Genomic DNA, 121896 nt, shown 5'->3' on the forward strand with positions numbered 1-121896 from the left:
AAAACTTGGCAGGTAAATGAAAACATTTGTTCTTACCTGACAGTTAGTTACGTCATTGCTTTCTACCTCTGCACTTAGAAACGAGCTGTTTCAAAGCAGATGCGTGTGCAGGCCTGTTTGTATCTGGTAGATGAGTAAACCCCTGGTGTGTCCAGGAGGTTGAGCAGCGGCTTATCTTGAAATCCCTTTGTGCCCTGGTGTCTCCTAGATCCAATTCTGGTACAGCAGTTGCGCCGGACATACAAATATTTCAAGGATTACAGACAGGTGAGCAGGAGCCCTGGGCCCGACCCTGTACCTCCACCCCCCGCCTCCTGCCTCCTGGTCTCAGTGCCCCGCTTTGTCCCTCTTTCTCAGATGATCATCGAGCCCACCAGCCCCTGCCTTCTCCCAGACCCCCTGCGGGAGCCGTACTACCAGCCGCCGTACACACTGGTCCTGGAGCTCACGGGCGTCCTCTTGCACCCTGAGTGGTCGGTGTGTCCTGGGGAAGGCGGCGGGTTGGGGAGACTAGATAGGCCAGGTGGCTTGTGCTGACGTGGTTAAGAGCATAGACTCTGGAGCCAGGCTAGGGTTCAGCCCCCGTTGGGCTCAGTGATCTTGGGGAGGAGCTGCTGCTTCTCGTGGCCTCGCTCTCAACTGTGCCGCTCCCCGTCCCGCAGGTCGTTGTAAGTGCACCTGGGTGCATGTAGTGCTCCCGTGGTAATGCTACCGGGAGCCAGCTGTTTCGGTGGGACCCAGACCCTCAGCCGCCGCCTGCCCTCCTGAACCCCGCCGAGAGCCACAGGGACGGGGGCGAGCACTCTGGTTCCAGGAATCCCGCAGGCCGGGTCTTCTTGGGGCTCCAGGGGCCTCCGGGTCTGGGTTTCACTGTCCTCCCTGCCTTTCCAGCTGGCCACTGGCTGGAGGTTTAAGAAGCGTCCAGGCATCGAGACCTTATTTCAGCAGCTCGCCCCTTTATACGAAATCGTCATCTTTACGTCGGAGACTGGCATGGTGAGGCGCCGGGCGGCGGAGGGCGGGTCGATGTGGCGGGCGGCGAGCCTGACCGCGCTCCCTGTCCCATCCCACCCCCAGACTGCGTTTCCCCTCATCGACAGCGTGGACCCCCACGGCTTCATCTCCTACCGCCTGTTCCGGGATGCCACGAGATACATGGATGGACACCACGTTAAGGTGCCACGTGGGGGCCATGGTGGGCCTCTGGGGTTCGGGAGAGGGCCAGCCCTTCCTGAGGGAAAGGGGACCCCAGCTCTGACCCCAGCCTCCACCTGTTTCTGGTGGAGAAGCAACCAGCCGTTTCTGATTCTGCCCCAGGTCTGATGGTAGTAGGACACCAGACTGCCCCCAGCCTGGGCTGGGCCTCTGTGCCCCTCTCTCTGTCCTGGGATCTGGGAGTGGGAGCAGGGGAAATGGGGGTCTCTCCAAAGAAAATCTTTAGGGGTGTGGGGTAGGGACATGAGGTTTGGAGGCTGATTGTTGTCTCAGTACCGGGAGTTGAGTGCCTCTGGGCCCGCGTAAATCATAGTAGTTTACCTGAGAGTCTGTCGGAGCTTGTTTGCTTTGGGGTCTGTTACTGTGGCCACTGCCATATCCAGGAGTCTGGGGGGTCTGTGAACGGGCCTCTTTGTGAGTCTTTGTCCAAGTCTCCGTGGGTCTTGGCATCTGTTGGGTTTCCGACTGGGTCTTGGTGGGTCTTGGGAATCTGTGGTTTCTCGAGGTTCAGAAGGACGTGGGCTGTGAATGAGGGTATGAAAGAGCGCCTTTCTTTGTATGACTCTGTGTGTTGCTATGGATTGGTCTGCACCTCTTTATCTGGGTGAGAGGTTCACAAACGGGCAGTGGTTAAACACACAAATGGCCACCTCCCTCCCCAGGGAACCTTCAAATCAGCCGCTCTCTACAGCAGGCCCGGGGCCGGGAGTCTGTGTGACTAGCTCCCCAGCTCCTGCTAGGGTTGATGTCATCATCCCATCTGGCCTTTGGGAGGCCCCGTCGTGGTGATCCCAGCGCGTGATGCCAAGTGCGTGTGTGTGCTTTCTGTCCACCTCTCTCCCCCTCTGTGGGTTTCTGGTGGGAAGGGAGGGGCTCAGACCTTGACCTGACCTGTCACCCATTTCCAGGACATTTCATGTCTGAATCGGGACCCAGCCCGGGTGGTAGTCGTGGACTGCAAGAAAGAAGCCTTCCGCCTACAGCCCTACAACGGCGTCGCCCTGCGGCCCTGGGATGGCAACTCCGACGACCGAGTCTTATTGGACCTGTCTGCCTTCCTCAAGAGTGAGGCTGGCCTCTGGAGCCCTTGACTCTCAAGAGGAATGATAGATGCTTGATTCTGGCCCCATTTGTTTTTGGTTTTTAGGGCCACACCTACAGTATATGGAGGTTCCCAGGCTAGGGGTCACATCGGAGCTACTTCTACCAGCCTACACCACAGCCACAGCAGCACCAGGTCCAAGCCACGTCTGTGACCTACACCATAGCTCACAGCAACGCCAGATCGTTAACCCACTGAGCGAGGTCAGGGATTGAATCCACATCCCCCTAGCTACTAGTCGGGTTTGTTACAGCTGAGCAACAATGGGAACTCCTGGCCTGTTGTTTATGTAAAACTGGGAGGAGGTCCATGAGCATCTTTCAGGCTTTAGAAGCTTCTTAGAACATTTGGGATGCTCTGGGATGTTTAGTGTACACCCAGGAATGTTCAGGGGAGCCCTTTTAGACAGAGAAGTGTTCCCACCATCCCACCTCCTGCTCCCCGGGTCTGACCTTTCCCCTTGTGGGCCCTGCCTCCCTCTGGCCTTCAGCCTGGCTGACCCTGAGCTGCTGTGCCCACAGCCATTGCTTTGAACGGTGTGGAGGATGTCCGAACCGTGCTGGAGCACTACGCCCTGGAGGAGGACCCTCTGGAGGCTTTCAAACAGCGGCAGAGCCGGCTAGAGCAGGTGGGTGCTTAGATCCCCAGCGTGCGGAGGGAAGTGGGGGGAGGGATGGGGAGGGCGTCACATCAGTTCCCCAGGCTCCTGGAGGAGGAGCCCTGGAACAGCCTGGCACCACCCTGGCTGTGTGATCTTGAACAACTGCCTTCACCCTCCATCCCAGAGGCCCTTGTGATGAGGGTGGAATTGATGCTGCAGGCTGCTCTGACAGCAGGAGGCAGGGGATGCCAAGCCTTTGTGATAGGTCAGGAGCCCTTAGTGGTCTCGAGCAGGTCTGGGCCTGGTATTTTGTAGAGTGGGGGCTTGGAACAGGCACTTGGCCCAAGGGTCTGGGCAAGGAGTTCTGATGCCCTTGATTTGTGCTGGTAACGTGTAAGGGGGGCTAAGGATGCAGATTGAGTCTGCGAAAGAGATCCCAGGAATCTAGGTGTTGGGTCCTGGCTGGAGCTCCTGAATGCCAAAGGAGGAATGCCTGGAGATTTGGGCCAGGGTTCCCTCAGCATCAGACAGGGGGCACTGCTCAGGATTGGGCATAGGGGCACAGGGAGCAAGGTGGTGTGGTCCAGTGTAGGGCCTGGGGAGGGTTTCTAGGCTTCGGGGGAGGGCCCCCTGGGATCTGGGGAAGGGATTATGAGGGCACCTGGGATTTGAGTTGGTTCCTATGGTTCAGAGCTGGCTTTTGCCAGTGTCAGAAGGGGGTCCTTGGGGTCTGGGCTCATCCTGTGTCTGGGCTGGTGTTCCAGGATTTGGGGGAAGGGGCAGAGGTTTAAGGACGGTGCCCCCTGGGCTGAGAGCTGGAGACCTGGGAGTCTGGGGGGAAGCTCCGCCCACCCTGGGCTGACGACCTCCTCTGTCCGTCCCCCAAACTCCAGGAGGAACAGCAGCGCCTGGCTGAGCTCTCCAAGTCTAGCAAGCAGAACCTCTTCTTTGGCTCCCTCACCAGCCGCTTGTGGCCTCGCTCCAAACAGCCCTGACCTTTGGGCCTCCTCAAACTCAGTGCCTGGGCTCTGGGCCCCAGGCCCAGGGCTCCCAGATCACAGCTTGGGCAACTACATGGCCAATAAAGTTCCTCCCAGACGCCACAGTCCTGTGTCCGGATGGTCTCCAGATGGGGGCGTCAGGGTGAAGTGTGGGACTCTTGGGTCATCATCCCACAGTGGCCGATCAGCTGCCGAGCACAGAGTGGGCGTGCTGGTGGAGCCGGGTTGGTTTGTAACCCAGGCCTGGGAATCCAAGAAGCTGGGTAGGGCCCTGCCCTGGCCGTGTCTTGCCGTGTGCCCTGTGATCTGCAGACGCTCGTCTCTCTCTGGCACCATGTTCCTTGTGGAAAAAAGAAGAGGACGGCACTGGGGGTTTGAAGACAGGCAGCTGCCTGGCCGCTGCTGTGTGAGATGTGGGCTCCAGTGGACCAGCGATCGCCCCATTTCAAGAGGGCAGCTGCCGCTCCGCTCTGCCAGCTGTGGCCCTGTGGGCAGGTGGGCCTGGAGTTGCTTGATTTTCTGGTCAAGGAGAGTTTTATATTAAACTTTAAAATGTTGGCTTATAACTAAAACAGACCATGGCAGCAGCAGCATTCTGCAATGGGACTTTTCCCCGTGTTTACTCCATGTCCTCTAAATGCTCTGTCCAGTGCAGCAGCCAGAGGCCCCAGGGGGCCATTGAGTACTTGAAATGTGGGGAAGGTAACTGAGGGATGGGATATTTAATTTGGTTTCATTTTAATTAATTTTTTTTGGGGGGGGGTCACACCTGCGGCATGTGGGGGTTCCCAGGCTAGGGGTCTTATCAGAGCTACAGCTGCTGGCCTACACCACAGCCACAGCCACTCCAGATCTGAGCCATCTCTGACCACCACAGCTCACGGCAACACCAGATCCTTAACCCACTGAGTGAGGCCAGGGTTCAAACCCTCAACCTCATGGTTCCCAGTCAGATTTGTTTCTGCTGCACCACCGTGGGAACTCCCATTTTAATTAATTTAAATGGCTGCATGTGACTCCTGGCTCCTGCAGTGTTCCATCCATTTGGGTATTATCTAAGAGTGTGCGTTTTAGACTGGCCGAGTTCAAATCTAAGCTCTTCCACTTCTTGGCTTGTGTGATCACAAGCCACGAGTGAGTTACTTCACCTCTCAGTTTCCTATGAAATTATGATACCTGCCTCGTGGCCTGGGCTCGAGGGCTGCCTGAGGCGCCCGTGGGCACTCACGGTGGCTGTGTGGACCTTGGGCACATCCTGCCTTCATTTCCTCCTCTCTAGCTGGGGGCGGTGCTAATACCTACCTTAGCAGAGAGGTTGGGAGGAGTAAGAGGACAGTATGTTTGAAACCGCATGGGCCAGAACCTCTGAACTCCAGATGTTTTTAAGAGGCACACAGATGTCTATAAAGAATTAAAGTGTGAGAGTTCCTGTTGTGGCTCAGCAGGTTAAGAACCTGACTGGTAATCCATGAGGATGTGGGTTTGATCCCTGGCCTTACTCAGTGGGTTCAGAATCCAGGGTTGCCACAAACTGCGATGTGGGTCACAGATGCGGCTTGGACCCTGTGTTGCTGTGGCTGTGGTGTCGGCTGGCAGCTGCAGCTCCAATTCTACCCCTGGCTTGGGAACCTCCATATGCCATGGGTGTGGCCCTAAAAAGAAAAAAAATAATGTTTGCATGCCAGTCCCACCCCTGCCTTCCAAACCTGGAGGTGGGGTGTATTGTTTGTAATCCTGGAGGTTCCTGATGTTCTCAGGAGGGAGGGAGGCCCTGCGTTTTCTCTGCATGGGACTTGGAGAGTTAGAAACTCCTAACTGAAAGTATTTGGAGAACGTGAACCTGGGGAGCATGGGTTGTGGGTGGGGGAGCCACACGCGAGTGCTCACCCACCACAAAGGGTGACCTGTGGAGCCTTCTGAGGAGCCTCTTGAAATGTGACTCAGATCTGCCCACCCCCAGGGCACAGATGGAGGAAAGACGTTTGTCCATTGGCCCGTGGCCCCTGGGGCTTAAGCTAGCACTCTGGTGGCACATGCTTTGGTGCCCAGTGGGCTCCCCCAGGCCTCTCCCCCACCTCGATGCTAGTTCAGGGATGATGCTTTCTGTCAGGTCACACCTGCTCAAAGCTGGACGGGAGGCCTCTGAGATACTCTGCTACGTGACATGGCCTAGGATGTTTATACTGAATGCTTTTTGCTTGTCTGCTTCAGGGCATCGTCCAGGGGATGGGGTTGGGCCAGAGTTAAGGCCTGTCCCAGCAGGCGCTGAGTTCTCAGGTCACCCTGTGACCCTGGGCAAGGTCTCAAGCATCTCAGTTTGCTCACTAATAAGAGTGTACTAATGAGACTTCTCATTCATTTACTTAACAAATATTTCCTAAGCACCGACTGCCAGGTTTAAGGTTCCATCAGTGAACAGATTAGAGAAGAAGCTCTGCCCTGAAGGAGCTGATGTTCTCATGGAGGAGAGTGAAAATGGTTGGGGGTTTCTTTCTCGGGGTAAAATAAATGCATAAAGAGAAGGATGGTAAGGAGATGGAGTGCTTGGGATTTGGAGTGCCATTTTAGATTGAACAGAAACGTCAAGGAAGGCCTTTGGGAGGGTGTGTTTGAGCAGAGGTCAGACTGAAGCGAGGCAGCCATGGGGATATCCAGCTGTGCCAGGCTTGGTCACCCCAGGGCCTTTGCACTTACTATTCCCTCTGCCAGGGTTGTTTTCTTCTCAAGTTCCATATAGCTCACTCCTTCCCCTTTAGGTTTTTGCTCAGATGTCAACTCGGGAAGTTCCTGCTGTGGCTCAAAGGGATCAGTGGTGTCTTAGGAGTACTGGGATGTGGGTTCATTCGCTCCCGAGCCTGGCACAGTTGCTTAAGGATCTGGTGTTGCTGCACCTGCGACTTAGGTTGCACCTGCAACTTGGGTCTGATCCCTGGCATGCTGGGCGGGGGAAATAGTTAGCTTAGCATGGCTTTCTGTGGGGTCTAAGGTTGGCACATAAAGAAAAGTTCTGGAGTTCCCTCGGTGGCGCAGTGGCTAACGAATCCGACTAGGAACCATGAGGTTGTGGGTTCGGTCCCTGGCCTTGCTCAGTGGGTTAACGATCCGGCGTTGCCATGAGCTGTGGTGTAGGTTGCAGACGCAGCTTGGATCCCGCGTTGCTGTGGCTCTGGCGTAGCGTAGGCCGGTGGCTACAGCTCCGATTAGACCCCTAGCCTGGGAACCTCCATATGCCGTGGGAGCGGCCCAAGAAATAGCAAAAAAAAAGACAAAAAACAAAAACAAAAAAAAAAAAGAGAAGTTCTAAAATAGTCCCAAGAGATGCTTGGAAATCTCTCTCTCTTGCTCTCTCTCTCTCTTTTTTTTTTTTTCAGGGTCACACCTGCGGCATGCGGAGGTTCCTAGGCTAGGGGTCTAATCTGAGCTGTAGCCGATGGCCTACACCACAGCCACAGCAACAGGGGATCCAAGCCGTGTCTGCAATTTACACCACAGCTTACGGCAACACAGATCTTTAACCCACTGAGTGAGGCCAGGGATTGAAACCTCATGGTTCCCAGTCAGATTCATTAACCACTGAGCCACAACGGGAATTTCAGGAATCTCTTAAAGTAAGGGATTCACATGCAAACGGGAACGAATTCACATGAACCACTATCACGCTTGGCACAAACCCTCAATAAAAACTTTTTTTTTTTTTTTCTTTCTTTCTGGTTTTGTTTTTGGTTTTTGGGTTTTTGTTTGTTTGTCTTTTTAGGGCCATACCCATGGTATATGGAAGTTCCCAGGCTGGGGGTTGAATCAGCCATTGCAGCTGGCCTGTGCCGCAGCCACTGCAACACCAGATCCAAGCTGCATCCATGAACTTCACTGCAGCTTGAGGCAACGCCAGATCTTTAACCCACTGAACAAGGCCAGGGGGAATCGAACCTGCATTCTCATGGATACTAGTTGGGTTCCTGGCCTGCTGAGCCACAATGGGGACTCCAAAGGCTGGTTGTCTTTAGGATCTTAAAAATTTTTGAAGTATCTCAGACCTGGAATCTGTTACTTCCCCAGTCGTTATCCAGGGCAGGAATTTGCCTTTTTCCACAGCTAGTGGCTGTCCAAATTCCATTTAATATTTCCTATGGTGGGAGGTCCACTACTCTACCTACCCCTGTTACAGGGCCTAATTTACTTCCCAGTAAGGTCCATGAAGTCTGGCTGTATGTTTGTTAGAACCTGTTAGGAGAATGTGGAGGGAAGACCTTAAATGTCAACCTTGGAATCTTAGAGGCCTGAGGTACTGGGAAGCCATGGAAGAATCTATGCTCAAGAGGAATATGGTCAGGTTTGTGCTTAGACCTCATATTAATTAAAAAGAAAGACCTCATTGGAGTTCCCGTCATGGCTCAGTGGTTAACGAGTCTGACTAGGAACCATGAGGTTGTGGGTTCGATCCCTGGCCTCACTCAGTGAGTTAAGGATCTGGTGTTGCTGTGAGCCGTGGTGTAGGTTGCAGATGAGATTTGGATCCCTCGTTGCTGTAGCTGTGGCGTAGGCCGGCAGCTACAGCTCCGATTCGACCCCTAGCCTGGGAATCTCCATACACCACAGGTGTGGCCCTAAAAACAAAAGAAAAGAAAAAAAAAGCAGACCAAAATGGGGCAAGGATAGAGGAGTCATGGGGGGGCTATGGGAATTCACCGAAGATGCCCAACCTCCTTGGCGAGTGTTAGGGAAGGCCTCCTACAGGAAGTGAAATCTGAAAGGTGAGAACAGAATTAAACAGAGGAGCAAGTGGAAAGAATACTTCAAGTAAAGGGAAAACCAGAGGTCCTTCCGTGGCTCGGCTATTAATGAACCTGACTACGATCCAAAAGGATACAGATTCCATCCCTGGCCTCTTTCAGTGGGTGAAGAATCTGGCATTGCTGCTGAAGAGTTTTAACTAGAAAAACGACACCCCCCCCCCACCCCGCCAGCTGAAAAGGCAGCTACATGCCTATCAGCAGCCTTGCTGGCTGCATATCACCCTTGTAAATTTGTAGCAACTACGTGCCTTGTGTCCTAGTTGCTTATCAGGTTCGCTTTTGTGACCTTGCTTGCTCAGTTTCTTAGGCAGAAACACTGCTCAGGGAAGGGGGAGGGCTTGGGGCTACTTGCGTGGGAAAACCGTGAGACCTGGAGGTCTATTGTACAAAAGTTATCTAATCAAGACCTGGTGCTCAGACTCTGGAGGGACTCATCTGAGCCCGCACCTGCACCAAATAAACCTTGCTATTCCGCATCTCCAAGTGCCCTTTGTCTCTTTCCGCTGCCACGGTTTCTGCAACATTTTCTGGTGCATTGGCTGGGAAGCCAACAACCGAGTTGGCCCCTTGTGCCACCGTTGTTGGGAACCGGGGAGGGCCGCGGTCACCGGCCTGCTGACAGGCGGATACCGTGTGCCCGGCCGTTTTGCCGGACCCTAACTCTCACTGGGCCGTACCCTCCCGGCTCATGCCGCTTCCCGAATGGGCTCAGAAGAGTGGAAACGGGTTCCAGGACAGGACGTCAGACTGGTGAGTGCCCTGGGGACATCTGCCCGAGTCAGGACCTGCCATATGGCGGAAGGAGAGACTGATCACCTCTCAGTGACCAGAAGGTCACTCAGGACAGGATTTATTCCCTTGGGATTGGGTGGCTTGTCAATTCTGGTGTCTGTGTGTGAGTGACTGGAGAGAATGAGAGCCTGTGCTCTCGGACTATGGAGCCTGCAGTTCCATAAGGCTTTAGGGCTGTACCAGGCTCTGAGGGTTCTCTTCCCTCCCTGTGAGACTGGTCTGGGTCCGGGGTTTATACGGACCAGCCACAGGCCAAGAGGCACCTTAACTCCCGCCCCCGCCCGCCAGTCAGGCGGATGAAAGTGAGTGTGCCCCCTGCTGTTTGTCTTGCGACATTGTCACAGGGTGGGAATTCACACAATGGGTAAATTGGCTTCAAAACCCACTGTCTTAGAATGTATGGTTAAAATTTTTTCTGGAGATTACAGTGTGAAACTGAGTTCTGGAAAACTGCACACTCTCTATACCCTGGAGTGGCCCTCGGAAGGGACCTTGGATATGCCCACTGTTCGAGCAGTATATAAGGTCTTAACAGGAGACCCTGGACACCCAGACCAATTTCCACACATCAATTAATGGTTAGAAGTTGCCCAGTTGAGGCTTCCTTGGGTTCGGTTCTGCATCACAGGCCAGGGAAAGTGTAAGGTCCTAGTAGCTCAGTCCAAAAAGAAAACTGCCTCGAGAAAAGGAGCCACCTATATTTCAAAGAGAGGCCAAGGACTCGTCCCCGTGCCACCTCTCGATGTGCTACCAGCCCCTCCTTTGGGGGCTGAAGGTCCCCAGCTGTCAGACAGCCCACCACTTTCTGTCGCCGCAGCCAGATTGACCAGAACCTGTGAGCAGCTGCCTCCAGTCAAACCAGGGAGCAGCCACCCCTGCACTACAAATGCCTTTGCAGGAAACACGGGGACCACAGCAGAGTGCCCCCGATGGGACCATACAGGAGCGGGGACCAGTCTGTTACTACCAGCCCTTTTCTACGACTGATCTCCTCAACTGGAAACATCATACCCGCTCATATTCTGAAAAGCTCCAGACACTAATCGACCTTATAAAGTCCATTTTCCGGACACATCGCCCCACCTGGGTGGGCTGCCCGCAGCTCCTTCTTACTCTGTTTAACACTGAGGAGCACTGACAAATTGCTACAGAAGCCCAGAAATGGCTCCAAACCTATGCCCCAGGGGATCAATTAGATGTAAAAAAACTGAGTAAGGAAAGTCTTCCCAGAGGAAGAGCCCCGCTAGGACCCCAATATCGAAGGGGGAAGAAATAATTTAGAGAGGTATGGACAGGCCCTCCTACAGGGGGTAAAAGCTGGGGCTAAAAAGCCTAACATAGCCAAGACTACTGAGATGCTGCAAAAGCCAATGAAAACCCGGCCAACTTCCATGAAAGACTATGGCAGGCTTTTCGAGTCTTCACCGCTTTTGATCCTAAGCCCCCTGAGAATCAACGGATCATAAATGCTGCCTTTGTAGGACAAGCCCAATCAGACATCCATAAAAAATTACAGAAATTAGAAGGATTTGCAGGAAAAAATGCCACAAAGTTACTAGCGATGGGCAACAAGGTTCTGCCACGATATGGAAAAGAGAATGAAACAAAAAGCTGCCCTTCTGGCATCAGCCTGTCAAAACCGGTACCCCCAGAGGGGCCCCCCATAAACCATGGGGCCCAAGGCCAGGAAAAAGGGGCCCCCATGGGCACAATCAGCGTGCCTACTGCAAAGAGAAGGGGCACTGGAAAATTGAATGCCTCAACCCAACTGTCCTGAGAGGAAGACCAAGGCGGCACCCCTGCCTAGCCGGTGCCAACCAGAGCCATCTAGCACGAATTGGATTGGCTTAGCCGATGCGGAGTCAGACTAGTGGGGATGGGGCTCTCTCCAACGGGGCCCCTAGAGACCATGGTCAGAATTCAAGTAGGGGACCGACCCGTAGACTTTATGGCAGACACAGGTGCTCGACATCCAGTGGTCACACAACCCATGGCTCCCTCTCGGGGAGAGAGACTCCCATCATCAGGGCCACAGGCAACCAAACCCGCAGACCCTTCTGTGGTACCCGAAGGTGTTAGGAGGCCATGAAGTAGTACATGAATTTCTTTACCTGCCCGACTGCCCAGTTCCTTGATGGGAAGAGACCTGCTGGCCGAGATGGGGATTCAAATCTCCTTTACCACAGATGGACCAGCTCGCCTCACATTGACAGACACCCCCGCCCCCTTAATCATGTCTCTTGTGAGGAGCAAGGAGGAATGGCGCTATTCCCTCGGACTAGAGGCTGGGTACCCACTGGTTTGGGCCGAGGGGAACCCTCCTGGGCTTGCAAGACGCCACTCCTATCGGAATGGATCTGAAGCCTGAAGCCCAACCAGTAAAACTGCAACAATACCTGATTCCCAGAGAAGCTCGACTGGGCATCCAGGCTCACCTGGACAGGGAACTTCAGCGTGGACTTTTAATAAGGTGCCAGTTGCCCTGGAACACCCCCTCACTACATGCAAGGAAGCCGGGAACACAAGACCATTGCCCGGTTCAGGACTTGAGGGCCATAAAGGAGACATCAATTGCATTGCCCTGGTCTGTGCCCAACCTGTATGCCTTGCTGGGGTGAATCCCTTCCCCTGCTGAGTGGTTCACCTGCCTGGACTCACTTGCCTTCTTCTGCCTCCAAGTGGCGCCTGCTAGTCAGCCTTTGCCTTTGAATGGGAGACTCCACACATAGGGACAAAGGAGCAGCTCACCTGTACGAGATTCCCACAAGGATTTGAGAACTCGCCCACTCTTTTCAGCGGCGCCCTGGCCGCTGACCTGGCTGCATTTCCTGGAAAACTAGACTGTGTCTTGCTGTGGTGCATTGATGACCTCTTGCTGGCCAGCACCACGCAGGCTCAGTGCCTAGAGGGAGCAAAAGCTCTCCTCTCCCTGCTAATGGAAGCAGCGTACCAGGTATCAAAGAAAAAGGCACAAATCTGCAAGAAACAAGTTAAGGATCTAGGCTTGAACATCACGTGGGGCCAATGAATGTTGGAAACTGAGAGAAAACACGCATTTTGTGCCATCCCGGCCCCTACCACCCACTGGAGGGTTTGTGAGTTCCTAGGGGCAGCGGGATTCTGCAGGATATGGACCCCTGAGTTTTCAGATTTAGCCAGACCTCTGTATGAGGCCCTAAAAGGGGAAGAAAAGGCTCCCCTTGAATGGGGACCAAGCCAGGAGGCAGCATTTCAGGCAATCAAATCCAAACTCACTGAGGCTCCAGCCTTAGGGCTTCCTGATGTAACCGAGAGAATTCAACCTCTTTGTTCATGAGAAGAATGGGATGGCCTTGGGAGTCCTTACCCAAGAGTTCAGGCCTTGACAGTGACTGGTGGTGTATCTGTTCAAATACATTGACTCAGTGACAGCCGGATGGCCTCCCTGCCTCCAAGCACTGGCAGCTACCACCTTGTTAGTAAGAGAGGCTGATAAGTTGATACTGGGACAAAACCTCAGCGTTAAAGTCCTGCATTCAGTTGTAACCCTGATAAGCAATGGGGGCCACTATTGGCTTCCACGTGCACGAATGACTCAGAATCAAGGGTTACTGTGTGAGACGCCGTGGGTAAGGCTGGAAGTTGTACAAACTCTGAACCCAGCCACCTTTCTACCAGATGAAGCAGGGCCCCCCGACCATAACTGCTTAGAGGTCCTGGATGAGGTGTTTTCCAGCTGGCCTGACTTAACTGATTAAACCACTCTGAAATCGGGACCCGGTTTTATATACAGATGGAAGTAGCTTCATGGAGGATGGAAAAGGGATGGCAGGATATGCTGTGGTGTCTGACTCAGAAGGGCTGGAAGCGGATGCACGTCTTCAAGGCTGGTCAGCGCAGAGAGGAGAATTATGGGCAGTAATCAGAGCGCTGGAGCTCAGCCGAGACCAGTGAGTTAATATCTGTACCGACTCACGGTATGCTTTTGTGACTTTACACGTCCACGGAGCCTTAGGTAAGGAGAGAGGACGCCTTACTGCTGAAGAAAAAGGAATGAAAAACCAGGCTGAAATCCTAAAGCTCCTAGGAGCAGTAATGGGAACATAGGGAAGTGGCAGTTATCCACTGCAAAGGCCACCAAAAGGGAAGCAGTCCAGTGGCGAAAGGGAAGATAGCGCTGATGCAGCCTGCAGACGAGCAGCCCGGGGGCAGCGTCAGATACACCGAATGTTCTGCTGGCCCGAGATGTGCCGATGTCGCCAAGTACTCTCCAGACGAAGAAAAATGGATGAAAGAGGAAGGAGGAACCAAAACTAAGATGGGACCCACCGTCAAGTCTATGTTCCGGAACAGCTGGCCTACAAGCTAGTCCCCCAGCAACACGAATGTGGGCAAAACTGCCGCTACTACCTTATCACATGTCTTCCTGCTCGCTGCTCCTCTCTCTCCCAATGGTGCATAACTTGTCTGCAAAATAATGCTCACCAGGGGCATAGCAGACCAGCTGGGACACAACACTGTGGACTGTCCCCATCTGAGGATATGGAAGTGGACTTCGCTGAAGTCACTCCGAGCAGGGGATACAAATACTTGCTAGTTTTTGTCTGCACCTTTTCAGGATGGGTAGAAGCCTTTCCCACCCAAACCGAAAAGGCAAGGGAAGTGACCAAGACACTCCTGAGAGACGTCATTCCCAGATACAGAATGCCTCTGATCCTTGGGTCAGACAATTAACAGACCAGCATCTGTGGCTGAGGCAGTGCAGCAGGTGGCGAAAGCCTTACGGGTCCGGTGGAGGCTACATTCTGCCTATCACCCTCAGAGCTCAGGGAAAGTAGGACACATGAACCGAACTCCTAAGCGGACTCTTGCAAAGTTAGATCAGGAAACCAGCCTGCCCTGGGCAGACATGCTGCTGGTGGCCCTTCTCAAAGTGAGATGCTCACCCCGAGTGGGAATAGAATTCTTGCCATTTGGATCTTATATGGGAGGCCACCTCCATTGAACAGTTTGAGAGGAAACATCAGAGAATTGGGAGGCTTAGATTTTCATAAACAACTACAAGGGTTGGGGCTCATTATCTCGAAAATACACAAATGAGTCACAGAATGCCTGTATCTTTAGGCATAACAGTGCATGCCCACAAGCCAGGGGACCAGGTGTGGATAAAGGACTGGAAAAAGGAGTCTTTAAAGCCAGTATGGAAAGGGCCTTATACTGCAATCTTAACCACCCCCACTGCTCTTTTTTTTTTTTTTCCTTTGTCTTTTTGCCATTTTTTTGGGCTGCTCCCATGGCATATGGAGGTTCCCAGGCTAGGGGTCGAATCGGAGCCGTGGCCACTGGCCTATGCTAGAGCCACAGCAACGAGGGATCCGAGCCGTGTCTGCGACCTACACCACAGCTCAGGGCAATGCCAGATCGTTAACCCACTGAGCAAGGCCAGGGATCGAACCCACAACCTCATGGTTCCTAGTCGGATTCGCAAACCACTGAGCCACAATGGGAACTCCCCCACTGCTCTTAAAGTGACAGGAATAGATGCCTGGGTCCATCACTCCAGAGCTAAACCGGCTGGCCGAAGTGACGACTGTGGGGAATGGGAAGCTGCCCTTGATCCGGAGAAACCTCTACGCCTGACAATACAGAGGGAGAGACAACCATCTCGAAGCCCTGCTCCGACCACCCCAGAAGCTGGTCAGTTGATGCACAGGCGAAGCTCGAGGAGTCGGCTGCCTGGGGAAACAGACTGTCTTGTTTTCTATAGAGACTTTCTTACTGTCATATACTGTTATCCTCTGCCCGACATTTATATTTGCTGTTTACAGTTATTCATCTGGACCCCTTGGCCCTGCTCAGATCCATTTCCTCATGTGACCCATGCATCCGAATAGCCGGATCGGATCAGGGGGTCACATGGACTTTGCTTTATTCTACTCATTTCTTTTGTCCGGGGGAAATTCAAGAAAGTCGTGCTCATCAAAGGTCACCAACGGGTAATGACTGATGATGATCCCTGATGGCTGCAGATGCACCCTGAACATTCGGAGGGAGGAATGAATAAGAGTTTTAACTAGAAAAATGACCCCCCCCAGCTGAAAAGGCAGCTACATGCCTGTCAGCAGCCTTGCTGGCTGCATATCACCCTTCTTATAAACTTGTAGCAACTACATGCCTTGTGTCCTTGGTGCTTATCAGTTTCAATTTTTTTTTTTTTTCTTTTAGGGCTGCCCCTGCGGCATATGAAGGTTCCCAGGCTAGGCGTCGAATCAGAGCTGTAGCCACTGGCCTACACCACAGCTCACGGCAATGCCGGATCCTTAATCCACTGAGTGAGGCCAGGGATCAAACCTGAGTCCTCATGGATGCTGGTGGGATTTGTTTCCGCTGTGCCACGATGGGAACTCCCAGTTTTGCTTTTGTGACCTTGCATGCTCAGTTTCTTAGGCAGGAACACTGTCTGCTTGGAGAAGGGGGAGGGCTGGGGTGGCTTACAAGGGAAAACCTTGAGAAAACCTTGAGACCCGGAGGTCTGTGTTATATAAAAGTTATCCAGAACAAAGACCTGGTGCTCAGACTCTGGGGCAACTCCTCGGAGCCCACACGGATGCTGAATAAACCTTGGTATTCCGCATCTCCGAGTGCTGTTTGTCTCTTTCCACTGCCACTGTTTCTGCAGCACTGTGGCTACAGCTCTGATTTGACCCCTGGCCTGGGATTCTCCATATGCCGTGGGTTTGGCCCTAGAGAGCAAAAATAAATAAATAAATAAATAAATAAATAAATAAAGGGAAAACCTGTGTGAAGGAACCTGGAATGTTCTGCACTATTGACCATGGCTCGCCCCTGCTCAAAACCCTTCCGTGACTCCCGTCCTCGGGATTAAGAGAAAACTGGGGTTTTTTTTGGCATTTTTTTTCCCTCTTTGGACACATCAGCCGCATGTGGAAGTTCCCGGGCCAGTGTTTGAACCAAGCTGCAGTAGTGACAATCCCAGATCCCTAACCTGCTGCGCCACAGAGGGAACTCCAAGAAAACTGTTTAGATGGAGTTCTCTCATTCTTTAAAAATTACTAAGCATGTACTCTACGCCTGGCTCTGCTGGGCTCTGCTTTATGGAGCACCTTCTCCAAAAGAAAAATATGTACGTATATAATTGAACCTGTATTTTCCCCTATAAGTATTAGCCTCTAAGTATTACATTTTATTCTGAGGGGAAAAAAGTTTGCTCCATCTAAAGGGCTTTGCTCAGCACCTGGCACGCGGAAATGATTATGACCAGAAGGCTGGAACATCTGCTCCTCACTGGCTTTCCTTGCGGTGGTCCTGGAATACTAAGGGGCTTCTGCACCGCGCAGGGGTCCTGCCTCCCCCATTCATCCCCGAGTGAGGACTCGGGGCCCCTGATATGTGAGGACGGAATTTCCTGCCCATTTGCCGTTCACACCTTCCGGAGGCCAAACGGGCAGCCCAGCTGCGGCCCGAGGGGGCGGGGCGCGGCGCCCGGCAGATGGCGGCATTTACATACAGCTGGGAGCCCCCTCTGCGGCGGCGGCTCCTCGGCCAGGCGTCTGGGGCAGCCGGGAGGCGACGGACGACGTTTGGGAGGGTGGCTTTGTTTTGGGGAAGGGAACACACACTCACACACACACACAGCCATCTAGAGGAACCTGCACAGACCACAAAGTCACAGGTTCCTGGGACCGCACTCCGTGGTCCAGGATCTCACATATATTCACACACCTGCACAGAGAAACATCTACAGAGACCCACACTCTCCGAAAGTCACGCAGCCATGAGAACATGCACATCTCCCTTTTCCCATGCTGGTGTGCGATGCGTGTACACACACACACACACACACACACACACACACACACACACAGAATCTTAGAATTATTTACAACCTCACGCAGAGGCTTCATCATGTTCCATTTCAGGCACACGTGCTGGAGCCTCACAACCTCATCTAGACGATCGGTCGTGTACACGCCCCAGCAGCGGACGCACCCTCACAGAATCTTAAAATCATTATCCAGCCTTGCACTCAAGCTTAACCCCCAAGCCCACCCTATCCTCAGCCCCTAGGCTCCCCTGGAGCCGGCGGCTGCCCGAAGGGGCGGGGCTGTCCTCTCAGATATAAGGCCCCTGAGCCAGCAGCTGCGGCTCCCAAGACCTCCGGAAGGCCATGGTCGCCTCGCAGATGCCCCAGCTCCTGTCCCCGACGGTGATCCTGGCTCTCTTTTTCCTTCCCCAGGTCAGAGCGGAGTGAAAAGGGTGGATGGGAGCGGTGCGACCCAGGGGTCTTGGGGAGGGGGCGCGGGGCCGATGAGCCGCCTGGGTCCCCGCCGTCCCCTGACACTGCCCCTTTCCACCCCAGGCACAGCTGGCCGGTGTCTTCGAGCTGCAGATCCACTCTTTCGGGCCGGGACCGGGCCCCGGGGCCCCTCGGTCCCCCTGCAAGGCCGGGGGCCCCTGCCGCCTCTTCTTCAGGGTCTGCCTGAAGCCGGGGATCTCCGAGGAGGCCGCCGAGTCTCCGTGCACTCTGGGCGCGGCGCTGAGTGCGCGCGGACAGATCTACACTGCGCAGCCTGGAGCTACAGCGCCTGACCTGCCGCTGCCGGATGGTCTCATGCGTGTACCCTTCCGGGACGCCTGGCCGGTGAGACCTGGCCTGGGGCACTTGCTTGCTGGCGGTCTTACCCCAAACCTCCACTGCCTTCTGCCCTCCAACTTGCAAGATCCCACCCCTGCCCCCCTGGGAACCCCAAATTCCCGGGCCAGTGACTCCATCATCTGGAATCTCACATTCTCAGACCCATAAACCTTACCCACTGGGGACTGACTGCAGATTTTCTGACTCCAGCTTGCCCTCTAGAGATCCCAAATCCCAGCCCTGCAGCTGGGGCCCCCGAATTCCCAGAACCCCAAACTCATCTAGATAAATCCTCAATTCACAGAACCTTACCTCTGTTCCTTGGGGATCCCTAAACATGTACCTTTATCTTTATCCCCAAATTTCCTTCCACCTAGGGACCCTTCCACACCCAATATCCTCTCACCTTATGTCTTCTCAGACCTTTCAGGTGGGGCCTGTATCCATGAGTTTTCCGCCTCCAGAATCCTATTTCCTGCCCCACAACCCCAAAAGCACGAAGGTGAAAAGGCCTGTTTTTGAATTCCAGACCCTTGTCCTTTTGGGCAAGTGACTTTCCCTTTTCCAGCCTCAGTTTCCTCAGCTGTAAAATGGGATCACCATGGGGAGTTCCCTTGTGGCTCCATGGGTTAAAGGTCCAGCATTATCATTGCTGTGGCTTGGGTCACGGCTGTGGCATGGGTTTGATTCCCGGCCTGAAAATTTTCACACATTGTGGGCATAGCCAAAAAAAAAAAAAAAAAAAAAAAAAAAAGAAAGAAAAGAAAGCCAAGACAGCCATTCCTTCCCTGGGCCACTCCCTCTGGAAATTGTGCCTTGCTTATTTGGTTCCCAGAGTGGTCACTGCTTTTAACCCCTAAAGTCTGGCCTCTGAGTACCTGCCCTTACCACTGTCTTCATTCCTTCCTTCCCTCCCCTTCTGCCACCCCATCAGGGCACCTTCTCGCTTATCATTGAAACCTGGAGAGAGGAGTTAGGAGAACAGATTGGAGGTAAATGTCTTTAGTCCTGGGACAGCAGTGCAGGATGTGGGGGGTCCAGGGAGTTGGGGCCTGATGTGAGGTCCAGGAGAGTGACATGGGGCTGTCTGTGGGGTGGGGTGTTCATGGACCTATGATGTCATCACAGCTGCTGGAGTGTGGTGCTGCGTGTTGACAGCCCCAGGACTCCGGCATGTCAATGCTGAAATGTCCTGGTACTGGATGTAGGCATCCACCGCCCAGATCCCAGGCAGGGCTGGGGGAGGAGGAGCTCTTTTACTACCTTAGAATTGGTGCTGGCAGAGCAGGACATAGCATCTCACAGTCCTGTCATCTTGCTGTATGATTTTGAGAACTCAGGGTACAATATGAATTCTTTCTGGCTCTTGTACACACAGCTCTGTCCCCCTGTCCCTAGAGAGGTCCTAGACAGCTCTTTGGGATGTTGCAGTCTCACCACAGAGGTTTCAGGGAGAGAGATGGGGTCTTAACCTTCGAGGGGGATTTGGTGGCTATAGAAGGCCCAAAGTGGGGGTTCTGTCACCATTTTCATATAGGAAGATCTTGAGGCACGCTTTGGGGGTGCTTTGACCTCACTTCAAAGACCGCTCATTGCCTCTTGGCCATATAGAGATTTCAAATGTCCCAGGGGGTTAGAGGCCTCCTCACTACTTCAGTGTACGAGGATTCTGGGGCAAAATATAGAGAGGCATTTCGGCTTCTATGGGAGAACTGTTATCATCATTATGGTCATCGGGATCGCGACTTCAAAGATCTCAGGACACACTGGGGGAGTTTGCAGGCTTGCTAACTTTTCAGGACTCAAAACCGATGTTTTGACTTCGCTAAGAGGGGCAGGGAAAGTGCGAGCCTGCGCGCTTCATCTCTATTTCGAGACTGGTCGGGCCGCACCCCAGCACCTCTCTCTTCTCCCCGCAGGGCCCACCTGGAGCCTGCTGGCGCGGGTGGCCGGTCGGCGTCGCCTGGCGGCCGGGGGCCCGTGGGCGCGGGACGTGCAACGCGCAGGAGCCTGGGAGCTGCGTTTCTCCTACCGCGCGCGCTGCGAGCCGCCGGCCATCGGGGCCGCGTGCGCGCGCTTCTGCGGCTCGCGCAGCGCCACCTCGCGCTGCGGCCCGGGACTGCGCCCCTGCGCGCCGGTTGAGGACGAGTGCGAGGCACCGCGTGAGTCCTGCGTTCAGTCCCAACCCACCACGTCACGGCCCCCATGCCCCTCTCACAACCTAGTTGCCCTCTTCAGGGAACTGGGGACCCGAGAACCCCTCCAAAGCTACCCCAGACACACCTCTCCAGGGATCCAGGGCATGCTGCTGACCTGGCACCATTACCAGCTCCCTTCAGCAGCTCCGCTGCCGCTTCAAGGAGCTGGGGGTTCGAGTTCCCGTTGCAGCGCAGTGGAAACAAATTCGCCTAGTACCCATGAGGGTGCGGGTTGGATCCCTGGCTTTCCTCAGTGGGGTCGGGGATCCAGTGTGGCTGTGGGCAGCAGCTGTAGCTCTGATTCGACCCCTAGCCTTGGACCTTCCGTATGCCCTGGCCCTAAAAAGCGACCCTCACCCCCCAGCTCCACTCATGGTCTTCAGCGCGCTCCCATGATCCAGCTGCCACTTTCAGGGAAACTGAGGACTAGGTTTCTCTCCATCCTTTCTTGGTCGCTCTAGACCCCTTCTCTCTTTCCAGCACTCTTGTCTCCCCAAATAGGAACCCCACACCCATTTTCCATCCTGGTGCCCCCCCCAGTTCCTTCTCTAATCTATACCCACACCCCTTTCCAGATGCTGGGACCCTAAAACTCTTTTAATTCTGGGGCCCTCCCTACCCCATCCAGGAGCTTTGGAAGCTCCTCCCATCCTCCCCCCAGGGGGTCCACCATCTCCCCTGTCTTCGATGGCACTCCGGACTCCCTCGCTTTCTAGAGCTCAGGATCCCTCAGACCCCTCCCCCAATGTCTGAGCCCCACCAAAGCCCCTAGGACTCCTAGGCTTAGCTAGATCCTCCCAGACCGGCCCTAATCCAAGGCTCTCCCGTTTCCCCTGAAAGGCCAGGAATCCCTACTCAATCCCTGATCCTCTTCCTTCATTCTCTCTCCGATTTCAGACTTGGGAGCTCCCAGGCCTTCCAAGGGCACAGACTTTGGAACTCATTGGCCTGGGTTCAAATCATCAATCTGCCTCTCAGGGCCCCAGTTTTTCTGTCTGTAAACTGGGGGTCGCAATGCCATCTAGCCCAGCGGGTTGTCAGTCACAAAGATGAAACAAGACAGATGGAAAGTGCTTAGTAATCTCTCTGATTCCTATCCTCCTGACTCTGCCTTTCATCAATATTTCTCTTCCCTCTGCCTTGCCTCCCACAGTGACGACATGTCGAGCAGGCTGCAGCCCAGAGCACGGCTTCTGTGAGCAGCCCGATGAATGTCGATGCCTGGACGGCTGGACTGGGCCTCTCTGCACAGTCCCCGTCTCCACCAGCAGCTGCCTCAGCCCCAGGGGCCCATCCTCGGCCACCACTGGATGCCTCGTACCCGGGCCTGGGCCCTGTGATGGGAACCCGTGTGCCAACGGGGGCAGCTGTAGTGTCAGTATCATCCTCACCTCGTCCTCGGCGGTACTTTACCCAGGGAGTTCCCTGTCTGGGGCTCCATGAGACAACAGTGTGGGGGGTGGGGTGGGGTAGCTATCAGGGAGGGCTTCCCGGAGGTGTCCAGACTGCATCTAGGGCCTTGAAGTAGGATGAAGTGATGGGAATGGCAATGCAGAGAGCAGAGCCAGTGGGTGGCACCTAAAGATGTGGACGTGGGAATGATGAGGGGTCCCATGGGGCTACACTGCCCCACCGTGGAGTAGAGAGCTTGGGGCTCAAGGTAGGGGGGATGGGGCCAGGTGGGTTGATAATTGGAATTGGGAGCGGGGGTCATCAGAGGAGGTTTCCTGGAGTTGGGCTGGGGCTGGGGCTGCTGAAGTCCGATTTGGCTGAGAGGAGGTGACTGGAGAAGTGAGACCAGAGGAGTGGCCCGGGGTAAGGGAACGTTTGGTGGTGGGAGGGAGCCCAGTGTGGGTTCCCTGGGCAGCACCACTGTGGCTCAGCGAGTGACCCTGTTCAAGTTAGGGGGAGGGTCTGAAAAGAGGAGATCCGAGAAGGCTGCATGGAGGAGACAGGTTTAGTGCTAGGAACCGGACGTAGGCCTGGGCTATGTGGCCAGCATCGAGGAGGGCAGACAGGACAGGCGGGACCAAGGGGTAGAGGTGGGAGTGGGATCTCTCTGGGCCTCCGGAGCCTCTGCTCCAAGGCGCTTTTGCCCCTGCCCAGGAGACACTGGGGTCCTTCGAATGCACCTGTCCCCGTGGGTTCTACGGGCTGCGGTGTGAGGTGAGCGGGGTGACGTGTGCGGATGGACCTTGCTTCAATGGCGGCTTGTGTGTGGGAGGCGCAGACCCAGACTCTGCCTACATTTGCCACTGCCCACCTGGTTTCCAAGGCTCCAACTGTGAGAAGAGGGTGGACCGCTGCAGTCTGCAGCCATGCCGGAATGGTGAGGAGGAGGGTGGGGTGGGAGGTCCTTGCACGGTCAGTGGGCAAGAGCAAGGCTTGGCTCACAGTCCCAGGTGGGAATCCTGGCTCTGCCTCCTTGAACCCTGTGGCCTGGGAGGTGATCGTCCCCCTCTGCCCAGCCTCAGTTTGCTCTTCTGTAAAACAGGCGAGGTGATAGAGGTGATATTCCTATCTCAAATATTTATTGAGCATCTACTGTGTTCCAGGCTCTGTTCTAGGCTCTGGGGATACAGTAGCGAATGAGATGAAAATTCTGATGGATGGGAGTTCCTGTCATGGCGCAATGGAAACGAATCCGACTAGGAATCATGAGGTTGAGGGTTCGATCCCTGGCCTTGCTCAGTGGGTTAAGGATCCGGCGTTGCCGTGAGCTGTGGTGTAGGTCGCAGACGCGGCTCGGATCCCACGTTGCTGTGGCTGTGGTGTAGGCCGGCAGTTACAGTTCGAATCAGACCCCTAGCCTGGGAATCTCCATATGCCACAGGTGCCGGCAAAAAAAAAAAAAAAAAAGAAGCGGGCCGGCTTTCCAGGTGCACTCCCAAAGCCTGAGTTAGAAGAGAGAGGGTGGACCCAGAGAAAGGGTCGGGGTGGGATTACTGAGCCGAGACAAAGAAGCGGGGGCGGGCTTGCGGGACCCTCCACCCCTGGCCGCGCCCCTGACGCCCCTTTCCCCACAGGCGGGCTCTGCCTGGACCTGGGCCACGCTCTGCGCTGCCGCTGCCGCGCCGGCTTCGCGGGGCCGCGCTGCGAGCACGACCTGGATGACTGCGCCGGCCGCGCCTGCGCCAACGGCGGCACCTGCCTGGAGGGCGGCGGCGCGCGCCGCTGCTCCTGCGCGCTGGGCTTCGGCGGCCGCGACTGCCGCGAGCGCGCCGACCCTTGCGCCGCGCGCCCCTGCGCCCACGGCGGCCGCTGCTACGCGCACTTCTCCGGCCTCGTATGCGCCTGCGCGCCCGGCTACATGGGAGCGCGGTGCGAGTTCCCGGTTCACCCCGACGGCGCGGACGGCAGCGCGGGCGCGTTGCCCGCGGCCTCGCCGGGTCTGAGGCACGGGGACCCACAGCGCTTTCTTCTGCCCCCGGCTTTGGGACTGCTGGTGGCCGCGGGCTTGGCCGGCGCTGCGCTCTTGCTGGTTCACGTGAGACGGCGTGGCCCTGGGCGAGATACTGGGTCTCGCTTGCTGGCGGGGACCCCGGAACCATCGGTCCATGCGCTCCCTGATGCACTCAACAACATGAGGACCCAGGAGGGTTCCGAGGATGGGCCAAGGTGAGGGGCTTGGCCGAAGACCTAAGCTTTGTCCCTCTTGGCCGCTTGTTATCCATCTCATAATGTAGTTGTCCAGATTCCTTTGGGGGGGGGGCAGCGGGGGGTGTTTGAACGCGCCCTCGGCAGGTGTAAGTTTCCCGGGCCAGGGATAGAACTCACGCTACAGCAGCTATCCGAGCAGCTGTGGTGACAAGGCCGGAATCTTAACCTACACCAGAAGGGAACTCCTGATCTGATTTCTTGATGGGACTTCCGATTGGTCCTTTTCTCTTACGCCCAGCTCCAACCCTTTTTTTGGTTGGGTGTTTCACAATTCGCCTAGTTGGCTTTGGGTGCCTCTCCGTGGTGGTTGGGACAACAAGATGCGAGAATTTAAAGGGTCTGGATCTTGAAGTTCCTGTTGTGGCTCAGCGGGTTATGAACCCGACTAGTATTTAAAGGATCTGTTCCTGTGAGCTGCGGTGTATGTTGCAGACCCGGCTCGGATCTGCCTCTGATTAGACTCCTAGCTCCGGAACTTCCATATGCTGCAGGTGCAGCCCTAAAAAAATATTTTTTAAAATTAAAAAAAAAAAAGGGGGTCTGGATCTTACACTCTTTTCCTCCCATAGCCCGTCCTCAGATTGGAATCACGCCGAAGACGGAGACTCTTGTTCAGTTTATGTCATATCTGCTCCTTCCATCTACGCTCGGGAGGTAGTTACCCACCTGGCTTCCCTATGCGCATACCGGGCACCCAGGGCAGAGGCATCCCGTCCTTTTCCTGTAGCTCTCCTTTATCTGTAAGATGAGGAGGGTGGAGTCTCTGGAAGGTCCTTAAGCCCACTTTTCAGTTTTGACTTAAGTTAGTTCTATCTTGCATCCCTTTTGCTGTTGTTCTGAGCTACTTGGCACCTCCTCTTTGGATGACCTATGGGCCGCAAGAGGTCGCAGTGGGGAGCCTCTGCCAGAGCTTTTCCACTGATTTCCACTCACTGGGGAGAGAAGGGGGAGGCACAGGGGCAGCCAGCCCTTACTCATGCCTACTACTCATCCTGTTTCTAGGCTTAACCTGCCCCTTCTCCATCAGCACTTGGAGATGGAACCTGGATATTTTTGTATTCTCCGCTTCAGACATTTTGGCGTTCAAGGTGGAAGGGGTGACTGGGAGAATTTTACCTCCGGAAGTTGTACGTAGTAATGGTTATTTATATCCTTTTTTCCTCTCCCTGTCTTTCCTGAGACATCTATAAAGGCTCTTATTTTGATCAGCTTTGACTCATTAAGTTGAGTGCTTTGTATGTGGTGTTGGGGCTGAGGGGAGAGATTTTTGTCTCCTGAGAATAATAGACAGGGATCTGTTGCCGGGGTCAGAAACCAACAAAGTGGTTTAAGTAAACAAGAGGATTTCCCCTTGTGGCTCAGCGGTAACGAACTTGATGAATATTCTGGAAGCTGAAGGTTCAATCCCTGGCCTCGCTCAGTGGATCGGGGATCTGGCGTTGCCCTGAGCTGTGGTGCAGGCCACAGATGCAGCTTGGATCTGCTGTTGCTGTGGCTGTGGTGTAGGCTGGCAGCTGTAGCTCTGCTTCCACCCCTAGCCTGGAACCTCCATATGCTGCACCTGCAGCCCTGAGAAGACAAAAAATAATAACAACAATAAAATAAAGAAATAAATAAACAAGAAAACCTATTAGTTTATGAAAAACAAAAATCCTGTGGTAGGTGGAGCTTCAGTAGGGCTGGATTCAGAGGCTCAGTGTTTGCCTCCCATTGTCTCTGGGATGACTTCATATGTAGCTGGTTTCACTGGCCATGGCTCGTCACATGGCCTTGCTTGAACTAGACACTGGGTGGTATGGCTATGGCTTTTTTTTTTTTTTTTTGACATGCTGATAGAAATTCCAGGGCCAGGGATTGAACCTGCCTTTCTGTAGCAACAATGCCAATCCTTAACCCACTGCACCACAAGGGAACTCCGGTATGGCTTATTTTGCTGGCCAGGGTTGGCCGTTTGTCTGGGGTGTGGCAGGGGTTAGGTCAGCCTGTCCAAATCATCACATGGAATATGTGGGCCAAGGGGTGTCTCTTTCTCTACCAAAAATCAGGGTTTGCTACTAGACACAAATACTGTCCCTGGCAGGCACACCGACAGACTCAGAGCAGAAAGAATCTGTTTTACAGAGGAATTGGAGGCTCAGCGTGGAGTAATTGCTGCAACTCTTTTTTTTTTTTTTTTTTTTTTTTTGGTCTTTTTAGGGCTGCACCTGTGGCATATGGAGGTTCCCAGGCTAGGGGTCGAATCAGAGCTGTTGCTGCCGGCCTACACCAGAGCCACAGCAACACGGGATCCAAGCTGCGTCTGCGACCTACACCACAGCCCGCTCAACGCCAGATTCTTAACCCACTGAGGGAGGCCAGGGATCGAAGCCGCCACCTCATGGTTCCTAGTTGGATTCCTTTCTGCTGAGCCACGATGGGAACTCCCTGCACCTCTTTCCTGATGAGATGGAACAAGTCTGAGGAAGATCTGGCAGAGAGGGGGAACCTTCCTAAATTTGGGAACCATCCTAAGACTGTTAACCACACATTTCATACTACTTCTGCCACTGAAAATATGAAAAGCTCACACCAGCCCATCTCTGCCGCTCCTCCTCTGTATTTTCTAGTGGAGAGGAGGCTGGGAACGTGCCCAAGCACTTTTGGAAATGAGCCAAATCATGAGACTGTAGCAACAAATGAACTAATGTAGCAGTCTTTTTTTTCCTCTCTCTTTTCTTTCTTTCTTTCTTCTTTTATTTATTTATTTTTTTCTGTGCCTATGGCATGTGGAAGTTCCTGGGCCAGGGATGGATCCCGAAGCACAGCAGTGACCCACACCACTGCAGTGACAACACCAGATCTTTAACTTGCTGTGCCACTAGGGAACTCTTAGCAGTCCTTTTATTAGATTGTCAGCCAGGGGATCCCACATGTTCTTTTCAGTGAAAGGGTACTTACTATATATTGAATAAATACATGTACATACAAAGTCTCCTTTCACGTTTCACTGTATTGCATTTCTGAGTCATGAGGATTAACTGCCATTAAGGAATATGGACATTGAAACAAAAGCCTACTATCAAATAACATTTATTTATTTTTATTTTTTTGGTCCTTTTTGCCATTTCTTGGGCCGCTCCCGCGGCACATGGAGGTTCCCAGGCTAGGGGTCGAATCATAGCTGTAGCCACCGGCCTACACCACAGCCACAGCAACGTGGGATCTGAGCCGCATCTTCGACCTACACCACAGCTCACGGCAACGCCAGATCCTTAACCCACTGAGCAAGGGCAGGGATCGAACCCTCAACCTCATGGTTCCTGGTCGGATTTGTTAACCACTGAGCCACGACGGGAACTCCCTCAAATAATTTTTAAATTGAGATTAAAAGCAGCTATCAACACTAGCCCATTATTCTTTCAAAGACAACTGGGTGTTCAGAGACTGAGTCTTTGCTGCCTTGAACAAATTATGCAGCCTGATGAGGGAATAGAATGCATTTTTTTTTTTTTTTTTTGCTTTTTGGGGCCAAACCCAAGGCATATGGATATTTCCAGGCTAGGGGTCGAATCAGAGCTACATCTGTTGGTCTACACCACAGCCACAGCGACGCAGGATCCGAGTCGTGTCTGCGAACTACATACACCACAGCTCATGGCTATGCCGGATCCCCGACCCACTGATTGAGGCCCGGGATCGAACCCTCATCCTTATGGATACTAGTCAGATTCGTTTCTGCTGCGCCACAACAGAAATTCCCAGAACACAATTTAAAAGCAAAGAGGGGAAGATGCATTACGCTCATCTCGGTTTTTTTTTTTTTTTTTTTTGTCTTTTTGCTATTTCTTTGGGCCGCTCCCGCGGCATAGGGAGGTTCCCAGGCTAGGGGTCGAATTGGAGCTATAGCCACTGCCCTATGCCAGAGCCACAGCAACGCTGGATCCGAGCCGCGTCTGCAACCTACACCACAGCTCACGGCAACGCCGGATCGTTAACCCACTGAGCAAGGGCAGGGACCGAACCCGCAACCTCATGGTTCCTAGTCGGATTCGTTAACCACTGCGCCACGAAGGGAACTCCCTCATCTCGGTTTTTGATCAATGACTATTGCGTAAAAACTGAAAGCAGGCAGTGGATCCCACAGATTCCCCCTTTGATGTTCTTCCTGGCATCAAGGATGCTTTACCAACCCCAGAGTCTTGAAACCATCACTGTTCACATCCGTGAGTCATTACAGGAACAGTACTGGCTGGATTATCAAAGAGTGATGACCAGGAGTTCCCGTCGTGGCGCAGTGGTTAACGAATCCGACTAGGAACCATGAGGTTGCGGGTTCGATCCCTGCCCTTGCTCAGTGGGTTAACGATCTGGCGTTGCCGTGAGCTGTGGTGTAGGTTGCAGACGCGGCTCGGATCCCGCGTTGCTGTGGCTTTGGCGTAGGCCGGTGGCTACAGCTCCGATTCGACACCTAGCCTGGGAACCTCCATATGCCGCGGGAGCGGCCCAAGAAATAGCAACAACAACAACAACAACAACAAAAAAGACAAAAGACAAAAAAAAAAAAAAAAAAGAGTGATGACCAGGAGTTTCCTGGTTGCTCAGCAGGTTAAGGATCCAGTGTTGTCACTGCTGTGGTGAGGGTTCAGTCCCTGGCCGCAGAACTTTTTTTATTTGAGCCACACCTACAGCACATGGAAGTTTCCAGTCTAGGGGTCGAATCGGAGCTGCAGTTGCTGGCCTATGCCACAGCCACAGCAACTTGGGATCCGAGCCGTGTCTGTGATCTACACCACAGCTCATGGCAACTCTGGATCCTTAACCCACTGAGCAAGGCCAGGGACTGAACCTACATCTTCATGGATACTAGTCTGGTTCATAACCCACTGAGCCACAACAGGAACTCCCCAGAACTTTTGTATGCCGTAAAAAAGAGTGATGACCAGAGTTCCCTGACTCACCATCATAAGAGAAGAGTCCCACACCCAAGTCAGCAGGCCCTTTAAAGCAAAGGCTCTGTTGCACGGCTCTACCTCCTTGCTGCAAGCTTAGCCTGAGGGAGCAGCGGCTCAGGCAGGGAAGGCCATCTCCGATTGATGGATGATCGGAGCTCACAGAGAAGGGAAAGTTTTTCTGGTCCGAGTTCTGTTCTTTTTCTTTTCTTCCCTTCCCTCCCCTCCCCTCCCTTCCTCTTTCCTTCCTTCCTTCCTTCCTTTCTTTCTTTTTTGGATTTTTTAGGGCTGCACCCAAGGCATATGGAAGTTCCCAGGCTAAGGGCTGAATCGCAGCTGCAGCTGCCGGCCTCTTCTCTAGCCACAGCAACTCAGGATCCAAGCCATATCCTCGACCTACACCGCAGCTCATGGCAATGCCAGATCCTTAATCCACTGAGTGAGGCCAGCGATCAAACCGGCATCCTTATGGTCCTAGTCGGGTTCATTTCCTTTGCTCTGCAACAAGACCTCCACAAAGAGGTTTTTTATTTATTTATTTTTAAAATTTAATTTTTATTTTTTAATTAAAATTTTTTTTTGCAAAGAGTTTTTTTTTTTTTTTTTTTTTTTTTAACAAAAAACAGGAGTTCCCATCGTGGCTCAGTGGTTAATGAATCCGACTAGGAACTATAAGGTTGCGGGTTCGATTCCTGGCCTTGCTCAGTGGGTTAAGGATCTGGCGTTGCCGTGAGCTGTGGTGTAGATTGCAGACGCGGCTCGGATCCTGCGTTGCTGTGGCTGTGGTGTAGGCCAGCGGCTATGGCTCCGATTAAACCCCTAGCCTGGGAACCTCCATATGCCGCGGAAGCGGCCCTAGAAAAGGCAAAAAGACAAAAAAAACAAAAAACAAAAACTAATTCTCTTTTGAGCATGCAGGGCTCTTGAAGCAAGCTTACAACTCTTAAAAAGCATTTATTTTTTGGCCACGCTTATGGCATGGAGAAGTTCCTGGGGCCAGGGATTGAACCTCCACCACGGCAGCGATGATGCCAGATCCTTAACCTGCCGAGCCATCAGGGAACTCCAGTACAAAGTTTTTTATAACAGAGGCTAGGGCTGGCATATAACAGATGCTCAGTAAATCTTAGTTCTCGATATTATGCTGTAAGAGGAAAGCCCATTTCAAGTTCATTTCGCAGAGGAGCAAACTGAAGCCCAGAGAGGAGCAGAGGCTTGCCTAGAGTCACACAGAATTCAGTGCCTTTCTTTTTTTTCTCTTTTCTTTTTCCTTTTTTGACTGCACCTGTGGCATATGGAAGTTCCCAGGCCTGGGACTGAATCTGAGCTACATCTATAGCAAAATGTGGATGGACCTGGCAGTGCCATGGAAATTAGCTGGGTCAGTAATCCACTGTGCCACAGGGGGAACTCCTCAGTGTCTTTCTTCTTTCCTTCCCTCCCTCCTTTTCTCTTCTTTCCCCTCCTTTCCTCCTTTCTCCCTTTCTTTTTTTTTTTTTTTTTTCCTTTGTCTTTTGTCTTGTTCGGGCCCTATCTGCGGCATATGGAGGTTCCCAGTCTAATTGGAGCTACAGCTGTCGGCCTACGCCACAGCCACAGCAACGCCAGATTCGAGCTGAATCTGCAACCTACACCACAGCTCATGGCAGTGCCAGATCCTTAATCCACTGAGCGAGGCCAGGGATCGAACCCGCAACCTCATGGTTCCTAGTCGGATTTGTTTCCCCTGAGCCAGGATGGGAACTCTCTTTCTCTCTTTCTTTTCTCTTTTTTGGCTGCCTTGAAGCATGTAGAGTTTCCAGGCCAGATCTGATCCCAGGATCAGATCCCAGCCGCAGCTGTGATTTACATAGAAGCTGTAGCAACGCTGGATCCTGTAACCCACTGTGCTGGGCCAGGGATGGAACCTGTGTCCTGGTGCTGCAGAGACACTGTTGCGCCACAGCAGAAACTCCCAGGGTCTTTCTTGGTCCTGGTTTTTTGGACCCAGGCCCAAGGGTTAACATAGGAGGGGCTCTTGGGTGTTGAGAAGCACAGTGGGCGGTATTTCTCTGCTCGAACCCCTTCCACGAATCTGCATCAGGTCTGTACTGACCTAATAGTATTGGACCATTTGGTTTTGACAATGTACTGTGGTTACATAAGATGTTTTGTTATGTAAGCAGGCAACCGTTGGTGAGTGACCCTTGGCGTTCCTGCTCTGCCATTGGTTGGCATTGCAGTGGGCCCTTCCCCAAACAAGCCACTGTGAGTGACCACTGGCCCCTCCCCTTCCTCTGTATAAACGGAGCATGAATTCAGATTGAGAAGATAGGTTTTTTGGAGACACTAGTCTGCCATCTTCTCGGTCTGTTAGCTTTCCCATTGAAGTCGTTATTCCTTGCCCCAACAATTTATCTCTGGGTTTTTTGGCCTGTAGAGTTTCCAGCAGAACGAACTTGGGTTTGGTGTCAGTTACTGGGGAAAGCAGAGTGAAAGTTACACAGGAATTCTCTGTATTGCTTTCCCAACTTCTCATTTTAAAACTGTTTCAAAATAAAAATATATTTATATTTATCGAGTGCCTACTGTGTGCCAGGACTGGTTCTAGGAGCTGGGGATTCAGCAGTGAACCAGACAAGTTCTCACCCTGGAGGAACCCACAGTGTGTTAGAGCCCTTGGCGGAGTGGTTCTGTGCCAGGAACCCGGAGCCTGAGAGCCGGGATCTAAATCCTGGTTCTGCCACTTGCTGGCTGTGGGCACATGTGTAGCACTTAGCACTCTATGAGTGTAAAATGTGTGAGTATTATTTTCTTTGGGTCTCTCGGTTGTCCCTTCCTCTAGGAAGCCCTCTCTGATTGCCCCAGACTGGTTCTGATGCCTCTTCTGGGATCCCACAAGTCCCTGTGCTTCCTCACCCGTCTCTAATCCCTTTGCTTGGGCCTCCTCCACCCTGGCCTTGACCTTACTGGGCCGTCATTGTTTGGTAATGGCTAGATCTCCCCTACCTGGCAGGGAGCCTGATCACTGGACCTGAGCTTTCCTGCCTGCTGTGTCCCCGGAATCACCCAGCATAGGACTGTGCACACAGCAGCCACTCAAACATATAGTGAACGCATGAAGGTTAGGGACATTGGCAGTCTGTGTGTTCTCCACCCTGGAGGTGGGGATTCCAGAGATGGGAATTACTGGCGAGATCCCCGTGATCTCAGCCCCATCCCCCCCCTCCATCCCCTGCTCAGGTTGATAGAACCTGCCTGCCGCATGGAACCCGGTGTAACAGCGCCCCATTGTGGTCGCCTCCCATTTCAGAATCCTGTGCAGATGAGGCCCCCGCGGCCCAAGGCAGGGGGGTCAGGCGGGATCCCAACCCGGGTTACCTGGGGTCCGACCCTGGCCCCCATGAATAACCCGGCACGGGCCCCAGCCCCCTCCCCTGTCCGGCCCTCGGCCTCGCTGCGACCCTTGGCCTCAGTCCGGGCCTCGACTCCGGCCAGGGGTTCGACCCTGGCCAGGACCTCCCTCCTGGTCCGGACTCCCAATCTGGTCCCGGCCTCGGGTCCGGGTCCGATCCGGACCCCGACTCCAGTACGGACGCCAACTCCTGTCCGGACCCCGACCCCTGTTCGGACCCTGACCCCCGTCCGGACGCCAACTCCGGTCCGGACCCCAACACCGGTTCGGACCCCGACTCCGGTCCGGACCCCAACGCCGGTTCGGACCCCGACTCCGGTCCAGGTGCCGACCCCGGTCCGGGTGCCGACCACGGTCGGGATCCCAACGCCGACCCTATCTCAGGTCCTGGTCCCTGCTTTGGAATCCCTCCCGAACCCAGCCCTGCCTTCTTTGGATCCGCCCCTGGAACCTGATCCCGAACTCACTTTGTCGCCTGATGAGGATCCTGCGCCAACCCCGAGGGCGAAGCACCTCCCACTGGTCGCCAATGGATTCGTTCCCGTCCAGGAGCCCCTTCCTGCGCTTTCTCCGTTGGCCACTAATTTACTGGAGTCCACGCCGGGGGCTGGGACCGACTCATCCACCACCAAGCTGACAGATTCCACTTCTGGACATGTCCCAGGGACGCCCATCCTGGCGACCATCCCATTGGCCGTCGCCTTACCGGTTTCTACGAACGCATTGGCCTCCACCAGCGAGAACATCCAAGTGGACAACAAGATCCTGATTCGAGTCGTCTACTGGTGAGGGGCTGTCCCCGCCCACGCCCGCTTCCTCCCTTGGGGACAGGGCTGCGGGGGCGGGGGCGGGGGTGGGGTAGCTCCACCTGCCACTCACTCTCCTTGGACCAGAGAGCTCTGGATTCAGTCATCCACTCTCTTGCTGGGACTGGAGTGTGAGCAGAGCCTCCCTACGAGGACAAGGGGTCAACTCCAGAGACTGAGTGTCCGGGACAGCCTTCCCCACCCCCAGGTGGCGCTTCTGCCGCTAAGTCTCAGTGAGGAGGCTACTTAGTGGTGTGGGGAGGGTGGGGAGGAGTAGGGGAGTCAAAATTGGGGGTGGTGGGGGGGAACAGTGCTGTGCAGAGGCTGAAGGAGGGTGACTTTAGCCCTCGGTATGTGGGGTCCTAGAGTTGAACCTTTGTGTCAACAACAGCAACCCCAGGGGCCAGCCTTGACCTCCCAGAGAGCAGGGCTGAAAGTGGCTGGGAGGGGGCCCTGCCTTCCCCTCCAGTCCCAGTTCTCTCCTGTTCTCTGCCTCTCTCTAACTCACTCTTTTCCTTCCCCCACCGTGTGTGTGTCTCTTTCTTCTTCTCCCTGATTCCTCATCTCCCTCCTCTTTCTCTTCTTTTCTTTTTCTTTTTTCTTTTTGCTTTGTGTCTTTTTAGGGCCGCACCCACAGCATATGGAGGTTCCCAGGCTAGGGGTCTAATCAGAGCTGTAGCTGCTGGCCTACACCACAGCCTCAGCAACATCAGATCTGAGCCACATCTGTGACCCATACCACAGCTCACGGCAACGCCGGATCCTTAACCCACTGAGCAAGGCCAGGGATCGAACCCGAAACCTCATGGTTTCTAGTCGAATTCGTTTCTGCTGTGCCAGGACGGGAACTCCCACTTTTCTCTTTTCTAAAAATTAAAGTATAGTTGATTTATAGTGTTGTGTCAATTTCTGCTGTACAGCAACGTGACCCAGTCATATACATATATATGTGCGCACACATACACCCACGCACACACGAACACACACATCCTTTTTCTCATGTTATCTTCCATCATATTCTAGCACAGAGGTGAGATATGACTCCCTGTGTTGTTCAATAAACAGAAAGGCATCTTCACTGGGGTAATCAGGAAGGCCTCCCTGGGGAGGTGTTATATGAATAAAGACCTGAAAGAGGGGAGAGAGGAGCTGTTTAGATACCAGGGGAAGATGGGATTCTGCAGAGGGGACAGCGTGCAAAAGCCCTCAGGCCAGAGCAAGACATGCCTGGAGTTGGAAGAAGAGCTGGGAGGTCCCTGTGGCTGGAGCGGAGTGGGCTAAGGGGGCAGTGGGGGAGATGGAGCCGACGGATGATGGCGCAGGTCCTGTGGGGGCCTGAGGACCACGGGGAGGACTGTGGGTTTTGCCCTGAGGTGGATGTGCTGTGGGAGGGCTCTGAGCAGGGTGGGGGAGGGGATCGGCCGTCCCTCTGGGCTCAGGGAGAGACTGATGCCATGTGTTCCTTCCATCTCTCTCTGCCTCCTCCCTCTTGCCTTGGCCTCCAGTGGCCTCTGAAGCTACGGCCTCCGGGTGAGTAGTTTTGACTGTGGCGGTGGGGGGCGTGTGGGCCCCGAAATCTGGACAGAGTTCCTGTTTCCCCCTCCTCTCAAGACCTGTGACCCTGTGATCCCATCTCCTCCCCACAGTACATCCTACTGAAAAAGAGTCTGGAGCAGCAATTTCCAAACTGTCTAGTCTTTGTGAGTGCGCTGGGGGAGTGGGGGGCTGTTGGGGCTCCATGACCCCCCCTGGAGGGCTTGGAAGGGAGCTCTTAGCCTCCCCAACCCCCAACCTTCCTTCCTCAGGAGGAGGACATATCTGCCCAGGCGACCGGGGCGTTTGAAGTGTTTGTGGATGGAAAACTGGTCCATTCGAAGAAGGTGATTCTGAGCATGCGTCCTGATAAGGGAGGGAGGGTGGAGCTGGGGTCCCTGGGGGGGTGGGACACATGCATGTCTGTGCTCTTTCTCTTCTGTGCCCAGAAAGGCGATGGCTTTGTGGATGAGACCAAGCTGCAGAAAATTGTGAGCCATATCAACGAGGAGATCAAGAAAAGGTAGCAGGGAGCTGGTGAGCTGGAGGTGAGGTGGGAGGGCTGGAGGCTGGGCTGCATGGGAGTGGGTGGGCAGGAGGCAGGGCCCTGGCTTGGAGTCGGAGACACCCTAGCCGCGATCCTAGCTCAGCCGGTCCGCAATGTTTTTATTTTTTGCATTTTAGGGCCACACCCACAGCATATGGAGGTTCCCAGGCTAGGGGTTGAATCAGAGCTACAATTGCTGGCCTACGCCACAGCCACAGCAACGCCAGATCCAAGCCGCATCTGTGACCCACACCACAGCTCATGGCAACGCCGGATCCTTAACCCACTGAACGAGGCCGGAGATGGAACCCACAATCCCACGGTCCCTAGTTGGACTTGTTTCCGCTGCACCACAGTGGGAACTCCGGTACTCACTGCTATAATCAAGTCATCTACATCCTTTTCAGTTGCCTCATCTGTAAAATGGGGTTGTTGAGGTGAATCCATGAGACGCCTCATGTAAGGTATGAAATAGTGCACGGCTCAGAGTAGGGGCTCGAGGTATGACAACTACACCTTTTCTTTCCAAAGAACTTTAGTTGTTGATTTTTTTTTTTAGTTGTTGATTTTTTAACTTTTAGTTATTTATGGAGCTGTGCTGTACTAGCCACATTTCAAGTGCTCGCAGCCACAGGCGGCTGCTGTTTGAGACAGTGCAGATATGGAACATGGGAATCTACCATGGCAGAAAGTTCCACTGCTGATGTTGTTTAGGGTATTAAAGCATAGACGCAATAATCTATTTGCCATCGTACCGGATTTTTTTTTTTTTTTTTTTTTTTTTTAGGGCCACACCTGAAGCATATGGAGTTTCCCAGGCTAGGGGTCTAATCGGAGCTACAGCTGCAGGTTTACACCACAGCCACAGCCATAACCACGCTGGATCTGAGCTGTGTCTGCGACCTACACCACAGCTCACGGCAATGCTGGATCCTTAACTCACTGAGCAAGGCCAGGGATAGAACCCACAACCTCATGGTTCCTAGTCGGATTCATTAACCACTGCACCGCGACGGGAACTCCCCGATACTGGATTTTTAAAACCACTACTGCATAGACATTTGCAAGCTGCTACTCATTTAATCCTTTGTCTACTGTGATTCTATTTTTTACAATTGTTTTCTACTTTATTGAGGTATAAATGATAAGAAACAGTATACGTGGCATTCTTCTGTGTCTCAGCGGGTTAAGGATGGGGCATTGTCACTGCAGTGGCTGGGGTCACTGCTGTGGCATGGGTTGGATCCCTGGCCCGGGGACATCCACATGCCTTGGGTGTGGCCGAAAAAGAAAAAAGAAAAGCAATGGTACATGTTTATTTTTTAAAAAAATTTTGGCCTGTCTTGAGCCATGTGTCTTTAGTTTATTGGATTTCATTTTATTAACAAGTATTTGGTGAGTACCTGCTACGTGCTGGATACTGTTCTAGGCCCTGGGGGTGATAACGGCAGTGAACTGAGCAGATACAAACCTCTGCCCTCATGGAGCTGACAATCTAGTGGCGAAGGCAGGAAATGAAGAAGATTCATAGGCGAGTAGAAGGCATTCTAGAAGGAGATCAGAGTGAGAAGAAAAATAAAGGTGGAAAGGGATATGGGGGCTGCAGGGAAGGTTTTGCAACTCTAAGTTGAGTATTTGCAACTCTTGAGTGGTGAGAAAAGATCTCATTAGGAAGGTGATGAAAGGGATTGGACCGTGTGGATATCTAGGGGAAGTATTCCAGGCAGAAGGAGCAGCAAGTGCCAAGGCCCTGTGGTAGAAGAGTGTCTGGTATGTTTGAAAAAGGGCAAGCCCAGCAAGCCTTGTACTCCATGGAAAGCATTCAAATGGTGCCTGACACATATTAAGCCCTATAAATGCTATTTTTTGGAGTTGCTCTTGTTATTGATATTAAACAATTTTTTTTTTTTTCTCTCCTCTCTCCCCATCAGGAGCCTCAGCAGGATGGCGAGAAGGGCTGAAATGTTGCCAAGTCAGGTCCTTTTCTGATGGTGGCTGGGGCTGGGGAGGGGTTGGGAGGGTGAAGAGGGAAATACATACAGAGTCTGCCTCTGTGTGTTCTGGTCTGACTGTGTCTCCTGTCCACACTCATTCCTGACATCTGCATAAGTCACCTACTACCTGCTACTGGCTCCTGGCAACTCCTGGCCCAGAGTGGGGGGAGGGGAGGCCAGCTTTGAATAGAAGGCTAGTCCCATTGCTCCCTGGGTTTGCACCTGATGGTCTAACTTCAACTCTTCACGTCTTCAAGGTCAGTTTCTTTCCTTCTTTCTCTCTCTCTCTCTCTCTCTCTCTCTCTCTCTCTCTTTCTTTCTTCATTTCTCAAACCCTGGTTTGGAAGACGTTTTGAAAAAGTCCATCTAAGGGAGTTCCCTGGTAGCTCAGCAGATTAAGGATCTGGCATTGTCACCGCTGTGACTTGGGTGGGTTCCATTCTTGGCCTTGGGAACTTCCACGTGCTGCAGGTGAGGCCGAAAAGAAAACAAAAACAAAAACAGATCCTGAGGCCAAAAAGTTTAAGAAAGTCCCAAGCATGCTGCGTAGAGTGTTGTGACGGCACATCAGCACATCGTAAGCAGCCCAAAAGGCCAGCCCTTATCATTATCATCATGGTCACGATCCACGTGATCCAATGTCAGTCACAAACCCTCAGTCAAAACCGTTCCAGTGGTCTGTTGCTGCATAACACATTTTCGCAAATTTGGGAGCTTAAAAAAACATAGGCGTTCCTGCTATAGATTAAGAATTCTTACCTCTAGGGAGTTCCCGTTGTGGCACAGTGGAAAAGAATCTGACTTGTACCCATGAGTCTGCAGGTTCGATCCCTGGCCTCGCTCAGTGGGTTGGGGATCTGGCATGGCCATGAAGATCGCAGATGCAGCTCAGATCCCACACTGCTGTGGCTGTGGCGTAGGCCAGCAGCTGTAGCTCTGATTCAACCCCTAGCATGGGAACTTCCATGTGCTGCATGTGCAGCCCTAAAAAATAAAGATTTCTTTCTTCTAGTATATGCACCCTGGTGGGCGAGGCTGGCCTAGGGGCAGGGTTCTTGGTGGGAGGGACCAGTGCCTGTCTGCTGGTGTGTGGAGTGGGCTGAGCTGGGTCTACCAGAGGCTGTGGGCTCTCCAGTCCCCAGGCAGCCCCTCCCAGCTAGTTGCCTGGCCTAAGACCTCCCAGCACCATTGCTTACAGGTGGCTGGGTGGGGGCAGGGCCGGGTCCCAGCACCAACGAGCTGACATGGCAGCCTAGCCCCACGCTCCTTTGGCTGAAGGCAGCTCAGTCTGCTAGGAGTGAGCGGTCCCCAGGGTGGGTCACAGTTGCCGCCCGACTTCTCCAAGAGATTCTCCAAGACCAGCAGGTAGGTCTGGCCTAGGCTCCCCACTCACTGCTGTTGCTCTGGGTCCTGGCACGGGTGAGACCTTGTGGATGCCATTTAAGAGCGATGTCTCCACCAACCCCAGCCCCGTGGGGCTCCCACAGTCAAGCCTTCAAAGCCAAATGTTCTGGGGATCGTTGTCCTGTCTCCCTGGAGCCAGACCCCCAGACTGGGGAGCCTGATGTGGGGCCCAGAACTCTGACTCCTTTGGGTGAACCTCCACCATACATCTGTTTTCCAGGTTGTGGGTCGTCCAACCCAGGGTATGGGATTTGATTATATCCGGAGTCTGCCCCTGCCACCTGTCTCCCCATGGTTCCCTCCCGGTGTCTGTAGTGGTGGAAGAGCTGGTCTGGAAGGCTCCAGCTCCTTTTCGTGATGGCTGTTGTGCAGACGGCGGTGACTGCGGTGCGATCCCGAGAGATGAGCCCAGGTGCCCCAGCCTCCATCCCGCTGTCTTGGCTGCTCTCCTATTATTTCTTCAGACAGATTCTCTGTCCCCCTCTCTTTTCTTCTGGGATACCCGCTCCCCTACTGTTGCCCTTCCTGAAAGAGTCAGATAGCTCTGGTAGAATGTCCTCATTTAAAAAAATCTTACGTCTCTTCCTTCTTCTATTTGTGTTGATCTCAGAGAGACACCAGTGAGTGAGGGCTTGGAGTGAGATCTTCCTTTTCTGCTCAGGAATCGAACCTGGGCAGCCTGGTTGAAAACCAGGAATCCTAGCCACTAGATTAAGAGGCTAAAAGCAGAATTGTGCTGATTCCTGCCCCCTGCTGAAAGCAAGAATGTTTCAAGGAGGCAAAGACTGTGAAAACAGGTATAGAGTTTATTGTTAGAGTCAAGGCCCAACACATGGGCGAGCACACAGAGAAGGAGTTTATTTAATTCAGAAGCAAAGAAGAGCAGAGTGTGGGTAGGGGTGTCCCCCAGAGTGAGGAGAGCACCAGGGAGGTGATTTAAATCACTTATGTAAGACCCGTCTTCCGGGTCTTTGTTTTCCTTTGGCCAATTATTTTGTTTTATTCCTCACACCTGACTGGACACAGGACCCTCCCCAATGTGTGTGTGTGCACATTTTGGCAAAGATGGATTCCAAAGCAAAGGGTGATGGGACGGTATCAGGACTTATTACGGCCTGGCACCCCCTCCCTTCCTGACCCCCACTTGTGCTACTGCTCATGTGTAATTGGATAGCTCTCCTTGACCCCATGGGTGATTGAAGTGACCCTCTTATCTTTCTACTCCAGCAGAGCTCAGCTCCTGCCATGAACTTTCTCCCTGATGAGTCAAAGAGAACTGAGGCCCCATTTACTCTGGGTAACAAGTCCCAGCTGGTCTCAGCCCAGGGGCCCATTTACCTCCTGCCTCAGTATCACTGGTAGATTGCTACCTTCAAGCGTGCTAGTTCTCTCTTCCATATACGGTCTGCTCTTATTTCCAATGCTATTGTACTCTTCATCTTGTTTATTTTCCAGCTCCAGAATTTCTGTTTGGTTCTTTAGAGTTTCAATCTCTTTGGTAAAGTGTTTCTTCTGTTCATTAATTTTGTTCCTTTTGTTGTTGTCACCACGACAAAAATGGCATCTCAGTTCCCAGACTAGAGGTTGAACCCGGGTTACAGCAGCGAAAGCGCTGAGTCCTAACCACGGGACTCCATTAATTTTATTCCTGAACTCTGAGCTACCTTTCTCAGTTTTCTTGCAGCGCCTTGATTTTTTTCACAGAGCTATTTTGAATTCTCTATCAGTAAGATCTCAATATTCTGCAACTTTAAGTTTGTTACCATGGTTCTTCATGGTGCTTGATGAGTTGTTTCCGGAAGTAGAGGACAGATGCCTTTGTGCCTGATGCAAACGATCCGAACGGGTCAGAAATTGAGGTGTTTCTTCTGTTTTCCAGTAGGTGGTGCTATAGCACAAGGTTGAGGCTTCTCTTACCGGCGCCGCCTCTGGTTGGTTGTATTAGAGAGCCTGCGTTTGCCACACTCCACCGGCTTTCTCAGAGAAGTTGCTCCAAGCCTTCGTAAATGTTTCTTGTGCCTCTGGGGTCATCGGTGCCTTGCTTTTGCCATTGTTTCCGGTGTTGCTGCCTGCGGCACGGAGAGGATGGGCGCTTCCTTTACAGTCCAGATACTTCCAGGGTTGCGGTTGCTACCACCGAGGGGAAGGCGAGGGTGGCCAGGGTGGCGAGTGCGGGGAGGACGCTGATGTTGCACTGGCGCCTCTGCCATGTCCAGTGATGTAAAGTTTGCTCCCTCCACCGTTGCGGGTGGGTGGCCAGGGGCCAGAGTTGTGGATGTCTCAGCAGCTGGAGGGATGGGATCCTAGGCACTGCTGTCCAGTGACCCGCGGCTGTGGGTACCGCCGATGCTGCGAGGCCAGAGTCTGCGACCTCCCCCTGCTATGACTGGTTCTCTGGGGCTTCCGGCTCACCTGCCGTGGCAGGAGGGCTGGGATTCCAAGAACCACCTCCTAGTTCCCTCAGTTCTGCCTCCTCTTTGTGTCCAGGAACCCCCGCCTCCAGAGGTACAGGTGTGTGGAATTTTCTGGACAGCTGCTGTGTTGGACATAGGTGCCTTTGTTGTGTTGTGAATGTTTTACCCATTGTAGACTGAAGAGAGACAAGCAGAGTTTTTCATCTGCCACGTTACCGATGTCACTCCTCTGTGGGTTATTTTTCATAAAATTATGTTAACATGCTATGGTTTTTTTAAATCTTAAAAAATGAAGTAGATAATATTATAAAACCTCTCAATCTCATTTCTCCAAAGAAGACATACAGATGGCCAGTAGGCACACGAAAAAATGCTCCACATCACTAATTATTAGAGATATGCAAATCAAAACTACAACAGGATACTTCCTCGCATTGCTCAGAATGGCCATCATTAGTAAGTCTACAAATAACAAATGCTGGAGAGGGTGTGGAGAAAAGGGAGCCCTCCTACACTGTTGGTGGGCATGTAAATTGGTACAATCACTATGGAAAACAGTATGGAGATTCCTCAGAAAACTAAATATAGAATTACCCTGTGATTCAGCAATTCCACTCCTGGGCATATCCCTGGATAAAACTATAATTCAAAAAGATACATGCACCGCTATGTTCATTGCAGCTCTATTCACAATAGCCAAGACTTGGAAACAACCTAAATGTCCACTGAGAGATGAATGGATTACGAAGATGTGGTACATATATACAGTGGAATACTACTCAGCCATAAAAAAGAAATAATGCCATTCACAGTAACATGGATGCAACTAGAGATTCTCATACTAAGTTAAGTCAGAAAGAGAAAAATACTATATATATGTTATCACTTATATGTGGATTCTAAAATATGGCTCAAAGGAACCTATCCACAGAACAGAAACAGACTCAGAGACATGGAGAACAGACTTGTGGTTGCCAAGGGGGATGAGGGAGTGAGTGAGAGGGACTGGGAGTTTGGGGTTAATAGATGCAACTTATTATGTTTAGAATGGAGAAGCAAGGAGAACTGTATAGCACAGAGAACTATATCCAATCTCCTGGAGTAGACCATGATGGAGACTTTTATACACATTCTTTTATTTGGCTATTTTTTTTGGGCCGCACTTGAGGCATAGGGAGGTTTCCAGGCGAGGGGGTCAAATCGGAGTCGCAGCTACTGGCTGACACCACAGCAACACCATTTTCGAGCCACATCTGTGAACTATAGCACCACTCATGGCAACACCAGATCCTTAACCCACTGAGCAGGGCCAGGGATCGAACCTGCATCCTCATGGATGCTAGTCAGATTTGTTTCCACTGAGCCACGACAAGAACTCCTATATATATTCATATATATATGTGTATGACCGAGTCCCTTTGCTGTGTAGCAGAAATTGGCATATATATATGTGTATGACCGAGTCCCTTTGCTGTGTAGCAGAAATTTTTAAATCAACTATAATAAAAAACTCTCAGGAGTTCTCATTGTGGTATAGCAGTAATGAATCTGACTAGTATCCATGAGGATGTGGGCTTGATCCCTGGCTTCGCTCACTGGGTTGGGGATCAGGCGTTGCCATGAGCTGTGGTGTAGGTGGCAGACGTGGCTCAGATCTTGTGTTGCTGTGACTGTGGTGTAGGCCAGCAGCTGCAGCTTGGCTTAGACTCCTAGCCTGGGAACTTCCATATACAAGTGCGGACCTAAAAAGTAAACCAAAAAAAAAAAAAAAAAAAAAAGCTCTTTGGCATCATCAATAATTTTTGTGTCTAAAGGTTTTTTTTCTTTTCTCTTTTTCTTTCTTTCTTTTTTTGGCTGCACCTGCAGCACATGGAAGTTCTGGGGCCAGGGATTGAACCGACGCCACAGCAGCAAGCCAAGCTACTGCCGTGACAGTGCCAGATCCTAACCTGCTGTGCCACAAGGGGTGTGGAGACCAAAAAAATTTCAGAACCCCTGTCCTTGGAGCTCCCACTGTGGTGCAACAGGATCGGCGGCGACTTGGGCGCACTGGAACACAGGTTCTATACCTGGCCCGGCACAGTGGGTTAAGGATCCAGAGTTGCTGCAGTTGCACCTTAGGTCAGAACTGTCACTTGGATCTGGCCCCATTACTCCACATGCTGCAGGGCAGCCAAAAATGAAAAAAAAAAAAAAAAAAAAGAACCACTGTCCTTGAGAATTTAATAATGCTTAGCTGAGCCTATTAAACAAGTCTCAGTCTGACCTCGAAAGGACCAACAGTCATCACTGGTTTTACCTGCAGGCTTTGGATACTGTTTTGTAATGTAACTCTGTGAGGAGACACTGTTACCATCACTCCCATTTGATAGATGGGCGATTGATCCGGAGAAGTTGACTAACTCCCCTTCGATCTTTCTGTTGCTAGGGATTTGGACCATGACCGTCCAGCTCCAGCCCTGGAGAATCTCAGTGGCTCAGTCTTGTTGAGGTGCCACTGTTGATCCATCAACCAGAGGTGGAGGGAAGTGAAGTCACAAAGGTCAACTGCCATCGAGAGAGTGGGGTGAGATTCTTGAGAGGAGAGGATAAAGTGTGTCACTATCTCAAGAAGTATCTTCTAGAGTCGGAGTGGAGTCCTGGGAAAAAAGTTTTCTTATTACTGCTCCAGTTCATTTCTAAAGGTGGTCTTTCGGCAATCACTGATGCATTGGTTGTTAGTATGAGTTTTGGAGTCAAGAAAAGCTGGGTTTGGGAGCTCCTGTTGTGGCTCAGTCAGGTCACGAACTGACTAGTATCCATGAGGACTCGGCTTCAATCCCTGGTCTTGCTTAGTGTGTTAAGTATCCTGCGTTGCTGTGAGCTGTGGTGTAGGTCGCAGAGGCAGCTTGGATCCCGTGTTGCTGTGGCTGGGGTGTAGCCCAGCAGCTGCAGCTGAGTCAACCCCTAGCCTGGGAATTTCCATATGCTACTGGTGTGGTCCTTAAAAAGACCAAAAAAGAAAGAAAAGCTGGGTTTGAGCCCTAATTCTACTGCTTCTTAGCAATGTGAACTTGGGCAAGTGTGATGGTAAATTTTGCGTCCACTTGGCTAGACTATGGTGACCAGTTGTTTGGTCAAACACTAGCATAGATTTTGCTATAAAGCTATTTTTTTGGGGAATTCCCACTGTGGCTCAGTGGTAATGAATCTGACTAGTATCCATGAGGACGTAGGTTTGATCCCTGGCCTCAGTCAGTGGGTTAAGGATCTGTCGTTGCTGTGAGCTGTGGCATAGGTCCCAGACATGGCTTGGATCCCATGTTGCTCTGGTTGTGGCTGTAGCTGGCAGCTACAGCTCTGATTTGACCCCTAGCCTTTCATAGGCCGCAGGTGTGGCTGTAAAATAAATATAATTAAAAAAATTTAAAAAATTAAAATAATTTTTAAAAAAGAACCTAGGAGTTCCCTTGGTGGCGCAGTGGTTAACGAATCCGACTAGGAACCATGAGGTTGCGGGTTCGGTCCTTGGCCTTGCTCAGTGGGTTAAGGATCCGGTGTTGCTGTGAGCTGTGGTGTAGGTCACAGACGTGGCTTGGATCCCGAGTTGCTGTGGCTCTGGTGCAGGCCAGTGGCTACGGCTCCGATTCGACCCCTAGCCTGGGAACCTCCATATGCTGTGGGTGTGGGCTTAGAAAAGAAAAAAAGGAAAAAAAAAAAAAAGAACCTGACGTAGTGTCTGTGAGGATGCAGATTTGATCCTTGGCCTCACTCAGGGGGTTAAGGATCCCGAGGTGCCGTGGCTGTGACTGAGGCTGGCAGCTGCAGCTCCGTTTCGACACTTAGCCCAGGAACTTCCATATGGCACAGGTGCGGCCGTAAAAAGAAAAAAAAAGATTTTTTGGGGGGTGTGATGAACATTTATAAACAACAGGAGTTCCCGTCATGGTGCAGTGGAAACGAATCCGGCTAGGAACCATGAAGTTGCAGGTTCGATCCCTGGCTGTGCTCAGCAGGTTAAGGATCCTGCATTGCTGTGGCTGTGGTGTAGACTGGTAGCTGCAGATTTGATTCAGCCCCTAGCCTGGGAATCTCCATATGCCTCGGGTGTGGCCCTAGAAAGACAAAAAGACAAAAACAAGCAAACAAAAAACCATTTATAAACAGTAGGCTCTAAATAAGGCAGATTAGCTTTCATAATGTGTGCGGGCCTCATCCAATCAAAGGCCTTAAGAGCAAAAATGAAATTTTCTTGAAACAGATGAAATTCTCCTCCTGGCTGCACCGAGATATTCTGCCTGAGTTTCCAGCCTTCACATTCACTACTGCAGCATCTTTACCTAAATATCCAGGCTGCTGGCTTGCCCTGTGCGGTTGGACTTGCCAGTGTCCACAATCTGTGAGCCAGTTTCTTAAGATCTTTTTCTCTGTATATACAATAAACATTGCACACAAACACGTGTGCGCACACATGCAGAAAGACACACGTCTTTCCTATTGGTTCTTTTTCTCAGGAGACCCCTCATAGATACAGCCAGTAAGCCTCAGTTTTCTCATCTGTAAGATGGACCAGCTAACATTCTTTAGCTCACAGCACTGTGAGAATCCAGGGAGAGGCATTCCCTAAGGCACCCAGATGTGTGCCTGGATCACCATAAACTCTCAGCCAATGGCGGTGGTGGTTATATTGTCTGTAGGGACTGGTTTCTAAAGACGGCGCCCCGAGTTCCCTTGTGGTGCAGTGGGTTCAGGATCTGGTATTCTCGCTGCAGTGGCTCAGGTCGCTCCTCTGGCCCAGGAACTTCCATATGCCATGGGTGTTGGGGGGAGGTGGCGGGGAAGATAGATGGTTCGCAATGAACCAGAGCACTCAGGATTCACTTCCTATGTCACCCCTAGAGGGAGGCAGAAGTGTGCTAGTTCTGGGCCTGAGCCTTTGAAGGCCTGGCAGCTTCCCCCACGTTTGCACTTTGGGAAGCCCTGAGGCGGTCACATGAGAAACCCGGCTGTACAGGGGGGAGAGCACGTGGAGAGGGAGAGGCTTTGTTTATTTACTTATTTATTTAAATGAATGAATTTTATTACATTTATAGTTGTATGATAATCATCACAACCTGATTTTATAGCATTTCCATCCCCAAACCCCAGCCCGTCCCCCCACCCCCCGACCTGTCTCCTTTGGAAACCGTAAGTTTTTCAAAGTCCGTGAGTCAGTATCTGTTCTGCAAAGAAGTTCACTGTGTCTTTTTTTTTTAGATTCCACATGTCAGTGACAGGATTTGATGTTGGTGTCTCACTGTCTGGCTGACTTTACTTAGCATGATAATTTTGAGGTCCATCCATGTTGCTGCAAATGCCATAATTTCTTTCCTTTTAATGGCTGAGTAATAGGGGATGGTTTATTTTTTAATTTTTTTTATTTTTAATTTTTTTTGTCTTTTTGCCATTTCTTTGGGCTGCTCCTGCGGCATATGGAGGTTCCCAGGCTAGGGGTCTAATTGGAGCTGTAGCTGCCAGCCTACACCAGAGCCACAGCAACGCGGGATCCAAGCCGCATCTGCAACCTATACCACAGCTCACGGCAACGCCAGATCCTTAACCCACTGAGCAAGGGCAGGGATCGAACCCGCAACCTCATGGTTCCTAGTCGGATTCATTAACCACTGCGCCATGACGGGAACTCGTAGGGGACGGTTTAGAGCCACATGAGGGAGGGGCCAGGCTTCCTGCCTTTCCCCCCAAGGTGACAGACACGTGTGAGAGCCATCCTGGACATTCCCGCCCAGCTGAGCTCCCGGCCAGCATCGCGGGGAGCAGAAGTGCTGAGCTGAGCCAGGTCAGCCTGCAGAAGAGTGAGCAATGATAACGTGCTTGTGACTTAAAGCCGTTATGTTTTAGGGTAGGTTTTTTTTTCCTTTTCTATTTTTTTTTTAATTTTTTTTTATTTTTTAGGGTTGCACCCTCGGCATATGGATGTTCCCAGGGTCGAATCTGAGCTGGTGGTGTTGCCACAGCAACGTGCCATCAGAGCCGCGTCTGCGACCTATACCACAGCTCACGGCAACGCTGGATCTGTAACCCACTGAGCGAGGCCAGGGATTGAACCCGCAACCTCATGGTTCCTAGTCGGATTCGTTAACCACTGCGCCACGACGGGAACTCCAAAAGAAACAATTTGATTGATGCACATGGAGGTCTCAGAGAAATAGGCTCTAAGAAGGGGTCAAAGCAGGCGGCTTTTACATTTGTTAGACAAAGAAACAACACCTTTGTGAGGAACTGACTGGAAAAAGCAACTTAGGTTCGGGTGCCCAGGTAGTGAAGAATTTAAACAGCGTTCGGGCCTGGGCAGTAAAGAGGTAACAGGCCTGGATTCTACAGGCTTCTAGGCCCTGAATTCCCCGCTCTGGAGATGAAGTCGTCTTTCCTCCTCCAGAAGCAGGGAGCGCACTGTTCACATGCAGATTGATTTCCTGCTTTCAGGGGGACAGAAAGCAGGGCAGAGTGTCCCTCAGGCCTTGGCCATTTCTTCTTCTTTTTCAAAAAATGTATTTATTTCTCTCTCTTTTTTTTTTTTTTTTTTATTTTTGTGTTGCAACCATGGCATATGGAGGTTCCCAGGCAAGGGGGTGAATCAGAGCTACAGCTGCTGGCCTATGCCATAGCCATAGCCACATCAGATTTGAGCCACATTTGCAACCTACACCACAGCTCACAGCAACGCTGCATCCTTAACCCACTGAGCGAGGCCAGGGATTGAACCCGCATCCTCATGGATGCTAGTCAGGTTTGGCACCACTGAGCCACAACAGGAGCTCCCTGTTTTTTCTTTTTTGGCTGCCCTGAGACACATGGAGCTCCTGGGCCAGGGATCAGATCTGAGCCACAGTTGTGATCTAAGCCACAGCCGCCGCAATGCCACATTCTTAACCCATTGGGCCAGGCCGGGATCAAACATGCATCCCAGCACTCCCAAGATGCCACCGATCCTTGTTGCGCCACAGAAGGAACTCCTGGCCATTTCTTAAGTGACTTTAATTCAAAACGATCGATATGCCATTGAGGCATGTTTTGGGGTAGACGTCCCTGGGCCCCCACAGAACCTTGTTTTGAACCCAAGATGCTGGTTATTATTATTGTTACTGTCCTGTGCAGCTTGCCAGTCACAAAACTCTCAGTAACACCAAGAAGCACAGCCTCATGTCACCCTGTCACTTGGTTACACACACTCCAGCAATGCACGAGCCCACGCGGTCACTCTCCCCAGTGGCTCACGCAGTCACACACCACTGTTGGCTCTTTTCCTTGGTCCTTTTGCTTCTGGGCACCGGGGCAGTGGAGACTCCCAGCCTGGACCCGGTTTGGACCAGCCAGTGTCTTTTCCTGGGGCTTCCCTACCTTGGCTGAGTGGTGATGGGGTCTGCATGAAGGACTCCCAGGAGATGCCACCTATTTCAAAGGCTCTTTCTACTTTACAGATGAAATGATTCTCACCTGGTCTTTGTTCCTCTTGGGGCCCTTGGCCCATCCACTTCTAGAGAAATGGAGGTATTTTTTTCTTTTCTTTGCAGAAAGCAATAGAGATGGGTAGATCTTGGTGACAAGAGGAAGCAGGAACCACTTAATAGTCTTTATTAACTGACAGAGAACCAGCTCCCACTTTCCTGTTTTGTGCCTTCAGTCTCTGAAGAAAGTAAGAACCTTTCACATGATCTTGATCCTAGTCACAACCCACTTGGAGCTGGCCGTCCAGTGTCCTTTTTTTTTTTTTTTTTTTTTTAGGGTTGCACTTGTGGCATATGGAGGTTCCCAGGCTAGGGGTCGAATTGTTGCTACAGCTGCTGGCCTCCACCACAGCCACAGTCACGCCAGATCCGAGCCACATCTGCGACCTACACCACAGCTCATGGCAATGCCAGATCCTTAACCCACTGAGCGAGGCCGGGGGTTGAATCCCTAACCTCATGGATACTAGTCAGGTTCGTTGTCACAGCAGTGACAACCCCGCATCCTTAACTTGCTGCACCACAAGGGAACTCCTAACCATTCTTGATAAAACACAGACACACACAAATAATAATAGGTGGATACGTTATAGGAAGAATTTCTACAAAATCAGGACAAGATAAGGATGCTTCATTATCATTCATTTCATTTTATCTTATTTTGCTTTTTAGGGCCGTAACCATGGCATATGGAGGTTCCCAGGCTAGGGATCAAATCGGAGCTGTAGCCACCAGCCTGTGCCAGAGCCACAGCAATGCAGGATCCAAGCCACATCTGTGACCTACACCACGGCTCACGGCAACTTTGGATCCTTAACCCACTGAACAAGGCCAGGGATTGAACCCACAACCTCATGGTTCCTAGTTGGATTCGTTTCCGCTGTGCCACAACAGGAACTCCCATATTATTTTAATGAGGCAGAAAGTACTAGCCAAGGAATAATGAGAAAGAAGAGATACAAAAGTTGTCAAAGAGGCAGTACTGTCACTATTTGCATGACTTGTTCACTAAACTAGGAGATTCAAATAAAAAAATCACAGTAAAACAGTAAGAGAATTCAGTATGTTAACAGGGTATCAAATAAATATGCAGAAATGAATTATGTTCAAGAACACAGGCAAATTTTTAGAAGATATAAAAGAAATAATCCTCATTTACTATGGAAAAAACATGAGTTCCTGTTGTGGCTCAGTGGGTTATGAACCCAACTAGTATCCATGAGGATGTGGGTTCGATCCTTAGCCTCGCAGGATGTGGGTTCGATCCTTGGCCTCCCTCAGTGGGTTCAGGATCCGGCATTGCTGCAAGCTGTGGCGTAGTTCGTGGATACAGCTTGGATCTGGTATTGCCATGGCTGTGGTGCACGTGGCAGCTGCAGCTCTGTTTCCAACCACAACATGCAAACCTCCATACGCTGCAGGTGTGGCCATAAAAAGAAAAATAGAATAAAAAATAAAATTTGGACCCTCATTTTCATACTGTATGTCAGGATAAATTCCAAATGGTTCAGAGATTCAAACATGGACAATGAAACCACATACAGACACAGACACACATGCGCACATACAGATACCAAGAAAACTTTTGAGATTCAAAATCGTGCAGGCGTAAAAAAGGAGTTCCTGTCATGGCCCAGTGGAAATGAACCTGACTAGTATCCATGAGGATGTGGGTTTGATTCTTGGCCTCGATCAGTGGGTTAAGGATCCAAAGTTGCCATGAGCTGTGGTGTAGGTCACAGATGTGGCTTGGATCCTGCCTTGTGGTGTAGGTCCGATTCAACCTCTAGCCTGGGAACTTCCATATGCCATGGGTGAGGCTCTAAAAATAAAAAGAAAGAAAGAAGGAAACAAAAGCAAAAACTTTCATGCTAAAAGGCTTTCAAGAAAACCAAAGACAAGTGACAACTAGGAAAAAAATATCCATAACTCACATTATAAGCTATTACCATATCTCATTTCATTTTATTTATAGTTGCTAGAGTCAACAGGAAGGGACAAAATTATTCAGGAGAGATGGAGAAAAGACATGAACAGATAGTTTATGGAAAAGGGAATGTATACGACTCCAACAAAGATGTTTAACTACTCATAATGAGAGAAAAGCAAATGAAAACTGATATATACCATTTTTCAATGATAGAGATTGGCAAGATCCAGACGCCTGATGACTTACTGTGTTGGTGAGGCCACGAGTGCGTGTCCGCGTTCACCAGCGGCTGGTGGGAGTGAAAGTGGTATAATATGTATGTACGGAAGGCAACTTAGCAATAACTATAAACTTTCAAATAGGTGCATTTGGCAAGGAATTCTCACTTCTGGAAATTCATACTGCAGATACGATAAAGAATCTAAGAAGCTGCTGATGCACTGTTATTTTTATGAAAATACCTATATTACACCACCCAAGGTAAGATAGAATGCAAATTCAGAGATGTCAGGATATGAAAAGTGAATTGAAAATCAGAGCAATACTCTCTTTGTGCACATGCCATGCAATATACATAAAAGATTAATTTCAGAATTTTTTTTTGCCAATAGAAAATATTGAGAAAAAACATAAATGTCCATCAATATGTTCCCAGTTAAGTAACTTACAACACAACCATAGACTGGAATAAAATACAGCTCTAAAAAAGAATGAGGAGGGAGTTCCTGCTGCAGTGCAGTGGGTTAAGAATCCAACTGCAGCAGCTTGGGTTTCGATCCCTGGCTGGGTGCTGTGGGTTAAGGATCTGGCAGTGCCACAACTGTGGCATAGGTTGCAGCTCTGGCTTGGATTTGATCCCTAGCCTGGGAATTTCCATATGCTGTAGGAGCAGCCAAAAAAAAAGAAAAAAGAAAAAAAGAATGAGGAAATGTAGTGGATTGTAAGCTCTTACTGAAAATGCAATGCATAAAACAATAAACATAATTTGCTAACTTTTGTGAAGAAATGAAAAAAAACCCCCAGATTTGTATTTGCTTGTGTAGACATACAGGGAGACTGTAAACACAGGAAAGGTACTGTGGGAGTTCCCTTCGTGGCTCAGAGGTTAATGAAACTGACCAGTAACCATGGGGTTGCGGGTTCGAGCCCTGGCTTCGCTCAGTGGGTTAAGGATCCAGTGTTGCCGTGAGCTGTGGTGTAGGTCATAGACCCAGCCTGGATTTGGAATTGCTGTAGCTGTGGCGTAGGTCCGAGGCTACAGCTCCGATTAGACCCCTAGCCTGGGAACCTTCATATGCTGCAGGTGTAGCCCTAAAAAAAACAAAAAAAAAAACCAAAAAAAGAAAGAAAAGGTACTGTGGTTACAGCTGGGGATTGTGCTGGTACCACCTGGTGGAGGGGGAGAGGGATGGAAGACTTTTCACTGTACATTTTATATTCTGGGGGCATACAGAGTATGTACCAAACTGAATGAGAAGAGAAATCCAGAAATTTCAGATATTCCTGAATATAATTTATCATGTAATATATACAGTATTGACTTTGCTTGCCATTTGAAATGCCTCAGAAAACACCATCAATCTTACACTCACAGCTATTGAATCTGATATGAAGGAAGCACATATTCTGACCATTTCAAGTTCCCTCGTGACCTTCCTGTCCTAATGACTCAGCCGGAACTCATATTCCTACCATGGCTATTTGATAACTTCTTTCACCATCATGGGCTCTATTCGTGGCAGCTCTTCCTCATCAAGTCTCAGTTTTATGAAGCAGTTTTGAAAGGCATTTTCCACGATGCAGGGAAAAGAATCTGGAACAATCACAAATCCAAAGGACATTTTCAAGGAAATGTTTTCTTGTCTGATGCTTTTCATGAGAAGTTTCCTTTTAAGCGGTGCCATGCCTTATTCTCCCATACTCTGACTTTTTAAAAATCAAGTTACAGGATTGGTCTAACACAGTTTTGAATGCACTGGTTCTTCTTGAAGCAGTTTCAGCTATTCTCTACTGATATACTTATCACAACCAAGTTCTTCTATGAGTGGATTGATAATTTCAGATGCAGTCAGACCTACAGTAAACGTTAAAACATCAAAATCCATCCTCTGAGGATTCCGCTGATATTCGGCATCAAACGCCGCTTCCCTTGCTCTGCAGGCTTCCACAAACCTCCTGCGGCGTCCTTCCAGCTCCTGTATTCTGCCCGGAGCTATGGGGTAGTGTTCCAGATAGTGGCGGAGGAACTGCTGGTAATTAATTCCTAGAATGCCAAGTGGGTGACGGAGGCGGAGATAGGGCAACGCATTCAAGCCTGGCCCGTTCCCGGGCCTAGACCGGGGTCTGCCCTCAGGACCCTCTTCCTCCGCAGGCTCCGCCAACAATCGAGCGACCTCTGCCATTCGGGCTCCCCTGGGCGCCGCCCCCGGACTCTCCCGGGCCTGCTCCATCAGGCCTTGCCTGGCGGCCGCCATCGAGCCTTCGCTGGCCGCCTCCGGCTGAGCCAGGGCCGGCTCCCGTCTCCCGCCGCCTACCTCTGATTGCGGGACGTCGCCGTAGTCATTCGTCGCGCCTGTCAGCGTGATACTGCTGTCTGCGGGCGGCTCGGGCAGCTCGGACATCTCCAACCGCGCTCTCAGCTCGGCAGCTCTCAACTGGATTAATCGCGCTGCGCTATCAGGGACGTGCGCGTGCGGGAGCGCTGGGCACACAGGTAAACGCGGTGTGCGCGCAAAACCGGTGCACGCGTAGTCTGCGGCTGAACCCGAGAGCACTGCGCATGCGTCCTCCCCGCGCGCCCGCGAGCCTCCAGGTGCCACCTAGCGGCCAGAAGTGCCAACACGTCTGAAACTGTCCCCTTCACCCTGGAAGGGCTAAGTTGAGCCTTGTTTTATATTTAGACCTTTTTTTTTTCATTTATAATGTTTTTTATTTTGTCCATTATAGCTGGTTTACAGTGTTCTGTCAATTTTCTACTATACAGCAAGGTGACCCAGTCACACATACATGTGTACATTCTTTCTTCTTACATTATCATGCTCCATCATAAGTGACTAGACATAGTTCCCAGTGCTATAGGGCAGGATCTCATTGCTTATCCATTCCAAAGGCAATAGTTTGTATCTATTAACCCCAGACACCCAGTCAATCCCCCTCCCCCACGGCAACTACAAATCTGTTCTCCAAGTCCATGCATTTCTTTTCTGTGGAAAGGTTCATTTGTGTCGTATATTAGATTCCAGATATAAGTGATATCATATGGTATTTGTCTTTCTCTTTCTGACTTATTTCACTTAGTATGACTCTCTAGATCCATCCGTGTTGCTGCAAATGGCATTATTTTGTTCTTTTTAATGGCTGAGTAGCATTCCATTGTATATATATATCTCACATTTTCTTTTTTTTCTTTTTTTTTTTTTTTTTGTTGTTGTTGTTGCTATTTCTTGGGCCGCTCCCGCGGCATATGGAGGTTCCCAGGCTAGGGGTCGAATCAGAGCTGTGGCCGCCAGCCTACGCCAGAGCCACAGCAACGCGGGATCCGAGCCGCGTCTGCAACCTACACCACAGCTCACGGCAACGCTGGATCGTTAACCCACTGAGCAAGGGCAGGGACCGAACCCGCAACCTCATGGTTCCTAGTCGGATTCGTTAACCACTGCGCCACGACGGGAACTCCACATCTTCTTAATCCAATCATCTGTCAATGACATTTAGGATGTTTCCATGTCTTGGCTATTGCGAATAGTGCTGCCATGAACATGCGGGCACATGTATCCTTTTCAAGGGAAGTTTAGTCCGGATATATGCCCAAGAATGGGATTGCTGGGTCATATGGTAGTTCTATGTATAGTTTTCTAAGGTACCTCTATACAGTTTTCCATTGTGGTTGTACAAATTTACATTCCCACCAACAGTGCAGGAGGGTTCCCTTTTTTCTACACCCTCTCCAGCATTTGTTATTTGTGGACTTATTAATGATGGCCATTCTGACTGGTGAGAGGTGGTACCTCATGGTAGTTTTGATTTGCATTTCTCTAATAATCAGTGGTGTTGAGCATTTTTTCATGTGCTTATTGGCCATCTGTATATCTTCTTTGGAGAAATGTCTATCCAAGTCTTTTGCCCATTTTTCAGTTGGGTTGTTGGCTTTTTTGCTGTTGAGTTGTATAAGTTGTTTGCATATTTTAGAGATTAAGCCCTTTGTCTGTTGCATTGTTTGAAACTATTTTCTCCCATTCTGTAAGTTGTCTTTTTTTTAATGGTTTCCTTGGCTGTGCAAAACCTTGTCGGTTTGATTAGGTCCCATTGGTTTATTTTTGCTTTTATTTCTGCTTCTTTGGGAGACTGACCTGAGAAAAACATTTGTAAGGTTGATATGAGAGAATGTTTTGCCTGTGTTCTCTTCTAGGAGTTTAATGGTGTCTTGTCCTACATTTAAGTTTTTAAGCCATTTTGAGCTTATTTTTGTGTATGGTGTGAGGGTGTGTTCCAGTTTCATTGATTTACATGCAGCTGTCCAGTTTTACTATTTACACTTTTTTATTTTTTTATTTTTATTTATTTATTTATTTATTTTTTTGTCTTTTTGTCCTTTGTTGTTGTTGTTGCTATTTCTTGGGCCGCTCCCGCGGCATATGGAGGTTCCCAGGCTAGGAGTTGAATCGGAGCTGTAGCCACCGGCCTACGCCAGAGCCACAGCAACGCTGGATCCGAGCCGCGTCTGCAACCTACACCACAGCTCACGGCAACGCTGGATCCTTAACCCACTGAGCAAGGGCAGGGACCGAACCCACAACCTCATGGTTCCTAGTCGGATTCGTTAACCACTGCGGCACGACGGGAACTCCTATTTACACTTTTTTAATATACAGAAGGAAAGTCTCACACGATTGCTTCCTGTTGGCTTTCCCAAGATTACATCCTAGGAGTCCTCTCCCTAACCTTCTTGTTCTCCAGTGATTATAATGCCACCTCTATTATATACCAAGATAGCCTAGATTCACCAGTTATTTTGGGGATGGGTGGGGTTCTTTTTTTTTTCCCATTTATTCATTTGTCTATCTTCACCATAGCAATCCTCTTAACTAATTAAGCTTTTAATAATTTCCCCTGTTATTTAAAAAATTGCTTTAGTTATTCTTGGACTTTTTTTGGGGGGGGCACCAGCCATTGAGCAGCTTGATGGGGGATCTTCTGCAGCCTGGCTGCAGAAGTGAAAGCCCCAAATTTCAGCCACTGGACCACCAGGGAACTCCTTGGACATTAATTTTTTTTCTAAATCTTTTTTTTTTGCTATTTCTTGGGCCGCTCCCGCGGCATATGGAGGTTCCCAGCCTAGGGGTCGAATTGGAGCTGTAGCCACTAGCCTACGCCAGAGCCACAGCAACGCGGGATCCAAGCCGCGTCTGCGACCCACACCACAGCTCACGGCAACGCTGGATCCTTAACCCACTGAGCAAGGGCAGGGACCGAACCTTCAACCTCATGGTTCCTAGTCAGATTCATTAACCACTGCCCCACGAAGGGAACTCCTCTAAATCTTTTTGTACAATATCACGTGTAGAAAAATATACGAAATATAAATAGATGGCAGAATGATTTATCACAAAGTGAACATCCATGTAACCATTACTTGGGTCAAGAAACTGAATATTTCTAGTATTTCAGAATCCTTTCCCCCCTCTTATCACTGTCCTCTTTTCTACCCAGAGATGACTACTATCTGGATACGTATGGTAATCATTTCCTTGCTTTTCTTTTAGTTTTACTATCTAGGGGTGCATTCCTGATACTGAGTTTAGTTTTGCTTGGTTATTGAATTTTATATACTCTTTTTTTTTTTTTTTTTTAGCTTTTTAAAGCCACACTTGTGGCATATGGAAGTTCCCAGGCTAGGGAATGAATCGGAGCTGCAGCTGCCGGCCTACACCACAGCCACAACAATGCGAGATCCGAGCTGCGTCTGCAACCTACACCACAACTCACAGCAATGCCGGATCTTTAACCCACTGAGAGAGGCCAGGGATCAAACCCGAATCCTCACGAATCCTAGTCAGGTTCGTTAACTGCTGAGCCACAACGGGAACTCCCTGAATTTTACGTATTCTTGTATCTAGTTTATTTCACACAGTTTTTTGATGAGATTCACTCTTTGTGTGTGTGTGTGTGTGTGTGTGTGCATGCGTGCACGTGAGCCTTTTTTTTCTGTTTTGTTTTTTTGCTGCACCTGTGGCTTGTGGAAGTTTCCAGGCTGAGGACTGAATCTGTGCCAGAGCAACAACCTGAGCCACTGCAGTGACACTGAGCTGCGCAGTGACAACACTGGATCCTTAGCCCACTGAGCCACAGGGGAACTCCTTCCAGAAGAATTTAGAGGAAACATAGAGGGACTACGACTTGCTAGATTTGGGGAGAAAAGCTCTTCTTACACCCCTCCAGCCACAAAATGTTGTCGAAATGAAAAAGAGCCTAAGAGTAGATCAAATTAAAGGTGTGGCTTTTTGACCCTTTGCTAGGAGTTCAAAAATATGAAGCAGTGCCTAGGAGCATCTCTCAGTTATGGGGATGGTCTCGCAGAAGCCTGAGCTTAAAATAGCAAGAAATCCAGGGGAAAAGTTGTGTTTCCCCCCCAGCTGTATTGAGATGAAATCACACTGTGTAAGTTTAAATTGTACAGTGTGACGGTTGAAACACATATATATTTTAAAGTCATTACGATAAGGTTAGTTAACCCTTTCATCACTGCACATAACTTCCTTTTTTTTTTTTTCCTTGGTAATGAAAACATTTAAGTTCTCCTCTTTTAGCAAGTTTCAAGTGTATAATGTTGTTAATACTAAGCATCGTGATGATCCTTAGATCCCCAGGGCTTATTCATCTGCTAAATGGATGCGTGTGTCCTTTGTCCAATATCTCCCCCTGTGCCTGCCTCCCAACACCCAGCAACCATCAGTCTCCTCTCTGCTTCTACGGGTTTGGCTTTTTTAGTTTCTTCATACAAGTGATATCATACAGTATCTGTCTGTCTGTTCTTTCTTTCTTTCTTTTTTGCTTTTTAGGGCCACACCCATGGCATATGGAAGTTCCCAGGCTAAGGGTCAAATCAAAGCTACAGCTGCTGGCCTATGCCACATCACAGCCATGCCAGATTTGAGCTGGGTCTGTGACCTACACCACAGCATGTGGCAACGCCGGATCCTTAACCCCCTGAGTGGGATCCAGGGATTGAACCCACATCTTCACGGATACAACTTCAGTTCCCACAACGGGAACTCCAGTATCTGTCTTTCTCTGACATCTCACTTAGAATAATGCCCTCAAGGTCCATTCATGTTGTCGAAAATGGCAAGATTTTCTGCTTTTCATTATAGAAAAATATTCCAAAAATAGTCCATTATATATCTATTTCAATCTCTCTCTCTCTCTATATATATATCTATCTATCTATTTCTATTGGTCATTAATCACATCTCTTTATCCATTCATCTGCAGACAGAAATCGATGGTTGGTTGTTTCCATATCTTGACTTTTGTGAATAATGCTGCAGTCTACACTGGAGAGCAGCTATGTCTTTGAGATCTGGGTTTCATTTCCTTTGGATATATATCCAGAAGTGTGGAATTGCTGGATCATCTGGTAGCTCTATTTTTAAAAAGGAATTTCCATACTGTTTCCATTGTGGCTCTGCCAGTTTGCATGCTCATCAAGAGTGCATGAGGTTTCCCTTTTCTCCACCTTCTTGCCAAGACCTGTCCTATCTTGTCTTCTTCATGATCGCCATTCTAACAGGTGTGAGGTTATAACTCATTGTGATTTTGATTTACATTTTCCTGAGGATTAGCGATGCTGAGCATCTTTTCATGTTCTTGTTGGCTATTTGTATATCATCTTTGGAGAAATGTTCATTCAAGTCTTCTGCCCATTTTAAGATCAGATTGTTTGCTTTTTGCAATTGAGTCGTCTGAGTAATTCATATATTTTGGATATTAACCCCTTATCAGATAGATGATTTGCAAATTTTTTCCCCCATTTTCTAGGTTGCCTTTTCACTTTGTCGATTGTTTCCTTTGCTGCGCAGGAGTTTTTGGTTTGATGTAGTTCCACATATTCACGTATTTTTGCTTTTGATGTCATATCCTGAGTTTTTATTTTATTTTTGTTTTGTTTTTTAGGGCCGTACCTGAGATATATGGAGTTTCCCAGGCTAGGGGTGGATTTGGAGCTGTAGCTGCAACCTACACCACAGCTCATGGCAACGTTGGATCCTTAACCCACTGAGCAAAGCTAGGGGTTGAACCTGCATCCTCATGGATACTATTCAGATTCGTTTCAGCTGAGCCATGATGGGAACTCCGTGAGCAGCCATTTTAAATCAAGTCAAACATGCTTGAAACCCATGGAGCCTCTTAAATGGCTCCAATATTCCTTTGTGCAAGATGCAGAAGAGGGTATTCAAAAGTTAGCTGTAGGAGTTCCTGTTGTGGTGCAGGGGTTAACGAATCCGACTAGGAACCATGAGGTTGCGGGTTCGGTCCCTGCCCCTGCTCAGTGGGTTGAGGATCCGGCATTGCCGTGAGCTGTGGTGTAGGTTGCAGACACGGCTCGGATCCCGCGTTGCTGTGGCTCTGGTGTAGGCCGGTGGCTATAGCTCCGATTCGACCCCTAGCCTGGGAACCTCCATATGCCGCGGGAGCGGCCCAAAGAAATAGCAAAAAGACAAAAAAAAAAAAAAACCAAAAAAAAACCAGTTAGCTGTAATGCAGTAAGAAGTGTCACCTATTATTATTCTTTTTGTTTATTCCAGCTCCCCAAACAGTGTCTTTTATTCTTTTACATAGTGGATGCTCAATAAATATTTGTTGAATCAGAATGAAGTCCACTTAGTGCTCTAAGCTAGCTCCCTCTCCCCCACCACTGGTTTTCACATACCAAGGTCTCCAATTGCTTCCCTGTCTAGCTTGTAAGCCCACAAAGCTCACAAAGGAAAATACCAGTTGTGCTCAACAGGACCCCACTGTCTAGGACAGCATAGTCCCGAAGGAGAATGATGGATTTCCACATCTGCGACAGGCTCTGTTCTCACTTGTCCAGACCTATTAGAGTTTCACAAACGCTTTGTTTGCAAACATCAGTGAATACCACCAGTGATGGAAGACAATATTCACTGCCGAAACTGTTATTTTATTTCTTGGCCGTGCCCAAGGCATGTGGAAATTCCCAGGTCAGGGATCGAACCCGTGCCACAACCGTGACCTGAACCACAGCAGTGACAACGCTGGATCCTTAACCCACTAGACCACCAGGGAACTCCCATAATACGTTATAATTAACTCAGGCTGAGTCCCTGGAGACTCTAGCCCTGTGGATAAGAAACTGAAGGATTTTCTTTCTTAAACAAGTCCTACATCTAGCTACAGTGCAAGAGCATATAGCAAATCTTTGAACGTTCCCTCCACAGAAAGTACAGATTTTTCCTGGGAGTCCTGGTGTAAAGCCAGGGAGACAGCTCCATAGCAGAGGCTGGGACTTCCTTCTGAATGCTTTCACTGCCAACCCACCTCCTGGTGGATGGCTACTCTTGCCACATGTAATAACAAAGGGGATGTGTGTGTATGTGTGTGCGTTTGTGCCCCAAGGACGTACTATGTATTTAAAGGAACCAAGGCATGAACTAGTATACACATCTTTTGTGTAAAAATTGGGGAAATAACCTATATTCATATTTTTCTTTTGGTCTATTTGTATTTTGGAAGAAGACGTAAAGAACTAATAACTGGGGAGTTCTCATTGTGGCTCAGCGGGTCATGAACCTGACTAGTATCCATGAGGATACGGGTTTGATCCCTGGCCTCGCTGAGTGGGTTAAAAATCTGGTACTGCTGTGAGCTGTGGTGAAGTTTGCAGATGTGGCTTGGATCCCACGTGGCTGTGGCTGTGGCATAGGCTGGCAGCTGTAGCCTGGGAACCTCCACATGCCACAAGTGCAGCCCTAAAAAAAAAAAAAAAAAAAAAAGAACTAATAACTGATTACTTGTGGGGTTGTAGTGGAAACTGGGTGGATGGGAAACAGGAAAGGAAGACTTTTCGCTTTATTTCCACACCTTTTGAGCCTTGTGAAGGGTATTACCTAGTCAAAAAATAAATGAAAAATGTAAACACAAATATGTCCTAGTTCAGATATTCTTGAAAACACTTTAACACATAATATATATACAATATATGTTTAGTCCTATTTTGATTACCTGTCATTGAAAATATCTTGGAAAAGGCAAAATTAACCTTCCACTAAGTAATCAGTCTTTGTTGCTATGACACAAAGGAATTACAAAATCTGAAATTTCAAAGTTCCTTGGTAGTCCTCCACTCCTAATTTTCCAGATGTAACTTCAGAAACTTGGGTCTTGTAGTTATTTTCTTCCTCATCTTGGTTAATATCCCTGGGCTTTATTATTGGCAAGTTGTTGAGTCAAGCTTTATTCTTGTAAAACTAACCTTTGCAGGGAGGGCAGCATAAAAGATACTTTCCACGATGCAGGGAAAAGACTGTGCATCAATCAGGATTTTTCTAAACACAGGCTTCGAAAGATCCAAGTTTCAGGAGTTCCTGTTGTGGTGCAGGGGTTAACGAATCCGACTAGGAACCACGAGGTTTCGGGTTCGGCCCCTGCCCTTGCTCAGTGGGTTAAGGATCCCGCGTTGCCGTGAACTGTGGTGTAGGTTGCAGACGTGGCTCGGATCCCGCTTTGCTGTGGCTCTGACATAGGCCGGTGGTTACAGCTCCAATTCGACCCCTAGCCTGGGAACCTCCATATGCCGCAGGAGCGGCCCCAGAAAAGCCAAAAAAGACCAAAAAAAAAAAAAAAAAGATCCAAGTCTCATTCTACATGTTCTGTTGTTTCCTTATGATACGTTTTTTTCACCTAAGGATTGCGCCTTTAAAAAAAAAAAAAAAACCATTTAGTTTTTCCCCCCCAAACAAAAAAGTTTTAGTTGTATAATTGGCACACCAAGGTCTTAAAAGAACCCAAAACAGAATGGCAGGGTTCTCTGAGGGTAGCTTTTTCTTCTTTTGATGTACAGGACATCGCCTTTAACTATTCTTTCAACCTATCACAGGCGACTGAGAGCCACAGATGCAAAGAGATCTTCGATAAACGTAAAATAATCCAAACAACCCCCTGAGATCACGGGCTACTTCCCTTGGTTCACACACATCCATATACACTTAGTCGGGTTCGTCACACCTCTTAACCGGCTGCCAGGGGCGTTGGGCACCTCTTCCACAAACAGGCTGCCCTTGTCCCAGGTTGGGACCCGAGCCCTCGGGCTCACGCTGAGGGGCGTGGGAAGGCGGCCGGGCTGGGGCCGTTCCCTTGTGGGCAGCCACTGGGCCTCCGCCAGCCTGGTCTGTTCCCAGCCTGATCTGTTCCCTGGGCTCTGCCGGCTCCCGCCTCCCTCTGCCTGCCATTCGCCCACCCGTTGGCAGGGCACCGCTGTCTGCGGCCAGCTCAGACCTCTTCTCCCCATTCCGCGCCCCCCAAAGCGGGGTCAACTTGTCGGCTCCCAGAAAAATTGGATAACTACACAGCGCGACTGGGCGTGCGAATACGGAGGCGCGTGCGAACCCTGTGCGCGCGCACGTGAGCGTATATGCGCGCGCGCTCGTTTAACTCGCGCCCGTGTGGAAACCAGACCTGTGAGAAGGTTCCTCTTGCTAAGTTTCGGCCCGGCTGCAGTTGCTACCAGTCCCCGACAAGTGACAAGCGCTGCTTCATAGTTTAAAATTCAGTCCAGTGATTCTTGGTAAGACACACCCACACCAGCAATGTGTCCCTATCTTGCTTTAGAAAGCTGGGCAGCTTCTGGTGCTGGAAACCTGAAGCCGTCCTCCCACGGCTGCCCTCACGTCTTGAATTCTTGCTCCTCCTCGCGTATTCCTCCCGCTTTTCTCTTTCCGCTCCGTCTTCCATTCGCCCTTCTTTCTCGTCTTCTCTTTATCTTGCCTCCTCCCGACCCCCGTCCCCCGCCGCGTCTTCCACCTTCCCCACTCCTCTGTCTTTCTCTCTCTCATTTTCCTTCTCCTCCCAGCCTCCCTCCCTTGCATTTCTCCCCGCCCCTCCTCCCGTTACCCCCTCCTCGCACCCCCCACCCCACCCCCGTTGCCCTCGGTCTTAAGTCTAAGTCTCTCTAGCAGACTTCTCTGCCTACCCTACTGTTCTAACTCCCCAAACTTTCAGCCCAGACTGCTTCTAACTTTAGGGGATCTGTCTTCCAGATTCACTTGAGTCTCTTTCTGGACGCTCTCTTCTCTCGTATAAATTAATTTGCTTATCTGTACCAATACAATTTGTCTTTTTTTTTGGTCTTTTTGCCATTTCTAGGGCCGCTCCCGCGGCATATGGAGGTTCTTAGGCTAGGGGTCGAATGGGAGCTGTAGCCGCCGGCCTACGCCACAGCCACGCCAGATCCTTAACCCACTGAGCAAGGCCAGGGATCGACCCCGCAACCTCGTGGTTCCTAGTCGGATTCCTTAACCACTGAGCCACGACAGGAACTCCCCAATACAATTTGTCTTACTATAATTATAAAAAACCCTTCATTTTTCTTTTTTCCGGTGCACCTGCAGCCTATGAAAGTTCTCGGGCTAGGGGTCCTAGTCAGAGCTGCCGCTGGGTCTTACTCCACAGCCTCATCGACACCTGGATCTCAGCCGCATCTGTGACCTCCCGCAATGCTGCATCTTTAACCACTAAGTGAGGTCAGCCCCGCACTCTCACAGACAGTAAATCGGGTTCTTAACCCGCTGAGCCACAGCAGGAACTCCTTTTTTAAAAAAATTAATTATTCTGAGACAATGATAAGATAAAAAAATTTATATGAAAAAAATTGTTCTAGTTTGTTTTGTAAGTTTTATATGCATGTTACATTTCACAATGCAAACAAACTTTGCACACTTTTTATTGGATTGATTTTTAGGATCATTAGGCATTTAGTTGCTGTTGTAAATAGGCTTTTTTTTTTTTTTAATAGGAAAGAGCCCAGGATACTTTTATTTATTTATTTTTTTAATAATTTTTTTTATTTTCCCACTGTACAGCAAGGGGGTCAGGTTATCCTTACATGTATACATTACAATTACATTTTTTCCCCCACCCTTTGTTCTGTTGCAATATGAGTATCTAGACAAAGTTCTCAATGCTATTCAGCAGGATCTCCTTGTAAATCTATTCTAAGTTGTGTCTGATAAGCCCAAGCTCCCGATCCCTCCCACTCCCTCCCCCTCCCATCAGGCAGCCACAAGTCTCTTCTCCAAGTCCATGATTTTCTTTTCTGAGGAGATGTTCATTTGTGCTGGATATTAGATTCCAGTTATAAGTGATATCATATGGTATTTGTCTTTGTCTTTCTGGCTCATTTCACTCAGTATGAGATTCTCTAGTTCCATCCATGTTGCTGCAAATGGCATGATGTCATTCTTTTTTATGGCTGAGTAATATTCCATTGTGTATATATACCACATCTTCTGAATCCAATCATCTGTCGATGGACATTTGGGTTTCCGTGTCCTGGCTATTGTGAATAGTGCTGCAATGAACATGCGGGTGCAAGTGTCTCTTTTAAGTAGAGTTTTGTCCGGATAGATGCCCAAGAGTGGGATTGCGGGGTCATATGGAAGTTCTATGTATGGATTTCTAAGGTATCTCCAAACTGTTCTCCATAGTGGCTGTGCCAGTTTACATTCCCACCAACAGTGCAGGAGGGTTCCCTTTTCTCCACAGCCCCTCCAGCAGTTGTTATTTGTGGATTTGTAAATAGGCTTTTTATTGCCAGTGGACTCTTATGCTGGTGTGTAAGAATGCCAGTGGTTTGCATGCTGTCTTGTCCAGTGGCTTTGCTGAATGTTTTAAAGTTCTAATAGATTTAACAAAATAGTTTAATTACCAGATGCAAATAATTTGGGCTTTCTGTCTTTTTTCTTGGTCAGTCTAGCTAACGGTTCATCAATTTTGTAATCTTTTCAAGGAGCTAACTTTTGGTTTTTGATTGTCATTTTCTTCCTCTCTATTTCATTTACTTTTACTCTAAAATTTATTATTTCCTTCTGCTTGTTTTGGATTTAGTTTGTTCTTATAAGTACCTTGTGCTAACCGATTGTGCCCCTGGAGCTACATTACCTGTAGTTTCTTAAACTGGAAGGTTAGGTTATTTATTTGAAAATTTTCTTTTTTGTTAACATAGGCATTTACAACTATAAATTTCCCTGCAAACACTGCTTTTACTGCATCTCATAAACTTAGGTATTTTTAAAATTTTTATTTATTTATTTATTTACTCAATGAATTTATTACATTTGTAGTTGTACAATGATCATCACCATCCAATTTTATAGGATTTCCATCCCACAACTCCAGCACATCCCCTCACCCCCCAAACTGTCTCCTCCAGAGACCATACGTTTTTCAAAGTCTGTGAGTCAGTATCTGTTCTGCAAAGAAGTTCATTCCGTCCTTTTTTCAGATTCCACATATCAGTGAAAGCATTTGATGTTGGTGTCTCATTGTCTGACTGACTTCACTTAGCATGATGATTTCTAGGTCCATCCATATTGCTAAAAATGCCGGTATTTCATTCCTTTTAATGGCTGAGTAATATTCCATTGCATATATGTACCATATCTTCTTGACCCACTCCTCTGTCGATGGACATTTAGATTGTTTCCATGTCTTGGCTATTGAAAATACTGCTGCAATGAACATCGGAGTACATGTGTCTTTGTGAGTCATGGTTTTCTCTGAATGGATGCCCAGGAGTGGGATTGCTGGATCAAATGGTAGTTCTATTTTTAGTTTTCTGAGAAATCTCCATACTATTTTCCACAGTGGTTGCACCAATTTACAATCCCACCAACAGTGTAATAGGGTTCCTTTTTCTCCACACCCTCTCCAGCACTTATTGTTTGTAGAGTTTTTGATGATGCCCATTCTGGCTGGTGTAAGGTGGTACCTCATAGAGGTTTTGATTTGCATCTCTCTAATAGTGAGTGATGTTGAACATCTTTTCATGTGTTTTTTGGCCATCTGTATGTCTTCTTTGGAGAATTGTCTGTTTAGATCTTCTGCCCATTTTCCGATGGGGTTGTTTGTTTTTTTGGTATTGAGCTGCAGAAGGAGTTTATAAATTTTGGAGATGAATCCCTTGTCAGTTGATTCATTTGCAAAGATTATCTCCCATTCTGTGGGTTGTATTTTTGCTTTGTTTAGGGTTTCTGTTGCTGTGCAGAAACTTTTAAGTTTAATTAAGTCCGATCTGTTAATTTTTGTTTTTACCGTCATGACTCTAAGAGGTGGATCTGAGAAGATGTTACTGTTGTTTATGTTAGAGAGTGTTTGGCCTATGTTTTCCTCTAAGAGTTTTATAGTGTCTGGTCTTGTGTCTAGGTCTTTAATCCATTTTGAGTTTATTTTTGTGTATGGTGTTAGGGAGTGTTCTAATTTCATTCTTTTCCATGTGGCTGTCCAGTTTTCCCAGCACCACTTGTTGAACAGGCTGTCTTTTCTCCATTGTATATTCTTGCCTCCTTTGTCATAGATTAGTTGGCTGTAGGTGCGTGGGTTTAATTCTGGCCTTTCTATCCTGTTCCACTGACCTATATTTCTGTCTTTGTGGCACTACCATATGGTTTTGATGATTGTTGATTTGTAGTATAGTCTGAAGTCCAGGAGCCTGATTCCTCCAGGTCCATTTTTCTTTTTCAGAATGTCTTTGGGTATTCTGGGTCTTTTGTGCTCCCAAACACACTTTAAAATATTTTGTTTGAGTTCTGTGAAAGATGTCCTTGGTAATTTGATAGAGATTGCATTGAATCTGTATATTGCCTTAGGTAGTATAGTCATTTTGATAATATTAACTCTTCCAATCCAAGAGCATGGTATGTCTTTCCATCTATTTGTGTCATTTTTTTATTTCTTTCATCAGTGTCTTATACTTTTCAGAGTGCAGGTCTTTTGACTCTTTAGGTAGGTTTACTCCTAGGTATTTTATTCTTTTGGATGCAATGGTAAATGGATTGCTTCCCTAATTTCTATTTCTGATCTTTCATTGTTAGTATATAGAAATGCTGTCGATTTCTGTGTATTAATTTTGTATCCTATGACTTTGCCAAATTCATGGATGAGCTCTAAAAGTTTTCTGGTAGAGTCTTTAGGATTCTCTAGGTATAGTATCATGTCATCTGCAAATAGTGATAGTTTTACTTCTTCCTTTCCAATTTGGGTTCCTTTTACCTCTTTTACTTCTCTGATTGCTGTGGCTAGGACTTCCAAAATTATGTTGAAGAGTAGTGGTGAGAGTGGACATCCTTGTCTTGTTCCTGATCTCAGTGGGAAAAACTTAGGTATGTTGTGTTTTTGTTTTTATTTATATCAGAGTGTTTTCTTTTTTTTTTTTTGTCTTTTTGCTATTCCTTGGGCCGCTCCCGCAGCATATGGAGGTTCCCAGGCTAGGGGTCGAATTGGAGCTATAGCCACTGCCCTATGCCAGAGCCACAGCAACGTGGGATCTGAGCCAAGTCTGCAACCTACGCCACAGCTCATGGCAATGCCGGATCATTAACCCACTGAGCAAGGGCAGGGACCGAACCCGCAACCTCATGGTTCCTAGTCGGATTCATTAACCACTGCGCCACGATGGGAACTCCTATATCAGAGTGTTTTCTAATTTCTCTTGGGATTTCTTCTAATTCGTTATTTAGGATTGTGTTAATTTCCACACGTTTGTGAATTTCCCACCTTTACTTCTGTTATTGATTTCTAATTTAGTTCCATTGTGCCAGACATACTTTGTGTAATTGCAGTGTGTTAGGGGATCTGGAATTGAGGTAGCTGGGGCATAGATCTCAGCTGTGGCTTGCATTTGATCCCTGGTCCGGGAACTTCCATATGCCTCAGGTGTGGCCATAAAATTAAAAAAAAAAGTAGACTTTTTTTTTTTTTAAATGGCTATATGCCACACTTGTGGCAGTGCTGGATCTCCTAAACCAATGCGCCAGGCTGGTGAGTGAATCCATGCCTGAGTCGCTGCAGCTGGATTTTTAACACACTGCACCACGGCAAGGACTCCTGTTTTTTTTCTTGTAATATTAGTATAGCCACTCTAACTTTCTTTTATTTACTGTTTGCATGTTATATCTCCTTCCATCTTTTTGCTTTTAGTCTATTTGTGTTTTTGAATCTAATTTGGGTGTCTTATAGATAGCATATATTTGAATCATAAAGAAAAATCAGTTTTTACCAGTCTCAGCCTTTTAACAGGAGTGCTTCATGCTGTCATTCAGGGAACCAAGTTGATTTTTTTCGCTCCCATCATTAACACCTGGGTTCCCAGGCAACCCTGGAGGTTTGCATCCCAGTCACTTGGGAGAAGAAAGGAGAATGGTGCTTGCATAGGAGGTTTTTGTGGGACAGGCTTGGACATGGTGCCCACCACTTATATTCCATCCAGCCACTTAACTGCAAGGGATGTTGGGAAGTGTACTTAGCTCTATGTTGGGGGAAAAAGAAGAAAGGGATTTTGTGAGACTGGCAGAGTCCACCACAGTGATATAAGAGAAGGACAGTGTATTTGAAAATAACATTCCCTTGGAGTTCCTGTCGTGATGCAGTGGTTAACGAATCCAACTGGGAACCATGAGGTGGTGGGTTCGATCCCTGGCCTCGCTCAGTGGGTTAAGGATCTGGCATTGCTGTGAGCTGTGGTGTAGGCCAGCGGCTACAGCTCTGATTAAACCCCGAGCCTGGGAACCTCCGTATGCTGAGGGAGTGGTCCTAGAAAAGGCAAAAAGACAAAAAAAAAAAAAAAAAAAAAAAAGAAAGAAAGAAAGAAAGAAAGAAAGAAAATAAGAAAATAACATTCCCATCAATAGGGTTTCATATTCTGATAGCTAAAGATCTTGCTGATAATGTCTTTAAATCAGATACCTACTGAGGTGGTGGCTGTTGGAACTGTAGTCCAATAGAAGTCATGGCTCTGGATTTCACTTAGACAGCAGGAGGAATTAACACTGCAGTTGACAAATTATGACAGACCTAGTAGAAGGGATGTGTATTCTCCCTGGCAAGGAATATCGGGCATATAGGACTCAAAAAGGAGAACCTGTCTGTGAATCCACAAAGAAGCATTGAGGCTGCACAAGATTGGAAGCTGGTGTCTGTTTACATAACTTGCAGCCTTTGGGGAATTTTAGGATAAATGTTTTACATTTATTTTAGTAATACTAGGAATAAAAATTGGCACAGGTGCAGTAAAAAGTAAGTTTTAGGAGCACATCAAGAGCTTTCTCACTTGAAACCAAACAAGTAACGCATCATTTGTATTTAGAAGACTAGAAAATGAAACCTGAAGGGAAAGCTACGAAGAGCCGCATGCATAAGCAAATTCAAGTGAAACTGTCCTTAAGTTGCAACCAAAAAAGGGAAGCTGTTGAAAAACGTTGCATCATTTCTCTTAGTTTGGGTTTTTCCAGAAATAGACTCTTAGACCTGGGAACAAGTGCAAATGATTTATTTGCGAAGTGAAGGTGACATGGACGGGAATGGGGATGTTACCGGGATGGGAAACATTATGGTAGAGGGCAAAGCTGAAATCTAAGCCACAGGAAAACTCTGGGAAGCAGTCTGAAACACACGCCTCACAACCATGTCTTGGGAGGCTGGGGGTGTTGGACTATTTGTACGCCACCTCCTGAGCATCATTGATTAGGGTTGTTTTCCGGTGCTTGTTAATTCTTTGGCATTTCTAGACTGCCATGCATATGTGGGCCATGTGCCTTCCTGTAGTTCCAGAAAAGCATAATAAGGCCCAGATACCAGCAGTGGAAAACCACTGGTGCACACTGAAAGGCCCAAGGGATCTGGGCAAGGTGCTGGCTGATAACGTCTGTCGGAGTCACCTCTGCAGCACACAGCTCCACTGGTGCCTCACTGACGTTCATTCCATCCTGTCACTGCTCCGTCAGGTTGAGCATATGAAATGTTCATGACAATTCAGTTCTTCTAGTCTTCACCTCTGTTGCCTAAGAATTCCTGTAAAAAAATCTGAACCAATTCAGAAATTTTTGTTCTGAAAATCTAAAGTGACTTTCTGGTTCATTCATCATAGAGATTTCGAGCTGTGATCCATCAGGGGGAAAAGCCCTCTTATTTTGCCTTGCTTGTCTCTCACTTGGAAAAGAGGTGCTTCCACATTAGAGCCAACCTCGGTCAGCACCACGGACAGCACCCGCAGAGGCCAAACAGCTTCTGAGGACTTGGGATCAAGGACAGAGTTATCACAGATCAGAAACTATTTGGGGGGCTCTAGCACAGGCTCAGAAGAAGGGAAGGCTTGAGGGCCCAGGGATGATTTTCTCTTTCTTGAGAAATGCTATATTTGTTAGGAGAAGATCAAGATTTGGGTTGAGGAGGATTGAGAAACATGGAGTCTGGTGAAGTCCCCAGAGGTGCTTCAAAGATTTTTTGTTGACCGTTGATCTCTGAACTCTCTGTGTTATCTGTTTGTATCTAAGACATCTCTACTGGCCACTATGAGCACAAATCAGGAACTAAAGTAAAAAATGAAGATAACAATTGATGTGAAGTGGACTGGTTGATGAATATCATTCAGGGAAGGACAGTTATTATAGGTTTGTTTAGCAGGGCCACTCTAGAGGGTTGTGTAGGTTATTCAAATGAAAGAGCCACCAGCCAAGGGACAAATAGATATGAAATCAAACGCATGCTCTGCTGAGTAAACTGTGGGCCCCAGGATAGTTTTCACCCACTTAGAGCAAGAATTGCCTAATTCCCCAAAACATGAATTATAGGTTAGTGGAGGGGTCCTGTGATCCATTATTAAAATGCAGAAGTGACCAAGAATGAGATAGGGTGGGGGTAAAAAAGAGATTGTGACAAACCAGAACCCAAGAGTTTACAGATAGAGAGGAGGACACTTCTTTCCACTATGGAACGACACCAGGAAGAAAGGGCTGGGGAGTACTGTGAGCTGTGTGTTGTTACCTCAAGGTACCTGGCTGTTAGGTTGAAGGAGGCTTAAGGAAGGAGGCAGACGGGTTAGTGAGGCTGGAGTTGAAGAACAAGCTGTGGCTGTGGCCACATGGTGAGAGACGACGTGCATGATCAGCCCTGATGCCTGAGAGAGCTCCCGTTGGGGCTCAGCCGTGATGAACCTGACTAGGAACCATGAGGTTTCGGGTTTGATCCCTGGCCTTGCTCAATGGGTGAAGGATCTGGCATTGCCGTGAGCTGGGTTGTAGGTGGCAGACTTGGCTCAGATCCCGCGTTGCTGTGGCTGTGGTGTAGGCCGGTGGCTGCAGATCTGATTCAACTCCTAGCCTGGGAACCTCCATATGCCATGGGTGTGGCCCTATGATGCCTGGGATAGTCCTTATGGACACAGAGGACTTTCTTAAATCCACCTTCATCTATTTCTAGGCAATATCTTGTGTCTCCTAAGTGGTTCTCCACACTTACTAAGAAGCAGATGATCAGAGCCCCAGAAGGTAGGAGTTATCATGCTGCCATCTTGGAAGAATTCATAGAAGCTGAGAATGGAGGGTGGAGCCAATTGCTGCAGAGAAGGGTTCTCACAGAGAATGATAGATATGAGCCTGGCTGGTATTTACCTTTTAAATTAACTATTATTATTTTTTTTATGGCTGCACCTGTGGCATATGGAAGTTTCCAGGGCTGGCATTTGGATTGGAGCTGCAGCTAGGGCCTATGCCACAGCCATAGCAACATAGGATCTGAGCTGCATCTGCGATGTATTCCACAGCTTGCAGCAATGCGGGATCCTTAACCCACTGAACGAGGCCAGGGATCAAACCCACACCCTGATGGTTCCTAGTTGAATTCTTTTCCACTGCACCATGATGGGAACTACTATGTTTGGGAATTCTTTTTATTTTGTCCCCCCACTTTTTTTTCTTTAGGGCTGCACCTGCGGCACATAGAGTTTCCCAGGGCAGGGGCCCCATTGGAGCTACAGCCTCTGGCCACAGCCAAAGCCACAACAACTCCAGATCTGAGCCGTACCTGCTATCTACACCACAGCTCATGGCAACGCTGGATTCTCAACCCACTGAGCATAGCCAGGGATTAAACCCGAGTCCTCATGGATGCCAGTCAGACTTGTTCCCACTGAGCCACGATGGGGGAACTCCTCTTTGGGAATTCTTTACGGAGAGTTTAGTGTCTTTGGTATGTGGGGAGTGTGAAAGCCACTGGGGCCTGAGGCTGGAACAGGGGCTGGGGTGTAAGGATGACTTCCCAGGAGCCACGAGTCAGAATATCCATGCCTTTCTCTAGCCTCCTCCCCATGGTTTTGACTGTTTCTCTGACTTGCTCTTGAACGATAGGCTGTGATGGGAGTGGCACTGCATGACTCCCTGAAATAGATCCTATTATATCTTGTACCCTCTGCTTGAGACTTTTTGAGGATTTCCTGCAAGTGGGAGCCAGTAACCATTAAGTCCAAAACCCATGAGCCCTCTGTGATTTGAGGAGACCTAAGATAGCCCTGCAGGTTGTGTAAAGAAATAACCAGCCAGCCCCCAGCTGTTTTAGCCACTGCAAGTACAGTGTCCGACAAGGAGTGTCCATCTGGTAGCTCTGACCTGGAGATGCTTCAGAAAACCCCCCACCATAATCAGATTAAAGCCCCATGATGCCCTGCTCAGGGGTGCAATGAACCTGCCAAACCAAGAGAGGTAATACATTGTCTTAAACCAGTGTATTTGGGGGAGATGTATTATTCTGCAATGACTAACTGGAAGAGCAATCAGACCAGAGTCTGGTCACTGCATCCATGTATATACCTTGTGCCTGTTCCAACAATAAAGTCTGACCTCCTTGGAGTGAAACCCTGGCAGTTTGTTTCCAAGATGTAAGCCCCAGGCTTCTGCCCACCTGAACTGGAAAGATCTGGCCATTTTTTTTTTTTTTTGTCTTTCTGCCTTTTCTGGGGCCGCTCCCGTGGCATATGGAGGTTCCCAGGCTAGGGGTCGAATTGGAGCTGTAGCTGCCAGCCTACACCTCAGCAACGCTGAATCTGAGCCGCATCTGCGACCTACACCCCAGCTCACAGCAACGCCGGTTCCTTCACCCACTGAGCAAGGCCAGGGATTGAACCTGCACCCTCATGGTTCCTAGTCGGATTCGTTAACCACCGCGCCATAATGGGAACTCCATGGCCATTTTTGGATATAAAAGGAGATTCTTTGAGGGCAATTTCCTGCGGCTCTCCAGCTCTTCCTTGGAATAAAGTTTTCGAATGCGGACCTGGTTCTTGTCTTTCTCCGGTCTCTCCAGTGCCTCTTGCACAAAGCCAGGCAGAGTGTCAGTTAACAGTGAACATCCTTAGAGGGAGGGAAGAATTCAGAAAGTTCACCTGATTTTCCACCGGTTACGGAGTTTCTTCCCCCGTCCCCCAGTCTAGCTTCCTGACTGTAGACAGATGCTCTCTATCTTGGTTGCCTTGTCTGAAAGGGGGGAAGGATTTCGGTTCAGAGTGTCTGATATACAGGAAGTCCCATATAAGGATATTGTCACGAATGTCTTTGCATTTCAGTGACCCTGTCCCTCATTCCGTGTGCTGGCAAAATGTCTGTTCTCTTGGATTCCTTGATCTTTTCCATGGTACTGTCACACCCCTCTCAGTGATGGCCCCTTTACTCTATTTTCCCTGAAGCAAGAACTGAACCGTGTTGAGGTTTTCAGAAATTTTAATGACCCGGGTTTGGGGAAGGGTGGAGGAGGAACCATCCCGTTTGTGAACTCAGGGAGTCCCATGGTCCCTTGGATGAGGGGATCTCCTTGACTCGGGGGGAGTCTGGTCACATCCCTTTCTAGCAGACACACACAGAGGAAAGAGAGACATCTCTCCACACCTGCATCAACTTCACAGATTGTGGCGAGAGCCGGTGGGGGAAGCTGTAGTAGTGCTGGCCATTCACCATCACCTGGAAGGGAAGAGTGTCCAAACGGCCGTCTGCGGCCAAACGACTTGCCGCCTTCCTTTCTCCTTCTTCCCCGGCACCCACTCCCTCCACCCAGAAAATGCCTCTGGGAGTTCCCGTCGTGGTGCAGTGGTTAACGAATCTGACTAGGAACCATGAGGTTGCGGGTTCGATCCCTGCCCTTGCTCAGTGGGTTAACGATCCGGCGTTGCCGTGAGCTGTGGTGTAGGTTGCAGACTCGGCTCGGATCCCACGTTGCTGTGGCTCTGGCGTAGGCCGGTGGCTACAGCTCCGATTCGACCCCTAGCCTGGGAACCTCCATATGCCGCAGGAGCGGCCCAAGGAATAGCAAAAAGACAAAAAAAAAAAAAAAAAAAAAAAAAAAAAAAAAAGAAAGAAAATGCCTGTGCACATGTTGAAACCCAGTGGACGTGCTTCTTTTAATAGACTCACTTTCAAGATGATTTCAGAGACTCATTCCCTCTATTTTTCTGCATGTCTCTTATTTCTCCAGGGAGGAGTTCCCACTCCGTTGCAGGGTCTCTCTTTGCTTGGCCTTTCCCCCCAGCTTCTAAGATTGCCATGCCTAAGAACTGTGTCTCATGAATCTTGAATCTCTGTCTTGCACAGAGCATCATAGGCTATGTGGTGAAGAGAATATTTGAACAATGTTTATATTGGTGAGGAGGTGCTGGAAAAATGTTTTTTTTTTTTTTTTTTGCTTTTTAGGGCCTCACCCACTGCATATGGAAGTTCCCAGGGTAGGGGTCAAATAGGAGCTATAGCCACTGGCCTACACCACAGCCACAGCAATTCCAGATCTGAGCCACATCTGCAATCTACACCACAGCTCATGGCAATGCCGGATCCTTAACCCACTGAACAAGGCCAGGGATCAAACCTGCATCCTCATGGATACTAGTCAGATTCATTCCCATTGAGCCATGACGGGAACTCCTAATCTGTCGTATTTAAAACATGTATAGGAGTTCCCGTAGTGGCGCAGTGGTTAACGAATCCGACTAGGAACCATGAGGTTGCAGGTTCGGTTCCTGCCCTTGCTCAGTGGGTTAAGGATCTGGCGTTGCCGTGAGCTGTGGTGTAGTTTGCAGACGCGGCTCGGATCCCATGTTGCTGTGGCTCTGGCGTAGGCTGGTGGCTATGGCTCCGATTAGACCCCTAGCCTGGGAACCTCCATATGCCATGGAAGTGGCTCAAGAAATGGCAAAACAAAACAAAACAAAACAAAACAAAAAACACGTATACCTTCTCACCCAGTTACTCCTGCAGTGTAAGTAGTGGGAAGCTGGTAATGAGAAGTGTGGTATAGAAACCTTAATGTAGGAGTTCCCGTCGTGGTGCAGTGGTTAACAAATCCGACTAGGAACCATGAGGTTGCGGGTTCGATCCCTGCCCTTGCTCAGTGGGTTAACGACCCGGCGTTGCCGTGAGCTGTGGTGTAGGTTGCAGAGGCGGCTCAGATCCCATGTTGCTGTGGCTCTGGTGTAGGCTGGCAGCTACAGCTCCAATTCGACCCCTAGCCTGGGAACCTCCATATGCCATGGAAGCGGCCCAAGAAATGGAAAAAGACAAAAAAAAAAAAAAAAAAAGAAAAGAAAAGAAAGAAACCTTAATGCAATGTCATTCTCGAGAGCAAAATATTGCAAACAACATGGATGTGCATGAATCAGGGTCTAGTTAAATCATTTTTGGTGATCCTTCCCCTGGAATCTTATACAAACAGGAAATAATGAGGACACCTCATGGATAGAATGACCTCTGCAGATACCTTCTTAGCCCACACACAAACCCTAGTCCTCATGGCGTGATATATACAGAAACCTACAACACCATCTCTCTCTCTCTCTCTCTCTTTTTTTTTTTTTTTTTTCTGGCTTCACACACATCTTGTGGAAGTTCCTGGGCCAGAGATCAAACCTGACCCACCAGGGAACTTGGTAACACCATTTGTTTAAAAACAAATGGAAATTCTCTTGTGGTGGTGCAGTGGGTTAAGGATCTGGCATTGTCACTGCAGCAGCTTAGGTCGCTGATGTGGCACGGATCTATCCCTGGCCTGGAAACTTCCATAAGCCTCAGGCATGGCTGAAAAAGAAGAAAAACGAAGAAAGAATCTCTCTATTTATTCATCCTCTATCAGGTGGGTGTCCTTGTATAAGCATGTGTTATGTCCGGAAGGAGTTGTATGAAAGCTAGTGTCAGTTGTCCTGGTTTGAGAGCAAAAGACTTCATTTTGGATGGATTATCATTACTCACGGGCATATTTTAACCACTTAGCTCAAATAATGACAGCGTAGGTAGAAAGGATACCTCTGGGGGATCAGGGCCGTTCTCCCTCTTTGAGGGAAAAGGCACATGAGCTGATTGTGACTCCGGTTAGATTTGGGGAAAGACCCGAGGGGGGCAGTATGAGCAGAGGGTGGTTTGAGATTCAAGGGGCCGGAGCCCTTCTGGGAGATGGACCCCAAAGGACAGTTGGGGCCAGGCCAGGGCGACTTGTGTCCTCCTGGGAAAGCCTAAGAGGGCACGGAATAGCTGGGTCCCAGGCACACGTACCTGGTACTCGTTTTGCAGCACCAAGATGTGCAGCTCAAAGGGTTGGCCGTCTGCAAAGGGCATGTCGGAGGATTTCACCTCACAGTTCCAGCTCCCGTTCTGCCGGCTGTTCATCCTCACGTATAGGCCGAAGCTCACTCGGAAGTGGAAGGCGATGTCTGAGTCCCCATCCGCTTCCGTGTGGAAATCCACCTGCATTTCTGGGTTCTTGCTAATGGGCAAAGCACACAGGCTCTTGAGCAGGCCCCTTCCTTGTGGGGGAACCCATGGTTGACACATGCCTGCATGTCCTCCCCAACTCCTCCCTGGTAGAAGGAGGGCCTTTCTGGGGGCTGCTGTGATCCTTGCTCCTGGGGTGCTGCTTCGGCTCCTCCTGTCCAGGGTGGTGAGATGCCCTCTTGCTTGGCCCAAGGCTCGAACTGAGCAGCCATCGCCCCTGGCCTGCGCCTTCTGGTTGTTCATCCCCCGGAAACCCTATGCTTCTTGATAAAGAGCCTCAGCCCTGGCCCCTTTCCCCGGAGCCCGAGACCGGCCAACGTCCTGCAACTGCAGGCTCAATGCCTGGTGCCGTACGGCTCTCCAGGACCTGCGCCTGCAACGTGCTGCCATTATGCTTATCACACATGAAGTGACACCCTAAGCCACCCCGCCTTCTCCTGCACCTCCCCTCCTGTGGGCTATAGAGCACTCACCTGAAACAGACAGCAGGTTTCCCTCTGATTGTCACTGAGGAACCCACAGGCAGGGACACATGCTTCGTGTAGGGGACCTGCCATGGGGAGACGAGGGTGGGTGAGGGGCAAGGCCAGGGGTGGGCTCCCCTCCTACAGGAATATCCAGGGGGGCACAGGTTAGACAGCAGAGGACAGACTCTGAGGACCCCCTCTCCAGGCAGGTCCCTGTGTCCTTGAAGAGATGAGAGCGTCAGAGTTAAGAGCCAGGATTCAAATCCCTGCCCTGCCCTTCTTAGCAGTGAGATCTTAGCTCCATCACCTGCCTTATTCTGCCTCTGCTTCCTCAGGACAAGGAGGATATTCAGAAATTCATAGACTGTTTTCAGGAATCGATGTGGTGCTTATGCCAAACCTTTAGCCCAACCCCTGGCACGTACAGGGTCCATACGGGGGCACCTATTAGAAGGAGAAGGGCCCTTTCTGGAACACTCTCTTTTCATTATTTTCTACCATCTGAAACTCTGAAAGTTTCAGGACCGGAGGATAGAAACACCTGAATATAACAATTCACTCCAGTGGAAAACATTTGTGTTAGGAGAGAGGGAGACGCCCGTGTGCGGGATTGGTGTATGCACAAAATGACCAAGGAGATGGCCTTCCCGCTGTGGCCAGGGGGTGAAGGATCTGGCTTCCATCCCCGGGCCCTGTGCAGTGGGTTAAGGATCCAGCGTTGCCACAGCTGTGGGGTAGCTCGCAACTCTGGTTCGGGTTTGATCCCTGGCCTGGGAACGTCCAGAGGCCATGGGCGTAGCCCAAACAAAAAATTATCAAGGCGAGTGCATGTCTTTTCAAGAATGTGTCCCTGTTGCTGAGAGCATAGTCCCCGCACAGAGTGTGTGGGCCGGGAACCTAACTGGGGAGAATCTACAGGTTGTTGATTGAAATCTGTAAACTGTCTGCACTGAGGCTGAGCTTGGAGCTTCTAGCTTCAGGTGATTTGATTTTCTGAGAGCAAATGCCCCAAAGGCTGTCCCCTGGGGGCCAGGCTGTGCTCCCCCTCCTCCCACGAGGCCGCGAGAAGGGCTGACTGGGGGTGGGGACCTGAGACAGGTCCCAGTGTGTGGACACGGACTGGAAATGCAGTGCCCTGCAGTCTGAGGTCACCTCCCCCCACTCCTCTTGAGAAGGGGCATCTAGGACCCTCGTTGTGCTCATGTTAAGCTCAGAGATGCGTTCGGGGGGGACCCACAGTCCCCAAGACCACATTTCTGCCAACAGGGATCCACACTGATCCCCATGGAAACACCCACTGAAACAGTCACTGCTGGGGGAGTTCCCGTAGTGGTGCAGTGGAAAGGAATCTGACTAGAATCCATGAGGATGAGGGTTCGATCCCGGATCTGGCATGGCCGTGAGCGGCGGCATAGACCACAGATGCGGCTCAGATCTGGTGGTGCTGCGGCTGTGGTGTAGGCAGGCAGCTGGAGCTCCCTTTCAACCCCTAGCCTGGGAACTTCCATATGCTCTAGGTGTGGCCCTACTAAGGAAAAAAAAAAAAAAAAAGAGGACAAAAAAAGAAAAAAAAAGGGTCACTGTTGTGTAGGAGAGTTCCCTTCCCTGCAGACAAAGCCACATACGGAGTCACAGAGTCTCTCTCTCACGCATGCACACAGTCCCAGAAACATGCCACTCAGTGCATCACTCAGACCCCCCCACATTCCCACTCTGTGTGCACGCACAGATGTGCTGTACTCACACACACAGACCACAAAGACAAATGCACAGCCTCCCCCCTCACACTCAGGCACACGCTCCCTCATCCCAGGCAGTGGTCCCCATCCCACAAGAAGTCACGGTCCCTCGGTCGAGTTCACTGTCAGGCAGATACTGCCAGGGGCTGACACAGACCCAGGCTTGGCACCTGATCCCCGTGTACCATATCCCCAGGGTCTTGCTCACACACTCACAGCTCTTAGGAAAACAGGCCACAGAAAAGCCCACATTTCCATCTTCTACAATGTCTTGCCCTTGTTGCTCCTCCCTTTATGTGACTTGGGATCACAGAGGGCGTGTCTTTTCAACTCACCTGTGGCTCTGCCATGGTGGTGTCGTCCTCTGGGCAGCTCGTCTCCACTCTGCCTGGATTTGTGTGTGACCCTCTCAGAGTCACAGAATATAAAGGATCAGCCCCACCCTCTGGCTTGATTCCTGTTTCTCAGCCTCAGAGTTTCCCAACCGGGGTGATGGTGGGGGAAGGGGGTGGCAGAAATGGACCCAATGCCAACTATGCCCGGGGACCCGTCCTTGAGCAGGGCGTGTCTGTGATAAAGCAGCAGCTTCAGGGAGGGAAATGCCCTGGGAGGAAGGACCAGCAGGGCAATGGCTGCAGGAGGGTGGGCTGAGGGGGAGTGGGTCTAAAGCCAGCCTCCGAGCCTCGTCCCACGTCTCGACCCCACAGCCCGGGGCCGCTCAAAAGATGTGCGCGTTTCTAATGTGCACAGTGGAAGAGAGCTGGAGATCCTGGGGTAACCCAAAGAACTTGGGTCCCCTTGGCCCCTGTGGAGCCGCACCAACGTCCTGACCCTGGGTTGTGCTGAAGGCGAGTGTGGAGATTATGGCAGATGCCAGGCAAGGGCAAGGGGCAGTTCATGGGCCCCGGGGGCTTTCAGGCAAGGTGGTTAAAGGCAGCATTCGGGGCGAAGGCTGCAAGGTGCACCATTTCCTTCTGCTTGGTGGGTGGTGGGTTAAGAGGGTGATGTTTCGGGACCGTCATCCTTCGGGTTCCAGCCAGTCTGGGGTCTCCTGTTTGTGGTCAGCCTGCGGTCACTGTCCTCCACCTGGGTGGGGCCTTTGCTTCTGCAGAATGTCTCAAAGATACACATCAGGTTCTCGTGTTTTTCAGTTGAGGAGGAACGGGGGCTTTATCGCTGACCGTTGTTTGAGCCAACCCTCCTTATCTTGCTCAACTGCTCCTGTGTCGTTTCTGCCTTCCCTCCCTTCCCCAGGTAGCACCTGCTTGAGTCTGCTCTTTGCATCTCAGGCAAGGCCTAGGAGACCAAAGCCTTTTTCTACCAACAAGAAACTGGAGGACCCTGGAGGTCCCTGGTGGCTCAGCCAGTTAAGGATCTGGCATTGTTACTGCTGAGGCATGGGTCCCTGGCCCAGGCACTTCTGCATGCTGTGGGTTCCCCCCGAGCCCCCCAGAATAAAACTTGAGGATGCAGGTGCGTCTGTATTCAGGAGGGCCCCCCAGGATCCTGCTTGATCGTACCCCCTCCTCTTCTCTGATACCCTTCACTCCTGTGGGGAACAGAAGTGGGACAAGGAAGGGAATAGAGATTTGAACAGAGAGGTTCATCATCGACTTGGCCGAGGAACTTGGTCTTAGTGGGACTTGACTTCCGTGGGGGTAAGGTCTCTCTTCTGGGGGTTCTATGAGAGCCTAGACCTTGATCCTCAGCTGGCTCAAGGGAGGCGTGGAGAGAGGATTTTTTTTTTGTCATCTCCAGTCCACACTCAGTCTCCTGGCACCACCTCTGCCAGGTGAGGGCCCCTCAAACTCTGTTCTCTCGCACAGCTGGACTATCCGTAGTCACGCCTTGTCCTTTCTCTCTCAGTCTGTGGGCATCAAACCCCCAGAGACCCTGATTCTGCTTTAGGTTCTAGGACAAATGTGAGATCCTTAGGTTCTATTCCTTGATTTGTGCACTCCTGGGTTCCAGGCCCGAGGACAGGCCCAAGTGTAGGCAATTGAACTTCGGCCATCAGGCAGGACCTCATCCTCAAGTTCTCCTTTTGGAGCGAGAGGAGACGTCTTCAGCACCTAAATTAGGAATTTATAGAAGAGGTGTATTAGAATTTGGTCATCATGGAGGAGTTCCCTGGCGGCAGAGCAGATTAAAGATCTGGGGTTGTCACTCTTGGGGCTCCGTCCCTGGCCTGGGAAATTCCACATGCTACGGGCAGGGCCAAAAACAATCGTCATTGATGTGAAGTAATGTTTTCATCACCCACTCGTTGCATGAGGCCGTGGCTCTGCGGAGACTGAGAGCCGGGGTCTCGGAGCCCTTTAGGGAGGACAGATGGGGATCTTTCCTGCCACTCAGAGTCCCTGCCTCGTAGCAGTGCCTGGGCATCCTCGTGAAGTTATTCTCCATGACTCTCATCTCCCTGGAAATTCTTAAATGTCAGTGATTGCTCGGTAAACATAAGGTATTTGCTTTTGTGTGTTGCATTTGTTCGTGTTTATTGATGTGTTCACCTATTTGTTTAGTTGGGGGAATATGTTTACGGAAGCGTAGAAGACTGTGCTTTCAGGAAGGTATTGAAAGGGGGCTTTTCTTCACTGCAAAATGTGGCTTCATCTGGTGTTTGTGCAGATTTTGGGAACTAAGAGAGACAATTGCTTTTGATGTGGTCTTCAGGGCTTTTTTTCTTTCTTTCTCTTTTTTTTTTTTTAGGGCCACACCCGCAGCATATGAAGGTCCCCAGGCTAGGGGTTGATTTGGAGCCGCAGCCACTGGCCTATGCCTCAGCCACAGCAACTCCAGATCCACAACAACTCCAGATCCAAGCCATATCTGCGACCTACAACACAGCTTGTGGCAATGCCAGACCCTTAACCCACTGAGCGAGGCCAGAGGTCAAACCTGCATCCTCATGGTTCCTAGTCAGATTCCATTCCACTGAGCCAAAATGGGAACTCCTTCAGGTCTTTATAAGGAAGTTTTTTTCTTGGATTGGATTAGGCAATTAATCCTTTTTTTGGCAGCATCCATGGCATGTGGAATTTTCCGGGCCAGGGATTGAACTCATGCCATGGCAGTGACCCAAGCCATTGCATTGACAGCTCAGGGTCCTTAACCCACTGCCCCACAAAAGAACTCCTGAGCAATGAATCTATTGTTTGTACAGTGTGAAATCTGGTATTCTCCTTGCAGCCTCCCATGAAGAAATCATGAGTGGTGGGGTGGAGGTTTCTCTCTGCTTTTTGACTGCGTTCACAACAGCCACAACTTTATAGGTGGGATCACTTTACACTTTCCCACGGCAACTCGTAATTGGACTAACAAAGCCATGTATATATTTTTTCTTTTGACTCCCACTTCTTGCCAGAGCAAAGTGAAGAAAAATTGAGAGTGGGGGTGGGGTGTGGCAAGATATATATATATATATATTTGGTCTTTTTACTGCCACACTTGCAGTATATGGAAATTCCCAGGCTAGGGGTCAAATTGGAGCTGCAGCTGTCAGCTTACACCACAGCCACAGCCACATCAGATCTGAGCCGCATCTGCAATCTATGCTGCAGCTTGTGGCAACGCCAGGTCCTTAATCCACTGACCAAGGCCAGGGATTGAACCTGTGTCCTCTACCTGCTAAGCCACAATGGGAGCTCTGCAGCGGTGTTTTGAGCAGCAATATATGTCTGGACTATATGTTTTTTTCAAAATATATTCATAGTTCTTTATGACAAGAAGAGAAATTAAGCAAACCTAGATTTTCAGTTGGGTTTCAACATTCAGTTAGTACGATAAGGAACTGAACTTCCGGAGAGCAAGCGCTGGGTGCAGGCAGGCTGTCATTAGGAAGTAACAGAGTTCAGGGGCTCCCGTCGTGGCGCGGTGGTTAACGCATCCAACTAGGAACCATGAGGTTGTGGGTTCCATCCCTGGCCTCGGTCAGTGGGTTAAGGATCCGGCATTGCCGTGAGCTGTGGGTGTAAGTCTCAGAGGCAGCTCAGATTTGGCATTGCTATGGCTGTGGTGAAGGCCGGTGGCTACAGCTCCGATTAGACCCCTAGCCTGGGAACCTCCATATGCTGTAGGTGCGGCACTAGAAAAGACAAAAAGACAAAAAAAAAAAAAAAAAAAAAAAGACAAAAAGGGGAAATAACAGAGTTCAGTTACCTTTTTTCTAATGATAAATTAGAAAATTTTAACCCATAATTGAAACATCATTTCTAATATCTGAGACATATAAACAGTACTACAAAAATAAAGGGACCATTTAGGAGAAGACTGTGAATGACGTAGGAATTCATCAAATCACAGAAGAAATCATAATGTCCGCTGGGAGATCCCAGTGTGGCTGAGCGGGTTAAAGACCTGATGTCGTCTCTGCGAGGATGTGGGTTCGATCCCTGGCCTCGCTCAGTGGGTTAAGGATCTGGCATTGCCATGGCACAGGTGGCAGATGTGGCTTGAATCTGGCGTTGCTGTGATGGTGGCGCAGGCTGGTGGCTGCAGCTCCAATTCTACCCCTAACCTGGGAGCCTCCATAGGCTTCAGGGGCAGCCCTAAAAAGAAAAAAAATGAAAGAAAGAAAACTGGTGACTGGAATCAGGCACTAACTCCCTAGAAAGGAGGCACGTGCAAACAACATAAAGGTTGCTGATTATTTCCCTTATCATGTAGACCAAAAAATAAAAAGGCGCATCATTTGCCATATGGGTGATGACTTGCAATTTGGGTACCGTCTTGCGTTGTTCATTGGACAGCATGTTTTGCAAGGCATTTTGAAGCGTCACTCAACACCCGTAAGGCTCACAAAGTTCCCATAGAGGCAGGTCATGTGTGTGTGTGTGTGTGTGTGTGTGTGTGTGTGTTGGGGGGTTGAGGGTAAAAGGAAAAGAGGAGGAAAACCAACTCCATAAAACCCAGAGATGAGGCACATTAATTCCTTAGGGTTGGTCCTGCCCTGAATATGTGCTGCATCCGTGGAGCGTAGGAGGAAGGACGGCAGTTCAAGAGTCTGTGCCCCCTTGTTTATTGTCAGAACCCCCTGCTTCTGTTCGCATTGTTGAGAATGTGGTCTCTCACCCCACATGATGCGTAAGACTCTACTGTCAGGAAGCCAGGACTGTTTCCTTCTCTTCTTCTCATACTGAGCTACAGAAAAGATCATCCCCTAGCTAGGCTCCCTTTCCTCCTTGTCTGTGGGACCTCTGCCACCTGCGTAGACATTCCAGACCGTGAGGTGAGGCCAAGAGCAGGGCCAGTAAAGTAGCCGTTCAGGTGGTACTCCTGTGTGCATTTCAGCAAGGTGTCCTCTTCGTGACAGACGCGTTTCTAAGTGATGCCTCTTCTGTGTGGATGCACGACAGCAACACGCCCCTACGCCAAGGGGGTGCTTGTTCCTCGACCTCTGCTCTTCCCCCCCTTCTCCTAGGCAGCATCTCTGCATCCCCCTGACCTTCTGTGTTGTCCAAGCCCTGTCTCCGGATGTCTCTGAGCCTCCCTCTGGCTGCAGAGGTGCTGAAGCCGAGGCATAGGGTCCCAAGACCTACCTGCCCCCAGATGTCTCCTTCCATCATTGACTCTCTGGAACCGGAGACATGGCACATCACTAAGCCCTGAGCGTGTCTGAACCGCTTCAATGGCTTTCTCTTCTGTTCGTTTTGCTGCTACAGAAAACTTTTCTGAGGCACTCGGGAAGGATAGTTAGGAAGGCCTCATTCAGCAGGGACCACTGCCGTGGGGGTTTGCAGGGGGGGAGAGAATGGGCCTTATTTGTAAGTAAAAGAGGGAGAAGAGGAGATTGAGAGCCAAGGAGCAAGATGGGATCAGTGGGTAGAAAATTTCTTTTTCTTTCTTTCTTTCTTTCTTTCTTTCTTTCTTTCTTTCTTTCTTTCTTTCTTTCTTTCTTTCTTTCTTTCTTTCTTTCTTTCTTTCTTTTTTTGTCTTTTTAGGGCTGCCGCTGCGGCATATGGAGGTTCCCAGGCTAGGGGTCCAATTGGAGCTGTAACTGCTGGCCTACCCCACAGCCACAGCAATGCTAGATCCAAGCCATGTCTGCGACCTACACCACAGCTCATGGCAACGCTGGATCCTTAACCCACTGAGTGAGGCCAGGGGTTGAACTCACATCTTCGTGGATATGAGTTGGATTCGATGACCGCTGAGCAACGAGGGGAATGCCTAGAAAGTTTCTAAGAGGAAACCTCATGGGTACGGCAATTCCGGCTCAACGAATTTGATGGGATTCTCATTGGCGGCTGTCCAGGATGATACGATAACAAGGGTGGAGGATGCCGTGTTTGGTCAGTGGTCGGGGTGGTTGGACACCAAGGGCGGGAGTGAGAAATTTGTTCAGATGCTGAAGGTGGGAGATTTTTATTGAACGGACCCAGCAGAATTCCTGCTAAAACTGGACCAAGTGGGGCAAGGTCAGAGACTGAGGTCAGGACCTCGTCGAAAAGAGGGCTCAGCAGGGCCGGACTCGAGGCTAGTTACTGAGAGAATCTTTGGGGGTCCTGCTGTGGCCCAAGGGGACTGGTGGCGTCTCTGGAGCACCGGGATGCAAGCTTGATCCCTGGCCCGGCACGGTGGGTTAAGGATCTGGATCTGGCATTGGCACTGCGCTGTAGGTTGCACCTGTGGCTGGGAGCTGAGTCCTGGCCTGGGACATCCATAGGCCATGGGGCCAAAGAAGAAAAAGGAAAAAAGACAAGAGAGAGAATCTTTGTCATCCCTCATTTCGCTTTGTTTTAATTTGCCTTGCTTCCGTTCTTGGTGTTGTTGAATATATTTCTGAATATTTAAAAGCCATTCATGTTTCCTTTTCTATGAAATGTCTTTTTTTATTTCATACACATTGTCAATTTTTCTGTTGGGTTTTTGGCATATATCTTACTGATCTTAAAGAGCTTTTGGAGTTCCCACCATGGCGCAATGGCTTTAGAATCTGACTACAGTGGCTCTGGTTGCTGTGGAAGTTGTGGGTTTGATCCCCCTGCCTGGCGCACTGGGTTAAAAGGATCTGGTGTTGGGAGTTCCCACTGTGGCTCAGCAGTAGCAAACCCTCTTGGTATCTGTGAGGATGTTGGTTTGATCACTGGCCCCGCTCAGTGGGCTAAGGATCTGGTGTTGCCGTGAGCTGTGGTGTAGGTTACAGACGCGGCTCGGATCCCGAGTTGAGGAGGCTGTGGTGTAGGCCAGCAGGTGTACGATTCGACCTCTAGCCTGGGAACCTCCACATGCCATGGGTGCGGCCCTAAAAAGACCAAAAAAAAAAAAGGATCTGTAGGTGCTGCTGCTGGGGTTGCAGGTGTGGCTTGGATTCGATCCTCAGCCCAGGCTAGAATTTCCATATGTTGTCATAAAAATAAATAAACAACAGAGAGTCCGTGGTGGCCTAGTGGTTAAGGATTCAACATTGTCACTGCTGTGATTCCAGGTTAATCCCTGGCCTGGGAACTTCCGCGTGCTGTGGGTGCAGCCAAAATAAAATTAAAAAATACAATGGCCCAAAGGAGTAGTTATATAAAAAAAAAAAAAAAAGAGAGAGAGAGAGAGAGAGAGAGAGAGCTCTTTATAGATTAAGCATCAAAAACTTCCTGTATCATTTATGTTGTATTTTCTCCCCTTGTTGTTTTTATCTTTTGAATCCTTCATCATATATTTTGCCTTTAAAACGTCTAAATTTAATGTGTTTAATTTTACTGATTTTTAATGGATACTATTTTGAATACAGTTATTATTTTATTTTTATTTCTCTATTTATTTATTTTGCTTTTTAGGGCCACACTCGTGGCACATGGAGGTTCCCAGCCCAGGGGTCTGATCAGAGCTGCAGCTGCCAGCCTCCACCACAGCCACAGCAATGCCAGATCCGAGCTGCGTCTGCGACCTACACCACAACTCATGGTAATGCTGGATCCTTAACCCACTGAGCGAGGCCAGGGATCAGACCTGCAACCTCACAGTTCCTAGTCGAATTCATTTCTGCTGCTCCGAACTCCCTAGCATTATTTTATGTTTTTTTTTTTTTTTTTTGGTCTTTTTTGCCATTTTTTTGGGCCGCTCTCGCGGCATATGGAGGTTCCCAGGCTAGGGGTCGAATCGGAGCTGTAGCCGCCGGCCTACGCCAGAGCCACAGCAACGCTGGATCCAAGCCGTGTCTACAACCTACACTGCAGCTCACGGCAACGCGGGATCCTTAACCCACTGAGCAAGGCCAGGGATCGAACCCGTAACCTCATGGTTCCTAGTCGGGTTTGTTAACCACTGCGCCACGACGGGAACTCCCCTAGCATTATTTTAAATCTAATCTATTGCATCTTATCAATGAGCGTTGCATCCTAGCTAATGACTATTCACTCTTGTTTTCTAGGTGTGGGGTTCTGATGGGGAACCGCACAGGCAGGGTCTCTGTTCTCTGGACAATCCATCCATGGAGGGGAGAAGATCTGCTCATTAGTGGCCTAGAGCATAGTTACAGGTTGGCCAAGTGGGTAAAGGATGAGCACCCAACCGTGTGGAAGCGCATGGTATCTTCTACCAGATGGCATCCATGAGGGGCAGAGACTTGACCTGGGAAAGAAAGGATGCGAAAGAGTCTGATGTTTGGAGGCAGGGCTCAGATGTCCCTGGAAATGGGAACACGTCATAGCACCCTGCCGAGGGAGGTAACCTGATTAGTTAAACGGGGACAAAGAAGCCGAGAGGATGTCACATAATCAGTGAAAGAGAGTCTTGGACTCTAGGGAAAAGCTGGCTCCTAGTGCCTTGTTGCCATTGACAGAGGGCTACATTCTAAGTACAGGAGGCGAATCACTTCTGGGGACTGATGGACAGGGACACAATTTGGTCCATCTGGCAAATATTGAAGAACAGAGTATCTGGGCCAGGAGAGGATTCGCAGGGCCAAGGGGATGCCTTGGCATTTCTCTGGGGGAGGCCTCAATGGCTTTGCCTGGAAAAAGGAGGAAGTGGAGCTGGAGAGAAGAGGTGATGTGGGAGTTCCTGTTGTGACTCAGTGGAAACGAATCTAATTAGCACTCATAGGACGCAGGTTCGATTCCTGGCCTCACTCAGTGGGTTAAGGATTGGGCATTGCCATGAGCTGTGGTGTAGGTCGCAGGCGTGGCTCAGATCTGACGGTGCCGGGGCTGTGGCTATAGTGTAGGCTGGCAGCTGTTGCTCCAAATTAACCCCCTAGCCTGGGAACCTCCATATGCTGCCGGTGTGGCCCTAAAAAAGAAAAAAAAAAAAAAGACAAAAGAGAGAGAGAGAGAGAGAGAGAGAGAGAGATGATGTGATGACAAGGCACATTTTTGGGAATTTGTTTTTGTTTTTGTCTTTTTTAGGGCCGCACCTGGGGCATATGGAGGTTTCCAGGCTGGGGGTTGAATCGGAGCTGCAGCTGCCGGCCTACACCACAACTCACGGCAACGCCAGATCCTTAACCCACTGAGTGAGGCCAAGGATCAAACTCACAACCTCATGTTCGGGTTTATTAACCACTGAGCCACAATGGCAACTCGCCTTTTTAGGAATTTGAAAGGAGGAGGAAGGAAAGGATGCCTCGGAAAAAGGCGTGGGTCAAGGGCTGGGCTGTCTTAATGGCTAGTAAGTATTATTTTAACAGTGAGGAGAGAAGGAGGAGAAATCATAAAATTGGTTTTATGTGTGTTATTTTTTTATTTTTTATTTTTTTGTCTTTTTATTTTATTTTTTTTTCCTTTGCCATTTCTTGGGCCGCTCCCGCGGCATATGGAGATTCCCAGGCTAGGGGTCCAATCGGAGCTGTAGCCACCAGCCTACGCCAGAGCCACAGCAACGCAGGATCCGAGCCGTGCCTGCAACCTACACCACAGCTCACGGCAATGCTGGATCCTTAACCCACTGAGCAAGGGCAGGGATGGAACCCGCAACCTCATGGTTCCTAGTCAGATTCGTTAACCACTGCGCCAGGATGGGAACTCCAATGTGTTATTTTTAATAGGAAGTAATTTATTGACTGGTAAAACATTGGCATGGGGCCTGGACACATGTCTGTCCTGTGCACAAAAGCCTCTTGTGCGCCAGTAGTGCCTTTTGGCTCTGTGTCCTCATGGTACCATTTGGCGATTTGGTATCCTGCCCACGGAGGGAACATCTAAGCAGGTGGCGGATACTATGCAGAGGATCTCACAACTATGATTCTTTTGTCTGTCAGCGGCTCTCCTGCTTGGTACCTCTAACAGGACCCTAGGTCCTGTGACACCGACCTGGGAGACCCTGGTCTAACCGGTGGCAGGTGGCAGGTTCTGTGCAGATAAGGAGGAAAGGTGGCCAGCCTGGGGGCCTCCCTCTGCCTCGGGGAGAAGGAGAAGGAAGCGGTTCCTGATGCCCTCTTCCACGTCCACAGACTTGCTGCCATTGGAGAGACCCTACTGTGAGGGGTTCTGTGTCTTTCCAGTGATGGGCCTTGAACCCCACTCAGACCTCACTCCTCGATTCTTTGGAAGTCACCTTTGAGCCACATGTCAGATGAGATATATTTTCTTTCTCTTAATGAAGACCTACGCTTCATTTTTAAAAAACCGTAGTTGATTTATAAGATTGCATTAGTTTCAGGGGTATGATATTTATGCTTCATTTTAATTTAATTTTATTTTTATTTTATTTATTTATTTTTCATATGGCCAAACTTGTGGCATATGGAAGTTCCCTGGGCTAGGGTGTTGAATCAGAGCCGCACCTGGGGCCTATGCCACAGCCACCGTAACGCCGGATCTGAGCCGCATCCACGACCTACGCTGCAGCTTGCGGCAAAGCCAGATCCTTAACCCGCTGAGTGAGGCCAGGGGGTGAACCTGCATTCTCATAGATACTAGTCGGATTTTTTTTTTTTAGTCTTTTTGCCTTTTCTAGGGCCACTCCTGCAGCATATGGAGGTTCCAAGGCTAGGGGTCGAATCAGAGCTGTAGCCACCGGCCTACGCCAGAGCCACAGCAACACGGGATCTGAGCCGCATCTGCGACCTACACCACAGCTCATGGCAACGTGGGATCCTCAACCCACTGAGCAAGGCCAGGGACCGAACCTGCAACCTCATGGTTCCTAGTCGGATTCGTTAACCACTGAGCCTCGACGGGAACGCCTAGTCAGATTCTTAACTGGCTGAGCCATAGCGGGAACTTCTAAAGCCCCAGCCACCTCTCCTAAACCTGAATATCGCCAGAGCAGAGACTAGGTTTCCGCCCCCGCTCAGGGCCCAGGCAGAATCGATGGCAGAACATCTTCTGAAACAGAAACACGGCCAGTGGCTTGTTGAGCATGTACCCTGTCATCCCTGTGTCATGCCCTTGAGATGCGGGTAGAACTGAGACACACTGCTCGCCTCATGGTGTTTCTGGGGTGGAAGGGAGGTGGGCAGACACACAAGCGACACAGTCTAGAGTGAGGAAACGTTATGGTAGGCACCAGAGGAGCATAGGGCTGAGAGGGCGGGGTGGAGGCGCCCGTGCATAGACGATAGCCCAGAGGAAGCTTTGTTTGGGTTTGACTTAGAAAGAGCAGCAGTATCTGGTACAGTGGAGTCCTGCAATCCTGCATTTGTCTCCTTCCTTCCTTCCTTCCTTCCTTTCTTTCTCTCTTCCTTCCTTCCTTTCTTTTGTCTTTTTCTTTCTTTTTTTTTTTTTGCTTTTAGGGGCCGTACCTGGGGCATATGGAGGTTCCCAGCCTAGGGGTCAAATCAGAGCTGTAGCCGCCGGCCTACGCCAGAGCCACAGCAATGTGGGATCTACACCACAGCTCACAGCAACACCGGATCCTTAACCCACTAAGCAAGGCCAGGGATCGAACCTGAAACCTCATGGTTCCTAGTGGGATTCCTTAACCACTGAGCCACGATGGGAACTCCCCTTCCTTCCTTCCTTCCTTCCTTCCTTCCTTCCTTCCTTCCTTCCTTTCTTCCTTTCTTTCTTTCTTTCTTTCTTTCTTTCTTTCTTTCTTTCTTTCTTTCTTTCTTTCTTTCTTTCTTTCATCTCTTTCTTTCGAGCTGCACCAGCAGCATATGGAAGTTCCCAGGCTAGGGGTCCAATTGGAGCTGCAGCTGCTGGCCTACACCACAGCCACAGCAATATGGGATCTGAGCCATGTCTGTGACCTACACCACAGCTCACGGCAAAGCCAGATTCTTAACCCGCTGAACAAGGCCAGGGATCAAACCCCCATCCTCATGGATGCTCGTGAGATTCGTTAATTGCCGTAGGAAGCTCTGTATCTGCTGATCTTAAACTCCTTCTTTATCCCTCCCCACCTCCCTTCCCCCTTGGTAACCTCAAGTCGATTCTCTAGATCTGTGAGTCTGTTTCTGTTTTGTAAGTAAGTTCATTTGTGTCATATTTGAGATTCCACACGTAAGTGATATCAATTGGTATCTGTCTTGGTCTGACCTCACTTACGATGATAATCTTTGGGTGCATCCATGATGCTGCAAATATGCTGTTTTAGTGCCTATTGTATAATTTACTCGCTTCCATGGCAACAGTTCGTTTCCCGCTTTCAGCTGATTAGAGGAGCTGTAGTTTAGTTTGCCCCTGGCCACAGGTTTACAGAGTAGACTGTGGATCATGGGCAGTCTGGACTATTTCCGTGAGTTTGCTTTCCCCTTTCTATCATCTTCTTGATTGTTAAGCATTTGCCTTGAGTCTGGCCTTTTCTTTAGTGCAGTGATGGAGACTGAAAGACAAAAATTGATTAATTTGAAGACAGGAAAGGATATCTCAGGAATTTAAATGATCAGCTCAAAGCAAAACTCCTTTGAGATCCCTGAATGAATGCTCCCATTTCTTTTACTCAAAGGGCCATAGCAGAAATTGAAACACAACATATATATGTTTTCTTTTTAGGGCCACACCCGCGCCATATGGAGGTTCCCAGGCTAGGGGTTGAATCAGAGCTGCAGCTGCCGGCCTCCACCACAACCACAGCAGTGCTGGATCCGAGCTGCCTCTGCGACCTATACCACAGCTCAGGAGTTCCTGTTGTGGCTCAGAAGAAACAAAGCTGATTAGCACCCATGAGGACGCAGGTTTGATCCCTGACCTCGCTCAGTGGGTTAAGGATCCAGCGTTGCTGTGAGCTGTGGTATAGGTCACAGAATTGACTTGGATTCTACACAGTTGTGGCTATGGTGTAGGCCAGCAGCTATAGCTCCAATTTGACCCCTAGCCTGGGAACCTTCATATGCAGCAGGTGTGGCCCTAAAAAGACGATAATAATAATAACAAAAGATTTACAACAGCTCAGGGCAATGCTGGAGCCTTAACCCACTGAGCGGGGCCGGGGATCGAACTCATGTCCTCATGGATACTAGTTGCATTCTTAACCTGCTGAGCCACAACAGGAACTCCTGAAACACAACATTTTGTCTTGTGCGTGGCTGGATCACTAGAGCAAATTGAACTTACAACTCGTGCAGCCTCCTGTGTAAATGTGAGAGTGTTGTATAAGAAAGAAGGGGAACGTGATTATAATAGAAACATTTGGGGGCGATTCTAAGACATCCGAATGCTCTGAACTACTAACGTCGGTTCAGTATGTTGTGCAGGGAGAATCTTCACTTTCCCTTCTTAAAATCATCCCCTGAAAGCTGGGAGTAAGTGCAGTGGATTGTTTCACTGTGAAATTCAAAGGCAGAGCCAGCGTCAGAGACCAAAGTGAATTGAAAGAGTGAGAACGTGTTTTTCTTTTAAACTATGCAGACACATATATTTGAGAACTACTTGAAGGGACAGAGAATGTCCATTTTTATTTTTAAAATGTAATTAATGCATTAATTTGGGGGGCCACCCATGAAGCATGTGGGAGTTCCTGGCCAGGGATGGAACCTGTGCCACAGCAGTGACCTGAGCCCCTGCAATGACAATGCCAGGTCCTTAACCCGCTGTGCCACAAGGGAACTCCAGAACGCCAGTTTTTAAAATACAGAAAAATAAAATAAAATACAGGATTGATGTTAAACAGTGAGGTATTTTTCTTCTTTAGTGCAGCTTGAACAGACTTCCAAAAGTGGGGAGGAAGCGAATAGGCAATAGAGAAAAAGTAGAGGAGTCACTGAGATGAGGGGAAGCAGGTCTGTATTTCTGTTTCCACTTGAGATACTGTCCTTTCTGAGTCTGACCTCATCACCAGCGTGAGAATAATAAATATCACAGTCAAAAATGATTTTCTTTTTTTTAAATTTTTTATTTTATTATTTTTTTATTTTTTTGTCTTTTTGCTATTTCTTTGGGCCGCTCCCGTGGCATATGGAGGTTCCCAGGCTAGGGGTCTAATTGGAGCTATAGCCACCGGCCTACGCCAGAGCCACAGCAACTCGGGATCCGAAGCCGCGTCTGCAACCTACACCACAGCTCACGGCAACACCACATCCTTAACCCACTGATTGAGGTCAGGGATCGAACCTGCAACCTCATGGTTCCTTGTCAGATTTGTTAACCACTGAGCCACAATGGGAACTCCAAAACTGATTTTCAACATGAGAAAGTCTACAGAAAGTAAAGCCTGAGGGAGTTCCTTTCATGGCTCAGTGGTTAACGAACCCAACTTGGATCCATGAGGATGCAAGTTCGATCCCTGGCCTTGCTCAGTGGGTTAAGGATCTGACGTTGCCGTGAGCTGTGGTGCAGGATGGCAGCTGCAGCTCTGATTTAACCCCTAGTCTGGGAACCTCCATATGCCGCAAGTACAGGTACGGCCTTAAAAAGAAAAAAGAAAAAAAAAAAAGCCTGAATTTTCCGGTCCCCCCAAGATGCTTGGAGAGCGTTGCGACCTTTCTCGTTAGACGGAAGACTGCTGCTGAATGTAACTGAGGGAGGGCGCCTGCTGGTAAGGCAGCCCCAGATGCTGGACAAGTGCACCTGATGCTACGCAGAATGGTCCTGCTTCCCTGGAGGGGGGAGAAGGCTGTGACTCTGACTCCCGAGACCATCCTTCCCTGTGCACTTGGAACCATCGTGCAGCTTTGCCTGTGCCAAGATGTTGACGTATGTATGACTTAATTCCAAAAAAGCAGGTGCACTCTAGAAAGTGGATACGGGAGTTCCCTACGTGGTGCAGCGGGAATGAATCTGACTGGTGTCCATGAAGATGCCTGTTCGATCCCTGGCCTCCCTCAGTGGGTCGGGGGCCCGGCGTTGCGGTGAGCTGCAGTGGAAGTCGCAGACGCGGCTCGGATCTGGCGGGGCTGTGGCTGTGGTGTAGGTCGTCAGCTGTGGCTCCGATTTGACCCCAAGCCTGGGAACCTCCATATGCTGTGGGTGTGGCCCTAAAAAGACAAAAGAAAGAAAGTGGATACAGTATCTTCTGTATAGAAAATGGATGGCGTGGAGCTCCCTTGTGGTGCAACGGGTTAAGGACCCCGCATTGGCATTCTACTCTGGGCTTTTTATCAGTGTTGTTGCCTGTGTCCTTTAGGGATTTCAATGAGCACCACGAGGAAGGGAGATACAGCTTAGAAACAGCGTTTTCCTTGGAGGTGGAATTAAGGCAATAATGTTTAGCACACACTCACGTAGAATTTTTTAAAAGGAATTGTTTCAAATCCTTTATTATGTGCATTTATTATTACCTCATACAGAAGGAACACCACAGAGACTGTTACATAGTTGAGACACAGCCTAGAGATGTTGGCAATAACCTGACCAAGGTCACAGCCACTAGGGGTGAGAAGCGCACCGGTGGCCTCCACAGCCTGCAGTACCAATGCTTATGCCCTGCTGCCTCCTTCACAGAGTGAATGCAAATATAATTACATAGCTCACTTTCCTGAAAATTTGTCCCTGGGGTTGTCTTCCAGGGGTTAAGCTAAGGCAGTCAGATTCAAAATTGAAGGTCAGTGCAAGAAGCAAGGAGGAGTTCCCACTGTGGCCCAGACAGGATTGGCCTGACGTCTCTGCAGCACCAGGATGCAGGTTCAGTCCCTGACCCAGCACAGCAGGTTAAAGGATCCAGCGTTGCTGCAACTACAGCGTAGGTCACAACGGTGGCTTAGATCCAGTCCCTGGCCCAGGCACTCCATATGCCATCGGTGGCCAAAAAAGAAAAAACAAAAAAAGTGAAAAGAAAATCCACAGAATAAGAGCATATGAAAAACACTAACTCTACAACTCAATTAAAAAAAATGAAAAAGAAGCAAGGAAAGTTTCACATTTTTCAAGCCCAAGTCTCACCCTCTCTATGCAAAAGAGCAATGGAACACTGGAATAAATCTCGCTTGAGGAGTGTGTGTGTGTGTCCAAATGCAAATTTTAATTAGAATAAACTAGAGTTTGCCTATAAGCAGATGGATGTAATACACAGTAGCAAACAGTAGAGAGTTTGTGATCTACTTCCTACAAACAATGAAAAGTGGTTTGAGTCTCAGTTGGTTACGATTTTTTCCTAATTTTATTTTTTTGTCTTTTTAGGGCTTCACCTGCGGCATAGGGATCGAATGGGAGCTCCAGCTGCCGGCCTACACTAGAACCACAGCAATGCCAGATCCTTAACCCACTGAGTGAGGCCAAGGATTGAACCTGCAACCTCATGGTTCCTAGTCAGATTCATTAACCACCGAGCCACAGTGGGAACTCCTGTCTTTTTTTTTTCTTTTTAGGGCCACACACCTGCAGCTTATGGAAGTTCCCAGGCTAGGGGTTGAATCAGAGCTGCAGCCACAGCCACAGCAACGCCAGATCTGAGCTATATCTGTGACATCCACTGCTGTAGCTTGCAGCAACATGGGATCCTTAACCCACTGAGCGTGGCCAGGAATTGAATCTTCATCCTCATGGATACTAGTGAGGTACAGTGGGAACTCCCTATAATCCTTTGTTTAAATAAATGTCTTCTCTTCCTTCTGAAATAAAGCCAGATAGCATTTCTCAGTGATTTTTTTAAATCAGCTTAAGTAAATTTCAACTATTTCTTGAGAATCTCTTTATGATTCTATAACCTAGGGAAAAGAAAATAGAGACCTCACATTGTGTTTAAAATGTAATCAGCATAAGGAAGTGAAAATTCTGGTGAAGACATGCTGAGATATTTTAGGACTTAGTATAAACAGTACTTAGCAGTTGTGCCAACTTTGTTGTCACACAAAGCCAGGAGGAAAAGTTAAACAACATTATAAAAAGTAGGAGGTCCTGGATTTTCCTTTGTGGCTCAGAGGTAACCCAACTAGGATCTACGAGGGCGCGGGTTCAATCCCTGGCCTTGCTCAGTGGGTTAAGGAGTTGGCATTGCTGTGAGCTGTGGCGTAGGTCGCAGAGGCGGCTCAGATCCCAAGTTGCTGTGGCTGTGGGGTAGGCGGGCAGCTGCAGCTCTGATTTGACCCCTAGCCTGGGGACTTCCATATGCCACCAGGGTGGCCCACAAAAAAAAAAAAAAAAAAAAAAAAAAAAAAAAAAAAAAATTTTGTCTGGGTATACGCCCAGCAGTGGAATTGCTGGATCACATGGTAGTTGTGTGTTTAGTTTTCTGAGGCGCCTCGGGACTGTCTTCCGCAGTGATCATACCATGTGCCATTTTAGCTTTTGTGTCCCAGTTGCTCTGTGTATCCACTGTTTTCTTTGTCCTTGTGTTTCTGTCTGCCTTTTGGTCTGGTGTTTTCCTATGATGTTTTTTCAGTTTCCTCTTTTTCTTCATGCTTTGTGTGTTTCTGCTCTAGGTTACGCTTTGGGGTTACCGTGAGGTTTGTATAAAATGTCTCATAGATAATGTCTCCGTCTTATCTTCGTTTACTTATATGGGTTCCATCCTTTTCCTTTTCCCCTCTTGTGTTTTTCTTATCTCAAGTGATCTCTTTTGATGTTGCGATTTTGCTACCAAATGGAAGTAGCTGCAGTCTTTTGTTGCCCCTCGCATTTATGCTATAATAAAATATTTAAGGGCGTTCCCACTGTGGCTCAGTGGGTTAAGAATCTGACTAGGATCCATGAGGATGCAGGTTCCATCCCTGGCCTCGCTCAGTGCCTTAAGGGTCTGGCGTTGCCAAGAGCTGTGGTGTAGGACTCAGGCACGGCTCCGATCTGGTGTTGCTGTGGCTCTGGCGCAGGCCAGCAGCTACAGCTCCAATTAGACCCCTAGCCTGGGAACCTCCATATGCTGCAGGTGTGGCCATTAAAAATTAAAAAAAAAATCTATTGTAATAAAGAGTTACAATTTTCTGATTCTGTTTATCACCTTTCCTAACATTTTGTGTACTTTGCCTCTTTGTTTTTGGTAGAAAGGCTCCCTTCCTCATTTCTTGTGAGGCAGGTTTGTGTTGGATAAATTCCCTCAGCTTTTGTGTGTCTGGGAAAGATTTATTTCTCCTTCGTATCTGAATGATAACTTTGCTGGATGGTATATTCTTGGCCGACAGGTTTTATCTTCTAGTATTTTGAGAACATCATTCTACTTCCTCCTAGCATGTAGAGTTTCTGCTGAGAAATGGGCTGATAGCCTAATGGGAGTTCCTTTGGGGGTTCCCATCCTTTTTCCCTGGCTGCCTTAAAAATCCTTTCTTTGTCGTTAGCTTTTTTTTTTTTTTCTTTTCTTTTTTTCTTTTTTGCCTGCCCTGCAGCATATGGAGTTCCTGGGCCGGGGATCAGATCCCAGCCACAGCTGAGACCCATGCCACAGCTATTACAACACCAGATCCTTAACCCACTGTGCCAGGCCTGGGATCGAACCTGTGTCCCAGCTTTCCAGAGATGCCTTCCACCCTGTTGTGCTGCAGGGGCAACTCCTGTCATTGGCTTTTGACAAACTTAATATAACGTATCTTGCAAAAAGGTCTTCCTGTATCAATGTAATTAGATGTTGTTTTAGCTTCATGGACTCATGTATCCAGTTCTTTCCCCAGGTTTGGGAAGTTCTCAGCTCTTTTCTTTCTTTCTTTTTTTGCCATTTTTAGGGCTGCACCCACAGCATATGGAGGTTCCCAGGCTAGGGGTCAAATCGGAGCTACAACTGCCAGCCCGCGCCACAGCCACAGCAATGCCAGATCCAAGCCGTGTCTGCGACCTACACCACAGCTCACAGCAACACCGGATCCTTAACCCACGGAGCAAGGCCAGGGATCAAATTCACATCCTCATGGATACTAGTTAGATTCGTTGCTGCTGCGCCACAGTGGGAACTCCCTAGATTTCGATATTTGATCTTTTGCTAATCTCTCTTCCATACGGTCTGCTCTATTTCCAGTGCTTTCTACAGGACTCTTTATTTCTTTCATAGTTTTCTTCATCTCTAGAATTTATTTGGTTCCTTTTTAGAGTTTTAGTCTCTCTGGTATTTTTTCTGTTCATTCACTTTATTTCTGGTCTCCGTGAATTGCCTTTCCGAGTTATCTTGTAGCGTCACTGAGTTTCTTCAGGACAACTGTATTGACTTCTCTATTTTTGTTTTTGTTTGTTTGTTTGTTTGTTTTGTCTTTTTGCTATTTCTTTGGGCCGCTCCCGTGGCATATGGAGGTTCCCAGGCTAGGGGTCAAATCGGAGCTATAGCCACTGGCCTACGCCAGAGCCACAGCAACTCGGGATCCGAAGCCGCGTCTGCAACCTACACCACAGCTCACGGCAACGCTGGATCGTTAACCCACTGAGCAAGGGCAGGGACTGAACCCACCACCTCATGGTTCCTAGTCGGATTCGTTAACCACTGCGCCACGACGGGAACTCCCGACTTTTCTATTTTTGATTGAAATAGTCCATGACTTTAAGTTTAGTTTCTGGAGAATTGTCATTTTCTTTTGGTGGGACAGCGTTACCATGTTTCTTCCCGGTGATTGATGAATTATTGTTCTGCCAGTGCCTTTGATGTCCGGAAACACCCTTCCTCTTGGTTTTATTAGTTCAAGTTCAAAATTAGAGGCCTTCCAGTAGATGGCGATATAGCACAAGTCTTCGGTTTCTCTTGCCTGTGCAAACTCGGGGATATATTTGAGTCAGCACTTGCCTCCTTGCGCTGCCTGTGTCAGACAGAGGCGAGGCTCCATGCTCTGATGACCGCTTCTTGTGCCTCCAGGGTCATTGGTGCCTGGCAGATGCCAGTGTCACTAGTCCCACCTGGGACACTGGGAGGGCGAGCTCTTCTTCTGGGATTCCCTGAGCCGCAGCATCTACCACTAAGAAGGGAGGGAGAGGGCGAAGGGGGAGCCTAGTTGCATGGGTCCCACTGCCATGTCGGGTGTTGTAGGGCTTGTAGGCATCTGTGTGTGGGTGAGGGCCTCTTTATTGAACTGCCCGATTCTGTCAACCCCACTTCCCCACGCCTCAACCACGTCTGAATCATTGCTCTCCAGGATTCTGCAAGGGCCTTACAAATAGGCTTTCTTTTTTGTCCAAGTCCACTACAGTCTGTTTTTTACACAGAGCCTCAGAAGAGGTCCTTTTAAAACATAAATGGGAACAGATCCCACCTCCTCCCCACCCCGCCCAGGCTCCCATCTCACTTGAAGCAAGGGTCCGTATAATAGCCTGGGATCTACTTTTCTGTACCCTGAGATCAAGCCCTGCCTCTGTCCCCTTTTGCTCCAGCCACACTGTCATCCTTGCTGTTCTCCCAAATTTCCCCACTCCCACATTGTGCTCCTTATCAGTAGCTGGTTTTTCTGACTGCATATTCTCCCCAAGATATGCAAGACTCTTTAGCAGTAACTAGAACCACAGTGGTGGCAGTGCCAGATCCTTAACCCACAGAGTCACCAGGGAAGGCTAAGATTTAAAAAAATTTTTCTGGCTGCACCTGTCAAGTATGGAAGTTCCCAGGCTTGGGGTTGCATCAGAGTTACATCTGCCAGCCTATGCCACAGTTGGCAGCAACACCGGATCCTTAACCCACTGAGCAAAGCCAGGGATTGAACCCACAGCCTTAAGGAGATTGTGCCGGGTTCTTAACCCACTAAGCCACAATGAGAACTGTAAAACTCTTTTCTTGACTTTCTCCAAGTCTGTTTGAATCTCATCTCTTTCATGAGAACAACCCTAACTAAGCCCTCTGTGGACAGCTCTGTTCCTCTACCAAAATCTTTTTCAAGACACTTGTCTTTTGCTTGAGTGTTATATTTAAAAAATTACTGCATGTATTTTCCAACTGGAGTGTAAGCTCCATGGAGCAGGATTTTTGTCTTTTTTCCTCTTATGCAGATAGGACAAAGCTTGCTGCCAGTTAGTCGCTCAGTTGTCAAATGAATGGATATGTGGACGAATAGACAGGTGGAAGGATCCTTCTGGTTGCTTTACTCACAACCCTTTGACTGGGGATTCTGTGCATCTAATATTTTACATATAAGAAGACTGGGGGGGAGTTCCCGTCGTGGCGCAGTGGTTAACAAATCCGACTAGGAACCATGAGGTGGTGGGTTCGGTCCCTGCCCTTGCTCAGTGGGTTAACGATCCAGCGTTGCCGTGAGATGTGGTGTAGGTTGCAGATGCGGCTCGGATCCCGTGTTGCTGTGGCTCTGGCGCAGGCCGGTGGCTACAGCTCCGATTCAACCCCTAGCCTGGGAACCTCCATATGCTGCGGGAGCGGCCCAAGAAATAGCAACAACAACAACAACAAAAAAAGACAAAAAAGACAAAAAAAAAAAAAAAAAAAAAAAGAAGACTGGGGGAGTTCCCATTGTGACGCAGCGGAAACGAATCCGACTAGGAACCATGAGGTTGTGGGTTCGATCCCTGGCCTCTTTCAATGGGTTAAGGATCCGGCAATACTGTGACCTGTGGTGCAGGTTGCAGACGGGGCTCGGATCTGGTGTTGCTGTGGCTGTGGTATAGGCTGGCAACTACAGCTCTGATTAGCCCCCTAGCCTGGGAACAGTCATATGCTGTGGGTGTGGCCCTAAAAAGACAAAAAAAAAAAAAAAAAAAAGCTGGGTCTAGCAGAGGTTTCTGTAATTAGGTCCCGCAGGGGCAGAGCTGGGACTCTTGTCCCAGGGATATGTTGCTCAAGATTTTTTTTTGGCTGTGGTGTGTACTGGCTTGATGTAGGATCTCTGTTCCCAGGCCAGGAATTTAACCCTGGTCACAGTGGTGAAAGCACTGAATCCTAACTGCTAGGCCACCAGGGAACTCCCTGGAATAGATTTGACATCAGAGAAAAAGTCAGCTGCATACAGCATGGGGTGGGCACCAAGTTTATGAAGCAGGGTAGCCAAGGAGCTCTTTGTTATATATATATATATATATATATTTTTTTTTTTAAGGGCTGCACCTGAGGCATATGGAGGTTCCCAGGTTAGGGGTCTAATTGGAGCTGCAGCTGCCAGCCCAGGCCACAGCCACAGCAACGCCAGATCCGAGCTGAGTCTGCGACCTACACCACAGCTCATGGCAATGCCAGATCCTTAACGAGGCTAGGGATTGAACCTGCGTCCTCATGGATACTAGTCAGGTTCGTTTCTGCTGAGCCACGACGGGAACTCCTCTTTGTTATAGTTTTATCATTGCACCTTATCAGTAGATATGACTGGATATTTTACACTGACTCTGATGCCTGCGCTGCGGTTAAGAGTATCAGCATCTTCAGTCCAATTAGAAGCTCTTCTTGTTATCACAGTGGACTTTGGAGAGTGCACACTAAACACAAATTTGGAGCCATGCGTGTCCAAAGAATAGAGGGCAGGGCTCTACAGCCTGCGTGAAAGGGTCAGGGGGTGACACCCCTCCTAACAGCATTTATAGGGCACCTTCCCCAGACACACTCACACGCAGCAGTTTCAACTGGAAAGACTCAGCTGGAGACTATGGAATCCTTGGTACGAAGGATGGGAAGAATGGCCCTGATCACCTCTGCTGCTTGGGCCAGGTCACCTGGCACCAATCACCGAATGAGTACTGGCAGAGAATGCGTCTGTGTGTGTCCATGAGAATCACTGGATGGGCATAATCATACGTCCCTAGGCGTAAGTTTTTCTCTGGGTTGGGAAGTGTTTGTAATAGGTGTATCTGTGACTCTGAGGACAGGTCTGGGCTGAAATTAGTGTCTCCTTGTTGGAGGTGTGCTCTTGTCTCTTAGCTGCAAGAGAAAGCCCCGTTCTCTGACTTGATTCTGCCCGGGCGGGCGGCGGGGGAGAAAACGCTGGCCTCCCCCTCACGCCTGCATCCATCTCTTCCACAGCCCAGCCCCTACGGACGGTCTGTTTCCCTGGCTGTGGGTTGGATGGTGAAGATCAAGGCCGATCTTCTGCATCCCAGCAGGTGAGTAGATCCCAGTTTATGTTTGACAGAAAGCGACGCCCCAGGGGGAGGGTGTTGGGGACCCTCACTGGAAACAGTTCAGGATTCTTTAATCCTGAGTGAGCTGAGGTGGCTCGTGCAGAAATGTGAGGTTACACTCAGGTGGAATTTCCTGTGTGTGTGTGTGTGTGTGTGTGTGAGAGAGAGAGAGAGAGAGAGAGAGACGGCAGAGTGAGAAAGGTGGGGGGAAGGGGAGGAAGGGAGGGATGGCGGGGGCAGGAGTGTGTCCCTGAGGAGGTTAAGGAGTAACTTACCTGGACACCAGTGATGCCGTGAGCCATCTTCTTGTCCCTGCAGAAAGAGCCCAGAATTCAAGGCGGATTTCTTTGTGTGTCCCGAGGAAGGCGGCAACATCGCGTTCCATTTCCGGGTGTAGGGCAGCAACGCCGTGGTGATGAGCAGCTTCCAGGAAGAGGGATGGAGGGAGGCAGAGAGAGCTTCTTCCCACCCTTTTGTGCCAGGACAGCCGTTGGAGCTGCGGATTTTGGTGCTGGACAGTGAATACCAGGTGTGTGGTCCCTGCGGGGTGAGGGGCGTGGAGCGTGGTGGCTGCTGTGAAGAAGCACGTAAGAGGCCAGCTCTGAGCTGATTGCAACAGACCGATTTTTTTTTGTTGAGAATTTTCAGTACATGTGTTTTTTTTTTCTTTTTTTAAAAAATTATAGTTATTACAATGTCGTGCCAATTTCTGCTATAGCTTTTTTTTTTTTTTTTGTCTTTTTTGCTATTTCTTTGGGCCGCTCCTGTGGCATATGGAGGTTCCCAGGCTAGGGGTCCAATCGGAGCTGCAGCCCCTGGCCTACGCCAGAGCCACAGCAACGTGGGATCCGAGCCGCGTCTGCAACCTACACCACAGCTCACGGCAACGCCGGATCATTAACCCACTGAGCAAGGGCAGGGATCGAACCTGCAACCTCATGGTTCCTAGTCGGATTCGTTAACCACTGCGCCACGACGGGAACTCCTGCTATAACTTTTTTATTTTAATTTTATTATTATTATTATTGTCTTTTTTTTTTGCCTTTTCTAGGGCTGCTCCCGTGGCATTTGGAGGTTCCCAGGCTAGGGGTCTCATCGGAGCTACTGCTGCCAGTCTACACCACAGCCATAGCCACAGCAGATCTGAGCCGTGTCTGCGACCTACACCACAGCTCATGGCAACGCTGGCTCCTTAACCCACTGAGTGAGGCCAGGGATCGAACCTGCAGCCTCATGGTTCCAAGTTGGATTCATTTCCGCTGTGCCACAATGGGAACTCCTGAACCCATCTTTTGAAGGTCACTGAACACAACTCTTTGAGCACAACCCTGTGCACTGTGCAAGCAGAGACTCAGAGGGGAACCCCACGCAACTCCTGTTCTCATGGACAGTCAGGAATGTGGAGGGAAAAGTGCAGCCCACTGTCCTCAGGGGGAAGCAGGGATGGTGCCCTGGTGGCAAAGGAGGGCCGTGCAGGATGATTTACTGCAGCAGTGTTTTGGCAAGATTTCCTGGAGAAGGAGATATTTGAACTTCGTGTGGAAGTTCCCTTAGGGATCGAACCTGTGCTGCAGTTGTGACCTGCACCACAGCTGCAGCTACGCTGGATCCTTAATCTGCTGTGCCCAGTGGGAACTTCTGGGAGTAAAGATTTTTTACAGGCAATGAGACGAGAACAGGCATTTGGGAAAGGGAAGGAGGAGGCCAGATTGTTCTGGACTCCCCAGCAATGTACCTCTTCCCTTAGGTGCTTGTGAATAACAGGCCCACCTACATCTTCGGCCACTACCTGCTGCCACAGTCTGTGAAAATGATGCAGCTGAAGGGGGATGTGCTGGCTGCCATGGAAGTATGCTGAGGGGCAGAGGACCAGGCAATGCAGATGCCCGCCTGTCACACTCTTTGGTAATGTGTGGGATCACAGCATTTCCCAGAAGATGCCGAGATGGCCTCACACCCCTGCACTTAAGCGAATCAGAGTAAAATCTTCCTAGTATGAACCAGGACTTGGCTCTTGCTGGTAGGGAAGGCATCCAGGGCGTATTTGGTGCCTAGGGAGAGTCGTGCCAGGTACAGAATGGGGAGGGTGGTTTGGGAAGGACCCAGATGGCCAAAATGCCAAGGGCTGGCCCTGAAATAGAGACAGGGTCCGAGTGTCTCAGGGTATTGGGAGGAAGGTGGGCAGGTTGGGGGCTGTGTAGGGAAGGGGTACAACTTTGTGTCTGTGAGCTTCTTTTCACTTGTTTATTCAACCAAAAATATTAGTCAGTCTTCCCTAGAGAAGCAGAACCAATATGGAGCTGTGTATGCATATGGGTGCATGTTACATAATTAGATATATATAGGAGTTCTCTTGTGGCGCAGTGGGTTAGGATCCGGCATTGTCACTGCAGCAGCTTGAGTCACTGCTGTGGTCTGGGTTCGAGCCCTGGCCCGGGAACTTCCACATGCCATGGGAGCGGCCAAAGAAATATATATATTATATAAATTTATATATTATATGAATATAAATATTATATATATATAAAGAGATTTAGCATAAGGAATTGGTTTTCTATGATCATGGAGGCTGACAAATTCCAAGATCTTTAGGGTGAGGCGGCAAGCTGCAGACCCAGGAGGGTCAATGATGCAGTTTCAGTCTGAGTCTGAAGGCCCGAGACGGAGGAAGAGCCAGTGCTTCGGTCCCGTTCTCAAGGCAGGAGAAATCCCCCCTTATCCAGGCAGGACCACCTTTCTCGTTCTCCTCAGGCCTTCGCTCGACGGGACGAAGCCCACCCATGTTAGGGAGGACAGTCTGTTTCACTCGGTCTGTGGATTCCAATGTCAGTCTCCTCCAGAAACTCTCTCACAGACACACCGAGAATAGTATACAACCAACTCCCTGGGCATCTCGTGGCGCAGTCAGGTTGGCGCATGAAATCAACCACTGCAGCCCCTTGCTGCAATCCACCTCTGCACATAGACATTCCAATATGAGCACTTCCTGATGCTGAAAGGACCAGGGATTGAGGCTACTGACAAAAGGAACGTGAATCAAGGATGAGGTTAGCCCAGAGGGAGGTTTTGAGCTCAGGAGCTGAACGTCAGGTGTCCAGGCAGATAACGACTTTGACCGTGGGGCACGGCTTTCCTGGTGTCTGTCTCCCCTCACTTAGGAGCACCTAGGAGTTTCAGGGGTTATAAAGTGTGACCTAGGAGGCTGGGCCCACATGCTTCCAGACTTCTCCAGGCTGAAGTCCTCTGGAGACAAAGAGAAACTACAGTCTCTGGACCTGCTTAATCCCTAAGTTCCTGGGGATCCTGAGTTCCCACAATTCCCCAGATGCTCTGTATATAAAGGAAGCTTTGTTGCTTTTTTTCATCTTCAGGTCCTCTGAGCATTCTTCCCTATTTTTGTACTTGGCCATGAATAATCTATCAAGGAAATTAAGAAACTATAGCTTCTGGCCTACACCACAGCCACAGTGACAGGGATCAAAGCCACACTGGTGACCTATATCACAGCTCATGGCAACGCCAGATCCTTAGCCGACTGAGCAGTGCTAGGGATCGAACCCTCATCCTCATGGATACTAGTTGGGTTTGTTACCTCTGAGTCACAACGGGAACTCCTGATACTCTTTTAGAATAGCATAAAAAAAGAGTACAATCCTTAGAATTAAATCTAACCAAGGAGGTGCAAGACTTCTACATGAAAATGACAAAACACGTTGAAAGAAATTAAAGACTCCAGTAAATGAAAAGACATTCCATGTTCAGGGAGTGCAAGCTTTACTGTTGTAAATGCTGTTAATAGTTATAAATGTGGCATGGGTTCGATCCCTGGCCCAGGAACTTCCACATGCCAAGGGTGTGGCCAAAAAAATAATTATAAGTATTATTAAGGTAGCAATACTATCCAATGTGATTTGAAGGTTCAGTGCAATCCGTATCAGAATGCCAATGGTCTTTTTTTTTTTTTTTTCAGAAATGGAAAAGCTGATTCTAAAACTCATATGGAAGTGAAAGGGACACCAAATAGCCAAAATAGCCTGGATAAAGAAAGAACAAATCTGAGGATTCAAATATCTCACTTTCAAAACTTCCTACAAAGCGATGCTAAGGGATCTAAGGAAGAAAGCATGACGTACAAGAACAGATGGGCGATGTCAGCAGAGAGACAGGAATTCTAAGAAAGAATCAGAGAGAAAGACTACAGGAGTTCCCTGGTGGCTCAGCAGGTTAAGGATCTGGTGTCACTGCTGTGGCTCAGGCTGCTGCTGTAGCATGGGTTTGACCCTTGGCCTGGGGAACCTCCCCCAGGTGCGACCAAAAAAAAAAAAAAAAAAAAAAAGAAGGATAAGCAATGAGATCCTGCTGTATAATACTGGGAACTGTATCTAGTCACTTATGATGGTGCATGATAATGTGAGAAAAAAATGTGCTTATGTATGTGTGACTGGGTCACCTGGCTGTGTAGCAGAAAATTGACAGAACACTGTAAACCAGCTATAATGGACAAAATAAAAACCATTATTAAGAAAAAAGAAAGAAATGCTACAGGTTTTTAGAAATTACATAAATGAAGAATGTATTTGATAATCCCATTAGTAGATTAAACATAGCGAGGAAAGAATCTCTGAACTTGAGGATGTGTCAATATGAACTTCCAAAACTGAAAAAAAAAAAAAAGGACTGAAAAAACTCAGAGGCGTTCCCGTCGTGGCTCAGCAGATGACAAACCCAGCTAGCATCCATGAGGACGTGGTTTCGATCCCAGGCCTCGCTCAGTGAGTTAAGGATCCGATGTTGCTGTGAGCTGTGGTGCAGGTCTGCAGCTGTGGCTCTGATTCATCCCCTAGCCTGGGAACCTCCACATGCCTCGGATGCAGCCCTAAAATGACAAAAAGACAAAGACAAAGACAAAGATAAAAACCCCAAATGTTCGAAAACCATGGAACAAGTGCAAAAGGTGTAGCACATGCTTAATGGGGATTCCAGAAGGAGAAGAGAGAAAGGAACAAAAGAACTATTTGAAGCAATGATGGTTGAGAATTCTCCAAATTCATGCAAAACACCAAACTACAGACCCAGGAAGCTCAGAGAACAGCCAGTGGGATAAAAGCCCCCAACCCCCGGCACCCCCAGAGCAATAAAACCGAAGTCCTGTATCTCAGCATATTATTTTCATACCACAGAGTATCAAAGATGAAGAAAACATTCTGAAAGAAGCCAGAGGAAAGAAACACCTATAGAGGAGCAAAAACACAAATAACATCTAGGAGTTCCCGCTGTTGGTTCCTCAGGTTAAGAACCCAGCTAGCATCCATGAGAATGTGGGTTTGATCCCTGGCCTCGCTTAGCAGGTTAAGGAGCTGGCGATCCTGTGGCTGTGGTGTGAGCTTGCATCTGCGGCTCCAGTTTGACCCCTAGCCTGGGGACTTCTGTATAATGCAGGTGCGGCCCTAAAAAAGAAAAGAAAAGAGAAAAGAATAACATCCAGTTTCTCCTTAGAAACCATGCAAGCAAGGCAAGCAGAGTGAAGTATTTAAGGTGTTGAGGGAAATTGGCGCAACCACTGTGGAAAGCGGTATGGAGATTTCCCCAAAACTGGAAACTAGCACTATCATGTGACTGAGCAGTTCCACTTCCCTGAATTTATTCAAAGGAAATGAAAATCCTAACTGGAAAAGATCCACAATAGTCCTCCCTTAGCAACAGCAGTTCTGTTCCAAGACCCCCGGTGGCTGCCTAAAACCCTGGATGGTACCAAACCCACAGATAAAGATGAACCTTGAACAATGGGGGTGAAGTTTGGGGTGCTGACCTCTTATGCACTCAAATCTGAGTGTAACTTTACGTGGGCATTGGGTACCCACAGTTCTGTGTCCATAGTTCCCCAGACTTGGATGCAACCAGCTGAGGACTCTGCAGAACTGCACACAGTACTTTTTTCAACTGAAAACACCCACATATAAGTAGACCCATGCAGTTCAAACCTCTGTTGTTGAATGGTCCGCAGTACCAGATTTTTGCCGTACCTGTGGCATATGGAAGTTCCCAGGCCAGGGGTCTAAACCCAGCTGGAGTTGTGACCACAGCTGGAGCAACACTGGATCCTTAACCCACTGCACCAGGTTGGGATTGAAGCGGCGCCTCCACAGAGATAAGCTGGATCATTAACTCACTGCAGCACAGCAGAAACTCCCAACAGGACCAGCTTTTGACCCTGTATAGTTGTCCCGCAGTAATGAGGGTTCGACATTCATGGATGCAACCAACCATGGATCAAAATATTTTAAAAATATTTTTCAGAAAATTCCAAAAGCAAAACTTGAACTTGCTGCATGCTGGCAACTATTTACAAAACATTTACGTTGCCTTTGCACCTCTTTGCCTAGTATTTACAGTACATTAGGAGTTAAACATAATCCAGGGAATTCCCATTGTGGTGCAGCGGGACCAAACCCGAACCCAACTAGTATCCATGACGATGAGGGTTTGAGGGTTTGATCCCTGGCCTTTCTCAGTAGGTCAGGGGTCTGGTGTAGACACGGCTTGGATCCCGTGTCGCTGTGGCTGCGGCGTAGGCTGGCAGCTGTAGCTGTAGCTGTAGCTCCGTTTCAAAATACTGTTGTGCAATCTTCTTTTGTCTATTTTGCCTACTTCCAAAGCATTTTCGTCACCCCATACCCGTGAAGCAGTTACCTTTCACTCCGCCATCCCAGCCCCGTGAATGCTTCATGTAGTTTGAAGCTCTGTTTTTTTGATGCAGAAACGTCTAGGGCTATTTTATTTTATTTTTGGCCACACCTGAGGCATATGGAAGTTCCTGGGCCAGGGACTGAACCTACTTGTGCCAACACCAACACTGGATCTTTAACCGGCTGCACCACAGCAGAAACTCCAAATGTGTTTACTGCTATTAATCGAGTCATTTCGGTTAATGAATCCCTCTATCCTTACAAAATAAACTGCTTTATCTCTTATCATACTCCTTGGTCTGGACTATTTTATTTATTTATTTTTTGCCTCTTTTTAGGGCCACACTCAAGGCATATGGAGGTTCCCAGGCTAGGGGTCAAATCAGAGCTGCAGCTGCCAGCCTACACCACAGCCACAGCAACGCCAAATCCCAAGCTTTGTCTGTGACCTACACCTCAGCTCATGCTAACACCGGATCCTTAATCCACTGAACGAGGCCAGGGATCGAACCTGCATCCTCATGGATACTGGTCATATTCGTTTCCTCGGAGCCACGATGGCGGGAACGCCTTATCTGATTTTATATAGCCAGTCAAGTTTGCTGTTTTTTGTTTGTTTTAAATGAAGTATAGTTGATTTACAATGTTGTGTTCGTTTCAGGTGTATAGCAAATTGATTTGGAGATCTATGTATATAAATTTTTTCTTATTCTTTCCCGTTATTCTTTATTTCAAGATATGGAGTATAGTTCCCTGTGCCATACAGAAAGTCCTTGTTGTTTCGGTAGCTTATGTTATGGCAGTGAGGGTCTCCCAGTCCCATTCACCCAATTTACCCGTCCTTCATTTTGGTAACCCTGAGTTTCTTTTCTATGTCTGTGAGTCTGTTTCTGGTTTTGCAATTAAGTTCATTTGCATTATTTTTTAGGTTTTACATATAAGTGATATCATTTATTTGTCTTTGACTTCCCTTAGTATGATAATCTCCAGGTCCATCCATGTTGCTGCAAAGGGCATGATTTCATTCTTTTATATAGCTGAGTAATATCGCATTGTGTGCTGTGTGTGTGTGTGTGTGTGTGTATTAGTATATATGTATATACTAATGTCTTGTGAACAGTTCCCCTTAAATTAGTTGAAGGTCAGGGATTAAATCTTGGGTCACACTTTTTTTTTTTTTTTTTTTGGTCTTTTTAGGGCCGCACCTGCACGGCATATGGAGGTTCCCAGGCTAGGAGTCTCATCGGAGCTGTTGCCAGATCTGAGCCGTGTCTGCGACTTACAGCACTGCTCATGGCACTGCTGGATCCTTAACCCACTGAGCAAGGCCAGGGATCAAACCCCGCAACCTCATGGTTCCTAGTCGGATTTGGATTGTTTCTTCTGTGCCAAGAGGGGAACTCCAAGGGTCACACTTTTATTCCCAGAACTCTGCACAGCACCAGGCACAGAATGGTTCTCAATAGGTTTGTGTTGAATGGATGATTGGAGGGTGTGGCATTAGGGAGGGATAAGGGTGGGGACTTGATTTTGTTAACGTTTTTACTTAAATATAAGGTCTCTAAGCACAGAGGATGGTAGCCTAAATTGTGGAGTCAGAAAACCCAAGTCGACTCATTGCCCTTCTAAAGGCGATTATCATGACAGGTAAGTTGGGGCAAAGGCAGTGGGTGTGCTTGAGATGCTAGAGGTTGAGTGACTGGGTCGAGGATAAACTAAGGGGAGGGGGGGTATTGGTGGCTTTGCCAACACCAGGTTATCCGTTTTGGGAACCACGGAGTTATACCGTCAGGGAACATTTGAAAAACAGTTTCGGGGTTACGTTGTGGTTCAGTGACTAACGAATCTGACCAGGAACCATGAGGTTGCGGGTTCCATTCCAGGCCTTGCTCAGTGAGTTAAGGATTACAGCGTTGCTGTGAGCTGTGGTGTGGGTCACAGATGCGGCTCGGATCCTGCGTTGCTGTGGCTGTGGTGGAGGCCGGCAGCTGGAGCTCTAATTCGACCCCTAGCCTGGGAACCTCCATATGCTGCAGGTTCGGCCCTAGAAAAGACAAAAAGAAAAGCAATTCGTAATTGGACTTTCACTGTTATCAAGTCCAAGCTCGTGCTGCCTGTTGCATGACGGGCCAATACCTCGAGAGATGAGCTGTTGGGGCAGGGAATAGAGACTTTATTTGGAAAGCCAGCTGACCGAGAAGAGGGTAGACTCATGTCCCAAAGAACTGTCTTATTCTCTTGTCTGAGTTAGAATTCGGGCTTCTTTTATACTAAAAGGGGAGCGAAGAAAGGCAAACATTTCCCGGTTCCAGTCAGCCTCGAGGGGCTGTCTTCTCTCCCTTCCTGCAGTCATTCCCAGGTGGGCCTGGTCAGGAGGTTTCTGGTGAGCTGAACAAATGTCTTTTCACTTAATGCTCCCAGGTGGGGCTCCCAGAGATGGGCCAGCACGTATAACTTAAGCTTACAGGCAACATCCTTTCAGTGATTAACTTCTAATAGAATAAGAAAGTTTTCCCCTATTATAGCTATTACTCCAGTACCATGAGTTTTTGTTTCTCCACCTCTTTTTATTTTTTATTTTTTGTCTTTTCTAGGGCCTCACCCACAGCATATGGAGGTTCCCAGGCTAGGGGTTGAATCGGAGCTCCAGCTGTCGGCCTACGCCACAGCCACAGCAACCTACCCCACAGCTCACGGCAACGCTGGATCCTTAACCCACTGAGCGAGGCCAGGGATGGAACCCGCAACCTCATGGTTCCTAGTCAGATTCGTTAACCACTGAGCCACGATGGGAACTCCTTTACCTCCCTTTTAACACCTGGTATTGTCATATTTTTAAAATGTCAACCATTTGATGGGGCTCAAAAAACAAAATTCAACTGAGTAGGTGTTAAAGATCTTACTGGCTTTATTTGATGATTCATGAATCAGGCAGCGTGTGATCTAGCATTCGGAAAGGAGCCCCAAGGATAAGATGCATAAACGGACAATGTATAAAATGAACAACATTTACAGGCAGGAGGAAGCAGGCACTAATTAGGATGTCCTACAAGGCAAAGAAGTGGGTTGATTATTGCAGGGTTCCCTCCCTTTATCGGATGGCAGGGGTTCCTAAGGCCTCTGTGCTGATTGAGCAATTAGTGATTGGTTTAAGATTCCATTTCTGGGAGGCCTGTTTGGTGATGTGGAGCTTGTTTAAGTGACTCGTTTGGGGCCTGCTGTCTTTTTTGTTTGTTTGTTTTTAGGGCTGAAGATTATAGGGAAGTTCCCAGGCTAGGGGTCTAATTGAAGCTGCAGCTGCAGGCCTCCACCCCAGCCGCAGCAACGCCCGATCCTTAACCCACTGAGCGAGGCCAGGGATCCCACAGATCCCACCGCGTCCTCTGGATACTGGTGGTTCTTATACTAGCTGGGTTTTTAGTGCTGAGCCGCAAGGGGAACTCCCTTAATGGGATGCTTTTCCAAGGCAGAAAAGGAGTGGGGCAAGGAAGTCATAAACAAACGAAAGGATTATTTCAGGCAAAGTCACCTTTGCAGGAAGACAGGGGTCTACGTGGCAGAGAAGCTCGCGGTGCTGGCCAGGAAATTCCGGACTGACTGCTTCAAAGTCGCAGTCAGTTCAAAGGGCTGAAACTGTGGTTGGGGTTTAGTCTTCAGTGTTGGTTTGTGACATTGGGCTTCGCACAATGACTCCATTTGGGGCCTGGTGTGTCTTTACACAGGTGTTTCTGTGCTCCTGGAAGCAGTTTTGCTCGCTCTCCAGGCCTCGTATACAGGACTCAACCTGGGACTCGCCCTTGTCCCTCTCTTGTGTGGATCCTCTTCTGCGCAACCCCCCTCTTTTTTTTTTTTTATTTGGTTGGGTTGAGCTACATCCTCATGGGGTGCACACATGCAAGGTAAGTCGGCTGAACAATGAGCATCAAGTGTCTTTCTCCTATTCACACATGGAAGAAAAACTTTAACTGCACAAAGAATTTGGGCTTGAAAGTAGTTTCCTTAAGGATGTAGTATTAGTCTCTTTGCTGTACACTAGAAATTAACAGAACATTGTAAATCAACTATACGTTAATACTTTTTTTTTTTCTTAAAGGAAGTGCTTATAAAAACTAAAAAAAAAAAAAAAGAATGTAATATCAGGAGTTCCCGATGTGGCTCCGTGGGTTAAGAATTCAATACAGTGTCTGTGAGGATGTGGGTTAAGGATCCAGTGTGGCCTCAAGCTGCAGCATAGGTCTCAGATGCGGCGTGGATCGGGCTGCTGTGGCTGTGGCGGAGGCTGGCAGCTGCAGCTCTGATTCGACCCCTAGCCTGGGAGCTTCCATGTGCCGCAGGCATGGCCCTAAAAAGACAAAAAAGTTTGTGATGTCAACGTCCCTAACTATAAACGTGTTGTTGTATATTTCTCCCTTTATTTCTTTAATATTTACTTTCTATATTTAGGCATCTGTGGGGGATAGAAATGTTTAGGAATGTTACATCCTTTGGTTGGATTGACCCCTGTAACATTCTGTGATGTCTTTCTTTGTCTTTTGTTACAATCTTTTGTTTTAAAGTCTATTTTTTTCTGATATAAGTATTGCTACCCCAGCTTTCTTTTCCTTCCTATTGGCGTGGTATATTGCAGCAACCTGCACCACAGGGCAACGGGAGGGCCTGAAAGAGGAACGGAGCACACAAGACTCTTTTTTTTTTTGTTTTTGTTTTTTTTTTTTGTTTTTTCAGGGCTGCACCAGCAGCATATGGAGGTTCCCAGGCTAGGGGTCGAATCGGAGCTGTAGCTGCCAGCCTACACCACAGCCACAGCAGCTCCAGATCCGAGCCGAGTCTGCGATCTACGTACACCACAGCTCACGGCAATGGTGGATCCTTAACCCACTGAGCAAGGCCAGGGATCGAACCCGCAACCTCATAGTTCCTAGTCGGATTCGTTAACCACTGAGCCACGACGGGAACTCCCACGAGATGCTTTTTCAATTTAAAAGTGGGGAACCAGGGGGGACTCTGTTCCGCAGAACAAAGGCCCCTAGGCTTTAGCCCCCATGGCTTTTATTAGGGAAGGTGATGTGTTTAGAATAGTGAGCACGAGCGGGCACGGGGAGTGTCGAAGCCATCTCTTCGTGAGATTTAGGGAGACTACGAGCAATGAAAGTCACAGGTCTATACATCTAGGGTATGGTGCAGCTGCGTAAAGAACAGCAGAGTTAACGTATAAGCCTGTTACTTTATTTTGACGGGAGACCTTGCACTTTAGAACTCTGCGTCAGCAGACGTGCTCGTCTGGCTTTTGCCATCACAAGCATTCTTGGCTTGTTGTGCTTTTCTGCAAACCGAGTTCAGCAGTTCAGGGCCTCCAACGGTATCTCTTTTTTGATCCCTTCATTTTCGTTCTGCGTCTTCAGTTTCAAAGTATGTTGCTTGTAAGCAGCATATAGAAGGGTCTTTTTTGGAGTTCCCATTGTGGCTCAGCAGCAATGACTCCAACTAGTATCCGTGAGGTCATGGGTTTGGTCCCTGGCCCTGCTCAGTGGGTGATGGATCTGGCTTTGCTGTGAGCTGTGGTGTAGGTCGCAGATGCAGCTCTGATTTGGCATTGCTGTGTCTGTGGTGTAGGTTGGTAGCTGCAGCCCCGATTCGACCCCTAGCTTGGGAATTTCCATATGCCATTGTGAGGACCTAAAAAAAAAAAAAAATCCCGATAGAAGGGTCTTTAAAAAAAAATCCATTTGGTTCACTATATCTTTTGATTAGTTTAATCCATTTACATTTAGAGTAATGATAAATATGTATATAATCATTGCCATCAGAAAATTATTTTCCGGCTGTTTTTATAGTTTCTCTTTGTTTTTCTTTCTCTCTTGTGGTTTGATTATTTTCTTTAGGGTTACATTTATATCTTTTCTGGTTTTCTTTAGGTATTTAATGTGTTTTCTTTGGGGTTATCATGAGGTTCACATATATAATATCCTATGTATTTGACAGTCTCTCTTAAGTTAAGAGTAACTTAATTTTGAACACTTCCAAAGCTTTATATTTTTAATTATCCATCCCATGTTTTATATGTGTGTGTGTGTTTTTTTTTTTTTTTTTTTTGGTCGTTGTTGTTATTGCACCTGCAGCATATGGAGGTTCTCAGGCCAGAGATCAAACCCCAGCTGCAACTGTGATCTATGCCACGGCTGCAGCAACACTGGATCCTCAGCCCCTTGTGCTGGGCTGGGGATTGAGCCAGTGCTGCCACATATTCAATGCCAAATACTTAACCTGCTGCACCACAGTGGGGTATCCTCATACTTTATTTTTTTGCTTTTTAGGGCCGCACCTGCAGCAGATAGAGGTTCCCAGGCTAGGGACTGAGTTGGAGCTGCAGCCGCTGGCCTACACTGCAGCCACAGCAATGCCAGATCCAAGCAGTATCTGTGACATACACTACAGCTATGGCAATGCCAGATCCTTAACCCACTGAGTGGGGCCAGGGATAGAACCCGCATCCTCATGAATACTAGTTGGGTTTGTTACCGTCAAGGCACAGTGGGAACTCTTCATGATTTATGTATTTAATGACACACCTTACATGTTTTTATTTTATGTATCCCTTGACTTACTGCTATTATTTGGCTGTACCCATGGTATATGGAAGATCCTGGGCTAGTTATTGAACCTGTGCCACAGCAGTGGCCCAAGTCACAGCACTGACAATGGCGGATTCTTAACCCACTAGGCCACTAGCGAACTGCCCAGTTGTTTGTTTGTTTGTTTAATTTCTTTTGGCCACGCCCATGGCAATCAGAAGTTCCCCGGACAGGGATCAAACCCACACCACAGCATTAACCCAAGCCACAGCAGTGACAATGCCAGATCTTTAACCTGCTGCGCCATAAGAGAACTCCCCCAATTATTTATTTTGAATCAATTTTGCTGCTTGTGCCTTTTACCCTTCCTACTTGCTTTGTATGTGATTTATCCACTACTTTTATTATGGGATATATTTTTTAATGAAAGACTTTTGTCTGTTCTCTTTGCAGAAAAACCAACTTCATCTCGCCGATCCCGTACTTACTTCAGTCGGGAACAGCTTCGGGTGCTAACTGATACCTTTGAAAAGACCAGGTACCCCAACTGGTTCATCGTAAACACGCTTTCTTCAAATATTCATCTTGATGAGTCAGTTATAAAGGTATGTCCCCGCGTCTGTCACTAGATAGTACACCCGACCCAGAGTTTCACATACTTTTAGTCATCGTATAATTCTGGTTGCTTGAAAAATTGCTGCCAGGACAGATGTCAAACATATTATCTCTTTGTTCTAAACAACACTCCTTTTACTGAGAAACGCTAAGGCTCAGAGAGAGGAATTGTCTTCCAAAAGTTATAAACATAGGAACTAGGAGTTGAAGCCAGGCTTTGCTGTCTTCAGACCCACAATGCTAGGTGAGATCCTTTGGTGATGGATTTCAGATACTCCCACTTGGGGAGCTCCTGTTGTGGCTCAGTGGTAATGCACCTGACTGGTATCCATGAGGACTCAGGTTCCATCCCTGGCCTCCCTCAGTGGGTTAAGGTTCTGGTGTGGCGGAGAGCTGTGGGGCAGGTCGCAGATATGGCTTGGATCCCAAGTTGTGGCTGTGGTGTGTCCTAAAAAGGGAAAAAAAAAGAAAGAAAGAAAAAAACCCAGATATTCCCATTTGGGTCTTTTCCTGGTTATTTCTAGGTTCTCCTCCCCTCAACCCCTTTTCTCTTTCTTTTCTGGCTGCCCTGCAGTATATGGAATTCCTAGGCCAGGGATCAGATCCAAGCTGCAGTTGTGACCCATGCCGCTGGGCCAGGGATTGAACTCGAATCCAGCACTGCAGCGATGACACCAATCCCGCTGTACTAAAGCGGAAACGCCAAAGTTCTCTCTCTCTTTCGTTTTTTTTTTGTTTTTGTTTTTGGTTGCACCTGTGGCATGCAGCAGTTTCCCCACGGGAAATCAAATCCACTCAGCAGTGGATCATTAACCACTAGGCCACCAGGGAGCTCCTTCCTCTTGGTTCTCCTTGGTTATAACCTGCACCATCATCTACATGCCTTGCAACTAAGTGCCCACAGAGTATTCAGGGCTTAGGAACCCCTGGATGAATCTCAAGGCACCCTAAGCTAGACCCCCCACTCAATATTCTCAGCCTTCAGAATCCTCTCTCTGAGAAACTGGAGTATCCACCAAGGCAAAACCCACTTTCCTCCTAAATATACCTCCTGATCTAGGCTTAAAGTGCTCTGTCCTAGTCTACCCGCTGCCAGCACGATCCTACGCTCCCTTTGCCCTCTGACTCCCAGAACAGAGAGGAGAGAAGAGACTTTCCTGAGAGTATCCTTCGTGGCCCAGCGGTTAACAAACCTGACTAGTATCCATGAGGACGCAGGTTCGATCCCTGGCCTCGCTCAGTGGGTTAAGGATCTGGCATTGCCGTGAGCTGTGGTGTAGGTTGCAGACATGGCTCAGATCCCACATGTCTGTGGCTGTGGTGTAGGCCAGCAGCTGCAGCTCCAATTGGATCCCTGGCCTGGGAATTTCCATATGCTGCTGGTGTGGCCCTAAAAAAAAAAAAAAAAAAAAAAAAAAAAGAAAGGCCCTGTTCTCATTCAAATAGACATGAAGACCTGTGAGAGCAGGTTTCACACACTAAAGAAGCAACCTAATTTCCGAGGTACACGAGGTTTCCCCATGGGATGCGATCCATCCCCACCCCCCTTCTTTTGCTTTTTAGGGCCGAACCCATGGCTTATGGAAGTTCCCAGGCTAGGGGTCGAGTTGCAGCTACAGCTGCCGGCCGACACCACAGTCACAGCAACACCAGATCCAAGCTGCATCTGTGACCTATACCATAGCCCATGTCAATGCTGGATTCTTAACCCACTGAGCGAGGCCAGGGATCGAACCCGCAACCTTATGGTTCCTGGTTGGATTTGTTTCCCCTGAGCCACCACGGGAACGCCTGCAATCCCCCCTTATTAACCTGCTTATCTCCCTCCTCCCTAGACTTGGTTTAAAAACCAGCGTGTCAAAAGGAGGAAGAAGGAGCGTGAAACTCAGCAAAACCCACCACTGGAGGACACACCACAGGTGTCTCCAGTGAAGGAGGAGGAGACCCTCTCCCCTAGTGCTTCTGGAAACACCCGTTCCATGTCTCTCAGCATCTCAGATGCTTCTGACCCTGACTCTCCCCAGCCTTCGTGTGCCGAGACATGTGAAGGGGCTGCACCATGTGAAGGGGCTGCGGCCACCCCATGCGATTCATCCTGTGACTTTCTGCCTGAGGATCTCCGACAGATAAGTTTCAGAGACCCTGATCCCCCTTGGGCCTCCAGTCCGTACGACATGGATCAGCTTATACAATTATACAACTTACCTGGCGAGGATGATCCCAGCAGTCTAGACCAGTACCTCCTCCCGCTGTGCTCCACCTGAGGGAGTCTGCCAACACCTGGAACGGGCTCTCTGCAGTCCAAACAGGTCACAGATCAGAAATTATCGTTTTCTGTAGGAAAAAAATCAATCCCTCTTGAGTTCCCGTTGTGGCTCAGTGGGTTAAGAACCCGACTAGTACCATGAGGATGTGGGTTCGATCCCTGGGCCTCGCTCAGTGGGTTAAAGATCCAGCGTTGCCACATGCTGCGGTGTAGGTAGCAGACGCGGCTCATATCCTTAGTTGCTGTGGCTGTGGCATAGGCTGGCAGCTGCAGCTGCAATTCGACCCCTAGCCTGGGAACTTAAGTGTGGCTCTGAAAAGACAAAAAAAAAAAAAAAAAAAAAAAAAAAAATCAAAAAATCAATTAATCAATCTCTATCTTTCATCATTGCTGGCAATTTCTGTCCCATGTAGCTTGCTGATCCCTTTGGCTGGGATCTCATAATTGAGGAGAAGAGACCTCATCCACTTCCACCAAGGTGTACAAGCAGCCCTTGTGACCATCAGTGACACCCAGAGCTTTTGCCACCAAGGACTCCCTACGTCTCCCATGTGCTAATCCCAGCTGATGGAGCTGTGCAGAGTGCACGCCTGAGTCCTCAGGAGCAGGACCCGATGTCACAACTTCATCAAACGCTGGCCCTCCCCTTCTGCAGGAACACCTGCATCCTTGATGCTTAGGGTGAGGTTGGAGGAGGTGATTCAGAGGATGTGACTGCCCACTGACCTGTGAGAGGCCCCCAGCTCATCACCCCATCTTCTGTCCTGTGTACGTTCTGCCCATATTTCTCTCAGTGGGGGCTGTTGCAAGAACCTTGCCTTGAGAGAACGAAGTGTTGCTGAGACCCCACAAATATGTGTCTGAACCCAGTTAAGGCCCCTGCATAAGCGTGTTGGGATTTGTTGGCTGGATAAGGAGATCTATTTGTCTTGTGGCCACTCAGGACAAGCCTTGCAATGAAGTTCCTCTGCTCATTAAACCTGTCCTCCTCCAACTTGGCGTGGTCTGCCTCTTTCTTTTTAGTCTCTCCTTGTCCTCTGTGAGTATGGGGGCCAGATATAATTACCAGGTGGTTATTAAGAAATGGGATGAGGAGTTCCCGTCGTGGCGCAGTGGTTAACGAATCCGACTAGGAACCATGAGGTTGCGGGTTTGATCCCTGGCCTTGCTCAGTGGGTTAAGGATCCGGTGTTGCCGTGAGCTGTGGTGTAGGTCGCAGATGAGGCTCGGATCCCGCATTGCTGTGGCTCTGGTGTAGGCTGGCAGCTACAGCTCTGATTAGACCCCTAGCCTGGGAACCTCCATATGCCACGGGAGCGGCCCAAGAAATGGCAAAAAGACCAAAAAAAAAAAAAAAAAAAAAAAAGGGGGATGAATAGGGAGTTCCCGTCGTGGTGCTGCAGAGGTGAATCTGACTAGTATCCATGAGGATGCAGGTTCGATCCCTGGCCTTGCTCAGTGAGTTAAGGATCCAGTGTTTCCGTGAGCTGCTGTGGAGGTCGCAGATGCAGCTCGAATCCCTCGTTGCTGTGGCTGTCATGTAGGCCAGCAGCTTCAGCTCTGATTCAACCCCTGGCCTGGGAACTTCCATATGCCACTGGTGCGGCTCTAAAAAGCAAAATTAAAAAAAAAATAAAATAAAATAATAGAGGAGTTCCTGTCATGGTGCATTGGAAACGAATCCGACTAGGAACCATGAGGTTTGATCCCTGGCCTCGCTCAGAGGGTTAAGGATCTGATATTGCCAAAGTGAGCTGTGGTGTGGGTTGCAGACATGGCTCAGATCTGGCACTGCTGTGGCTGTGCTGTAGGCCGGCAGCTACAGCTCTGATTAGCCTGGGAAGCTCCATATGTCGTGGGTGCGGCCCTTAAAGGACAAAAGACCAAAAAAAAAAAAAAAAAAAAAAAAAAAAGAGAGAGAGAGAGAGAGAGATATGATATTGTCTTTTAGCTCCATTATACCAGAGGCCTGATGGGATAAATGTGTTTGCCAAGAGCTTTTCCTGCTTTTGGAACCTGATGAAATCAAATCTCAGCCTTCCAACCTGAGTGGCCTTGTCCTGGAGACATTTTCATATATGATGATGGGGTAAATATTTATTCATGACTGAAAGGTATTCTGTTAGTGTACTGCTATCTTTTGACTCTCTGGATCGTTTTTGCTATAGGGGATCTCTGTGTTTCAAATCCAGGGTGCGGACTGTGATATTGTGATATAACGAGAAATACATCCTTTAGTCTCCAGGCTCATGGCTCTCAAAACCCTTGTTTTCTAAGAGATCAGAGCGAGGGGCATCTTTTGTTGTAATATTTGACATTTTGTCCTTGGTTCCTAAACTAATATAGAGCAGTAAAGAGAATTGTATGCTAGTGAAACAAGTCAGGTAGAGAAAGACAAATACGGTATGACATTGACAGGGATGGCATAGGCACAGGTAGTTGCAGAAGTCCTGGGAGAGGATCATAGATAGAGAGGGAAATCTAGGGGACTTTGGGAGATCACTTTAAGTTAATAAATTGCTCAAAAAACCATCAGAACCTGGCAGGCTTGCTTGACTAGGGGAAGGGTGAGAATGGCCTCGGTCATTGGGTGGGGGATGGAATTCAGACTCAGAGGCAGGGCAGGAGTTTGAGGACCACCCCTCTGGTGATTTGAATACACACCTTACCAGATACCAAGGAGGAGCTGCTACCTGCCCCCGCAAGGAAGAGGCGGGCTTTTCCAACCCCCACTCCCCTTGGATGATAAAGCTGTGGCCCACTATGGGATCCTTGGGGCACAGCTTCCTTGCCGGCTTGCATCTCTCTCAAGCATCCTATCCTAATAAATCTATTTTTGGCCTATCATTTTGTTTCTCGCTGAAATCCTTCTGCACGGAGGCATAAAGAACTTGGACCTCAGTAAGTCCAGACATTGGGTAAGTGCTAATTTAAAACATGGGTTCAGGTCCCAATCTGGATTTGAGCTGGGTTGGGGGCCCAGCACATGGGTTCAAGTTCCAATCTGGGTTCTGGCTCAGTTCAGGCTGTTAGTGCTGTCAGTTTCCATATCACTTGTATTTGGAATCTAAAACAAACAAAAAAACAAAACAAATTAATGTATATGCAAAACAGAAACAGACTCATAGATAATAGAAAACAAAGTCATGGTTACCAAAGGGCAGGGGGCAAATTATGGGTGTGGGATTAAAAGATAAAAACTACTATGTATAAAATGTAGATAAGTAACAAGATACATTGCATGGCATGGAATTAGAACCATTATCTTTTCATAACTTAAAAATACTGAATCACTATGCTGTATACCTGAGACTAATACAACATTTAAAACAACTATTCCTCAGTTTAAAGAAAGGTGAAATAGGGAGTTCCCTGATGGTCTAGTGGTTAGGACTCAGTGCTTTCACCACTGCAGCCCGGGTTCAATCTCAGGTCACATCAAGCTGCTACACAAAGAGGCAAAAAGAAAAGAAAAAAGAAAAAGGTGAAATGAGTGTTTTGTTCACAAATTCTGCTTTAATCTAGCCACACTTGAGTTTATGTTAATGAGGGTTTTTTTTTTTTTTTGGCCACACCCTTGGCCTGTTCCCAGGCCAGGGATTAAACCAGATCCACAGCAGTGACAACACAGGAGGATCCTTAAGCCGCTGAGTCTTGAGAATTACTCTAATGAGGTGATTTTTTTGGACAGCTCCTTCATAGACACAGGGTTGGGGCTGATCACCAGGGCACTGACTTCGTGATTAGGGTGAGTGGCACTTTCAAGCCCATTATCTGCCCTCTGGGAAGAGGAGATAGGCTGGAGATTGAGTTAATGACTAAAGGCCAGTGATTTAATCAGTTTTGCCTGTGTAGTGAAGCCTCCGTAAACATTACTTAAAATGTCTCTTTCCTTTGATTGCACCCTAAACAAAATCACCTGTAAGCTAAAGACCAGACACCCTGAGCACAATTACCTGTGGGTTAAAGATTATCAGCCTAAGATGTTTTTCAGGAACTTTCCTAGTTTGCTCTAATCCCTGATCGGTGTTCTCTTTTCACAAGTGCTGTTACTCTAGCAATAACCCAGAAGATCACCACCAGGATTACTCGAGATCTGACGCCAGCT

The 121896-nt window shown here is 49.0% G+C and overlaps 6 protein-coding genes and 1 long non-coding RNA gene across 11 annotated transcripts in view; 5 read left to right on the plus strand and 2 right to left on the minus strand.

The window, feature by feature from the left end:
* The window catches only part of TIMM50 (translocase of inner mitochondrial membrane 50), a 7675-nt gene extending 3184 nt beyond the window's left edge, over nucleotides 1-4491 (plus strand). Inside the window, exons 5-11 of one of the 5 annotated variants that reach the window (XR_014806102.1) lie at nucleotides 209-267; nucleotides 358-473; nucleotides 892-996; nucleotides 1078-1176; nucleotides 2124-2280; nucleotides 2839-2945; nucleotides 3812-4491. Coding sequence is in view for 2 of the 5 variants with exons in the window: in XM_084960804.1 (XP_084816930.1) it covers nucleotides 209-267; nucleotides 358-477; nucleotides 892-1176; nucleotides 2124-2280; nucleotides 2839-2945; nucleotides 3812-3913 (830 nt within the window). In the remaining 3 variants the exon portion in view is untranslated. Of the gene's footprint in view, nucleotides 1-208; nucleotides 268-357; nucleotides 478-891; nucleotides 2024-2123; nucleotides 2281-2838; nucleotides 2946-3811 lie in introns of those variants that run through there. The other 4 variants (XR_014806101.1, XM_021097543.2, XM_084960804.1 and 1 more) reach the window with 4 other exon arrangements.
* Nucleotides 4492-9197: 4706 nt separating this feature from the next.
* On the plus strand, nucleotides 9198-24790 carry DLL3 (delta like canonical Notch ligand 3). Its single transcript, XM_084960678.1, is given in 10 exon segments — nucleotides 9198-9462; nucleotides 17424-17740; nucleotides 17864-18145; nucleotides 19074-19131; nucleotides 20059-20301; nucleotides 21491-21711; nucleotides 22444-22666; nucleotides 23364-23955; nucleotides 24567-24734; nucleotides 24736-24790. Coding segments are annotated over 9 exon segments (1896 nt in total). The 5' UTR covers nucleotides 9198-9462; nucleotides 17424-17671; the 3' UTR covers nucleotides 24776-24790.
* Nucleotides 24791-32267: 7477 nt separating this feature from the next.
* On the plus strand, nucleotides 32268-37274 carry SELENOV (selenoprotein V). Its single transcript, NM_001166045.1, has 6 exons — nucleotides 32268-33104; nucleotides 34631-34655; nucleotides 34772-34825; nucleotides 34931-35005; nucleotides 35108-35195; nucleotides 37137-37274. The coding sequence occupies exons 1-5, from the start codon at nucleotides 32308-32310 to the stop codon at nucleotides 35183-35185; spliced, it is 1029 nt and encodes a 342-aa protein (NP_001159517.1). The 5' UTR covers nucleotides 32268-32307; the 3' UTR covers nucleotides 35186-35195; nucleotides 37137-37274.
* Nucleotides 37275-50439: 13165 nt separating this feature from the next.
* Nucleotides 50440-53185, minus strand: LOC100520248 (EP300-interacting inhibitor of differentiation 2). Its single transcript, XM_003127131.5, has one exon. It carries the CDS (start codon nucleotides 53050-53052, stop codon nucleotides 52432-52434), a length of 621 nt encoding a protein of 206 aa, XP_003127179.3. The 5' UTR covers nucleotides 53053-53185; the 3' UTR covers nucleotides 50440-52431.
* Nucleotides 53186-73245: 20060 nt separating this feature from the next.
* On the minus strand, nucleotides 73246-78828 carry CLC (Charcot-Leyden crystal galectin; the record flags this gene model as incomplete). Its single annotated transcript, NM_001142841.1, is given in 4 exon segments — nucleotides 73246-73446; nucleotides 76021-76231; nucleotides 76713-76789; nucleotides 78781-78828. Coding segments are annotated over 4 exon segments (417 nt in total). The 3' UTR covers nucleotides 73246-73332.
* A 1963-nt stretch (nucleotides 78829-80791) lies between these two features.
* Nucleotides 80792-102091, plus strand: LOC106507591 (uncharacterized). The gene is made up of 3 exons (XR_001303675.3): nucleotides 80792-80906; nucleotides 101552-101631; nucleotides 101968-102091. It is a non-coding gene; the product is annotated as an uncharacterized LOC106507591 (long non-coding RNA).
* A 1035-nt stretch (nucleotides 102092-103126) lies between these two features.
* Nucleotides 103127-118059, plus strand: LEUTX (leucine twenty homeobox). The gene is given in 5 exon segments (XM_084965668.1): nucleotides 103127-103150; nucleotides 103397-103498; nucleotides 115218-115325; nucleotides 115327-115512; nucleotides 117358-118059. Coding segments are annotated over 5 exon segments (849 nt in total). The 3' UTR covers nucleotides 117787-118059.
* The last annotated feature ends 3837 nt before the right edge of the window (nucleotides 118060-121896 follow it).

This window comes from Sus scrofa, chromosome 6, assembly GCF_054392235.1.
Source record: "Sus scrofa isolate SSC_HxYL_T2T_F1_AM1 chromosome 6, Sscrofa_HxYL_maternal_Yorkshire_Landrace_v2.0, whole genome shotgun sequence".
In the NCBI taxonomy this organism is placed as follows: domain Eukaryota; kingdom Metazoa; phylum Chordata; class Mammalia; order Artiodactyla; family Suidae; genus Sus; species Sus scrofa.

Bases quoted from the DNA above. Each gene is read 5' to 3' on its own strand.
- LOC100520248 (XM_003127131.5), bottom strand. From the start codon at position 53,052: ATGTCCGAGCTGCCCGAGCCGCCCGCAGACAGCAGTATCACGCTGACA.